The 144,179-nt window shown below is 40.6% G+C and overlaps 1 long non-coding RNA gene and 1 pseudogene across 2 annotated transcripts; both read left to right on the top strand.

Moving 5' to 3' along the window:
* The first annotated feature begins 3,515 nt into the window (after nucleotides 1-3,515).
* On the top strand, nucleotides 3,516-3,932 carry LOC129050583 (peptidyl-prolyl cis-trans isomerase NIMA-interacting 4-like; annotated as a pseudogene).
* Nucleotides 3,933-29,851: 25,919 nt separating this feature from the next.
* Nucleotides 29,852-97,700, top strand: LOC129050582 (uncharacterized). Of its 2 annotated transcripts, XR_008514261.1 has the most exons (4): nucleotides 29,852-29,944; nucleotides 95,654-95,918; nucleotides 96,454-96,667; nucleotides 96,918-97,700. It is a non-coding gene; the product is annotated as an uncharacterized LOC129050582 (long non-coding RNA). The 2 variants fall into 2 exon arrangements; XR_008514260.1 differs by having other exon boundaries at nucleotides 96,454-96,956.
* Nucleotides 97,701-144,179: the final 46,479 nt, after the last annotated feature.

Below are 144,179 nucleotides of genomic sequence, written 5' to 3'. Positions count from 1 at the left end.
CTCTTCTTTCTTTTTAAGTAACCTATTTTTCTTTCTCTAGAGTCTAGAAGTTTTAGGCTTGTTTGCTTCATTTTTGGTGTTCTGAAATGTTGCAACGATGTGTCTGAGTGTGGGTCATTTCGCAGTCATCCTGCCCCAGCACTTTGTAGGGCCTTTTAATTTGAAAATCAGTGTTTCCCTGTAGCTGGGGGAAATTTCCTTTCATTTTTGACTAGGTTTCTCCCTGTTCTAAAAGATCTTTCTGGAATTTATATTTGAATTGTTTGATCTTCTGAGCTTGAGGCATACGTGTACAAGAGTCTCTCACTTTTATCTTGCCACCCTTCAATTGAAAATGTAAAATAAACTCTGACGAACATATTTTTAAGATGCTAAAGCTTGCTCTTGTTTATCGGTTGTTGCTTTTTGTCAGTCCCATCCAGTCTTTGGTGGAGGAGGTAATGGCTGAAAAACGTGAGCTTGTTCATAACCAGGGAAAAGAGAAGAGACCCTGAAGTAGCTAGTTGGCACAGAGTGTGGCTTCTGCTGCATGGCCAGCTGCTGTCTGTCCCCCAGGAGACCATTCTAGAGCACACTTGCATGGGGTGGAGGATATTTTCAGCTGCTGAGTCTTCTTCAAGGAGGAGTTAGAGTCAAGACTCTCTGTCTCAGAACCTTGGAGCCCAAATAGAAAAAAAAAAATTGGAGATGTGGTGACATCAAGTGTCAGCCAAACTGAGAAAACTAGATGCCAAAAATGATATGTGTAAAAAGCAAGCGGGCCAAGCAGACACAACAGTTGCAGAGATAAGAGGCAGTCGCTTTTCTTCAATGGAGGGGCCAATGCCTACAGAGGACTCTCCCAGACCCTTCAATCTGATATAGCAAATAATAAAGAGAGAGATTCAGTACCTATGGGAACAGCCTCTACTCAGTGACATTCAAGACATTTCAATGCACCATCTGCCTCATCTACCCAGGTGGCGCCACCAGTGTGGGGTCCAGGAGACAGTGCATCGGGAAGGGACAGAACAGTGACCTCAGAGACCAGGACAGACTCAGAGGGACAACTCGACCCTGGGGGAAAGAAGAGGAGCCAGGGCCTTGTTTACATGTTGAAGTCCTCAGGAAGTCAAGGACGAGCCATGTTGTGAGTGGCTGAGAGGTGCGGGATTCTGATGGACAACGAGAGGCTGGAGGAAGTCTTTAGGAAATAAGGGACTCCGGTTTGGGTGAAGGAATGGTGGGCTGAGCTTTGTGCAGGGTGAGGCACTAGGGCTGACAGAGGGCACAGGGGATGTGAAAGGATACGAGCAATGAGTAAAATAACTTTTACCAGTTGTTTCCATGTTCTCCCTTCTTCCAAGAAATCCACTTACACAGAGATTTTCATCCATAGAAAGGAGAAAACCCCCAAGAGCAGAGGAGGGTCTGCTGTTTATGAAAAACAAGGCTCAGGGCAACTAGGGCCAGAGGCAATAGTTTTTGTTTTCAGAGAAAATTTTACTTTCATTATGTACTTTTTTTTTTTTTTTAATGGTGTCTCACTCTGTCGCCCAGGCTAGAAAGTGCAGGGGCACAATCTGATCTCAGCTCATTGCAATCTCTGCCTCCCGAGCTCAGGTGATTATCCCACCCCAACCTGCTGAGTAGCTGAGACCGCAAGTGCGCACCACCATGCCCGGTTAACTTTTTGTATTTTTGATAGAGACAGGGTTTTACCATGTTGCTCAGGCTGGTCTTGAACTTCTGAGCTTGAGCCATCTGCCTGCCTTGGCCTCCCAAAGTGTTGGGATTACAAGCGTGAGCCACCGCGCCTGGCCTATAGCTAATACTTTGAGGATACAGAGAGATGAAATTCTAGTGATAGGAATATTCCAGGATGAGAATTGGTAGGAAAATACACTGAGTGCAGTCTGGGGAGAGATTACAGTGATTTGGAGAATTAATGGGAAAAGAAATTGAGCTGATAAAGAAGTTTGCATGAGAAAGAGAGGACAGTGTTTGAAAATTAGCTAAAGAGGGATGTGGGGTGTATTATTTTCCACTTTCTGCCGTAGCAAATTATACAAACTTAGTGGCTTAAAGCAACAAAAACAGTCCGGGCGTGGTGGCTCATGCCTGTAATCCTGGCACTTTGGGAGGCCAAGGCAGGCAGATCACGAGGCCATCCTGGCCAACATGGTGAAGCCCCGTCTCTACTAAAAATGCAAAAATTAGGCGGCCGTGGTGGCACACACCTGTAGTCCCAGCTACTCAGGAGGCTGAGGCAGGAGAATCACTTGAACCCCGGAGGCGGAGGTATCAGTGAGCTGAGATTGAGCCACTGCACTCCAGCTTGGGCAACAGAGCAAGACTCTGTCTCAACAACAACAACAACAACAACAACAACAAAAACATTATTGTCTTACAATTATGGGATATCAGAAGTTCAAAAATGGGTTTTATGGTGTTAAAATTAAGGTGTCGTCAAGGCTGTTTTTGTTTTTTTTTTTAAGGCTCTAAAAGAGAACCTCTTCCTTGCCTCTTCCACCTTATGGAGACCATCTGTATTCCATGGCTCATGGCCCCTTTTCCAGCAACGGCATCATTCTGATCTGTGTTTCTGTTGTCCCATCTCCTTCTCCTTCTCTGACTCGGGCCCTCCTCTTTCCCTTACATAAGGACCCTTGGGATTACATTGGTCCTACCTGGATAATCCAGGATCATCTCCCCATCTCAAGATCTTTACCTTAATCACATCTGCAAAACCTCTTTTGCCATGTAAGGTAACATTCATAGGTTCCAGGGAGTAGGAGGTAGATATGTTTTGGTGGGGGGTGCAATATTCTGTCTACCATACAGGATTAAGGTAGGATTTTTTTTTTTAGATGGGAGATACAGACATGTTTATTCACTGAGAGGAAAGGGCCAGGAGGAGGGAGAGATTTCAGGCCTAAGGCAGAGATGTAAAGACCGATAAAGAGAGCTCTTCAGGAGGTGAGGCAGGGAGGATGCCCAAGGCACAGGTGTGGGAAACAGTTGTGGACAGGAGGAATGAAACTGGGGTGAAGATGAAGATGAATGCAGAAATAACATAATTTGCAGTCGCCTGGAAGGAGGTAATATTCTAAAGGGAACTGGAGATGAGGTTCTCAGAGAGAAGAGGGCAGGGTTAAGGATGGAAGCTGAGGATGAGATGCTAATGAGTGATATGTAGGGGCAGTCAAGCAGTCCACAGAACCCCTTCAGGAGCAACTTCTCTGCAACCAGCAATGTCTTTTTTACTTTCTCTTTCTTCCAATTATGCCTCCGTCTCAGCGGGAGGCTCCCACAATTAATACTGTTCCGGTTGAAGATACTCTTGGTTCTAGTAAGTGAAAGAAGAGAGGAGAGATGTGTTAGGGGGATTCAGAGGTAGATTCTGGAAGACTTTGTTGTGATGACATCTTTACTGAGCCTGGAAAATATGACAATTTTATGTTTCAGATTCAAGTGACATTTTCACAGGATTAGAACACCCTTTCCATGGGGTTAGAAATTTCTCAGCCTGGATGGTTCAACAGCAACTTTCCAAGATGCCGCTCAAAGGAGAAAGTGGTTCTGGAAAAGGGGGAAAAGGGGGAGCAGCCTCTGGGAGTGACAGCGCTGACAAGAAGGCTCAAGGTCCCAAAGGTGGTGGCAATGAAGTAAAGGTCAGACACATTCTATGTGAAAAACTTGGCAAAATCATGAAAGCCATGGAAAAGTTAAAGTCTGGAATGAGATGCAATGGAGTGGCCACACAATATAGTGAAGATAAAGCCAGGCGAGAGGGAGACTTGGGTTAGATGATCAGAGGGTCAATGGAGGGACCATTTCAAGAAGCAGCATTTGCCTTGCCTGTAAGTGGGATAGATAAGCCTGTGTTTACAGACCCACCAGTTAAGACAAACTTTGGATATCATATTATTATGGTTGAATGAAAAAAATAAAATCATAGGAAAAACTGAAAAAAAAAAGAATTTTCTAAGCCCATGAAAAGGGCACACTTAGAAATTTCTAACCCCATGGGAAAGGGTGTTTGAATCCTGTAAAACTGTCATGAAGTTTTTCTGCCTGGCAGAAAATATGAGATGGTGATCACCATTTGTTTCCTACTCTATTCAAGAGCATTCATTGTGACTAAGGTGAAGGAACCCAGAGGACAGGGACCCAAGGCTGAATCCAGTCCTCTGAGGATAAAAAGAGGATAGGGAAAAGATGAGAGTACACCTGTCACCTCCTCATGGAGAGGCTGCATCGATGACATCTCTACTTGCTGGCTCAGTCTTTCCAGACATGGGAACCTCCATGAGCAATGGGGATGGATGGAGTCGTTGCTGAGGAGGAGCTGCAGGGTGTGATGGTAGACATATAATGGTGCACACTTAAACTTTCCTCAGCAGCCCCATTAGGGCTACCTGACTGCCTCCGAGATTTGAATCTGGAAGATGAGATTCCAGCAGTGGTTAAAACGGGAGAGCCACGAAACTGGAAGAGAGAGGAGACTGCCTGGGCCTCAGGGGTGGGACAGGAACGTGTGGCCTTTGGGTATGACTCTGGCTTAGAGGGCGGGAAGAAGAAGATTAAGTCACTGCTGTGGCACGGAGGCAGAGGCTGTAGGAGGCCCTGGGGGTGTTGGGGACAGTGACTTATTTCTGATAGATGAGATGTGAGGTGCCCCGAAAGATGCATGGCTGCACTGACAAAGGGATGGACGGGGTTTCTGGAATTGCACAATTGTCAATCTGATGCTAAATTCATTGCTTTTAGGATGAGAATTAAAGACTCTTGGTGTGTCAGGAGAGAGGAAGAGTTAAAGTCTTGAAGAGGACTCTGTGACAGCTAAAAGTACACAAAAGAGCCCGGAATTCCTGGGGTAGACAAAGGTCGTCTGGGGGACGCTGACAGGGACATTTGGCTAGATCATGTAATAAGTATTACTTTGTGTAAGACCATTTATTAATGTGCTCTACTTTTTATCTTGAAATAAGGAGTAGAAAATAAGGATGTATATTTTCTAGTAGAAGCTATTGAGAAAGGACTTGGTAGTAGCACATTTGGTGTAATCGTTCTTATTCTATGAGATCTAATACACTGCCGTGCCCAAGTGCTGACTGCATCAGTGAGGATTTATTCAGCACCACACAATTATTTTTGGTAATTGAGAGTTTCAGGAAGCAGAAGTTTTCATCTTCAAGGGACTAAAAGTTCGGCAGGCTGTAGCATCTGTCTTTTAAGACGTCTGGATGCTTGAACAAACATTTAGAACTGGACAGTGAGGAATAATCACAGTGTTTCAAAAACACAAAAACCAAACAAACCTTCAACGTGCTATTCTCTGTTTTGTTTTCACTCACACTCCCCTCATTCTCTGCCTTCATATTCTTTTTTTTTTTTTTTGAGACAGAGTCTCACTCTGTAGCCCAGGCTGGAGTGCAGAGGCGTGATCTTGGCTCACTGCAACCACGGCCTTCTGGGTTCAAGTGATTCTCCTGCCTCAGCCTCCTGAGTAATTGGGATTACAGGCACATGCCACTGCACCTGACTAATTTTGTGTTTTTAGTACACACGGGATTTCACCAAGTTGGCCAGGCTGGTGTCCAACTCCCGGCCTCAAGTGATCCACCTGCCTTGGCCTCCCAAAGTGCTGGGATTACAGGCATGAGCCACCGCGCCAGCCTCTGCCTTCATATTCTAATTGGTAGAGTCCACTTTCTTACGCTGTCATTTAAAACAGAACAAGCACTGGCCAATATGCCCAAAGGTATGGGGAGGGAGGGGATTCTTGTCTTCTTCCACTTCCTCCTGGCTGTATGCCCTCAGCAATCAGCTAGCTTTTTTGAACTTCAGCCTTTTAATTTGTAAAATGAGAATACAAGGTTTTTTTTCTACCTCTCTTGTTAGTTATTTTGAGAAATGAGATACTATTTTCAAAATTACTTTCACAGCTCTAACATGCTACATAGCCATTTCACATAGCAGAGATGCTAAGGGCAGGGAGAAAGGACAGCAGAGAATAGCAAGAGATGGCCCTGGGAGTGAGAGTGGGAGGCCAGGCCAGGAGACGTCTTGCAAAAAGGCCATGTGAAGAAGTGTGGCCTTTGGACATTTTAATTTTAATTTTATTTCTTTATTTTTTATTCTTTTGAGCACTCTGTCACCCAGGCTGGAGTACATTGCTGTGGTCATGGCACACTGCAGCCTCGACCTCCAGGGCTGAAACAATCCTCCCACCTCAGCCTCCTGAGTATCTAGGACTACCACCACCACGCCCAGCTTGCTTATTTATTTATTTATTTTAGTGATAGAGTCTTCTTATGTTGCTTAGGCTGGTCTTCAGCTCCTGGGCTCAAGGGATCCTCCCATCTCAGCCTCCCAAAGTGCTGGGATTATAGGCATGAGCCACTGCACCCAGCCTGAACATTTTTAAATAGGAGACTGATTTGGTCAGATTTAAACTTTAGGTGTATCACTTTCAACTCTGTGGAGGCTGGATTTCAGGAGGACCAGTTGAAAGGCGAAGAGATCAGAGAAAGGAAGGTTACAATAAGGATACTGAGGGTGAGAACTAGGACGGTGGTAAGTCGCTGGGATGGACAGCAGAGGAAAAACTAACTTTGGAGGTAAAATAAAGAGCACGTAGTGATCAACTGACTGGTGGGAGAGAGGGAGAATTGAGGGGTCCATGAAAGAGGACTCCTGAGTTTCTGGCGTAGGTAGACAGCCCCTAATTCAGATAAGGGAATATATGACACAAGGAGGAGCAGAATTGGAAGGAATGCAGGTGAGTTCCATCAAGATGCACTGAGTTTGTGGAAACATGGGGCATGGAAGCGGAAATACCCCATAAGTAGTTGGATGTAGACATTTGAAGCTTGGGAAGAATGTCAGGGCTAAAGATGTTGATTTTGGAGGCATCAGCTTGTAGTTATTTTTGAAATCTTAAAAGTGTTCCTAAGTAACTATAAAATTTGAAGGTCAAATAATCTTTAGGAAGACTAACGTTAAGAGGTGGCATATTATTTTCTAATTACAACAGTGGCTTACAATGATACAAATTGATTGTCTTACAGTCCCGTAGGTCAGACGTCTGACACTGGGCTTTTGACCACACTGGGCTAAAATCTAAGTGTCGCCAGGGCTGTGTTCCTTTCTGGAGGCTCTAGGGGGAGAATTCATTTCCTTGCTTTTTCCAGCTTCTAGAAGCCACCTGTATTCCTTGATTTGTGGCTTCCTTCTTCCATGTTTGAATCCAGCTTGGGTGGGTTGAGTCTTTTTCATGCTGTCATTTTGCAGGTTTCTCTTCAGCTTTTTCTTCCACTTTTAAGGACTCATATGATTAGAGTGGGCCTATCTGGATAATCCAGAATAATCTCCTCATCTCAAAATCATCTGATTAGCAACTCTGATTGCATCTGTAATCTAATTCTCTTTTGCCATGTTAGGTAATATGTTCACAGGTTTAGGGCATGGACATCTTTGGAGGTATTATCTGCTTACCACAGATGGGAGAAAGAATAGCCTTTCATTAAGGGGGTCAAGGTATGGACAGGTAGGAGGAGAGTGGTGTCATCCTTGTCCTTGAAATGAGGCCCAAAGATCTAAAGCCATCTTCTTGGAATGACTCTAGCTACTCTAACAACCTTAAATGGGTGAGTAATGATGTGGACAACTAGAAGATTTGGATTAAAGTTCTAGGTTTTTTCCTCATGCTTTGGGACCTTGGGTCATCTACACTCTAAATTTTCTTCATCTGCACACCATGGATCATGATTATACTTCCCTCGTAAAGTAATGCACATGAAAACTTATAGTAAATTATAGAGGGATTTGCACATGTCAATGATATGCTGTTCAGGAATTTCCCTAAGACTTTTTGAAGATAGGTCCAAGCTATGTCAATATTCTCTCAGGTTCAACTACCTCTTTCAGCTACAAGGTAAGGCTTCCTCAATCCTGAATTGCTAGGCTTTAGTAAGAGGATCTGCATTAAATGAGTGACTCTGTCAGCCCACATATATAGGGTACATACATAAGCCACTTATGTATATAAGCCGCCATTAGTGAAATTGCTCCTGCTTTCAATGTTAACATCACCAGCTGGTGAATATTTGTTTGTATAAATGGAAGGTTCTAGAAAAGATGGGAGGGTATAAAGAGAGCCCCTAGTGGAGTAGGTCAGTGAGAACTCACATTGAAGAATTATCACCAGGAAAAGAGAGTTGACACAACCTGCACTAATTTAGAAGTCAGATAAAAAAGAGTTTAAACCTAAATAGGATAGATTTTGATACTTAATGTAGAATTTTCTAAGGTTAGAGATGTCCAACTCTAGCATTAATGGGTGCAGACTGTATTTTTTTAGTGTTAAGGTATAGGCTGTAATGATCTTTATCGTTAGGAATCCTGTGGTGGGTACTTATTTGGACGTTATGACTATTTAGGTTCCAAATGTAAGATTTTATAATATCTTTAACTTCCAGTCGGACAATGCTACTTGGAAATCCCACAGTCAACTTCAAACTCAATACATCTAGAACCTTCTGGTTTAAGCCCGGTTTATTTTTGCTACTAAGCATCCCTGTTTCCATCAGTGGTAGCTAGTTTCTCAAGCCCACAGGTTAAAACTCTTTTTCTCTTCATTCTATGATGATTAATTAAGCACCCACTACATACCAGACAGTGAATGAGACAAAAGGATTACAAAGATGAATAGGAGATGTCCATTCCAAGTAGTTTGGTATCCTGGATACATCCATAAAAGCCTTCTGCTGCAATACATCTCATATGCTATATTTAAAAATTATTTAAGTGCTAAATTAGCAAGAAAGTAGGAGTACTCTTCAGATGCCCAAAGCAAGAAAATGCAGGAATTAAGACTGGTCAGGGCAAAACAAACATTAGCCATTTAACAAAAATAACAACTAATTTAAATGAAGACAAGATAAAGCTAAACTACCAATGGGATTAATCGGAGTTAAAGTACACTAAAGTCCTTGATCTGTTCAAGAGGTGAGTATTTAGTATCATAAGATTTTACTAAATTATATGTGTATGTTACAATTTCTAGAGTAGTCATCAAAAGAATAGAAATTGAGTGCAAAGCTTTCAAACTAAAGGAAAAAATAAAGTAAAAAATAAAATTAATCCACAAGAATGGAAGAAAGGAATGATAATAATAGTTAAAAGAAAATCAAAATGCAAAAAAAAATAGAAATTACAAAATAAAATAAATCTTAACTCACCATTTATCCCAATATATGTGAATGGAATCGATTATCCAGTTAAAAGTAAATACTGTCACATGAAATTTTAAAGACAGATTAGGCCAGGCACGGTGGCTCACACCTGCAATCCCAGCACTTTGAGAGGCCAAGATGGGAGGATCCCTTGAACTCAGGAGTTTAAGACCAATCTGGGCAACATAGCAAGACCTCCTCTCTACAAAAAACGAAAAAATTAGCCAGGTGTGGAGCTGCATGCATGTAGTCCCAGATGCTTGGAAAGCTGAGGTGGGAGGAGGATTGGAGGTCCAGGCTGCAGTAAGCTGTGATTGTGCCACTGCGCTCCAGCCTGGGTGACAGAGTGAGAGCCTATCTCAAAAACACAACTATATATATATATAAAATAAAAGATTAGCCATTTTTTGCTTATAAGAGACACACTTAAAATATAAAGTTGAAAGTAAAAGAATGGAAAAAGATATTCCAGGTAAATATTAACCAGGTATAGTTATATCAGACAAACCATGTACAGGTGTAGCCATATCAGACAAAATAGATTTTCAGGTAAAAAACATTATTAGAGACAAAGAAGATCAATATGTAATAATAAAAAAGTGCAAGTCATATGACTGACAGTTCTATTTTTAAGTTTTTGAGGAACTGCCATACTGTTTTCCATAATGGCTATACAAATTTCAATCTCCACCAATAGCGTGTAAAGTTTCCTTTTTTCTACATCCTTGCCAACATGTTATCTTTCGTCTTTCTGACAACAACCATTCTTTTTTTTTTCTTTGTTTGAGACAGAGTTTCACTCTGTTGCACAGCTGGAGTGCAGTGGCATGCTCTCGGCTCACTGTAACCTCCGCCTCCTGGGTTCAAGCAATTATGCCTCAGCCTCCTGAGTAGCTGGGATTACAGGCACCCACCACCACACCTGGCTATTTTTGTGTGTGTGTGTGTGTTTTTAGTAGAGACAGGGTTTCACCATGTTGGCCAGGCTGGTCTTGAACTCCTGACCTCAGCCTCGACCTTCCAAAGTGCTGGGATTACAGGCGTGAGCCACTGCACCCAGCTCGACAACAGCCATTCAAACAGGAGTGAGGTGATCTCTCCTTGTGGTTAATTTGCATTTTCCTGATGATTAGTGATATTGAGACTTTTTCGTATGCCTGTTGGCCATTTGTATGTCTTCTTTTGAAAAACGTCTATTCATGTCTTTTGCCTATTTTTAAAATCAGCTTATTTGTTTTCTTGCTATTGACTTGTCTGAGTTCCTTAAATATTTTGGATATTAACCCCTTATCAGATGTATAGTTTCCAGATATTTTCTCTCCTTCTGTAGGTTGTCTCTTTACTCTGTTGATTGTTTTCTTTGTGGTGCAGAAGTTTTTAGTTTCATGCTATCCCATTTGTCTATTTTTGGTTTTGTTGCCTCTGTTTTTGAGGCCATATTTAAAAAATCACTGCCCAGAACAATTTCATGGAGTTTTCCCGTGTTTTCTTCTAGTAGTTCTATAGTTTCAGGTCTTATAATTAAGTTTTTTTCAGTTTGAGACAGAGTTTCGCTTTGTCACCCAGGCTGGAGTGCAGTGGCGCAATCTCGACTCACTGAAGCTTCCTCCTCCCAGGTTCAAGCAATTCTCCTGCCTCACCCTCCTGAGTAGCTAGGATTACAGGTGTAAATGACCATGCCTGGCTAATTTGTGCATTTTTAGTAGAGACAGGGTTTTGCCATGTTGGCCAGGCTGGTCTCCAACTGCTGACCTCAGGTGGTCCCCCTGCCTTGGCCTCCCAAAGTGCTGAGATTACAGGCATCAACCACTGCGTTCAGCCTATTTAAGTCTTTAATCCAATTTGGAGTTGGTATTTGTATATGTTAAGAAATAAGGGTCTAATTTTATTCCACATATGTATATCCAGTTTTCCCAATGCTATTTATTAAAGGGATTGTCTTTTCCCCATTGTGTGTTCTTGGCACCTTTGTGAAAATCAGTTGGCTGTAAAAGTTTGGATTTCTTTCTGGGCTCTTTATTCTGTCTCTGTTTTTATGCCAGTACCATACTGTTTTGGTTACTATAGCCTTGCAGCATATTTTGAAGTTAGGAGTGCAATGTCTCCACCTTTGTTCTTCTTATTCAAGATTGCTGTGGGTATTTGGGGTCTTTTGTGGTTCCCTGTGAATTTTAGAATTTTTTTTCTTTTTTTTAAAAGAATGCCATAGGTATTTTGACAAGAATTGCACTGAATCTGTAGACTGCTTTGGGGGTAGTGTGGACATTTTAACAATATTAATTCTTCCAATGAATATTGTTAAATTTATTTGTATCCTTTTCAATTTCTTTCATCAGTGTTTTACAGTTTTCATTGTAGATAACTTTCAATTTCCTTGGTTAAGTTTATTTCTAGGTATCTTTTTTTGGAGCCATTTTAAGTGGAATTGTTTTCTTGATTTCTTTTTCAGAGAGTCCACTATTAGTGTATAGAAACATTACTAATTATTGTGTATTAATTTTGCATTCTGCAACTTTATTGAAGTTGTTTATTAGTTCTAACAGTTTTTTTGGTAGAGTCTTTAGGGTTTTCTAGATATATGATCATGCTGTCTGCAGTGAGGAACAATTTGATTTCCTGTTTTCCAATTTGAATGCCTTTTTAATTCTTTCTCTTGCCTAATTGCTCTGGCTGGGATTTCCAGTACTATGTTGAATAGAAGTGGAGAAAAGTGGGCATTCTTGTGTTGTTCCAGGTCTTAGAAAAAAAGGTTTCAAATTTTCCCCATTCAGTATTATGTTAGCTGTGGGTTTGTCATACATGACGTTTATTGCATTGAGGTACATTCCTATACCTAACTTGTTGAGAATTTTTGTCGTGAAGAAATGGTTGCATTTTGTCACATGCTTTTTCTGCATCTATTGAAATGATCTTATAGTTTTTGTCCTTCGCTCTATTAATGTGATGTATTACATTTATTGAACCATCCTTATATCCCTGGGATAAATCACACTTAATCATGATGAGTGATCTTTTTAATTTCTTGTTGAATTTGATTTTCTAACATGTTGCTGGGGATTTTTGCTTCTATGTTCATCAGGGATATTGACCTGTAGTTTGTGTGTGTGTGTGTGTGTGTGTGTGTGTGTGTGTGTGTGTGTGTGTGTATCCTTGTCTGGTTTTGTTGTTAGGGTGCTGTCCTTATAAAATGACTTTGGGGCCAGGTGCAGTGGCTCAAGCCTGTAATCCCAGCACTTTTGGAGGCCAAGGCGGGTGGATCACCTGAGATCAGGAGTTCGAGACCAGTCTGATCAACATGGAGAAACCCTGTCTCTACTAAAAATACAAAATTAGCTGGGCATAGTGGCGCATGCCAGTAATCCCAGCTACTCAGGAGGCTGAGGCAGGAGAATCGCTTGAACCCGGGAGGCGGAGCTTGCAGTGAGCTGATATCATGCCATTGCACTCCAGCCTGGGCAATAGAGCAAGACTCTGTCTCAAAAAAAAAAAAAATGACTTTGGAAGAAGGGCCTCTTCTTCAGGTTTTGGGAAGAGTTTGAGAATAATTTATATTAGCTTTTCTTTAAATATTTGGTAGAATTCATCAGTGAAACAATCAGGTTCTGGGCTTTTCTTTGATGGGAGACATTTTATTATTGATTCAATCTCCTTACTTGTTATTGTTCTGTTCAGATCTGTATCTTCATAATTCAATTGTAGGAGGTTGTATGTGTCCAAGAATTTATCCATTTTTTCTAAGTTACCCATTTTGTTGGCATATAATTGTTCATAATAGTCTCTTACAATCTGTTGTATTTCTGTAGTATCAATTGTAATGTTTCTTTTTTCATCTCTTATTTATTTGAGTCTTCTTTTATTCTCAGCCTAGCTAAAGGTTTGTTCATTTTGTTAATCTTCAAAAAAACACCCAAGTCTTCACTTATCTTTTGTATTATTTTTTCTATTCTCTATTTCATTTACTTCTGCTCTGATTTTTATTATATTATTCCTTCTACTAATTTTGGGTTAGTTTGTCCATATTTTTCTAGTTCCTTGTGGTGCAATGTTAGGCTGTATGAGATCTTCCTTTTTGATGTTGGCATTTGTTGCTATAAACTTTCCTCATAGAACTGCTTATGCTGTATGCCACAAGTTTTGATACACTGTGTTTCCATTTTCATTAGTCTCAAGATATTAAAAAATTTTCCTTTGAATTTCCTCATTGACCTATTGTTTTTCTAGGAGCATGTTGTTTAATTTCCATGTATTTGTTAATTTTTAAAAGTTCCTTCTATTATTGATTTTTAGTTTTATACCATTGTAGTCAGAAAGAATACCTGATATTTGATTTCAGTCTTCTTAAATTTGTTAAGACTTGTTTTGTGATCCTAACATATGATCTATCTTGGAGAATGTTCCATGTGCTGTTGTGAAGAATGTGTATTCTGCAGCTGTTGGATGGAATGTTCTGTATATGTCTGTTAGGTCTATTTGGTCTAGAGTGCAGTTTAAATCTGATATTTCGTCGTTGATTTTCTGTCAGATGATCTTTTCATTGCTAAAATGGGAGTGTTGAAGACCCCTACTATTATTGTATTACAGTCTGTCTCTCCCTTCAAAGTAATGTTTGCTTTATATATCTAGGTGCTCTGATGTTGGGTGCAGTAGTTACAATGTCATATCCTCTTGCTGAATTGACTCCTTTATCATTATATACTGACCTTCTTTGTCTCTTTTTACAAATAACTTAAAATCTACTTAGCTGATATAAGTATAGCTCCTTCTACTCTTTTGCTCTTTTGGCTTCCATTCGTATCAAATATCTTTTTTCATTCCTTCACTTTCAGTCTGTGTGTGTCCACTTACAGGTGAAGTGAGTCTTTTGTAGGCAGCACCTATATGGGTCTTTTTAAAAAAATTCATTCAGCCACTCTATGTCTTTTGATTTGAGAATTTAATCCATTTATATTCAAGGTACTTATTGATAGGTAAGGACTTACTACTGTCATTGAGTTGTTTTCTAGTTATTTTGTAAATGATTTCTTCTGTTGTTACTGTCTTCCTTTGTGGCTAAATGATTTTCTCTAGTAGTATGTTTGATTCCTTGCTTTTTACTTTTAGTGTATCTATTACAGGTTTTGCTTTGTGATTACAACAAAGCTTACAAAAACATCTTACAGTAGGTTATTTTAAGCTGATAACAACTGACTGCAAAAAACAAATCTTCTACACTTTAACCCCACTCTCCATTTGAATTTTTGATGACACAGTTTACATCTTTTTATATTGCGTATCTCTCAATAATTATAATCATTTTTGTTTTTTAATAATTTTTGTCTTTCAACCTTTATACTAAAAATTTAAGTGATTTACACACCATCATTACAATATTAGGGTATTCTGAATTTGATTGTGTAGTTACTTTTACCAGTGAGTTCTATACTTTCAGATGTTTCCATGTTACTCATCAGCAACCTTTTATTTCAGTTTGAAGACTACCTTTAGGGTTTCTTCTAAGACAGGTGTGGTAGTGATGGACTTCCTCAGCTTTTGTTTGTCTAGAAACATCTTTATCTCTCCTTCATTTCTGAAGGATAGCTTGGCTGGGTACAGTATTTTTGGTTGGCAGGTTTTTTTTCCTTTAACACTTTAAACATAGTATCCTACTGTCTCCTGGCATGTCCAGTTTCTGCTGCTGTTAGGAGGATTGGAACTCCCTTATATGTTATTTGCTTATTTTCTGTTGTTACTTTCAGGATCCTCTCTTTTTCTTTGATCTTTGACCTTTTAGTTATAATATGTCTTAGATAATTGGATTAAATCTGATGGGAGGTGTTTGACCTTTATGTTCCTGGATATTCATATCTTTCTCCAGATTTGAAAAGTCTTCTGGTATTATTTCTTTAAATAAGATTTCTACTCCTTTATCCTTTCTTACTCCCTCTTGAACACAATGACCTGTATATTTGCTCTTTTGATGCTACCCCATAAATCCCATAAACTTTCTTCTGTTTAATTCTTTTTCTCTTCTGACTATATATTTCCAAATAACCTGTTTTCAAGTTTATAGATTCTTCCTTTTGCTTGATCAGTTCTACTGTTGGTGCAATTGCATTTTCCATCTTGTTCACTGAATTTTTTAGTTCCAGGATTTCTGTTTGATTTTTTAAAATTATTTTAATCTCTTTATTAAGTTTCTCATTCTAGTCACTTATTGCTTTATTAATTTCATTGAGTTGTTTCTCTGTATTTTTTGATGTTCAGTAGCATCTTTAAAATAGTGATTTTAAATTCTTTGCCAAGCAATTAATACATCTCCATCTCTTTAGGGTCAGTCACTGGCACCTTATTTTGTCTATTTGGTGAGGTCACCTTTCCCTGGTTGTTCCTTGCAGTTATGTATAGATTTCTGTGCATTTAAGTAGGTATTTATTCCAGTCTTCACAGTCTGGCTTTATCTGGGAATGTCCTTTAGCAGTAAGCTTCTTCAGAGATTCTGGGCAGATTATCTGGTGTAGTCCCTAAGCCCATGACTGCGGTAGCTGTTGCTGTGCTAGGGGGTTGCCCTAAGACCTGGACTGCCATGCCAAGTGCACTGCTGGGCTAGAATCAAGTGGCTGCCAAGGCTGGCACACACTGAGCACACCCAAAGCCTACAGCCACTGAGACTAGTGCAACACTGGGGCATATCTGTAGTCCTTGGCTGCTAAGGCCTGCCTGTTACTGTGGGTTATTCAGAGCCCTGGGCCACTGTAGTCGGCTAGTGTTGATGCAAGCCAGGACTTGAGTTTATCTTGCAGCGGCTATAGGTTCCTATCCTGTGTTGGAGTGGATCTATAGGCTCTGTCACTGGCCTAGAGATAGGGGCTATAGGGACTGCCTGGTGCTGGGTTTTACCATGGCAGGGCTGGTCTTGGTGTCCAAGGCAAAGTTTTGTGTTTACTTTCCTCTCCTTCTCCAAGTGAATGATATGTCTTTCTCTGCTGTGCTGCCTAGATATGGAGGGGGGGTGATGTGGATACTGTAAAATTGTTCTTCCTGTATCTTTAATGCATCTTTTAAAATTATTATGCTATCACCAGGCACTATGATTTCTCATCTGGCTTCCTTAGCTCTTATAAAGGTATTTTTATGTGTGGATAGTTGTTCAAATTGATGTTTCTGGTGGGGACGATCACTGGATAGTCCTATTCTGAGATCTTGCTTTGCTCTCCCATGGCCAACTTTTAACAAATTAGAAATAGAAGAAAATGTCATAATCTGTTAAAGATTGTCTATTAAAAAAATCTACTATAAAGGTGACTAAGAAATCATTCCTGTCCTCAAGAAGCTCACAGTCAGGGGGAGATAGATGCAGAAGCCATGAACCACAAAATCATTCTTTGAAGTCCCTTTAACAAAGGAGAAGATAAAGGTAACATCAATTAAGTCAGCCATCACATCTTAATTTCTTTTTATATAATAATATTGCTCAAATATTCCCTTTTCTATGACCTAACAGTGCAATCTTCCTGCTCTTAATGCACTATTTTATCTGTAATTATATCTTACTGAAGAGTTTTTAAATGCTCTGCTAAAATCAAGCTGTACTGTGAGTATAACACTCACCTGGTCAACATGACATTTTGTCTCAGATTTAAGAAAAAAATTGTGAGGAAATTTTGACAGTACTTTAAAACCTTAATTTTTTTTTTATTACTAAGTATCATGTGTACAGGTACATTTACCACATCATGACATTAACCATCTATGTTCTTCAAGGAAGATAGAGGCTTATGAATGGGGACAGAAATAGAATGAAGGTCAAGAACAGAGTGAGAGGAAATTAAAGAGTAGGGGACCAAGGTAAGGATGTCTATTGTAACCTTTATCCTGCAATGAAAATACTTGGTAGTTTGTCATTCTTTTGTTTGAGTTAATTGTTAAGTACAAATGTCAACATCTCCACTCTGATGCCTGAGTTTTATTCTCGAGCACAGGATTGTCAGAAAATTGGGTGAGGCTTAGGGATAGGTCTCTTGAACACATTACTTGAAAATAAAATGCTTAAGGTTTTTGAATGCCTTTAATTTTTTTCATGTTTACATTAAGCATTTTTTTTTTGTATTTTCAAAAATATCAGTCCTCAATTGATATGGAAAAAAAATAGGTCCCTTACCACGGGGAGTCTGAGAAACACTGAAATAGGCTCCATTAAAATCAAGAAATGCTATTCATAAAAAGATACTGTAAAGAGTGAAAAGACAAGCTACACAATGGGAGAAAATGTTCACAACACATATAACTGACAAAGACCTAGTATCTGAAATGTATAAAGAACCCATTCAAGTCAGTTAGAAAAATGGGTTAAAAAACTTAAAGAGGCACTGCATATAAAAAGAAATTCTAAAGTCCTATAAACATATTAAAGGCCTCCACCTCATTAGTCATCAGGGAAATGAAAAATTAAAACCACAATGAAAATTACACATGCAGTCACCAGACTGGCAAAAATGTAAAAGTTGCACAAGCCTAAATGTTGGTAGGAATCTTGAGTTTCAGAAACTTTCAAATATTTTTTGCCTGTGGGAATGAAAATGAATTAAACGATTTTGGAAAACCCATTGGTAGTATCTATCAAAGTTGAACATATACAACCCAACAATTCTCGAGGACCCAACAGAAATGTGTTACATGTGTGAACCAAAGGACATATACATGGATATTCATGGAAACACTATAACAGCCCCCAATTGAAAACAAAGTAACATCAGTAATAAAATGAATAAGTTGTTGTACTGTCACATAATGAAACACTCTATAGAAGTTGTTCTTAAAGCATGGACCATGTACCAGAAACATCAGCATCACCTGGGAACTTGTCAGAAATGCAAGTTCTTGAATCTCACTTCAGACCCCGTGAATCAGAACTCTAAGAGTGGGGCTCAGAACTCAGAACTTACTTTTTAAGAAGCCTTTCAGATAATTCTGATGGACTTTAAAGAACAGAATTTCTCTCTGTTTCTCGCTGTAGAATTTTATTTCTACAGAGATAAATATGAATGAATTATAGCTTTTGCCAACAACATGAATGAGTCTCAGAAACATATTCTGTTGTCATAGTGTTTTTTGTGATTTCCCTAAGGTATCCGCAGGACATTTCAGAGGACTGACTCTTCTGTAAATTCAGAAATGTCTCCATGCTCTGATGTTTCTCATCCAGAAAGTCAGTCCCACCTTGGGGCCAAAGTATTATGGCAGGGAACAGTAGGGAGAGATATGGGAGTCCCTAAAGGGGTCTGCAGTAAAGGGTGCACTTTGGACTCAAGGAAACATTCAGACTCTAAAATGAAGTCCATGGGTGCCAGAACCCCTGGTGGAGTGCTTGAAATGGGGCATCCCAGGCCTGGCTGTGGTTGAAGAGAATAAATTCTGCTGCTGAAAATTCCCAAGGGTCTGGATGGAGAAGGTCTAGGGAAACTGGATATTCCTAGACTAAGAGATTGGTAGATGCAGAGGCTCTAGAGCATCTGCTTGGCTTGTCCCTGGCTTTGAATTATTGGCATTGTTTCCTTGGTCATTGCTGTTGTTGCTACTGCCAAGACAATTTGGCCTGAGCCACACCTGTTAGAGAATTTCTACAACTTTGGTTGCTTCTTTTTGCAGTAGACAGTGCATTCTGGTGTTGTCTCAATAAAGGCCTCATGAATTCCTGAGGTTCTTGCTCCTCTTGCTTTTATCCCATTTTCTCCAAGTGTTCCTTAAAGTTTAATAATTTTTTAAAAGGATTATGAGGTAGGTGTAAAAGACAAAATGTTCTAAGGCGTAAAAATAATCCCATTAATGCACTATGGCCTGAGTGGCTCATGGCCAAAGAACAGATCATGACTCTAAAACATGTTGCATTGAACTCTTCTAGCTCTATGGATTTCAATACCTTCTATACACTATCAGCTCAAAAATTTACATTCTGAGGCCTTCTCCGAGCTGTTCTCTAAGCTCCAGATGCATGCTATCTAATTGCCCACGTGACACTTTCACTTTATCCTAAATAGATTTTCCTTCCATTGGCTTCTTACCCCATTCACCTTGTAAAAAATGCCCCTTCCCTAGTCTTCTCCATCTCAGGTAATGGCCTAATGGCCCCACCTTTTACCCAAGACCTAAGGCGTGGGAGTCCTCCCTGGTTCTTCTGGTTTCCTCATCCCCCATATCCCCCATATCCCCCATATCCCCCATATCCCCCACTTTCACTTTATCCTAAATAGATTTTCCTTCCATTGGCTTCTTACCCCATTCACCTTGTAAAAAATGCCCCTCCCCTAGTCTTCTCCATCTCAGGTAATGGCCTAATGGCCCCACCTTTTACCCAAGACCTAAGGCGTGGGAGTCCTCCCTGGTTCTTCTGGTTTCCTCATCCCCCATATCCAATCTACTAACACATTTTTGGTCTTGTAAAATTTATTATTTTTTTAATAAATTTCTTTGGAAATTTAGTTTTTAGCCAATCACTTCTCTTTCCACTCTTTCTTCCCAAGAGCAATCCATAATCACCTCTCCTAAATTTCTGCATACACTCCCTAACAGGTCTTTCTCCATTCTTGTCCCTTTTAATCCATTCTGTAGAAAGCATCTAGAGTGACTTTTTGAAGTAAGTAACTTAGATGACTTAAGTTCCCTAATTAAAACCATGCTGTGGCTTCTCATTACACTTAAGATCCAAATTTCCTGACATACCTACAAGGACAGGATCTAGACCCTGCTTACTTTTTTAGCCTTATCTGTTCCTCTTCCTCCGGTTTACCATACTGTAGCCAGGCTGGCCTTCCTGCTCTTTCTGAAACAGGACATACTCATCCTTACCTCAGGGACCTTAACTTTCCTCTTGTTTCCCTCTGGAATGCCTCCCCAGCCAGATGACCACATGCCTCTCTTCTTTTCATTATTTGTATCTCTGCTCACATGTCATCTCCTCAGAGTCATCTTTGACTATTTCATCTAAAATGGTACCTCCCTTCCACCTCTTGCTTCGATCTTCTTATTATACATTATTTCCTTCACAGCATTCTCTATCTGAACATTAATCATTATATTATTGAGTGTCTAGCTGAAAGATGATGAAGGTGTTGGCTGGAATATAAAGCAAGGGAGGAAACACATGCAGCAGAAAAGTTGGCCGGATCATACTTCTTCAACCAAACATCCCTAAGTCAACCATGAGTCAGGCCCTGTTCCAGGAGCCAGAATTAAAAAGACGAATTAGACATGGGCTTGATCTCACAAGTCTCAGAGTCTAGTGTGATAAGCAGTAGGTTGGGAGCTTATCACACTAGACTATCCCAAGAAAGATTGGGAGCACAGGAAGTGGTATGCCTTGTGGGTATGAAGGACAATGAGGAGAGTTTCAAAGTTTTACGGGTAATTATATTTGGAAAAGAAGGAGTTGGAAACTCTGGAATTCACTTCTAGGTCATGAGCTGGGAGAATGGTGGAACCATCACTCTATGATCAGAAGGAGGGAAGACTGATCTGTGACAACCTCTGACACCTTCAGGAACTCCCCAGCCAGAATTCGTGGTAGTCAAAAGCCAACAGTGGGCTGGGTGCGGTTGCTCACGCCTGTAATCCCAGAACTTTGGGAGGCCGAAGCGGGCAGATCACGAGGTCAGGAGTTCGAGACCAGCCTGGCCAACATGGTAAAACCCTGTCTCTACTAAAAAATACAAAAATTAGCCGGTTATGGTGGTGGGGACCTGTAATCCCAGCTACTTGGGAGGCTGAGGCAGGAGAATCACTTGAAACTGGGAGGTGGAGGTTGCAGTGAGCCAAGATTGCGCCACTGCATTCCAGCCTGGATGACAGAGCGAGACTCCCTCTCAAAAAAAAAAAAAAAAAAAAAAAAAAAAAAAAGCCGACAATGGTTGTGCTCAGGACATAGACAATGATAAGGAAAGAGGAGCAGGGCATAGTAGCTAACAGGAGAGCTTCTGGTCATGATGGACTCTGGAAAAGGAGAGAAGCAAACTATCTCCTTGGGAAGGCCTGGATTACTGGGCAATCCTTTTCCGGATCCAAGCCCTCTTGGGTTCTCCATTTTCCAGGTCATTCCCATTCCTTCTCCATCTCTACCTTTCAGCAGTGCCTTCCAGCTCATAGAAATCTATCCTGTTCCACAGAATCCAAGAGCTGGAGCTATGAGTTGACCCATTAGGACACATTATGATCTCTATTCTTGAGCTTTTGCCTGTATTACTTTCCAAGCTACAGTTGCTGGTTTTATTTCATGGAATGCTTAAGCTTTCTAGCATTTAGTCTCTGGAAGCTGAGGGGTTTGTCTACATAGGGTTCTAGTTACAGAAGCTTGGTGGACCCCACTTGGTATTGGGCATGCACTTGTAGCTCAGCTCCACCCACACTCTGGGAAGCCAGATTCTGAGGCCTTTGTCCACAGCAGCCTTGTTGTGGGTGCACTGCGGGAAACCAGCCTAAGATGCCAATTCTAACCCCTATCCCTCAACCTCAAATTTCACATAAAGTTTCTAACAAAAAATAGGCAAATTGGAGTGGTGACTTCAACGCATAATTTATACTCAAATTATGGCTCTTTCTGCAAACAAAGCTTTGCCCTAAACACATTGGCCATCACTGGTGATGGTCTGAGTCAAAAGTCCATTTCCATGATGTGTAACCAGGAAACTTTATGTCTTAATCAAGATGGTATTTATGTCTCAGGAAATATCTGAATATAATGTATTCCTCAGTTAAACAGAAATCCCAAGAGAGAGACAGACTTTACCAAATGCTTTCATTTTATCCACACTAGCCATTTATAGCCTTGTTTCATAAGGAAAAATATGTTTACTGACTGCTAAGGAAGTGTACATCTTAGTTTCTGAAAACTAACTTACTAAATAATGTGTTAAAATGGCTTTGCATTTTCAGGTTCTCATTTTCAGAAGTCTACATTGTGAGCCATAAGGTCTGCAGTTTAGCTTAAACCCAGATTATTACATATTTTTGCTTCCAGTGATATTTAATATTTGGTTTACCTTTTTTACTTACCTGTTCATAATGAATGGCTGATGATCTTGAGGTGGATTCAGCTTTAGTGTAAAACATATAAACATATGCTGTTTTTTTGTTTTTTTTTTTGATGGATTCTCGCTCTGTCACCCAGGCTGGAGTGCAGTGACGCGATCTTGGCTCACTGCAAGCTCCGCGTCCAGGGTTCACGCCATTCTCCTGCCTCAGCCTCCCAAGTAGCTGGGACTACAGGCACCCGCCACCACGCCCGGCTAATTTTTTTTGTATTTTTTTTTTTTTTTTGAGATGGAGTCTCACTCTGTCGCCCAGGCTGGAGTGCAGTGGCGCAATCTCGGCTCACTGCAAGCTCTGCCTTCCGGGTTCATGCCTTTCTCCAGCCTCAGCCTCCCGAGTAGCTGGGACTACAGGCACCTGCCACCATGCGCGGCTAATTTTTTGTATTTTTTTAGTAGAGATGGGGTTTCACCGTGTTAGTCAGGATGGTCTCGATCTCCTGACCTGGTGATCTGCCCGCCTCGGCCTCCCAGAGTGCTGGGATTACAGGCGTGAGCCACCGCGCCCGGCCAACATATGCTGTTCTTGATACATGCTGTATACATCTTTCTAAATACGCATGTGTTTACTAGAGAACAATTTGCAGAATAAAGGTTCTGTTAGGAAAGTGGTTTGAAGGCTAAAGATTCATTAATCTGGGTTTACAAAAGAGATATAAACAGGACAGAAAGCAGTGACCACCTGCTTATTTAGTTTCAAAAATGCCAGCATAGTGCTTTGCTGGTGAGTGAACTTCAGCATTTTGGAGGGATTGATAGAACAGGAGAACGTGTTGGGTAGAAGGGAGGAGGAAGCGGTGATGTGGGGCACAGTGTTCCTAACATTTTTCCTATCAATCCATAGACCTTCAAAAAGTCCTGAGAAAAAGGGTTTTATAGTCAAACAAGTTTGGAAAGTAGTATGTACTGTATCTCCCTTTTGGAAATTCACAGAGTATAATAGCACTATAAAGGCTCTGAGAAAATCTTCAATCAAGAAAATCTGTTCACTTTGTTTAAGCACTAGAGTGCTTTTTTGTTTCTTTTTTTTTTTTTTTTTTTTGAGACACACACTGATAATTCCACCATCTAGGTCTGAGTGTGTTGAATCAGAGTTCATTGCTATGGCTTTTTCCCATGACTCTGGGGCATTGGTGGATGGGCCTGAGGCACTATGGACAGGGGAGGTCAAGGCAAAGCCTCAGACAGATGTTGTCAAAGATAACCAAAGCTGGATGCTGGGTTGAAGTGGCAAGAGCAGATTGTAACCTGTGGTCCACTATTGCAACTGGGAAAAGAGTCCCATGTGAACTGACCTCAGCTTTGGTTTATTCGGAGGTGACTGGGTATTTTAAAGGGAGAATTGAAGGCATATGGATAGGGCAGTGTGGGGCCTCAGTAGGGTCAGGGAAGTGAACAATTACAAAAAGCAGGAAGGGGCTTTGGAGTTAGTCCATGTGAAACCCCTCTGGGTTTGCTAACTGGCACTTATCGAAGTCAGGCTCCTACCCTCGCACAGAGGCTAGGAGACAGGGTCTCTATCTTCAGGTGATGGCTGGAACAAACAGTCCACTGCTTTGGCAGCCATGAGTTTCCTCAAGAAGGCAGTCTAGATCATCCTAATAGCCTCAAGCGGTTAGAAACTGTGTTAGTGTATGTTCAATCCCTTTATAGGCCGAGGTTGAGGCCTCATCAAGAGGAAGGCTCCGAGGAGCCTGGCAGGAGTTTGGTCAAGGAAAGAATCTTTGTCAGTGTTGTGTGCTGTCAGAACTGGGTGTAGAAACCAGAGACCCATGCTCCGAAACAGAAGATGGGGAAACACGTGCCCCTCATAGACTTCCCTCTAGTGTCTAATCACCTCTCTGGCACAACAGTTCATTTGGCACCACCCTCAGTTTACCTTCCTGCTTTTAGCACTTAATTACTTCACATGAGAAAAGCAGAAAAAGAGAGGATGATATAATGGTGAAGGGCACTACATGAAATTTCATGATCCTTTGTTCTTTCCTATCAGATATCCCAAAATTAGAAATGGGAGAGATTGATTTTATATATCAGGTGAAGACATTTTGATTTAGATCAAATTGCGTTTAAATTAGCAATTCTACTTCTGAGAACACATTTCAAGGGACTGTCTCTAAATACTCCCTTCCGCCCACGCACATGCAGCTGGGCTACCCCGTCTTGCCAATCACGCCCTCACGTGTGCCTTACGTCCATCTGTTTGCTCGTTCTCCTTGCCCGGCTCCCATCCGCATTGCCTCTTACCACCATTGTTTCCAAGGGCACCTGATAGAATTTCAATGCAACCTGCTCCCGTGTCACCCTTCATTCAATGGACAGTCCCCAAATACATCTTCCTACAATACATGTCATTCTTCTGCCTAAAATCTTCAGTGACTTCCTTCTGTTATCAGAATCAAGTCCAGTCTCCTCAGAATGGTAGCAGCTTCTGCTAGGATGTGGTCCCAATCTATGTTTTACTCTTATACCCCATCAGTTTCCTAAATATATTTGCCTCCCAACCAAGCTCTCCCCTTACCTCCTTTGATCTTTGCCCAAGCTGTTTTCTTCTTAGCATGACCTTCCCTAATCAACTTCTTAAAGACTTACCCATCCTTCAAGGCTCAATTTCAAAATGCCAACTTTTCTGTGAAGTCCCCCGGTCCTTCCAGCCACAAGGGATCTTTGCTTCTTCCGTGTTCCCATGGCTCTTTTGCTTTTAGTTTTAGTTATTTATATCTTCGTTTAGTTACGTGTGTCTTTATTTTATCTCCTTGGAGGAAAGGATGACATTTAATCCACCTCGGTATTTCCATAGAACCTAGTATAGTGCACACTGGCCTGCACTTAGTAGGGGATCATCTATTAATGATTGTGAAGTGAACTACAAAGATCAGGGAAGTATTTCTTTTTACAAGAAGTATTTATATTCTGGATATTTTCCTTTAGGAATAATATCACTCATTTTGCCAGTAGAAGTATAAATTGCAATGCAACCATCTTTATTTAAGAGTGAGTTTTTTGAGAGCAAAAAGGGGTGAACCCTGGGCAACATAATCCAGTTAGTCCAATTTTTACTTTCCATTCTAATTTAGTTGTTTTTTTGGGAGGGGATAATGTAAGGTTGAGACCAGTTTCCCTGCTTCTGAATGCCTGAAAAATGATCAATTCCAAATTATATTACGGTTCTCTTGAATCTGTCTATGTAGTTAATCCTTTCTGGGAACCCATAAAATTTAGACTTTTAGTAGGGTCCACGGACTGTTGCTTATTATTATAAAAATATTGAAACAATTATGCGAATACATCTCTAATTACTGTATAATTATATATTATAATAGAAAAACAAAATGTTCTTCCTAATTTTTATCTTTGGTATATCTTGAATTAGAATAATTTGAGATGTAATTTTGATGTACATAAAAATAGATTTTAAATCTTAAATTCATTTAACGAAAGCTAAAAATTACTTTTATCCATTATGGTGATGGGAAAACTTTAATTGAAAACAGATTAGCAGGTGAGTCCTGCATGCCCAGCTTATGTTGATCTTGAGTATGTTTTTAGTATGTGATTTGAGGCCGTGGTACCAGACTTTAGAGAACAATGCATAATTCATTGCCATCATCATTTTCACAGAACAGTGTTTCTGAAGCTTTTCCTTGGGCTTGGGGCCGTCTTGGCTGTTTCAAAATTTTGGTGAGCAGATTGAGTGATAATTTTAGGCTTCTAAAATCAGTCTGTGTCCCCTCAGTCACATGATGTCATAAGCAGCTGGTGTTGCCTTGGCAACTTTACAGAATAAAAGTGCTGCTTTTGGTAAAACTTTGGGTCATGTGACCTAGCTCTGTAGCTGGGGAAAACGACACAAAATTATTACTTACTTCACCAAAACAAACCCAGATTCACATAAGAGAAAAACAAATCCAGAACTCAAAGTCCCATGTGAATTAATTACCCGCCTTGTCATCATCTGAAAGGCAAGTTTGTTTGACTTTGTAATTTCAACATGCTTCACTCCCTGCAATACTTTGAGATTCATCTTCTCCTTTCCCCAGCCCTCCCTATGACCCAGGAAAGTGCATCCATTTCTGAGACGTTAGCAAGGCCGGGAGAAGAATGACAAAACTAATCAATCCAGAGGAGTTCTGATTGCCTAACCTTTCATCCTGTGTGTTCCAGTGCCCTGTGCTGTAAAGAGTTCGATTACTGCCCCCCATTTGCTGTGTGATTTGGGGAGAAACATCTCGTGGTTAAGGCCCCCCTCCTCTATTGCAGGCAAGGGGCTTACTGTCAAGAAATCATGGTGCCCTTCAGCGATTGGGTAAATCAGTCTATAAACTATGAATAGCCAGCAATAATTGTTTAGATGTTCCTGCTACATAGCTAAACGAAATGATAAAATTACTTTGTATTTAGTTTTTTTTAGGATTCTAAGTACCCATATTTAAAATAATACTTGAAAACAGAAAAATATAAAGAAATGGAATAAACATAATATAATCCTGTCATCTAGAGAGCATAACTATGAACATTTTAGAAATTTTCCTTCCATTTTTAAACCTGTTTCCATGTAAACAAATTATAATACGTATATTTCAAAATAAACAGGCCGGGCCCGGTGGCTCACACCTGTAATCCTAACACTTTGGGAGGCCGAGATGGGCAGGTCACGAGGTCAGGAGATCGAGACCATCTTGGCTAGCATGGTGAAACCCCGTCTCTACTAAAAAATGGAAAGAATTAGCCGGGCGTGGTGGCAGGTGCCTGTGGTCCCAGCTACTTGGGAGGCTGAGGCAGGAGAATGGCATGAACCTGGGAGGCAGAGCTTGCAGTGAGCTGAGATTGTGCCACTGCACTCCAGCCTGGGCCACAGAGTGAGACTCCATCTCAAAACAAAACAAAACAAAACTAAAAAACAAAATAAACAAATTATATGACACATACGCAAGCAAATATACGTATGTATATATAATATTACTGTTTCTCATTCACATAAAACCGATGTGTCCATGGCATCCATAAATTTGTGTATCTATTTCTCCACCTTATACAACAAATAATTTAAGGTGGTTTAAACTTACTTTTTGAGCAAGACTTTTATTTTTAAATTTAACCCCTTCTATATTGTTTGGCTTTTCTACTATCGTGCTATTATAAGTAATATGAAAAAATCTTTGCATTTTAGAGTGTCAGATGTGTGACTATAATATCAAAATTTATATAACAATTTTTAAGGCTCTGTACACATTGAAAAATTGCTTTCCTAGAAAAATTGTATCGTTTACTCCTTCACCAGTAATGGATAAATATTCTAGTTTTAACACATCCTGTCAGCATCGAATCATATTTTTGAAAAGGTAATTTAATATCCAGTTCCCATATCTTGGTTTCTAATACCATTTTCTGAGCAATGGAACCAGAGCTCCTTAGAGAAATGCTGATTGTTGGTCTGGGGGAGGAAACATATAAGATAAGCCTGGAGCATTGTAGGGCTGAAAAGTAAAGAAATGCTTAAAAAAAAAGACAAAACAAAACAAAACAAAAAAACGGAGTATGTCAAAAAGTCACAGGCGCCAACTGTAAGAGCTCTCAAAGGCCAAAGCTGGAACAGTTTGAGCAGCAAAATAAATAAAGTAGTATTGGATTATAACCCACAGTATAAAATAAATATCCATGAATCCACACTAATATAAATAATGATTTGACTAAATAAATAAATGGAGGAGAACAGACAAATCTCCCATGTGGAATAATCCCAAATAATTTATGTAGATACTTCACTCTCAAGTATGCAGTGAGTAACATTCCCCTTTTTAAGTGTGGTCTGCAAACAGTGACTTCTTTCCCAAGATTATGGTGTGAAAACAGGAAATAAAGGTAACTTTTTAGTGGAGAAAGCTGATGAACACAACCTCAGCCAAGAGGTCAAGTAAGCATCAACAGTGATAATGGTAGGATGGTGGTAGATCATCCCAAATAATTTATGTAGATACTTCACTCTCAAGTATGCAGTGAGTAACATTCCCCTTTTTAAGTGTGGTCTGCAAACAGTGACTTCTTTCCCAAGATTATGGTGTGAAAACAGGAAATAAAGGTAACTTTTTAGTGGAGAAAGCTGATGAACACAACCTCAGCCAAGAGGTCAAGCAAGCATCAACAGTGATAATGGTAGGATGGTGGTAGATCATCCCAAATAATTTATGTAGATACTTCACTCTCAAGTATGCAGTGAGTAACATTCCCCTTTTTAAGTGTGGTCTGCAAACAGTAACTTCTTTCCGAAGATTATGGTGTGAAAACAGGAAATAAAAGTAACTTTTTAGTGGAGAAAGCTGATGAACACAACCTCAGCCAAGAGGTCAAGCAAGCATCAACAGTGATAATGGTAGGATGGTGGTAGATAATGGTAGGATGGTGGTAGATCATACTTTGCCAGGATCTTCCTCCCAAAACACACAATCACAGTCAAATCATGAGAATCACATCAGACAAATGCAAATTAAGGGACAGTATACAAAATACCTGACAAGTACTCCTCTAACTGTCAAGGTCATCAAAAACAAGGGAAGTCTGAGAACCAGTCACAGCTAAAAGGGGCGAGGAGGCATGACAACTACAAGAAATGTGGTATCCAGAATGGGATTCCAGAACAAAAAAGAGGCTGCTAATAAAGACATGCCAGAGACTGGGTAATTTATAAAGGAAAAAAGTTTAATTGACTCACAGTTCCACATGGCTGGGGAGGCCTCACAATCATGGCGGAAGGCAAAGATGGAGCAAAGTCACATCTTGCACGGCAGCAGGCCAGAGGGCATGTGCAGGGGAACTCCCCTTTATAAAACCATCAGACCTCGTGAGACTTATTCACTATCAGGAGAACAGCAGGGGAAAGACCTGCCCCCATGATTCAATTACCTCCTGCCAGGTTCTCCCGCAACACATGGGAATTATGGGATCTACAATTCAAGATGAGATTTGGGTGGGACACAGGCTAACCATATATGAGATATTAGGTCAAGACTAAGCACGTATCAATAAACCGTGGACTTTAGTTAATAATACGATATCAGCCAGGTGTGGTGGCTCACGCCTGTAATCCCAGCACTTTGGGAGGCTGAGGCCAGTGGATCATGAGTTCAGGAGATCGAGACCATCCTGGCTAACACGGTGAAACCCCATCTCTACTAAAAATACAAAAAACTAGCTGGGCTTGGTGGCAGGAGCCTGTAATCCCAGCTACTTGGGAGGCTGAGGCAGGAGAATGGCGTGAACCCAGGAGGTGGAGCTTGCAGTGAGCCGAGATCACGCCACTGCACTCCAACCTGGGTGGCAGAGCAAGACTCCGTCTCAAAAAACAAAACAAAACAAAACAACACTATATCAGTGTTGGTTTATTAATTTTAACAACCGTACCATACTAATTAAGATATTAATAATGGGGGAAACTGGGTGTGGAGTATATAGGAACTCTCTGTAAATCCAAAACGTTTTTCTATAAATCCAAAACGTTCTAACATAAGTTTCTTAACATATGTAATTTGAGGCATTAATGAAATAATTCATTCACTCATTCATTCCCTATTCTGTGTCAAGGTGCCATGATAGTGAAAGGAAATACAAGATTCCTGTTGTCAAGGATCTTACATTCAATAGGAGAAAGACGTACAATAAGCAAATAAAAATGTAAGTAAATATAGTGATTTCAGATAAATAAAATAAAACAGTGATAGGATAGAGAATATCTACAGAGGAGAATGAGTTCAGGAAAGATGTCTCAAAGGAGGCAGTAATACATCCTAGACATAAATGACAGAAAGAAGCCAGCAATTAAGTTGTCAGGTATAGAATGCTCCAGGCAGAAGTAGTAGCAAGTGAAAAGTCCTGATATTAGATCATAGTGGTGGAGGGAGAGGGTATTTGTCATGCAGGGCTCATTTGGCAGGATAAAGACTCAGGCAACAGCCCTGAAGAAGGAGGAAGGGGGACTAAGGGAGAGGGAGTTTGGAGGTAGAGCCCTCAAATAACTTCTTCTGTAGATATATAGGAAATAGAGGAATCAAGGACAAATCCTAGACTTTTGGTTAAAATTATTGGTTTGACAGATTTATCATTTACTGAGAGGTTAAAGAAATAATTTTTTGGACCATATCAAATGTGAGATGCCAAGGATATGCTTGGATCTATGAGTCTGAAGCATATTGAGGCTCACTGAGGTGGTCATTGACATTCAGAGGGTATTGAAGTAAAGGAACTGCTTGCAGTTACCCAGAAGGTAGAACAGACAGAGGAGGAGAGGGATAGAACCAAGTTCTTATGTTTTCTTCTGGGAGTTTTATGGCTTCAGATCATATGTTGTCTTTAATCCATTTTGAGTTAATTTTTCTGTACAGTGTAAGATAAGGGTCCAATTTCATTTTTATACTTGTAGATATTCAGTTTTCCCAATACTGTTTATTGAAGAGATTATCCTTTCCCCATTGTGTATTTTTGGCACCTTTGTTGAAGCTTGATTGACCTTATGTGCATGGGTTTATATCTGGGATTTCTATTTTGTTTCATTGGTCTATGTATCTGTTTTTATGCCAATATCATACTGTTTTGATTACTATAGTTTTGTAATATAGTTTTTAAAAAAGGGTTGGGGTTCTGTGTTCCTCAGGCTGGCCTTAAACTCCTGGGCTCAATTGAGCCTCCCACCTCAGCCTCCTGAGTCACTAGAATAACAAATGCACACCACCATGCCCAGCTTTGAAATATATAGGTTGAAATCGAGAAGTGTGATCCTTCGGGCTTTTTTGTTCCTGTTCAATATCACTTTAGCTATTTGGGGATCTTCTGTTTTTCAATATAAATTTTAAAATTGTTTTTTCATTTCTGTGAAAAACGCCATTGGAATGACAGGGATTATGTTGAATCTGTAGATTGCTTTGGGTAGTAGGGACATTTTGACATTATTAATTCTTCTGATACATGAACATGGGATAGCTTTCCATTTATATATGCCTTCTTCAATTTTTCTCATCAGTGTTTTATAGTTTTTAGTATATAGGTCTTTCACCTTTTTGATTAAATTTAATCCTATGTATTTCATATTTTTGATGCTATTCTAAGTGGGATTGCTTTCTTAATTTCCTTTTTGGATAATTTGTTGTCAGTATGTAGAAATGCAACTGATTTTTGCAACTGATTTGAATTTTTCAACCTCACTGAATTCATTTATGAGTTCTAACAGTTTTTATTTTTTTGCTGAGTCTTTAGGGATTTCTATTATAAGATCACGTCATCCTCAAAGACAGACAATGTAACTTCTTCTTGTCCAATTTGGTTGCCTTTTATTTGACTAGGTCTTCCGGTACTACATTGAATAGAACTGGCAAGAGTGACCACCCTTTTCTTTTTCCTGATCTTAGAGGAAAACTTTTAAGCTTTTAATTGTTGAGTATGATGTTAGCAGTGAGCATTTCATAGATGCCCTTTATTATGTTAAGGTATGTTCTTTCTATTTCTAATTTTATCATGAAAGAATGTTGAATTTTGTCAAATGCTTTGTCTGCATCTATTGACACTGTCGTATGATTTTTATCCTTCATTCTGTTAATATGGTATATCACATATATTGATTTGTTTATGTTGAACCATGCTTGCATTCAGGGATAAATCCCACCCACTTGATCATGGTTTATGGTCCTTTTAATGTTGTGTTGCATTCAGTTTGTTAGTATTTTATTGAATATTTTTGCATCTGTGCTCGCCAGTGATATTGGACTATAATTTTCTTTTCCTGTAACATCTTTATCTGGCTTTGGTATGAGGGTAATGCTGGCCTTTTAAAATGAGTTTGAAAATGATTCTCCTGTTCAGTGTTTTGAAACAATTTGAAAAGGATTGGTATTCATTCTTTTTTAAACATTTGATAGAATTCACTCATGAAGCCATTAGGTCCTGGTTTTTGTTTTATGGGACATTGTTAATTACTGTTTCAATCTCCTTACTCACCTTTTTCCACTTGTAAGAGAGCATAATTTGAGGTAAACAAATGTAAGACTTCACGTTTATTTTAGCACCTAAATAATAGTTCATCGTGTAGATGATAGTGTAATTAATTTATAAAACTCATCTTTTGAATATTCCAGTAGTATTCAACTTTTCAAAATTATAAGTTCGTCTGTGATAAACGTTCAAGTATAAGTATCACTGTACACTTGGATTATTATTTTCTTACAATAGTGTTCTAAAAATTGGATTCTTGGGTCAAAATTTAAGTACATTTTTGGAGATTTTAAGGTCTATTTTAAAGATCAAAGTGCCTGTTAGAAAGGTGGTAACAATTTAACAATTGATACTCCCACTAGCTGTGTATGAGTCTGTTTGTGTTTTCTCACGCCTTCACCAGTAATGAACATTATCACTTTTTTCATTTTTGCCAATCTAACAAGGAAATAATAACTGATTTTTTTTGAATTTGCTTTGATCACTAGTAAAATCTAGCAATATTTTATGTGTGCAAATTATCTGTTTATATCCATTGCTTAATTTTCTTTTGGGTGTTCATTTTAATTCTTTTTCATATACTTTGCGAGTATTTTATGTTGTCTTTTAATGTTGTTTGGGATGGCACATGTATATATATGTAACTAACCTGCACATTGCGCACATGTACCATAAAACCTAAAGTATAATAATAATTAAAAAAAAAATTAGCTACATATTATTATATTCTAAACAACAAAAAAAAAGAATTTCTGTGTTCAAATCTTTCCCTTAGGTGTCAGGCTTTCAAAGGACTTTTCCGCCTTAAGATTCCACAAATATGTGTAGTTGCTTTCAATGATTTATAATGTCACTTAAAAAAATTTAGACAGCTTTTTCAATCTTTTATGTTAAAAGGAAAGAATTTGTTGCATGCATTGAAGTATAATATAATATTTCAATTTACCTGAAGTTGTTTTTTATCTCCGCTTAAACAATTTTTTTCAACATTTATTTTTATTTTGATAATTCTTATTCTCTGTCTGGTCTCTTTTCTTTTGTGATTTTTCCAAATTAAAAATCTTAAAAGGCATTTTAAAGGGCTTAAAATTCAGATAATAAATTTGTTCTCCACAAACAATTATGAAACGTTACTTTTTTTGTTCTCTGTGCTAAGCTTTTTTCTTGTATCTTTATTAAAGGGTTTCATTGTTTTAATGTTTTATATTATTTGAAAGATATATATGTAATCTTTATTTTGATTATTAACGACATTGAAAAATTTTAAAGATTTTAGCCTATATTTCCCCAATTATCAGACTCAAGAGGGAAGTAATATCATTTGATTTCAGAAACAGAAATTTTAAAACTGTATCTCATTCAATTCCCACTTCATAGTCTTTGTTTATCTGAAAGATATCTGAAATTTCTTGATTGCTGTTATTTATTTATTATTATTATTATTTTATTTTATTTTTTTTGAGATGGAGTCTCATTCTGTCACCCAGGCTGGAGTGCACTGGTGCCATTTCAGCTCACTGCAACCTCCACCTTCTGGGTTCAGGTGAGTCTCCTGCTTCAGCCTCCTGAGTAGCTAGGACCACAGGCGGGTGCCACCACACCCAGCTAATTTTTGTATTTTTTAGTATGGGGTTTCACCATATTGGCCAGGTTGGTCTTGAACTCCTGACCTCGTGATCCGCCCACCTCGGCCTCCCAAAGTGTTGGGATTACAGGTGTGAACCACTGTGCCTTGCCAACTGCTATTATTAAGCTGTCACTTTTTATATACTATTTCTTTTTGATATAGTTTGGCTGTTTCCCCACCCAAATCTCATCTTGAATTCTAGTTCCCATAATCCCCATTTGTCATGGGAGGGACCTGGTGGGAGGTAATTGAGTCATGGGGCAGGTTACCGTCATGCTATTCTAGAGATAGTGAGTGAGTTCTCATGAAATCTGATGGTTGGGCTTTTCCCTCTTTTGCTTGGCACTTCTGCTTCCTGCTGCCACGTGAAGAAGAGCATGCTTGGTTCCCTTTCAGCTGTGATTGTTAGTTTTCTGAGGCTTCCCCAGCTGTGAATCAATTAAACCTCTTTCCTTTATGAATTACCCAGTCTCGGGTATATCTTTATTAGCAGCATGAGAACAGAGTAATACACCTTTGCAAAAATAATTTTTCTTATTTGCCTTCCATTTTATGCTCAGATATATGACAAATAAATATTTAGCGTTATTTTAGTTTATCTGGTTTCAGGGCTCACTGACATTTTATTCATAACACAGCTTTCTCATTTCTCAGCTTTTAATGTTAATTTTTCAGTCATTTAGAAAATACCTTTGAGGTTGTATTCAAGGGTGGTATATTTCTAAATCCTTAAACATCTCAAATGGCTTTCTACTGCTTTGAAATCTGACCAACACAATTTTTGGGTCACATGATTTTACCCTTAAAACGCTGTAGCTATCCATTGTAGTTTGGCATTTAAAGTTGCAGAGAAGACTGAGCACAGTTTGATCTTCCCTTCCCTTCTCTTTCCCTTCTCCACCCACCTCCCCAACATACTCCCGCTTTTCACCCCCTTCCCCCTCTTTCTTCCTCTTCTTCCCCCTCCCCACCTTCATTTCCTTTTCCTTTCCCTTCCCTCCCCACCTTCCACTCCCCTTCCCTTCCTTTCTCCTTCTTTCCTTCCTTCCCTCCCTCCCTGTGTTCTTTCCTTCCTTTTTTCTTTTATTCTTTCCTTCTCTCTTTCTTGCAATCTTTTCTCCCTCTGCATGTATATTTGTATTATTTTATTTCTGTCATTAATTTTTTTTTATGATGTGTCTATGATGTGGGTTCTTCAAATTGACTTTTGCCTGGAATGTGGTATGATAGACCCCATTACAATTCACCATATCTAACTAGTGCCCTTTCATGCAAAGTCAAGTTTGGCCTTGTGACTTATCTTATTCAATGACATGTGAACAGGAGACACGTGTCACTTCCAGGTGAAAGTCTGAAACCAAATCATGCTTTTCCTTCCTTCCCCTCTGCCATTATGACTGCAAATTTCCAAAGTGGATACTGTTTCCTTAAGAGCCTATAGTTTGAGCAATAAATAAACCTTTCTTGTTGTAAGACATTGTGATTTTGGAGGCATTTGTTACCACAGCATAACCAAGCCCATTCTGAGTAACAGATACGGTAAACTTTTCCTTTAGGCATACACAGGTCTTTTTCTTTGGCCAAGGCAGTTGTTTTCAAACTTTATGGTCTCAAGTTTAAAGGGTCTACCTCTCCAAGCTTTTGTTTGTGTGTGATATATCTATCAGTATTTGCCATATTAAAAATTAAAACCGAGAATTTTAAAATACTTATTTCTTAATTCACCTAAAAAAACCCATTATATCTTAGCCCATTATGAAAACGGGCTATATGTTCCCAAACAAAATAAAATGAAATGAGTGGCATTGTTTTTTATTATTGCAAATCTCTTTAAGAGGGACTATATAAAAAATGGTGAAATTCTTATGTCTGCTTCTCCATCCACTTTGCTGCATGACATTGTTTTGACTGAAGCATATGAAGAAAACCCAGCATCACCCAGCTATGTAATTAGAGAAGAGAGGGGGATATTTTAAAAGCCTTTTTGGATGATTATGGATATTTTTCTTTGATATTTCGCCAAAACCTGGCAAGTAGTAGTTTCTTAAAGGTGAGTTGCAACGTGAACTGTGAAAATCATATTAATGATCTGTTTGTCCTGTGTTACATTAAAATCCATTGCTCTATCTTGCATTTAGAATGGATGCATTGGTCATTTGGAAAATATTGATTTACCGAACTTTATAGATCTTCTGAAAGTTGACACATCTCATTATACTATGTTAGAAAAGTCACATTGTTTAATATTGCCATTATTTTATCAGAAAAACCTTACATATTGGAAAACTGTCATGGTGGCAGATATACATTTTCCAAAATTTTAATTTTCCTTTAAAAGCCCAAATTTTATCATTTGCAACAAATGCTGTCAGTTGCCCTTGAAGTGACAGATTCACTTTGTTCATTTTTGAGAAAAATGTCTGCAACATGCCCATATATGAACACCCATAGTTTGTCAGTAAAAATGCTATTTCATGAAGGAAGTGGCTGATTCCACTGGCAATTAATTCACCTAAAAAATAACCCCATTATAAACAGGAGACTCATGGGTCACTTCCAGATGAAAGTCTGAAACCAAATCATGCTTTCCCTCCTTCCCCTCTGCTATGATGACTGCAAATTTCCAAAGTGGATGCTGTGTCATCAAAAGCCTGTAGTGTGAGCAAGAAATTAACCTTTCTTGCACACTAATGGAGCAACCATTGTACTATGCTATGTGGTATAGGACTTTAGGGTATAACAAATTACCCCCAAATTTAGCAACTTAACACAAACATAAACATTTATTATCTCGCACAGTTTCATCATAAGCGTTGACTGGGGCTAGAAGATCCATTTCTAAGATGGCTCATTCATGTACCTGGCAAGTTAATGCCGGTTATTGGTGATAGACCTCAATTCCTCTCATGGAAACCTCTGCGTGGGGCTGCTTAAGGGTCTTTATAACCTGGCAGCTGGCTTCTCCAGAGGAAGCAAACTAAGAGAGAAAAGTTAAAAGTTATCTTTTATAACTTAGTCTTGGAAGTCACACACCATTATTTTTGCAATATTCTGTTGGTTACATAGGTCATCCCTGGTCAGTGTGAGAGAAGCCTATACAAGAGTGTGAATCCTAGGAGAAGAGATTCCCTGTATTGGCTTGGAGGCTGAATACCATACTATAATCATCACTCAGAATATAAAATGCTTGTTTGCATAGGCTAAAATGTGATAAAATTAATAGTTTCACTGTTTAAATGAGGACATTCTTAAATGAAACTGGCATTTTTAAAAACATAAGTGCATGGGGTAAAGAATATAATGGCCACAAATGCAGTTTGGTGCTACTGCCTTGATTTGAGCTAAGGTGCTAGAGTTTTATCTACTATGGCTTTTGTGCTATGACTGTAACTACCAAAACAGTGAAAAAAGGCAAATAATGTCATCATATTATTATGAAAATAGTTTTGACTTTATATACTCTCTCAAAGTGTCCCGGGACCCACAAACGTTTGAAGACTATATTTTGAGAATTACTGATCTAAAGGAAATTTTCTTTTATTATGTTTTAGATGATTATTTTCTTATTTGTTATGGTATGCTTTTTAGGAATCTCAATCATGTATATGTCAGAACACTGTTCCATGATCTTTTATAAATCTTTTTATCATTCTAGTCTAATGATCACTTCCTTTTAAATCTGAGAATGATTTTCTAGTTGTTTTTCACATTACTAATTCAATTTTCTGCAACATCAATTTGGCATTTACAGTCCCCAATGAGGGTTTTTTTTTTTTTGATGGAGTCTCACTCTGTCGCCCAGGCTGGAGTGCAGTGGCGAGATCTCGGCTCACTGCAAGCTCCCCCTCCCGGGTTCACGCCATTCTCCTGCCTCAGTCTTCCAAGTAGCTGGGACTACAGGTGCCCGCCACCACGCCGAGCTATTTTTTATTTTTTAATTTTTATTTTTAGTAGAGACAGTGTTTCCTCATGTTAGCCAGGAGGGTCTTGATCTCCTGACCTTGTGATCTGCCCACCTCGGCATCCCAAAGTGCTGGGATTACAGGCGTGAGCCACCGTGCCTGGCCAGATCTTTCTACACTTGTATTAAATTTTCTTTTCTTTAATTTTTCTTTTTCTTTTTTTTTTTTTTTTAATTGAGATGGAGTCTCACTCTGTCACCCAGGCTGGAGTGCAATGGCGCGATTGTGGCTTACTGCAACCTCTGCCACCCAGGTTGAAGTGGTTCTCCTGCCTCAGCCTCCCAAGTAGCTGGGACTACAGTTATGCAACACCACGTCCGGCTACTTTTTTTGTATTTTTAGTAGAGACGGGGTTCATCATGTTGGCCAGGCTGGTCTTGGCTCCTGACCTCAGGTCATCTGCCCGCCTCAGCCTCCCAAAGTGCAGGGATTACAGGTGTGAGCCGCCACACCAGGCCTAGACTTGTATTAAATTTTCTTACCACCTTTACCACCTTGAATCCTCCCATGTTCTCCCTGCTGTGTGGGTGTTCATCTTGCTGTGGATAGCGTTTTATCTGCCTCTCATATGCTGGTGATCATGGTCTTCCTTAGAGTAAGCCATTGAATTCATACTATTTTAATAGATATAACACCTGGACATAGTTCAAACAACAAAAAGCATAAAAGGGTACAGAATAAAATGTTGGTTGCCCTCCCACACCTGCCAGTAAATCTCTGTTTCTCTCCCTATCTATATATAATCTGTATCTCTGCCTATTTATCTAGTTTTTACACATGTGGTACTATATTACACATACTGTATCACCTTGTTTTTTTCCTTTATTATATGTATTTTGATGATCATGTCAAAACACCTCCTTCTTCTCTCGCATTTTAAAAAATAACAGCTTCATTTAGAAGTTATTCACATGCCATAAAATTCACCCTTTCAATGTGATCAATTCAGGGTTTTTAAAGATATATTTACAGAGTGTGCAGACCATCACCACTATCTAATTCCAGAATATTTTCATCACCTCCAAAAGAAGGCTCATAGCCATGAAAAACCACTCCCAGTCATCCCTCCCCCAAGTCTCTGGCAACCATGAAAATACTTTCTGTTTCTATACATTTGCCTGTTCTGGGCATTTCTTATTAATGAGATATGATCTATGGCCTTTTGTTTCTAGTTTCTTTAAAACACTAGCGTAATATTTTGAAGGTTCATTCATGTTGTAGCATGTATCAGTACTTCATTTCTTTCTATGGCTGAATAATATTTCATGGTAGGAATATAACATTTTGTTTATCAGTTCATCATGTGATGAAGATTTTGGTTGTTTCTACTTTTTGGCTATCACGAATAATGTTGCTGTGAATATTTATGTACAAATTTTTGGTAGGACATATGTTTTTATTTATCTTGGATACTGCTATAGTTTGAATGTTTTTGTTCCCCCAAAATTTGTATGTTGAAATCTAACCACAAATGTTGGGATTTGGAGGTAGGGCTTTTGAAAGGTGATTAGGTCTCCAGCACAGAGTCCTCATGAATGGGATTACTACCCTTATAAAAGAGGTCTCACAAAGTTGCCTTGTCCTTTCTGCTGTGCAAGATGATGGCACAAAGACAAACGTCTATGAAGCAGAAAATTGGGCCTCACTAGACACCAAATTTGCCAGAGCCTTGATCTTGAACTCCCCAGTATCCAGCAGTGTGAGAAAATAAATTTCTGTTATTTATAAGCTACCCAGTTTAAGACTTTTTATTATAGCAGCCTGAAAGAATTAAGACAGATATCTTAAGAGTGAAATTGCTGGGTCTAATTATAATTCTATATTTAGTGTTTTTGAGGTTTTACCAAGCTGTTTGGCAAGTGGCTGCGCCATTTTAAAATGCCCACCAGCAATGTAGGAGGGTTCTAATTTCTCTACATCCTCACCAACAGATGTTATTGTCCATCTTCTGATTTTAGCCATTCTAGTAGGTGAGAAGTGGTATCTTATTGTGGTTTTGCCTTGCAGTCTCCCAAAGACTAATGACGTGGAACATTTTTTTTTCATTTGCTTATGGGACATTTGTATATCTCCTTTGAAAGAAGTTGCTATTCAAATCTCAGATCATTTCCTCATTTTAAAAGTTGGGCTAATTGTCCTTTTATTGTTTAGTTGTAAGAGTTCTTTATATATTCTTGATAGAAGTCTTTTAGCAGATATTTACAAATGTTTGCAAATATTTTCTCCCATTCTGTGGGCTACCTTTTCACTTTTATGGTGATGCCTTATGAAGCACAAAATTTTTTAACTTTGTTCAAGTCAAATTTAACTTTTTTTGTCTCTTATGCTTTTAGTATTATATCTAATAAGTAATTACCTAATCCAAGATCAGAAAGATTTACTCCTACCTTTTCTTCTAAAAGCTTTGTAGTTTTGGCCCTTACATTTAGATCTTTGATCCACTTAGAGTTAATTTTTTTTTGTAAAGTAGGGATCCATCTTTAGTTATTTTTATGTGGACAGTCAGTTGTACTGGCACCATTTGTCAAAAAGACTATTCTTTTCTTATTGAAATGTGTTAGCACCCTTGTTAAAAATCTGTTGATCATGAAGTAGGGGATTATATCTGGACTCTCAATTTAGTTTCACTGTTTTATATTTCTGCCTTTAAGCCAGTACCATACTGTCTTGATTACTGTGGCCCTGTGGTAAGTATCAACATCAGGAACTATGAGTCCTCTAAATTTGTTCATTTTTTTTCTAAGACTGTTTTTGGCAATTGTGAGTTTTTTACATGTCCAAATGAATTTTAGGGTTGGGTTTTCAATTTCAGCAAGAAAGGCAGCTGGGATTTTGATAGCTATTTTTCAAAAACTGCTATGTGGTGCTTCATTGCTTGGATCATTTTCTTTTAGTAAATGTATTTCATCAAATCATTTGCTGCTATAAAGATAGACTTCAACTTTGTTCTGTCATTATATTTTATGTTAATTCTGTTTTTAGTGCTTAATTTTTTTTTTTGAGATGGAGTCTGGCTCTGTCGCCCAGTCTGGAGTGCAATGGCGCGATCTCGGCTCACTGCAACCTCCGCCTCCTGGATTCAAGCGATTCTCCTGCCTCAGCCTCCCGAGTAGCTGGGACTACAGATACCTGCCACCACGCCCAGCTAATTTCTGTATTTTTAGTAGAGAAGGGTTTTCACCATTTGGGCCAGGACGGTTTCGATCTCTTGACCTCGTGATCCACCCACCTTGGCCTCCCAAAGTGCTGGATTTACAGGAGTGAGCCACCTTGCCTGGCCAAAATTTTTTTTCCATATAATCTCTATGGGTGAAATTTTTGTTGTCACTGTTCTCTTCTGTGTTTGTATTTTTCCTCAATATTGAAATCAGTGTATTTCCTCTGCTTTCCGTTTAGTTTTTGGATTACTTATGTATATTTTTAACATGTACTTTTATAGCCTTATGTATACTTATAACTTTATTACCACTATTTCTTAATTTTCTAGCTTATAAATAATGAGAAAATTACTATATTATGTAACTACCTTTTTTGTGTCTCCCAATCTTATTTTTTAATCATTTTTTATGTGGTCAGAGTGTATACCATTTATTTTATTTTATCTTATTTTTTTAAGAGAGGAGGTTCTTAGTCTGTTGCCCAGGATGGAATGCAGTAGTGTGATTATACCTAACTTCAGCCTGAAACTCCTGGGGTCAAGTTATCCCCTGACCTTATCATCCCAAGTAACTGGGACTACAGGTACGCACAACCACACCTGGCTAGTTAAAAAAAATTTTTTTTTTCTTTTTGAGATAGGGGTCTTGCTATGTTGCCTAGGCTGGTCTTGAACCTCTGGTCTCAAGTGATCTTCCTGCCTCGGCCTCCAGAGCAACTGGAATTACAGGAGCTAGCCACTGTGCTGGACTCCCACTCCCATTTCCATTTGTTTATATAGTCTTTATCTCTATGTTTACTTTAGTTGTAGCCAAATAAAGTGGATTAAATGTTCAATGTCTGTTATTTCAGTGTAGTTTCTCCATTTATCATTGATTAAGTGAGTTTTCTCTTGTAGTTTCTTCAGAAAAGTCTCATGGGAAATATATTTATCTATAGGTTTTATATGTGAATGACAGTTTGGCTGAGTTTAAAACTCTTGAGTCATATTTTATTCCTCAAAAATCTTTGTAGGCATTTTTCTAGTGGGACACTTCTTAGGTTGAAGCAGACAAATCTGAAATCACTTGATTTTTTTTTTTTTTTTGAGATGGAGTCTTGCTCTGTCACCCAGGCTGGAGTGCAGTGGTGCGATCTCGATTCACTGCAATCTCCACCTCCTGGGTTCAAGCACTGCTCCTGCCTCAGCCTCCCAAGTAGCTGGGATTACAGGCAACTGCCACCACACCCAGCAAATTTTTGTATCTTATTTATTTATTTATTTATTTTCAGATGGCGTCTCACTCTGTTGCCCCTGTTGGAGTGCAGTAGCACGATCTCGGCTCACTGCAAGCTCCACCTCCCGGGTTCACGCCATTCTCCTGGCTCAGCCTCCTGAGTAGCTGGGACTACAGGCACCTGCCACCACGCCTAGCTAATTTTTTGTATTTTTAGTACAGATGGGCTTCACTGTGTTGGCCAGGATGGTCTTGATCTCCTGACCTCATGGTCTGCCCGCCTCGGCCTCCCCAAGTGCTGGGATTACAGGTGTGAGCCACCGCAATATAACCCTTTTTAATAATGATTTATCCGTTTTAATTCTTTCCTGAGTTCTACCAGTTAATATATCATTTCCTTATAATATCATAGCTTTCCTAGCTCTTTGTTTTTGCCTTGTGCTCTTGTTTGTTAGTTGTAATTGTTTCCAGTTTTAAAAATTCATGGCAGTATGTTGATTATAATTTTCATCTGCTTTCATGTTTTCTAATGAAGGTTCTTTGTCATTTATTCTTCCAGATTCTTCACCCATTTTTTTTTCTTATGACACTTTTGTGTAATCTTTTCTTACAAAAAATTCCTACTCAGTTTCAAATGTGAAAAGTTTCTTCTGGACTAGCTGTTTTTAGGAAGTTTCAGTGGGGGAGATTAGGACTGTGTTGTTTTTTTTTTGAGACAGAGTGTTGCTCTGTCCCCCAGGCTGGAGTGCAGTGGCACAATCTCGGCTCACTGCAAGCTCTGCCTCCTGGGTTCACGCCATTCTCCTGCCTCAGCCTCCCGAGTAGCCGGGACTACAGGCGCCCACCACCACGCCTGGCTAATTTTTTGTATTTTTAGTAGACACAGGGTTTCGCTGTGTTAGCCAGTATGGTCTCGATCTCCTGACCTCGTGATCTGCCCACCTCGGCCTCCCAAAGTGCTGGGATTACAGGCGTGACCCACCTCGCCCAGCCCAGGACTGTGTTTTAGGCCAGCAGGAATTGTCCCTGGTTTCTTATTACTCGGGGTTTTGTACACATGGGTGAATTGTTTTAGGATTCAAACTTCTACCTAGTCAACATGTGTCCAGAGTTGGTTCCTTCTGGTGGGTTTGTGGTCTTGCTGACTTCAAGAATGAAGCTGTGGACCTTCGTGGTGAGTGTTGCAGCTCTTAAAGGTGGCACGGACCCAAAGAGTGACCAGCAGCAAGATTTATTGTGAAGAGCAAAAGAACAAAGCTTCCACATTGTGGAAGGGGACCCCAGAAGGTTGCCCTGCTGGCTGGGATGGCCAGCTTTTATTCTCTTGTTAGTCCCCGCCCATGTCCTGTTGATTGGTCCATTTTACAGAGTGCTGATTGGTCCATTTTGCAAACCTCTAGCTAGCCACAGAGCGCTGATTGGTGCGTTTTTACAGAGCACTGATTGGTGCATTTTACAATCCTCTTGTAAGACAGAAAAGTCCTCCAAGTCCCTACCCGACCCAGAAGTCCAGCTGGCTTCACCTCTCAAACAAAGCTTGGCAGAAATAAGGCTGCTTGTAATAGAGGTTGTTATTCCTCAACAATGAATTGTTTCCTGCAAATGTAATGTATGTGTGTGTGTGTGTTTGTGTGTGTCCAGATTCTGGATTGCACATTTATATTTACTCTTTCTTTGTTGTTTTTGGGTGATTTCAAAGACATAAAAGGAGCAGGAGTATCATTACTCTGCCATTAAAAATTGGACATCTAGAATACTTCTTTACGTCACTATCTTTTCTCTCTAACTTACAGGCTAGAAAGTTGAGATCATATTTAATGCACTGCTAATCTTCTGCTTTCCACATAGTACCCTTACTAATAAATGTTTGTTTTATATTTACATAAATACAGAGTACTTACAGAGATAAATAAGTAACTTTTGTAGATGGCTCCTTCAGTGTTACTTAGGAGAATTGTTTTTTTGTTTTGTTTTTTTGTTTAGACAGAATCTCACTCTGTCACCCAGGCTGGAGTGCAGTAGTGCAACCTTGGCTCACTGCAGCCACCACCTCCTGGGTTCAAGTGATTTTCCTGCCTCAGCCTCCCTAGTAGCTAGGACTACAGGTGCGTGCCACCATGCCCAGCTGATTTTTGTATTTTTAGTAGAGACAGGGTTTCACCATATTGGTCAGGCTGGTCTTGAACTCCTGACCTTGTGATCTGCCCACCTCGGCCTCCCAAAGTGCTGGGATTACAGGCCTGAGCCACCACGCCCGGCCACTTGGGAGAATTGTTAATCATCTTTAAATAAGTAAACTCTTGCTATCACTTCATCATGCTACATAGAGCTGTTCACTGAGAAACAGCTTGACTGCAGATCAGTTCTTAGAATTTGGGACTAATACTTGAAATGAGTATTTGTTTTCTATCTCACAGTATCCTAATGTATTTATTTCTTAATTGGCAGGTGTCAGGACATCGCGTTGAACCTTAGTTTTAGCTGCCTCTGAGAAGGGCCACCTATCTCTCAGTATACTCTTAGGCCACTCAAAGTAAATTCCAGGTGCTTCATGTACTATCATACAGTTGGCTCTTCCAAATATTCTCCATAAATCTGTTAAAAGTCTGTCCAGTTTGGTGCTGTAACAAAGACTTAGACATACGTAAATTTTATTTTGGTTATATAGATCAATACTGGGAATACCAATATAGTTAGAAAACACTGAAATAAAGATGATTGTAGGGATCATCTGCTGAATGGAGAGGGCCTCCCTAGTGACCACATTCAACTGAAAGCATTCATTTCTAAGCTTGGTTTTCAGTCGAGGAGCTCTTGACACTTGTTGGAGACATGGTTCCTAGCACTCAATAAGTGTTTGTTGAATTAATGATTGAATGGTGCCTTAGAGTAGATCAAGTTGTCTGGAATGACTTTCACCAACCAAAGTTACAAGATACTCATGTGCAAATCAGAAGGCAAATCTTTATTAATGAAAACTCAGAGGCAGAAATAATTTCAACTCATGCTTCCATGAAATCATTAAAATAATCTTATAGCATCCTACAACATTATAGCTGAAAGTACTTTGGAAGACATCCATTTTAAAATAAAAAGTGTATTGCTTGGAAAACTGAGTCCCCTAGTGGGGAAGGGACTTGCCCAAAGATCAGTTTGTAAGCTGATGCTTACAAACCTGTTTGCCAATCTACAAATTTGTACGAGCCCTAAACAAAATACGGTTACCACCTGTATCCTCTTCCTTCCTGTTAGATAAAATCCCTCATTTGCTTTCTGGATATGCACACTTTTAAACAGGTTTCTAAAATGGTACATTTGGAATTAACCTTTATATAAAAGGGGGTTGAATTTCTATAAATCTCCAACTTGGCCTCCTTGTCAACCCATGTTCACCCACCACCTGATAAAGAAACACCAAGTACGCCATACATGAGCATTGCATCTCTCCTGCATTTTAAATGCCAGATCTAAAATAAACTCCAAAGTCTTATTTGAAAGTGAATTTATGGAACTCACACATTTGAAGCTCAGCATTACTGTGAAACTTACAGGTCCTGCCCCTCACTGGTGGAAATTCACATGTATTCCAACTAACTTATTCCAGGTCTGTGTCTCTTAACTGGGGCATTTTGTCATTAAGTATTCACAACTTCATCTTTATTCATGTCAGCCAAGCTTTTTATTGCCCTGCCATTGCTTTTATTAACAGCAAAGTGGATGTGTTTATTTACACTTGGGAAATGAACTGAAGTTTCCTGGTGGTGTGGGTCTCATTCCAAGTCACCCAATGTACTTATCTTAATTAGACTCAACACAGATCTGAAGTTTGCTTTTCTTCCCTTTCAGAGGTAATTTCTGGAAAGTGTACAAATAGAATTCAGCAAGAAGATGAAGCTCAACTTGTGGTGCTTATAGTTTATTGATTTTTTAAAAAAAGAAAATGTGTTTTGATGATTGAAGATAGATGATATGCTGCAGCCCTGAATAGTAGTATATAAACCAATTCTACTCAGCAACATTTTATGATAAAGACAAATTAATAATTTTGATAATTAAGTAACATGGCTTCTTCCATGTTAGTTTAAAGTCTATAGAGTGGCAAATATATGGCTACAGTGAATAAAAGGGGTGGAACATTTAATTGCTATTTTAAAATGCAGCAAAACACTAGTACCTGGTGTGGAAACAATGCCAAATGAACTTTAAAAGCCATGCTTATTTTTTATATACATTTTCTAGTTTTAAAATTCCCTTTTATAACCTATGTGAAATGCTCTATGTAATGAATTCAAATACTATAATAGAAATAACTGAAACATTAATAAGCAAACAGGAATTCTAAAGGTAAAGACAACATTATATCTCCATCTTTTTAAAAAAAATACCATTTGGAGAAACTAAGTAAGCAAAGAGATTTCTCTAGGGTCACGCAGCTAATGTATGACAAAGTTGTACCTGGAAACACATTTGTAGACATCATGTTAGTGCTCTTCACACTGTCTCCTGTGGTGATCAGAACTCTGTTTTTTTTTCCTCCAGTTTTATTCACTGCTATCATGAGCCTGTTAGCCAGCCTCTTTTTAGGTTTATAGGAATCACTTGTCTTCCAGTGCTTAACACCCACACTGCATACTAAAGACATGGCTAAGTGTGCAAAGAAGAAAAAAGATCACCTTTCAGATGAATGTGGAGGACAAAAATGGGCAGTAGGCTGGGCTTCTCACTGTCCCTCTTCATTTCATATCTATTCATCCATCCATCTATCCATCCAACAGACATCAATGGGTGCCAGTTATTCTCCAGGTCTTGTGCTGGTTAAAGGAGGATGCAGCAGTAAACAAAACAGACGTGGTTGGTGCCTTCAAGGCACTTCCAACCAGTGAGGGAGACAGAGAGCAATCCAATAGTGAAACAATACTTGTAAAATTATTAAATAAGATTAGCACCATGAAGAAAAGAACACACACACCATTTGGGGGCAAAGGAATTTTGCTGAAAAAATGAACTTGGTCTGAGGTCTGAAGAACAAGTAGGTGTTATCTAGGTAGAGAGCTGGTAAAGAACATTCTAGGCAGAGGGAAGAGCAGGGGTAGAAGAAGAAGAAGGATTGCAAGAAGCAAAGAAGATTTCAATCATGGAACTGAAAGAACAGTGTGGCTGCAGCCTAGAGAACAAGAAAGGAAGACAGTGTGTACATGTCATGCTGGAGAGTTGGAGGGGGACGGCAGCAGACCCTCAGAATCTGTGTGGCTTATCATTAGGAATTTGTTTTTATTTAATAAGCAAGGGGGAAGACATTAAGGGCATAAGTGATCAGATTCACATTTTGAAAGAGTCATTGTGCCTCCCATGTGTTAGACATAGACAAGAGGGAATATAGGAAGATGGATAGGCCATTGCAAGCATCTCAGCAAGAAGCATTGGAAGCTGAAATAGGGAGGTAGCCACACAGATTGAGAGAACAGAGAGAATAAACATCTATTTAGAAGCAAAAATAAACAGAACTTGGTGAGGAATTAGGGTGTTAGCAAGGGCAGGTGTCAATGATGCCTCCCTGGTTTCTGGCTTGACAACTGTATTAGTCTGTTTTCACGCTGCTAATAAAGACATACCTGAGACTGGGTAATTTATAAAGAAAAAGAGGTTTAATGGACTCAGAGTTCCACATGGCTGGGGAGGCCTCACAATCATGGCAGAAGAAGAAGGAAGAGCAAAGGGACATCTTACATGGTGGCAGGCCAGAGGGAGCATGTGCACGGAAACTCGCCTTTATAAAATAATCAGATCTCGTGAGACTTATTCATTATCAAGATAACAGCACAGGAAAGACCTGCCCCCATGATTCAATTACCTCCAACTGGATCCCTCCCACAACACATAGGAATTATGGTAGCTACAATTCAAGATGAGATTTGGATGGGGACACAGCCAAACCGTATCAACATCTATTCAGACTGTGAATCCATTGCTTACTAACAGAGCGCCTCGGGAAAATCACCTGACCTCTTGTCATTTCTTTATTTGTAATATAAAGTGAATAAAGTGCGACCCCTCAGAGTTTCTGCACAAAGTAAGAGACTTATAGAAGTCACGTGTAATATGTGTAGGCACTTGGCATATGGTAAACAGAGAGTGTATATTTGCTATCATTATTATTATTTTTGGTATTTACTGAGGGGAGGAATATTGGCAGAGAACCAAGTTTGAAGGGTTGATAACATGTTCAGTTTTAGACACACTGACTATGAATCCTCTTGGAGATGCTCAAGTGGAGATTTAAAGTGTACAATTAGGGCACTTTCGAGTTCTAAGTGCTCTGACATTTTGGATGGTAATGAAGCCATGTGCATTGAGACTGCCCAGGGAAGAGACACAGGGTAATAAAATGAAAGCTTAGGACGGAGTCCTTGAGGGAAAATAAAATGGGTATGTAGAGGAATGGGAGCCTGCAATGCGGTAGGAAAGGCCCAGCCAGAGGATTAGGATTAGAGCAACTACTTAAGGCAGTGCCACACCATGGAAGCCAAGGGGGAGGGATGACTGTTTAAGATGAGGGGGTGTCACTGGCACTGAAGGCTGATGAGAAGCTTTGTCTGATGAGGGCTCAATAATATCTGAGAGGGCGGGGGCAATGGTTCATACCTGTAATCTCAGCAATTTGGGAGGCTGACATGGAAAGATCAATTGAGCCCAGGAGTTTGAGACCAGCCTGGGCAGCATGGTAAAACCCCTTTTCTACAAAAAATAAAACAATTAGCTGGGTGTGGTGGCAGGTGCCTGTAGTCCCAGTTACTCAGGAGGCTGGGGTGGGAGGATCGCTTGAGCCTAGCAGTCTGAGGCTGTAGTGAGCTGTGATTGCGCCACTGCACTCCAGCCTGGGTGACAGAGTGAGAACCTGTCCATAAACATTTAAAAAATCAAAAAAGGTAATATCTGTGGTGTTTATTGACATGAGTCATCAGTGTCAGAATGATAAGCTCACAAACATCTCTAGGATTTGAGAGTAAAGGGAAGAGGAGAAAGTGGAGAAAATGTTGGTTTTGATGGAGAAGAGAGATAGCTCATTCTAGTGATAGAAGAATACATGGTCTCTGGCTCAGCTCCTTCCAGTTATTTTTACACTAATGGTGTGCTCTTATGTCTTATGAGTGACATTGTGTTATGGCTAAAGAATTCTGATGAGTAGTCCTCTTTTCCTGGCCTAGGAGTACAGGAGATTTATAACCAGAGAGAGCTCACTGGTTCTGAATCCACAGGGATTTGTTGGAACCCCATAACTTCCTGATAAATGCAGGTCTCCAGGAGAGTCTTGCAAGTCCCATTCTTCTACCCTGAGCGATCTGCCTTCTGTGCTGTCCCTTATGTAGGTTGCAGGGCCCCACAAGATGAAAAGGCACATTTTCTTATGGGGGCTTGGCACAAACACTACTGCTTAGGTAATATTCACCCGGATATTGTGCTCTTAGAACTATGGAATCCCAGGATTGAGATACTATTGAGTTTGTGTGTTTTGTATATATAACCTAACTATAACTGGGGCCCCACGTGGCCCCAACTTTGTATAGTATCAATAAAAAGAATTAAAAGTCCCTCAGAAAAAGATAATTAAAAACACCTCCAGTTTTTACTTAGTCTCTCGAAAAGTCTCCAAGGGGTGGTTTGGAGGAAGGAGGGGGAGATTCTTAGTGCATGGCAACACTTCTTAGAAATTCTCTTTTCCGTGTCTCCTTCTTTAAGTGTCCTTCATGTGGACTGCAGCTGTTCCCATAACACAATGCTCAACTCAATAGGAGTGAGATTTTCCTTGAGATCCTATCTCTTCTCTTGCTCTCGTCCCATTTACTTCCCTGAACAGTCCCCTGTTCAATGCAGATATACGTGCTATTCATGACCTCCAGCTGCCAAAAGCCCCTTGCGAAATGTAGTTTTTCTCTCCCATTTGAAGTGCTCTTCTCTCAGTAATTTACATTTTTTGCTCCACTCCTCAGGTTCCAATGAATGAAATGTTTATCTTTTGTTACCTTTGCAAAGATATATAAAGTGGGTTCCTTTTAGGGAAACCTTCAGCCTATTATCTTAAAGACCAGGTCTCCTATACTACCCACAACAGCCTTGGGAATATTTATGGCAGCATCTCTTTTGTAGGGAAGAATATCTGGGGTAAAGAAGGAAGGAAAGAACAAAGATTTTATTCATGCATTGCTGCTGTGCATTTGTGGGCCAAAGCAAGCCTGTAGCCAAAGTTGGATTCAGGCTTCTGGGTGTTGATCGATTACAAGGTTGTTGTAGAGATTACAGGGAATGAGGAAGGGAGTCTCATAATGGGCCTAATGGGCACCAGCAGCTGCAATTCTGCATGAAATGTCATGACATCTGTCCTACAGTGCAGGTGGCCCTTGTTGAGGTGCATCTGACAGGGCCTTGCTGCCATTCATGGCCCTGTCGCCAAGTGAAGACTGACACTGCTGCAGGCTCCGCCTTATCTCCCAGATAACCTGGCATGCAGGAAAGCCTTAAGGCTCTTCTCTTTCTGGCTCAGGTTGGTGTCTGTAGAGGTGCCTCTGCACAGAGGTCATTCCTGAAAGCGTATTTTTCCTCTCCCTTGACTAATCAAGGATCGAATTCCCTAGTCTACCTCTTTGGTGCAGTGAAGGACTGGTTCAAGGTCATACCGGATTTACTGTTCTTGGGGCAAACTATTATGTACCAAGCACTGTTCTAAGCTCTTTAACTTATTTAATTCATGTTAACAAGACTATAAGTCTTGTTAAATTTGAGACTCAAATTTTATTGATGGGAAAAACTGAGGCACGGAGAGGTTAAGTAGTTAGCTCAAGATCACTCAGCTGTAATAGTAAAGGCAGAGCCAGCATTTGAACCTAGGTGCTCTCTCTCCAATGTATATGCTGTTTACACTACCCTCCATTGCTTCTCAAAGGAAAGCCTTTCTTTTTTAACAAAATTTTAGGCCGGGTGTGGTGGCTCATGCCTGTAATCCCAGCACTCTGGGAGGCTGAGGCGGGCACATCACCTGAGGCCAAGAGTTCAAGCCCAGCCTGACCAACATGGTGAAACCCCGTCTCTACTAAAAATACAAAAATTAGCCAGGCATGGTGGTGCATGCCTGTAATCCCAGCTACTGAGGACGCTGAGGCAGGAGAATCGATTGAACCCGGGAGGCGGAGGTTGCAGTGAGCTGAGATTGTGCTACTGTGCTCCAGCCAGTGTAATAGAGTGAGACTCTGTCTCAAAAAAAAAAAAAACAAAAAAAAAAACTAGAGCTGAGGTCTCACTATGATGCCCAGGCTGGTCTTGAACACCTGAGCTCAAGCGATCTTCCTGCCTCAGCCTCCCACATTTCTGGGATTACAGGCTTGAGCCACTGAACCCTGCTGGAAAGCCTTTCTTCAACATCAGATAAGGCATAAACAATCAAGATGAAGAACACTTATAAAATGGACATAGTGGGACCTGTCTCATGAGGATGAGACAGGATTAGGTGCTATCATCGATGTAAAGCACTTTATATGGCCCTTGGCATGTTGTCATTGTCCAATGGCAATGATAGATTAAAAACAAAAACTGGGGCCCACCAGAGTTAATGGACTTGTCCAAAGTCACAGAAAGCTGGTACCCTGGATTGGTCTAGTGGACACTTAAGCCATTACTCCTCCACACAGAATGTTTAAATAAAGCCATTCAGCAAAATGCCACAAAATCTCTACGCTTGGTTCTCAAGTTGTAAGAACAAATTGTAGCAGGCCCCACAGTGCCTGTAATTATTGTGGTCACCAAAGACAAACATGCTGTTTGGTTTTGTCGGAGCAAACAGACAGCAGAGGCATACTTGGGTTCTTTTTAATATGTAAGAATTTTCTAGGACTTAATGCCGCCAGGATGTCAGAAGAGTTAATGGCAGATGTGGTTGTGGAAACGTTCTGTATTTTTAGACAACCTTTAATTAAAACACTTTGTATGTCTCAGGGACCAAATCATATGCTGCCACTTGAAGGCTGTCAGAAGGGGAAAAAGTATACAAAGCTTCTAAAAGCAGCTTTGCTTATTTTTATCTGAGATGGAGTGAGAGAGAGAGCCTTTGCAGGGACAAAGCCCTCTCCTGCTACAAAATTATATGAATTTAATACATGGGTCAAATGTGCAAATTGTTCAACACATTCTGTTTAACTGCAACAGTCAATGAAATCTGGGAGGTCAGTTTGAGGACAGGGAACTTAGTCTGGGCCTCCCTACAGCCTCATGACCTGTAAGACCTTCTTAATAAGGTTGATACAATTGCTTATTGGCTTTGAGCACCCAAACATAAAGTGAGTTGCAAGACCGCTTGAATACCGAGTCATAGATTGTTGGAGTTGAAAGTGATCATAAATGGGTCTGAAGGGTCTGACCTGGCTGTTTGGAAGCAACTGTGTTAGAATGTAAAAGTCGTGTTTTTATTGCCCAGTTATGCACACAACAAAATTCCCTGCTACCAAACTATTCCTGCTCCCTCACCCTGTCTGTGGTGGTTTTAAAATACGTACAATTTCTTTGATACTCTTCCTTCAAGGGGTGGAGTTTAATTCCCTTCCTTATGAATGTGGGCTGGACCTGGTGACTCATTTCTAATGGATAGAATAAAGTGTGAATAATGGCATGCAATTTCTTAGACGAGGTCATAAAAGGCATTAAGACTTCTTTTGTGCTTTTTCTTTTGAATCACTTGCTCTGGGAGAAGTCAGCTTTTATGTCATAAGGACACTCAAGAAGCCCTATGAGAAGGCCTGTGTGACAGGGAGCAGAGGCCTCTGTCCAAGAGCCAGTGAGAAACTGAGGCCTCCTGCTAACAAGGCGCCAGAGAGTTTGAGAACCCCGTTAAGCCTTTAGATACCTGAACTCCTGCTGACATCTTGGCTGTAACCTCATAAGGGAGCCAGAGCCACTTTTTTTTTTTTTTTTTTTTTTTGAGACAGAGTGTTGCTCTGTCACCTAGGCTGGAGTCCAGTGGTACAATCTCGGCTCACTGCAACCTCTGCCACCCTGGTTCAAATGATTCTCCTGCCTCAGCCTCCTGAGTAGCTGGGACTACAGGAGTGAGCCACCACGCCCGGCTAATTTTTTTTTGTATTTATAGTAGAGATGGGGTTTCGCCATGTTGGCCAGGCTAGTCTCGAACTTCTGACCTCAAGTGATTCACTTGCCTTGGCCTCCCAAAGCACTAGGATTACAGGAGTGAGCCACTGCGTCCGGCCCAGAGCCACTTCTTAATTCCTGACCCACAGAACCTGTGACAACAACCATGCATGTTTGTTGTTTTAAGTCACTAAGTTTTGGGGGCAATTTTAAACTCAGCAATAGGTAGCCAATGTGCATACCTAGCTTCCAGCCCTTCCCTCACCTTTACCTGCCTTTTTTTTTTTTTTAACTCCTGTCTGCTCATCATTTCTTCAATGAACTTCATCACATCCCTCGGCCTCGGCCACACTTTAGGAAATAATGCTGATGAGGGTGTAGGGCAGTGGTAAGGGTCTTCATTTCTCACAGCCTTTGGTAACAATTTTTTGGTAAGCTGCAAGTTTGAAATATTTTTAGAGATTTTTCACAATATATCGTTGGCGACAACAAAGTCTCCTGCTTCTCTCTTAATGTTACTGGGATAAGTAGGACGAACACTGTGCCCAGAGCATCATAGGAGCTCGAAAGATTTTAGTTCTTCGTTTTTCTCCTAGATGACTTTGCAATTCAGCCTGGCTGCCTTTTTACAGTGCCATGATGTCTATGGGCAGCTTGTCCCTGTTTTGGCGATACCAACCTGACCATTCTGCACCTGAACTACAAAATGGGTCCCCAGAAATGTCCTGCTGATGCGTATCCAGAGTTCTAAAACACTTGTTTTTCTCTTCCCCAGAGTTTAGGATGCTTCGAGGGAAAGATGAACCGGGGAACCGCCACCGTGACTATTTCTCATCTACATATCCACCCCACCGAAAGTAGATGTGTGGCATGTAAATCAAACGCAGACATATGGGGAGGGCTTTTCCATGACATTGGCCATATGTTTCTTTGGAAATATTTTGATCTCAAGACAAAATGTAGTCACCTTGTAGAAAGAAGGGAAACTATTCAGAAAAGGCACACAAAGAAAATCAAGAATTTTTTGGACAATATATGAATAATATTTAAAGCAAGTAGCAAAGGATCTCAGAATGTTTTAACTTTTTGCAAGATAATTTAAATTAGCAAAATTAGTGGCACCTGAACTGAATCAAGTGCTGGGGTTTGAAGTAAACAATGTGTGTAGCCGATTTCCTCTAAGAACAGGATAATGTGCATTTATCTTTGGTGTTGGTTTGGATCCATCATTCTTGGCATTTAATAGAAGTATATATATTTTTAAAAAATGGGCCAGGTGCGGTGGCTCATGCCTGTAATCCCAGCACTTTCGGAGGCCGAGGTGGGCAGATCATGAGGTCAGGAGATCGAGACCATCCTGGCTAACATGGTGAAACCCTGTCTCTACTAAAAATACAAAAAATTAGCTAGGCGTGGTGGTGGGTGCCTGTAGTTTTAGCTACTCGGGAGGCTGAGGCAGGAGAATAGCGTGAACCCAGGAGGCGAGGCTTGCAGTGAGCCAAGATGGTGCCACTGCACTCCAGCCTGGGCGCGAGACTCCGTCTCAAAAAAAAAAAAAAAAAATTAACAGGTTGAACTTCAGTGAAAAAAGGATGTCAGAAGTAGGAATTTGAAATGTAGTAATAAAAAGTAACTAGAGGGGGAAATATAGTGAAAGAATCTAAAAGGTTTTTTTTTAATTACGAATTTGGTTCATTGAATTTGGCTTCAAAAATTGATTTCTTTCTTTCAACGTAGTTCTTAAGGTGGAGTGGACTTCATTTTATTTGCAAATGTGGAAGGCATTATAAAAACCGTGAATGATGCCCCCTCCCATGAGGGATACAGGGAGAGCCACATGAAGAGGATGTTGGGCTTCTTCAAGCTGGGAGGGCACTGAGCTGACTGTTTACCACACTCACCAGGGGCCTTTGTGCATCCTGTGGGGCAGCTCTGGGAAAGGGTAAGCTTTGGAAATGATGGGCATGCGGGGGATTCCCAGACATGTGGTATGTGTTGGAGGAGGGGCCATTCCCAAGGGAGAATGACTGAATTTTACACTCATGTGGGCATTAATATTGTAATTCAGGACACTGTTGTGGGCCCATTCTATCCATGCCAAACTACAAATAAGGGTGCTCCAATGACATAGAGTACAGACACCTGGCCCAATCCCCTGGAGTTATGGTAGGGCCTGGCAGGGGTGGGAATTTCAGCACTTGCAGAGCTCCATGGATCATTCTAATGCAGCATCACGACTAGAAACGACGCTGATGGAGGGCAGTGGAAATTCACAGCAGGAGAGCCAGCTCAGAGATGGCACTGGAGAGGCCTCCAACACCATGTGGCTTTAGCACTGGCACGTGATAGATGTGGAGCCCATGAGCACGTGGAAATGGGAGAAAGGGAAGGACTAGTGATTCCTTTAAGGACTCACTTTCTAGGTTCAGGAGTAGAACTAGGAGTTGCTCTTTTCCCTGTACACCAGTGGGTCCCTTGAGAGAATGCAGATTCACAAGGTGGAGGTGTGGATATAAGAAAAGCTTAATGCTGCCTCCTGTCTCCCCAGGTCTGATGGGGAAGAAAAAGGATTTTGGGGGTGTTCCCACAGCCCCTGTCCCCTAGCAAACCAGCTCTTTCTCATCCAGTCAGAGAAGAGGTGATACCTTCCCTACTGGATCTTGGTGGGTGCCAGAGGAGTAGTGTGCCTCAGGCTGTGGCCTCAGGCTGTCCCACAGGGAGAACCACTGGGCCCCCTGATTTACAGAGTAAGTGGGTACAGTCCTAACTCTTATTGACATATGCCAGGTATGGTGAAGCTTGGTTGCCAGGGCATAAGTGATGCACCTGTTCTTTCTGAATATATAACTGAAAGCCAGCTTACCTACTTATATTTCAAACAAAGCACTGAGGACTAAATTTGAAGTAATGTATCATACTTAGCCAGCTTTATATTTAAGACCTATAGACATGACTACATGACTACTAAAAAGAGCAGAATCTTGGCTCATTTGAGCTCTAACAAGCTGGCATTTGCTTGGAGAGTGTTAGGGCTTCGGGAGGGGATCCTCCTGGGGATGTCTCATCAAGATATTGGGCAATTTTTCATATGTGGGCACTAAAAAAGCTAAAGTTATAGAAATAGAGAGTAGAATAGTAGTTGCCGGAGACTGAGAAGAGTATGGAGGAGGGGAGACAGGGAGAGGTTGGTTAATAGGTATAAAATTACAGTTAGATATGAGGAATAAATTCCCACGCGCTGTGGGGTGGGCTGCAGTTAACAGCAATTTATTGTGTACTTCAAAATAGATAGAAGAGAGGAGTTTTGAATGTTCCCAACACAAAGAAATGATAAATATCAGATGTGATAGATATCTCAATTACCATGGTTTGATCATTACACGTTGTTTATGTATACTGAAATATCACATGTACCCCATTAAAAAATAGACATCAGGAAATCTGGTGGAAAAAAAGAGTATATGCAAAAGCATGGAGCTAGGCCTCGTTGGGGGAGAGTAAGGCAGGCAGAAAGTGGGTCTTTGATAATTTGGCTGGAATTTAGAGTGTATCACAGGATTGTACGAGAAAGATGGTAAAACAGGAACGGTGGTGTGAGGTTGCAGAGGGTTTTGAGAACTAGGCTAAGGAGTCTGGATGTGATCTTAGAGGCCTTTGGAAATGACTAAAGCCTTCTGGACAGGGATGTGATGTTACCTCCCAAAAAGCAATCCAGGGCAGAGAGGCTGGAGGTGAAGGCATTGGGAGTGAGTGTGGTCCCTGTGTGGGATCTAAGAACCAGCGTGGGAGAGTGGCGGTGAGAATTGGGAGGGTGAGACTGTTGGCTATGTTAGCCCATCGGTTGTACAGGAAAAGGGAATCAAAAACGACTCTCAAGTTACTGGCTTGGGTGACAGGGCCAATGGGTGTGTCATCAACAGAAACAAAGGAAACAGGAGTGAAAGAAGGTTTTGGGGTGGGAGGGTTCAGCTTTGGATATGCTGAGCCTGAGACACTGGCAAGGCGTGGGGGTGGAGGTGCTTAGCAGGCCAGGACCAGGAAGAGGAAAGGCCTGACAATGTGGATGCAGGATTCATTTACATGCAAGTGATGGATGGAGCCAAGTGATTGGTGGGCGTTGCAAAGATGGTGGAGTGAGAGAATGAACATCAACAGTGGATTAGGCACCCTGTCAGGCACTGCACATTATCTCAATCTTCAAAACAGCTTTATGAGATAGGCCTCATTATCCTCACTTTACAGATAAGCAAACAGAGGCTCCAGGCTCTGCAGTTACACAGGCAGGAAGCAGCAGTGCTGATATTCAAGTCTGGGTCGGTATGACTCCAACAATCTTCTTTTTCCACCCCCAGCATTCCTTAAACTAAAAATAGCTTTGAAACCAAAAAAACTAGGAAGGAAAAAAACTCCAAATAAAGGACAACCTTTTTGAATTGAGTATATTCAGCTACATTGTTCTTATATTTGCATTTTGGAAAGTCATCATGAACACATAGACCAAGGGACTGTCAAAGGACTAATGTATTAAAAAGACCGTAAACTCTGAAGCTGTTCTGATGCTTATGATTTTAATTCTGACTCTATCACTTACCGGCCATTTTATTATTTATTTATTTTTATTTTTATTTTTGTATTTTTAGTAGAGTTGGGGTTTCACCATGTTGGCCAGCCTGGTGTCGAACTCCTGACCTCCAGTGATCCACCCACCTTGGCCACCCAAAGTGCTGGGATTACAGGCGTGACCCACCTTGCCTGGCCTGGACGTTTTAATTAAACTGTCTGAATCTCGGTTTTCTCCTAAAAATGGTGGTCCTAATGATTGTCTTGCAGGGTTCTGTGTGTAACAAGTAGTTTCTGTAGATGAAGCATGTAACACAGTAGCTGATATATATTAGATGCTCAATACATGTCAGTGTCTTCTTTTTCACCTTCCCAATAGCAGGTGGTTCATAAGCCAATTTATTTCTTCTTTATTTAAATGACACTCACCCTTTGGGCCCTAGGGAAGTTAAGGTTAGTGATAGGAGTGAAAGCTGATTATTATAGAAAAAGAAGTTGGTGTTACTGATGTGGCAAGTAGAATGATGGCCCCATAAAGATGTCTGTGTACTAATCTCCAGAATCTGTTAATGTGTTAGGTTAAATCGCAAGAGGAATTGAGGTTGCAGATGGAATTAAGGTTGCTAATCAGTAGACTTTACGATAGGGAAATTCTCATGGATTATTTGGGTGGCCCCAGTGGAACTGCAAGAGTCCACAGAATTGGAAAAAACCTCTAGAGAGAGAGAAGCAGAGCGATGACAAGTGGGAGAAGGGCTCACCCTGGCATTGCTGGAAGAAGGAAGAAGAGCCAAGTAAATGAGCAGCCTCTCATTTTCCAGCTCATTTCCCTCTTATTTTCCAGCTTCTGCTGAAAAAGGCAAGGAAACCTATTCTCCCCCAGAGCCTCCAGAAGGAACACAGCCCTGCCCACAATTTAATTTGAGCACAGCAAGACCCATTTCAGATTTCTGACCTACAGAACTGAAAGACAACAAATTTGTGTTGCTTTAAGTCACCACATTTGTGAGAATTTGTTATAGAAGCAATAGAAAACTAGTATAATCAAGATGCTAAAAGGAACTAAAATAATAATGTTGCCCAACTAATTTGTTACATAAGTGAGGACTCTGAAGCCCAGAGGGGCGAAAGTGACCAGTGTAGACATCCAGGAAGGAATAAGCATAGTTTGGGGAAGGATGCCCCACTGGCCAGCAATGGCTTTGTCTGTTATTTGGGTTCTACTAGTCCAGAAGAGGTACTGTTCTCACAGTACCCTAGGGCCTCCTTAAGAAAGGACAACTAGAGGAAGAGCATATATGAACCCATTTTATTCTAAGGGAACTCTGTACCATTCCTTAAGAGGTCAACTGAGGATAATTATCTTCAATAAGTTTCTTTCTCTTTTTTTTTTTTGAGACAGAGTCCCACTCTGTCGCTCAGGCTGGAGTGCAGTCGTGCTATCTCGGCTCACTGCAACCTCCGCCTCCCAGGTTCAAGGGATTTTCCTGCTTCAGCTTCCCAAGTAGCTGGGATTACAGGCGCACGCCACCACGCCTGGCTAATTTTTTTGTATTTTTAGTAGAGACGGGGTTTCACCATGTTGGCCAGGCTGGTCTCAAACTCCTGACCTCAGGTGATCCGCCCGCCTTGGCCTCTCAAAGTGTTTGGATTACAGGCATGAGTCACCGCACCTGACCCATCTTCAGTAAGTTTCACTTCCTGCACTGGTGGGTCTGATGTTACCAGCTAAGAACTTCACTAGGGAACTGTGGGCAAGGTTAACTAGGTGTGTGGCTAAGGGAAATGGCTCTCTCTCAGGCCTTCTGGTTTCCCATCATTTTGAATCATTCTGGTTCCGATTCATTCATGCATTCTCTTTAACACATTACCCGCTGCCACATGCCACAGTGGCCTGTTTGAGAATGGGCACTTCCTTGTACCTGCAGCTAAAACCAGTTTTCGGTCTTTTTATCTGAGATAGCTCAAATTTCATTTCATTTACCAAGACTTTACCAGCTATATTTTTATAACTGTTATCTATTTTGTTCCATATATGCTACTTCTAGATCTGTGTACACCTGAACTTTAAAGAATCTTGGGATGCTCTTCTGCTTCTTCAACCACTGCTATGCAAACCACTTGCCCTGGCTGTGCCTTCCCTGGGGGAGGCTTATCTCCTTGATCGTTGTCCCTCCTGCTAGGTGCACAGAGCTCTGCTTCAACTTGCAGCAACAGTGATAAAGGGATTCCGGAGCTTGAGAACTACCTGAAAACTTGTCCGTGGCTTGGACCAAAGTCTTCAGGCAATGCCACTACTTCCTTTTTTTTTCTTTTTTTTTTTTTTGAGACAGAGTCTCGCTCTGTCTCCCAGGCTGGAGGGCAGTGGTACAATCTCGGCTCACTGCAACCTCCACCTCCCCAGGTTCAAGTGATTCTCCTGCCTCGGCCTCCTGAGTAGCAGGGATTACAGGTGCCTGCTACCGTGCCCAGCTAATTTTTGTATTTTTTTAGTAGAAACAGAGTTTTGCCACATTGGCCAGGCTGGTCTCGAACTCCTGACCTCAGGTGATCCACCAGCCTTGGCCTCCCAAAGTGCTGGGATTATAGGCGTGAGCCGACACGCCTGGCCAGTGCCTCTACTTTCTAAGCTGTTCTATGAGCTGTCCACCCTGGCTTCATCTACCTGGGCCTCTGTTGTGCCAGAAACAGCTTAATGGCCACCACATGTGTCCTACAAAAGGACTTGCTTAAGCTTTTACAGAAAATTGATTTCTAAGGCCCCTTCAAGGTCTGAAATGCCTCACTTTATTTGACAGCTACCCCGTTATCTCACTTACCACCTGCTTTCTAACAGGGAGGCTGACATTGTTCTGTAAAGTGAAGGTAAAGAAGGAGATTTCAAACTTCCTGAAGGAGGTTTCCAGCTTCCTGAGGCCATGGATGCAGAGACAGCCTGCTTGGTGGTAGAACTCATCGCCTGAGAATTGTTTTGACTGTGACATTATGAAAACATTGGTGCTTCTTAATGTTTTCAGAATCACTGGATTCCAAGCAGTAAAATTTTCTCCAAGAATGTCACAATACCTCCTGCCAACAAAAGCCCCAATAGTAAAAAAAAAAAAAAAAAAAAAAAAGGAAGTGAAGTTATTTAATCAGATATCAGAGGAATGGAGAATTTTTATTATATATCATTCTAATAACTGAAACAGTACACTATTAGAATGTGAATTTTAAAAGCAGCAAGCCAAAAACCTAGAGAGTTTTCTACTCACTCTCCTTTCTTCCCTGTGTTAATATTACATGGTTTTGATTTAAATTGATTTTTGTTCTAAAGATGCTATATATTTTTTCCATCGTTCGTTTTTGTCCCTGTATTTTCCTTGGGTGCATAGGTACTTTCAGATTAAGCTTCAGTGGCTCAAATGAGAGGAAGAGAGAGTGAATGAGGCATTGAAACTACCCTAATGATGAGAACTTGGGCGATGATTCTGTGTTAGTGTTACTGGTGGAGGGTGTCCAGGTTCTTGGTGTTTTGAACAAAGAAATGGACAAAATGCACAAACAAAACAAGGAAAGAACGAAGCAACAAAAGCAGAGATTTATTGAAAATGGAAGTACACTCCACAGTGTGGGAGCGGCCTGAGCAGCGTTGCAAGGGCCCCAGTTACAGAATCTTTTCAGGTCCAAATACCCCTTAGAGGTTTCCCATTGGCCACTTGGTGTTCAACTACTATAAATGAAGTGGTGGCCTGCACTTTAAGTGAAGTTACAAAGGTGAAGTTGCAAAGGTCACAGTCCTATGCAAACGTCTGATTGGTTGTGGAAAGCAACCAATCAGAGGCTAAACTGAAGTTATTAAGTTGCACTTCTATGCAAATGAAGGCTTGGCCTGCAATCAGAGGCTGAAGTGAAGTTACAAAGTTACACTCCTATGAAAACGTCTTATTGGTTGCAAATTCAACCAATCAGAGGAACTTTCAATTTCCCATCTGCCCTGCAGAAAAGGTGCGCTTTTGCAAAGGGAGTAGTCTCTGGTCCTTTTGTTACTTAGGTGTGGAAAGTTAGGGTTTTCCTGTCAACTTAGTTCTAGAAATTCAGCATGAAATGGCCTTAGGTTCCCTGCCTCCGGACCTATTCTCCTGCCTGATAAGGGCTGATGTTAGTTCACTACCTTTAGAAATAGATTTTACCCCTTTACTTTTCTTCCCTCCCTTCACTGCTGGGCACCAAAGCAACTGAACTGCAGTGCTGGTTTGGGGGCAGGGAGTCCAGTTTACCTGTGGCTCACTCTCACCCCAGGGACACAGCTTTTCTTCATCATGGCATAATGTGGGGTTAAGAGCTCTATCAGACTCCTAACTTTGAGGTGACCTTTGGCTTTTACTTCTATCCCTTGGTTCTTGGCCTGGGAAGCCATCAAAAGAATAGTTGTTTTCCTGCAAGAACAAATGGCTAGCAGGGCTGGATTGTCTCCCTGGGCTCTGGTCTTCTTAGTTTTGCCTTGTTAATTACGCGAGGAAGACTTCCTAAGTCTAAGTGTAGAAGTGGGATGTCATTGTAAATAAAAAGAAGAAAAAGCATTAGATATGATATTAGCTGCTATGGTTTGAATGGTGTCTCCCCTAAAAGACATTAAAGTCCTAACCACCAGTACCTATGAATGCGACCTTTTATGGAAATACGGTCTTTGCAGATGATGATCATGTCAAGATGAGGTCATTAGAGTGGGTCCTGATTCAATATAACTAGTGGCCTTAAAAAATGCAGGGAATTTGGCTGGGTGCGGTGGCTCACGCCTGTAATCCCAGCACTTTGGGAGGCCGAGACAGGTGGATCACGAGGTCAGGAGATCAAGACCATCCTGGCTAAAACACGGTGAAACCCCGTCTCTACTAAAAATACAAAAAAATTACTGGTTGTGGTGGTGGGCGCCTGTAGTCCCAGCTACTTGGGAGGCTGAGGCAGGAGAATGGCATGAACCCGGGAGGCAGAGCTTGCAGTGAGACGAGATCACACCACTACACTCTAGCCTGGGGGACAGAGGGAGACTCCGTCTCAAAAAAAAAAAAAAAAAATGCAGGGATTTTGGACCCAGAGAGAGATGCATATAGAGTGAAGATGCTGTGAATACACAAAGGAAACACCATCTACAAGTCAAGGAACACCTGAGGCTACCAGAAGCTGGGAGAGAGGCATGGAACACTCCCCACAACCCCCCACAGCCCTCAGAAGAAAACATCCTGCTGACACCTGGATTGCAGACTTCTAGCCTCCAGAGCTGAGCAAGAGGCAATAAATTTCTCTTGTTTAAGCCACCCAGCGAGAGATACTTTGTTACAGCAGCCCAGGAAACTAACACAATGGCTAAATTGAGCCTGGAAGAATGAGTAGGATTCCTCTAGGTGAACAAAGGGGAGAGCACTTTATAAAGGGAAACAGCCCAGGCCAAGCTGCAGAGGTGGGAGAGGGGTATCCACATTTGAGCAACTCCGCAGAGTTGGTGAGGCTAGATCGTGAGACTCCAGGGGAGGGGGATGAGGCTGGTGAGGCATGCATGGGGCAGATAAGAAGGGCAGATAAGAAAACTTAACATTTTATTCTGAGGACAACTGGAAACAACTCGAGTTCAAGTGGCCCTGAGTCGAGTTCCACCTCCTATCTCAGAACCTTGGGGAATAACAACATTTAAGAGATGGGTAGAGGAAGGGAGCTAGTAAACGACCTTGAAAAGGGGCTGCCAGAAAAGAGACCAGAGAGAATGATACACAGAAACATTGTAAATATTTACAAGTATTATTTGTCAATTACAAATAAAATTTAAAAAGTCATACATGTAAGTTGCAGATAATTTGAAAAATATAAGAGTGAATAAAGAGGCTGGGAGCGGTGGCTCGGGCCTGTAATCCCAGCACTTTGGGAGGCCGAGGCGGGCGAATCACTTGAGGTCAGGAGTTTGAGACCAGCCTGGCCAGCAAGGCAAAACCCTGTCTCTACTAAAGAAAAAAAAAAAAAGGCCAGGCTTGGTAGTGGGTGCCTGTAATCCCAGCTACTCGGGAGGCTGAGGCAGGAGAATTGCTTGAACCCGGGAGGCAGAGGTTGCAGTGAGCTCAGATTGTGCCACTGCACTCCAGCCTGGGTGACAGAGCAAGACTCTGTCAAAAAACAAACAAACAAACAAAAAACATTAAAAAAAAAGAGAGAGAGAGCCAATAAGAGGAAATGCAAGAAAAACCCAGTAGGATTCAAAGTATGGTCAAAGCAGACACTTAGGAGATTATCGATAGCTGGCATGAGAGCAGATTCAGAATGAAGCAGCAGGGCAGAAAGGAACCCGGGATAGTTTGAGGAGAGAGTGAGAGAGGAGTACATGGGGCTGTCTTGTGTAGACTATGGTTTCAAGAAATATGACTACAAAGGAAAAAAAAAGAAATAAGAGGATAACTGGAGGAAGTCCTAGGAGGAAGCCCATGTATAGAAGGAGAAAAAAATCAGTGCACGGAGAGAAACAGAATCCAGAAGTGTGGACTAAGTGCAGGGATACTTTCCGCTTGGCCTTTCCTAACCGCGTGGATAAAAACAATTCCCTCTCTTCACCTATTATTATTATTATTATTTTTGTAGAGCTGGAGTCTTGCTCTGTTGCCCAGGCTGGAGTGCAGTGGTGCGATCTCGGCTCACTGCAACCTCTGCCTCCCGGGGTTTAAGCAATTCTCATTCCTAAGCCTCCTGAGTAGCTGGGATTACAGGTGCGTGCCACCACGCCCAGCTAATTTCTTTTTTATTTTACTAAAGAAGGGGTTTCACCATGTTGCCTGGCTGGTCTCGAACTCCTGAGCTTGGGCAATCCGTCCGCCTCGGCCTCCCAGCCTCCCAAAGTTCTAGGATTACAGGTGTGAGCCACTGCGCCCGGCCTTATTATTATTATTATTTTGCTTAAGCAAGTTTAGATTTCTGCCACAGGGGTTTGTCAACAGGGCCAGTGAAAGATGCCACTATGTGTGTGGGTTCTCTTCTGATTGAGGACCCCAAAGTTGAGCACATTGTCTCGAGTGGCTGCTCCTGTCTGCGGCAAAAGAAGGGCCCCAATGGCAGGGAAAGGCTGCCATTGACACAGAAAAGAATGAAGCACCGTTATGATCTGCAGGCGTTTTATAGATAATTATAGAGTTACAATGTAGCTGTCAGGAACTTGGCTGGTAGGAGAACTGCATTGTTTTGATAAATCCTTGACTCTGTGGAGTTGTGGCACATTTATATTGCCTGCACAGAACACCATCCTGTTCTCTCCTGGATTACAGGGTTTTGTTTTGTTTTTCTAGAATGAGGGCTGACCTTGCAAAACAGAGGTTTCAAATTTAAGGCTTTACTTTTTCAGTTGTCTTCAAAAGAATTATTTAAATACCGGACAATTAGTTTCAGAATTTGGTAACATTAACCCTTGGAGAAAGCAGGCTATTTTGCCTTACCTGCAACCCACCTCCACATCTTAGAGTTCTAATAGAAGAGGGGACTCAGTCATTTGTTGAATGACTCAAATTTGCTAAATGCCATATTAAGTGCATTCACATAGGTTGTCTCATTTGATTGTCATACCATGTTTGCAATAGAAGTATCTCGATCTCTTTTTTTTTCAGATGAGGAAGTAGTGTCTCAAAGAAAATAATGACATGTATGTGAGGGATCTGGGCTTCAAACTAGCTCAGAATCCATCCATTCTCTCCCTCTCTCCTCACTGTGCCTTGCTCAGCAGTTTGTAATTCAAGATCTATGCGAAGTCTAGGAAAGGATACATCATAAATGCAAAATGTTTCTTGTGCACGAAGAGAAATAACTTACAGAACAATCTGACGTCATTTGAAATAGTCAGAGGAGATTCTGGGCATTATGTTTTAGGAACAGATTGTGTGGTGCCCATTGCAAGTCCTGCAGAAATTCAGAGAAAGGAGGACTCCCTGTGGATTACTATGGCCAAAACGACTTCCTGCAAGAAGCAAAACTTGAACTTAACTTTGGAGGATGAAGAGATTGAAAAAGTAAATAGGCCATTTTACAGCAGAAGAATTCAGTAGGCAAATCAAAAGATGGGGTACAGCAAAGATTTCTGCAAGATGTTTAGGAAATTTGCTAGACCACAGTGAAGATGAAACTGTGACTAGGGTTTGGTTAATTAGGTCAATGAAGATTAGCTTAAATGCAATATGGTAGACAATAGGGAGCTATTGCAAAACTTAAGCAGGGAGCACTTGTCATCCATCTGTCCACTCATCTATCCAACCCACAAGCACTCAGTGGGGATTGTTTATGAGCCTGTCTATTTGGAGAGTGAAGATAAAACTTCAGCAAAGAGGCTGAAATTCTCAGAAGAATGCAAGGAAACCAGAAGAGAAAGATTCTAAAGAAAGAGGAAGCATTTTCTTATCTCTCTGTTATACTTTGCCATCCATCCTGTAGGGTCTACCTCAAATGCCACCTCGTTCCATGGGCCTCCCTGAATGGCTGTGGTTTCTTATTCTCCAATTATAGTTACTCTTAACATGTCCCATCCCCTTAACTGAAAGCAGAAGATAGGTCTTGCTCATCTTGTAAATGTAAACAATTTGCAAATCCATAGATCCAATACATAATTTTTGAGACTCTATTCTGTGTCACGCACTATGCTAGTTGTATACATTTTTGTAGACTTGAACTGACGTAAAGAGAGAAGGCTAGATATCCTGAAGCTCTATCCTTATGGTATCATTCCCACAGATTTATGATCCCTGTTGAGCTAGGGAGAGATAAACCCTCTACAGTTAGAGCAAGCATTGAGGGGCATAGCAGTATGGGGAGCTAGATGACACCTGGAGATGGTGTTTGCTGTTGGGCTGGGTGTGAACAGCAGCAGCAAGACTGAAATGATCAGAGGAGCATTCTGCAGAGGAGCCCTCAGGTCACATTTGGAGGCACCAACAGTTGGGTCTGTTGGAGGCAGGCACAGTTTAGCTGTCCTACTGTGCTTCAGTGTTCTAGTCTGTAAATGTGTACACAATGGCCACTTGCATGCTGTGAGCCAGATTGTTTTAGCATGGTAACTGCAGAGCGGAGATGTGTTATTTGCCTTAGTCCTGTCAAGTTTATGGTGCAGCCCTTGATTCCTTGCAATGCTCTATTGATTTTGAAAGCATCCGTGAGTGGTATTTCCTAAGATGGACTTGTCTGAATTGATTCTTAGCTTATACACTGATAAATCCTTGTTTAGTGGTTGAAAAATACCACGAGTGCCTTTGCAGAGATAAAACAGGTAAAACAGGGCAAAAAGGCATCTCTCTGGGCCATCTTTCTCATTGTGCAATGTTTTACCTTATTTATTATGTCTACTTAAAGTTAGCTATTGAAATAATAAAGGGAAAAAAACCCCAAACTTCCCAGTCACTAACAGTCTGTCAAAATTGTGAACTCTGAAACGGACATCACAGGATAGGAATTTGCTAGGATGTATATGCCAAATGTATTATAGGTATGTGGCAGTTTAGGAAAACTTCAAGAAATTTACATGACTCAGAATGCTACTTCTTGTGTTTGCGTCAGCCAACATGCCTTTTTTTTTTTTTTTTTTGAAAAATAAGCATGTTAGAAAGTGCATCCTTCATTATTTGAATGCCAGACTAGTTTCATGCATTATTCTTTAAAGTTGCTAATCCTGTAGATTTCCCTTTAGCAGATTTACATAAGTGCACCTCTCCTGAATGAATATGTTAGCTCATGTTGCATTATAAAGCCCCTTTATCTGACAATTGCACCTGTCATGGGGTATCCTCAATTTACTTAATTGAAGATATTTTTCTGAGGTCATTTGTTTTTCTTTCTAGGGTTAAAGGTTCTGCACAATTTTTCCTTTTCCATCACATCTGCAAAGGTTCTTAGAATGCCTACAAATGAACACTACATGCTCTGTTTTAAAGTCTTAGGTGATTTCTCCCCTGGGGCATATACATTTACTTCTTAAGGTCTTGTAATTCACTTGAAAATGCACATTTACTCACACCAATAAAATTTTCTTCCAGCTATATATTTTCCTGCATTACGTCATCTCATTAAGCACCAGAATCGCCCAGGCTTGGATTTCCCCCAAAGATTGTGGGAAATTTGTGACTGGCTCCATGAAATGAGCTCTTATTCTGTGATGGTCTAAAAATAGTTGCACCAAACCACAAAAACATATTGCCAGTGGCTTAGATTAATGCCTTTCTTCTGTGATCAGGAGCTGTTAGGTGATGGTGTGGGAAGGAGGCTCAGAGATCACCTGGGCAAGATTTTTAATTTACAGATAAGAAAATTGAGTCTCTGACAAGTGAAGTGAATTGCTTATGGTCCACAGTGAGTTCTTGTCACCTCCAGCACTGGAACTCACATTTCTGGATTCGCTACTTTGAAGAAAAAATATCCAACTTGGATGCTTGGAAGATAGGAGAGCAAGAGGGTTGAAATCCTGCAGATCTGGATTAAAATTCCAACTTGATCACTTAGCTATGTTGACCTTGGGAAACCTCAACATATCTATGTCTATTCATCTCTAAAATGGGCATAATAGTAGTAGACTCCTTAGAGAATTATTATGACAACTAAATGACATAATCCATGCAAAGATATTAATGCAATGTCTGACATGTAGTAACTGCTCAATGATTGGCAGGTAATCATTTTAACTCTTTTTATATATAAAAATAAGAATAGGATAAAGATAAAATGTTTACATTACTCGGATGAAGCTACCTGAGTAAGAAGTGATTGCTTTCCATAAGTAATTTCCTGGGAAACAAATAGTGGGTGGGTGTGGAGAAATCTAACAGAAGTTTTTGTTGTCATCATGCTATTTTAAGTTGACTGTACACGCTTGAAATTGAGTCACGCTCACAATAATTTATCCTGCAATTAGGGAAGGGTGCCACTAGGTGGCAGTAGTTTCTTAGTCATGGTTGTATAATTTTGGTCACCAAAAGGATGATAAAAGGAGACATAATTGGAACATGTTTCAATTCATACACATTTTAAAGTCAACCTCATCACCACCACATACTCACATTTATTAAAATACTGTAATTGACAGGACTTTGAAGTCAGATATACTTGAGTTTGAAATCCTTCCACTTTTTAGTTCAATGTGGGCAAGTACTTGCATAAATACTACCCAGATTAATAAATAAAATATTACCAACACCCCAGATGCCTTTTCCACTATTGATGGACATTTGGATTGTTCCCAATTTTGGCTATTAAAATAATGATACTAGGAATATTCTTATAATGTATTTTGGTGTATACATGTATGCGATTTCTTTGGATATGTGTATAGGAATAGAACTGATGGGTCATAGGGTAGGCATACCTGTAGCTTTAGTACATACTGGCATAGTTTTCTGAAGTGGCTGTATCACTTTCTACTTCTACCAGGTGTCTATGAATGTTCCATTTGCCCAACATCTTTGTCTGTAAGTGGTATCGTTACATGAAATTTTTAAACATGATCTAGCAGATGTATAGAGATATCTCATTGTGTTCTTAACATGTATTTCTCTGATGACTAATAATGTAGAGAAACTTTTCATGGATTTTGGCCATTTGGATATGCTCTTTTGTGAAGTTCCTGTTCAAGACCGTTGCCTAGGGTTGAACATGTTGTCTCTCTTTTTAACGATTGATATGTAGGAGTTCTTTATATGTGCTGCATGAAAATCCTCTTCTCCCACTCAGTCGCTTGCCTTTCACTCTCTTAATGGTGTCTTGATAAATAGACAGTCTTCATTTAATGAAGTTCAATTTGCCGATCTTTTCCTTTATGTGTGTGTGTGTGTGTGTGTGTGTGTGTGTGTGTTTTAAAAGAAACATTAGCCTACGCCAAGGTTATGAAGATCAGTCCCTGAGGCTGGGGATAGCCAGGCACTAATTGGCTTAGGCCAATTACCTGATTAACCCCTGCGGTAGGGAGATGGGATGACCCTGATTGGATTAGACCAATCAGGATCCACCTGGGGCACTAGTGTTAGGTCAATGTTCCTCAAAGCACAAGGGCTCTGTGAGGGAGTTGGAGGATTTGAACAAAAATTGGGTGCAGTTAGGATGGGAGAGAGGTGAGTGGATGCTGAGTGGCTCACCACCAAAGCACCTCGCAATTCTATGCACCAAGTAGATTGGAGTCCAGAGGAAAGGAAAATTAATGACCTTCAAGTGTTTCCCCAAAGAACACTCCAGAAGTTAGTATACAAACTGATTTTAAATGTTATTAAATTTCTTACTTATTCACCCCTTGCCTTCTTTTTTACCACCTCTGCATCATGTAGATAAATGGACATAGACATGTCCACGTCATATACACGGGCACACACATATGCATACACACAAGTCCTCCACTGACTTCTTCACTTTCAAGGGTTGCCTAGGGTTGAAACTTTCTCTTTTGTACATGTTCACAAATTTCAGACTCAATACTACCAATCATTCCAAAATTTCAGGGAAGATTGCAGGTTTGATCAGTGGCCTGATGTATTTGAATTACCACACTAGTTTGTGGTATGATGGCAGGATACTAGAGACTTCCCATTTACCCCTCCCACCTTCCCACTGACATAATTATGAAAATATAGAAAGGTATTCAAATTTCCAATAGAGTTGGAAGCCAGAAGTATTACTTAATAACTTACTGGAAGCCAGGAGAAATTTCTACTCTGCAGAACTTAGAGGAAGCCTCAAGAAACAAAGTAAGGCTACGTAGGGAAAAAGAGGTCATAGGAAATTCTTGCCTCATTATAGAGTCTCTCTCTTTCTCTCTTTCCTTCTCCCTCTTTCCATCTCTCTCTTCACCTACTCCTGGGCTACAATTCCCAATAATGCTAATGAAGAGATGAGAATTTGGCAACTGAATAAACAGGGGTTAGTACAATAGGAGACTAAGTTTCTCATTCAATGTCTTTGACAAGGAAATATACACTGCTTCAGACCAGAGAGATGACCTGGAGATCCTTCTGTAGGTTAAGTAACTTGCAATCATGGGAAAGTTGTCTCAGAATGGGCAGAGACATTTGGTTTATAACAGGAGGCAGAGAGACAGGCATGGGGACCAAAGCAAAACCACACATGCTTTTATGAGCAAATATCAAAACAGATCTCTCCCCGATCAAAGGATTGAACGTGGAAGAGAGAAAACATAAAACCAGAGAGGCAGAGAAATAGTGTCCCGTGGAAAACATTTATTATAGGAAAGAGCAGAAAATTTTAGAAAACATCTAATTTAAGCTCAATAAACTTCAGGAAGGCAAGGATGAGATGAAAACACAATAGACTTTGATGAAAAGGGAGATTATTGTGATAAGGAAAGCTTTTAAGGAAACTAAAATTTAATGACTTTTTAAATGGTTGATAAAGGATCTGGAAGCAAAAACTTAACAACAAATATATAGTATATCACATTCCTTTTTGATTTATGTAGTTACCAGGGCTAATTCTACATCCTGTAATCCTCCCACCTTTGGACAGATGTTTTTAGTAGTTCAAAATTTATTTTTAAAATGTACATTTAGCCTCTTTTCATGAATAGAAAATTGTTAAATAGATTCCTTTTTTACTACTCTGGCTTTTCAAGGAGACATACCATCAATGAATGCCAAACGTGCTATTAAAATTTCTCCAAATGTTAATAAATCTTACTTCTCTGAAAGTATTTGGTTCTGTTGCCAATTATATGTAGAGTCTAAGCTTTTTAAAGTTACAGGTGTATACAGGAATTAGATACACAACTTTAGGAAGTGAGGAATGAGTCTAATACACAAAACAGTATTTTGTATTAACAATGAAATCATAGAAGCAAAATCAACATTAGAAGTAGTAAAAAAGCAAGTTAACCCTGCAGAAAATTTAATCAGAAATGCAGTGGTTTTCAAACTGAGCACCTTAGAGCCACCTGGTAGGGTCTCAGAGGCTGGGGTAGGGGGTGAAGGAGTTTTAGGGAGTGGGCCAAGGGCTCCTTAGCCCCACTTCAACCACAACCACAGCAGCTTATTTTGGATCTTTTTTTTTTATTATTATACTTTAAGTTTTAGGGTACATGTGCACAATGTGCAGGTTAGTTACATATGTATACATGTGCCATGCTGGTGTGCTGCACCTATTAACTTGTCATTTAGCCTTAGGTGTATCTCCTAATGCTATCCCTCCCCGCTCCCCCTACCCCACAACAGTCCCCAGAGTGTGATGCTTTTTTTAAAATAATTCTTTATAATTTGGTCACCAGATTTTGTTGGAAATTGTTTCTATGGCTAAAACTATTAGAAAACTCCTTATGTTAAGTCAAATTAAGAAAGACTCCCAATGTTTGGAAGAAAAGTGCAAACAAACAAACAAACAAACAAAAAACGATGATGGTTGGCCGGGCATGGTGGCTCATGCCTGTAATCCCAGCACTTTCGGAGGCTGAGGCAGGTGGATCACCTGAGGTCAGGAGTTTGAGACCAGCCTGGCCAACATGGTGAAGCCCCATCTCTACTAAAAATACAAAAATTAGCTGGATGTGGTGGCGGCCGCGTGTAATCCCAGCTACTTGGAAGGCTGAGGCAGGAGAATCGCTTGAACCCAGGAGGCAGAGGTTGCAGTGAACCGAGATCACGCCATTGTACTCCAGCCTGGGTGACAGAGTGAGACTCCGTCTCAAAAAAAAAAAAAAAAAAAAGATAAGATAATGGTAAGAGAAGATGACATGGAGCACAGCGTAGTGTTGAAGTGCTACGTAGTGTTGAAGCACAGTGTGGTACTGAAAGTAATAGAAATCCTGGAGAAGAGATCAAAGGAAAGAGAAGCAATAATGATAAAGACCTAGAAGAAAACTTGTCTGAAGCTCAAGAAGTACCAAATACAATCAATAAAATAAAGATAAGGAAACACGAAGGCCATCTGGTGTTGTGGTACCTTCATAAAGATGTGTCTATATTCATATCCATAGATTGCTCTATAGTTATCCAATCCAGGAGGGAAAACACAACAGCAGTTTATTTATTTCTATCCAGGCTGACTCTAGTCTTCTTGAACTTACTATTTTGAAAGAAAAATCTGAGTCCCTAAATTTTGTATTAGCAAAATTATTCATAACTGAAGGCACCAATGAGAACTTTTTTCTTTTTTCTTTGGTGGGTAGGGGTGTTAGGAGACACTAAAAGGCCCAGAATGTAAAATACCCATGAACCCTTTCTCTGGGATATTATCCACAAGACGTTGAAGATGGCCAAGAAATGAACCAAAATAAGTAAAAAATAGGGTTGCTATAGTAGGAAAGTATCAACTAGGAAATAATACTTAACTATGAGACATTTCAAGTCTTTATAACCTCTGCCTCCCAGGTTCAAGCCATTCTCCTGCCTCAGCCTCCCAAGAAGCTGGGATTACAGAGGACTACCACCACGCCTGGCTAATTTTTGTATTTTTAGTAGAGACCGGGTTTCACCATGTTGGCCAGGCTGGTCTCAAACTCCTGACCTCAAGTGATCCACCCGCCTCGGCCTCTCAAAGTGCTGGGACTACAGGCACGAGCCGCTACACCCTGCCAGTTTCAAGTCTTAATTTAAAACTCAAGGATAATCACCAGTATACATTTTTAAAATTGACAATTTTCATATCACTACAGAAGATGCAATAAATAGAACATGAGGTGAAACTATAAGAAAACATGAAAAACAACAATAAAGATTTCTCCCAGAACCAAAAGCATGAAACAAGATGAACATAAATAATATTGAACGTTTTATACATTTTACATTTTACATATTCATGACAGTTAACATAAATAGGTCAAGATATTCGAGTAAAATAAAATTAGCCTTAGTATAGGGAAAAAACCCCCAGCAAACAAAATCTTATTATGTGTTATTTGTAAAGGATACATCTATTAAGAAAGGAAAGATGAATAAAAAACCCAGTAAGATTGAAACCAACATGTTGGGTTAATTAATAGGTGCAGACAACAAACAAAAAAGCAAAAATCATGACTAAAAGACTCGTATATTAATATATCATTAAGAATTAAAAGTATAAAAGCATTAAAAGTGATGGAAGGGTCATTTTACTCCTGTGAAAAGTACAAGGCATGTTACAGACATAACAATCAGGAATATTCATGCAATCCATAACATGTTATTGACATATACAGTAAAAGATTTTTATATAGGGTACACAAGAAGAAAAAAATTTAAAGCCCAGAAGAGAAAGACTTAAGCATAGTTTTCTACATTTCTGAAAGATTAAGCAGCCAAAATTAAGAACATAGTGAATCTGGACCAGGCGCGGTGGCTCACGCCTGTAATCCCAGAACTTTGGGAGGCCGAGGAGGGCAGATCACGAGGTCAGGAGATCGAGACCATCCTGGCTAACACGGTGAAACCCCGTCTCTACTCAAAATACAAAAAAATTAGCCGGGCGTGGTCGCAGGCGCCTGTAGTCCCAGCTACTCGGGAGGTTGAGGCAGGAGAATGGCGTGAACCTGGGAGACGGAGCTTGGAGCTTGCAGTGAGCGGAGATCCCGCCACTGCACTCCAGCCTGGGGCACAGAGCGAGACTCTGTCTCAAAAAAAAAAAGAACATAGTGAATGTGGATAGTAACGTTACTAAGTTTAATTAAATAGATTGAAATTTGTGTCTTTTTTTTTTTTTTTTTGAGAAGGAGTCTCACTCTGTCGCCCAGCCTGGAGTGCAGTGGCGCGATCTCGGCTCACTGCAAACTCCGCCTCCTGGGTTCAAGCGATTCCCCTGCCTCAGCCTCTGGCTAATTTTTAAATTTTTTTTTTTAGTACAAACGGTGTTTTACCATCTTGTCCAGGCTGGTCTCAAACTCCTGACCTCGTGATCCACCCTCCTTGGCCTCCCAAAGTGCTGGGATTACAGGCGTGAGCCACGGTGCCCAGTCTGAAATTTGTATCTTACAAATAGTTGAATACTCCTTGTTAAGAGTTCATTGAACAACTATGAGATGTAATTAGATCACAAAGAAAACCTTAATACATTTCCAATGGGAGAAATTATATGTGCATTTTCTGTTATCCTCAACCTTAATCACATGGGAAAAGAGCGAAATCCCCTTAAAAAAAAAAACCCTCAACTTAAACTTGTGGTTTAAAATATCTTGGAGATATTATAGGTTGGGCTCTGTGGCTCATGCCTGTGATCCCAGCATTTTGGGAAGCCAAGATGAAAGGATTGCTTGAGCCTAGGAGTTCGAGACCAGCCTCGGCAACAAAACGAGGCCCTGTCTCTACAAAACAAAAACCAAAACAAAACCCAAAACAAAAACACACATCTATCTATCTATCTTAGAAAACAGTGAAAATGAGAGTTCTCCATATCAGACTCACAGGTACTATAAAAGCAGTGATGAAAGAAATAGATTTCAAATTAAAAAATGAAAGTAAACAATAGGAATTGGGAAATGAATGAAACTGACCAAAGATTCAATCCCAGTTTGAAGAATAAAGGCAAATAAAATTTTATGACAACAAAAAGAAGGAATAATATTAAGCCAGACATGAACGATTAAAAGCCAATAAACTATGGAAATTTTCATGAAGTCAACTTTTTCTTTAAACTTTTTTTGATGAGGAGATAAATAAAAAAATAGAAACCTTTCTGGGCCGGGCACGGTGGCTCACGGCTGTAATCCCAGCACTTTGGGAGGCCGAGGCGGGTGGATCACTTGAGGTCAAGGAGTTCGAGACAGCCTGGCCAATATGGTGAAATCCTGTCTCTCCTAAAAATACAAAAAATTAGCAGGGTGTGGTGGCGGGCACCTGTAATCCTAGCTACTTGGGAGGCTGAGGCACGAGAATTGCTTGAACCTGGGAGGCGACAGTTGCAGTGAGCCGAGATCATTCCACTGCACTCCAGCCTGGGCAATAGAGCGAGACTCAGTCTAAAAAAAAAAAAAAAGAAATCTTTCTGTATAATTAAAATAAGTTTGAACATCTCAAAATATTAACTAATTTTGAGGAGACGGTAGCTACAGAAATTTACATTAGATATGGAAAATCTAGAAAGGTAGAATAAGTAAGGACCCATTTCTAGAGATGTCAAAAGTTACTTTTAGGAAAGGATATGAGGGCATGAATGGGTGGTTTTATTGGTTAGGTTCTTTCAAATGTTCAAGAAACAGAGCAAGAAGATACATGGAAAATTTCCTTATTCATTTATAATACAAACAACTTCAGTAACAGAATTGACACAGCTACTCTCTCTGTACACAAAAATTATAATCCAACTTGAATTATGAAAATAAACAAAAATTGTAAAAAATTACACTAGCAAATTGAGAACAGCATTCTAGTAAATGAAGATACATTCATGACCAAATTAACAGCATTCAAGGAATGCAATAATGATTTGATGTTAGAAATATTTTACTAGAAGGCCGGGTGTGGTGGCTCATGCCTGTAATCCCAGCACTTTGGGAGGCCAAGGTGGGAGGATCGCTTGAGGCTAGGAGATCAAGACCAGCCTGGCCAACATGGCAAAACCCGTCTCTACTAAAAAATACAAAAATTAGCCGGGCATGGTGACTCGTGCCTGTAATCCCAGCTACTTGGGAGGCTGAGGCAGGAGAATCGCTTGAACTGGGGAGGCGGAGGTTGCAGTGAGCCAAGATCAGGCCACTGTACTCCAGCCTGGGAAACAGAGTGAGACTCTGTCTCAAAAAAAAAAAAAAAAAAAAGACAGAGCTTGCAGTGAGCCAAGATCGCGCCACTGCACTCCAGCCTGGGCGACTAGGTGAGACTCCGTCTCAAAAAAAAAAAAACAAAAAAAAGGAAATATTTTACTATAATACATATCCATAGATCAAGAAAATCTCAATAGTAGCAAAAATGGAATCTGTTTAAATTTAAATTCAATTACTGATGAACAACAATGAACTAGGAATGGGAAATTCTGCCTCAGCAGTATCAAGTTTCTCTTTATTTCTGTCTCAGGACAAGAGTCTTAACAACTAGTCCAATGCAGAGCCACTTAAAATTACAATGGGTTGAGCTGGTTGGGAATATAAAGCACTGTGAGAATACAGACTATGCTTCTGAATTTCAGAGGAAGTTAATATTGGAACAGGTCAGATTTACACATCCCTGGAGCATTTTACCACTGGAGGGTTATCTATCCTTAATGAATTCTGTTACACCTGTGAGTAGTGATCAGAAAGGTGACAGAATCATGCTGTTCTGGCCACATCTACGATGATGAAAGGAAGGAGAAAGATGGAGAGGCTGCTCTTTGAGATCCCACTGGATGGCAACCATTAGGTTGCATTGACTGATTTCCTCAGTAAAACCAGAAGAACCATTTCCTAGAAGAACCTGAAGAAATACAGAAGAGTACTGAAGCCTTTGGCAGGAGGGAAAGGAGGAAAAGAGCTATGATTTGTTGAGCTTCAACTAGGTTGCTTTACATACCTAATCTTGAAAGCTTACAACATCCAAGCACATAGCCATTATACTTGTAGCATGACTGAATATTTACACACCCTACTCCTTAGATATGCAAAGGATATTTTACAATAAAAATTATCAGACAATACATCACACATACAAAAAAGCATATAAAATTTCTATGTATAGCTTAGTGAATAATAAAACAATATATACCTATGTGCCCTCCACCCAGCTTAAGTACATATTTCCAGTGCCTCAATGATGAGCCATGGTGTGAAATTCCTCAGTTACTTCCCCATCCTCCCCCACAGAGTAAACCGCCATCCTGAGTTTATGTTTATCATTCCTTTGCTTATCTTTGTGTTTCAGTATCTACGTGTAAATCAACAAACAAAACAGTGTTTGGTTTTGCCTGTTTTAGAACTTTATATGAGTGGATTGTATACTCTATGTGGCTACAATGGCCATGGGAATGCGCCTCAGAGACTTCCTTCTGCAAGGGATCAACTGACCAAAAGCTTAGCTGCTGAACTCTGAAATCCATGGGTGTTAGTGCCTGTCTCCCACATGCAGTTCACTGACAATGACACATTGTGGTGAGGCTGCTAAAGTAGACTTGGTTGGGTGCAGAGGCTCATGCCTGTAATCCCAGCGCTTTAGAAGGCAGGGGTCGAGGATCATATGTGGCCGGGAGTTTGACACCAGCCTGGACAACATAGTGAGACTCTGTCTCTACAAAAATAATGGTGGTACACACCTGTAGTCCCAGCTACTCAGGAGGCTGAAGTGGAAGGATAGCTTGACCCAGGAGTTTGAGGTTACCATGAGCTATGATCATGCCACTGCACTCTAGCCTGGGTGACAGAGGGAGAGTTTATTTCTAAAAATAAAAAAATAAAAAACATAAAATAAAAAGCCTGCTGTGGACCAAATTGGCTCAAGGACTCCCTGAATAAACTTTCTTAGGCTGCATGGCAGTCTAAGACGTTTTCAAACTTTTCTTCCTCCTTTTCACCTGGGGTCAGACTTGCAGTCTGATGGCTCTTCTAGACTTTCTGCAGCTCTTGCTCCGCCTTCTTTACCATAGGTATTTCCCCTGAATAAAACTCTTACACATTTAATTCTGTCTTGGTGTCTGCTTCTTAGAGGACTTAGACTAACACACTAGTCTTTTTTTTTGGCTTATTTCTTTTTGTGTTCCATTCATGCTAATGTGTGAATTTCATTCTTCTTCTCCACTGTATATCTATTGTTTGTATGTCATAATTTATTGAGCTCTTTGTCTGTTGATGGACACTGAGTTGTTTCTTTTTAGTTTTTCTTTTGCATTATAAACCAGAGGCTGGAAAAAAAAGTTCTATGGGTCAAATCCTCCTGATCCTGTATAGCCCACAACATAATAATAGTTTTATATTTTTAAGTGGTTGGAAAAATCAAAAGAAGAATATTTCATGGTATGTGAATATATGAAATTCAAAGTTCAACGTTCATAGAAAAGTTTTATTGGAACATAGTCTTGTTTATCTCTTTATGTATTGTCTAAGGTTGCTTTTTGCTACAATGGCAGAGTCAGCTGGCTGCTCGGTGATCCACAAAGAATAAAATATTTACCATTTAGCTGTTTACAGAAAAAGTATACTGACCCCTGTTAAAAACATGTGGTTATGAATAATCTTGTGTGCATCTTTTGCTGCATATGTGTAGGAGTTACTCAGGATATAGCCTTAGGGGAATATCTGAGCTTTAGGATATGTACATGTTTAATTATGTTAGTTAATGCCAAATTGTTTTTCAAACTGATTGCAAAGTATTTTCTGCAGTGGGCATCGAGTCACAGTTGTACTACATCCTAGCCAATGGTTGGTATTGTCCAACTGTTCAATTTTTACCAACTGAGTGGATTTGAAAAGTTTCCTCATTGTGGTTTTAATAGGCATTTCTTTGATTGCTAATGCAATTGAACGTATGCTTATGGTCCATTTGTATTTTGTCTTTATGACATTGCTTTATGTCTTTAATCTATTTTCTTTTGGATTGTTTGTCTTTTTCTTGATTGATTCATTGAAATTCTTTATATATTTTGTATATCGATTCATTATAATTTAATTCATTGCATTAAATTAAGTCATTTAATTTATGGCCCCTACTTTGTACTATCTTTACTGTGCTTTTGGATTGCCAGAGTTTTTACATTTAAGATTCTTTTATGGAAAATTTCAATCATAAACAAAAACAGAAGTTCTTAATTTGAATGTAGTTGTATTTTAAATACTCTACTTTTTGTTTCATAATTTTTATGTTTTAAGAAGCCCTTCTTTATTCCCAAATGACAAAGATATTAATATGTGTTGTCTTTTGAAGTTTTATAGTTTTCCTTTCCATTCAAGTCTTGTGACATCTTGGAATTGATTTTTGGTATGATATGATATAAACATACAATTTCATTTCTAAAATATGGATTATCATAGTCTCTGAGCCATTCATTTAAAAATGCACCTCTTTTTTCTCCTGATTGGCAGTTGTTCCTATAGAAAATTTCATATAGGTATGGATTTGTTTCTAGACGCTCTAGTCCTTCTATTTATCTATTTATCTTTTCTGGTTGATTCCTCATTGCTGTAGCTACTTAGTTTAATCATATGTCTTTATATATGCCTTCTGTCTTGGTCTTTTGTCAGTAGTGTTTTGCCTCCTTTTTGGCCCTTAACTTTTCCATATAAATTTTAGAATCAACTGTCCAGTTATGAAATGTCTTCTTGGATTTTAACTTTGAATTACACTGAATCTATAGATAGTTTGGGAGAGAACCGATATGTATAATATTGAGTCTTCCTATCCAGGAATGTTATACATTTCTCCAGTCATGTACCTTTTTAAAGTGCCTCTCAATAAGTATTACAATTTGTCCCTCAAGCCTTACCTACCTTATGTTAGATTTCTTCCTATATTCGATTCTACTCATGTTCTGTATTCTTTTTATTTTTAGCTGCTTTGTAAGTGGTATCTTTTTAGTTTCAATCTTTCTATTTTCCTAGTTTTAGCTGTTTTCTATGAAAAGTGGATAGTTGAATGTTTTTGTCAATAATCTTGGTCTTTATCTTTGGTTATCTTTGACTGTGTGTTCACCATTTCCCTTGAAGTACCACTTGTGAAGTTCCCTAAGGCTTAGCATGGATGTGCTCTCCTCCAGAGAGGTTTTCATTAACCTACAAATCACAGAGGCCACCAGAATGCTTATATCTTACTGATGAATGGAACCTTTAATCACTTATGACTTCATTTATCTTTAGTGATGCTTTCTGTTTTAAAGTCTATTTTGACAATTTTCTTTTTTTTTACATTACACAAAATTTATTTTAAAATATGGCTCAATTTATTTGCTTTATATTTTTACGATGTTCATTATTTACATTTTTATAAAACATTTCTAATTGCTTTTCTTTTAGTCTTGCTAGGAAAACAAATATATATATTTGCCACATAATTAAAATCTTTTTGCTTATTCTATCAATTTATTTTATTTTTTTAATTTTTATTTTTTTCCTTTACTTTTTAAAAAATTTTATTATTATTATACTTTAAGTTTTAGGGTACATGTGCACAACGTGCAGGTTTGTTACATATGTATACATGTGCCATCTTGGTGTGCTGCACACATTAACTTATCATTTAGCATTAGGTATATCTCCTAATGCTATCCCTCCCCCCTTCCTCCCACCCCACAACAGGCCCTGGTGTGTGACGTTCCCCTTCCTGTGTCCATGTGTTCTCATTGTTCAATTCCCACCTATGAGTGAGAACATGCGGTGTTTGGTTTTTTGTACTTGCGATAGTTTGCTAAGAATGATGGTTTCCAGTTTCATCCATATCCCTACAAAGGACATGAACTCATCATTTTTTATGGCTGCATAGTATTCCATGGTGTATATGTGCCACATTTTCTTAATCCTTCTTTTATTTTCAAATTTTTCTCTGTTTGTATGTTTAAAATGTGTTTTATAAACAACATGCAGCTGATGTTTTTACCCTTATTGACAGTATTTGTCTTCTAACTAGAGAGTTTAGTCCATTTGTATTGTTTGTGATTACTGATGTATGTGTATGTGTAATCATATCACCTTATTATGAATTTACTATGTGTCTGTCTTTCTTTGGCTTCTTTTCATTTCTTTCCTTCTATTACTGTTTCTTTCTTTCTTTTTTTCTGAGACAGAGTCTTGCTCTGTCTCCCAGGTAGGAGTGTGCAGTGGCACCATCTCCGCTCACTGCAAGCTCCACCTCCCGGGTTCATGCCATTCTCCTGCCTCAGCCTCCAGAGTAGCTGGGACCACAGGCACCCGCCACCATGCCCAGCTAATTTTTTGTATTTTTAGTAGAGACGGGGTTTCACCTTGTTAGCCAGGATGGTCTTGATCTCCTGACCTCATGATCCGCTTGCCTCAGCCTCCCAAAGTGCTGGGATTACAGGCATGAACCCCCACGCCCGGCCTCTATTACTATTTCTTAGCCAAGAGGTGATCCTTTTGTGATATAAGTCAGATCATGCCATTCTTCTGTTCAAAATCCATCATTTGTTTCTCATTTTTCTCAGAACAAAAGCTAAAGTTCTTATGGAAGCCCATACGACCTACATGATCTGGCCCCTTGCTTTTCTTTGACCACTCTTCCCCTTGGTCTGTCTGTTCTAGATATATTGGCCTCCTTGATTTTCTCTGAACACCCAGAACATACTCTTAGTAGAAGACCATTGCACCTGCTGTTTCCTCTACCCAGAACTTTCTTCTCCCAGCCATCCTTGTGCCTCCCTGCTCACGTTCTCGTATCTCTGCCCATATGCCACCTTATCATTGAGGTTTTCCTGTCCATTCTACATAAAATAGCAACCTTCTGCACTTCTCAACCCCCTCCTTAGTACTCATCACCGTCTGATATATGACATACTTTCTTTTTTTTTTTTTTTTTTTTTTATGATGTGTGTGCCTCTTATCTACTAGAATGCAAGATCTATGCGCGTAGGTTCTTTGTCTTTGTGGTTCCTAGTGTCTCGCTCCGTCACCCAGGCTGGAGTGCAGTGGCATGATCTTGGCTCACTGCAACCTCTGCCTCTTGGGTTCAAGCGATTCTCCTGCCTCAGCCTCCCAAGTAGCTAGGTCTACAGGCCTACAGGCATGTGCCACTACGCTCTGTTAATTTTTCGTATTTTTAGTAGAGACATGGTTTCACCATGTTGGTTAGGCTGGTCTCGAACTCCTGACCTCAAATGATCCACCCTCCTCGGCCTCCCAAAGTGCTGGGATTACAGGCCTGAGCCACCATGCCCATCCAGATAAATCTCTTTTGATTAAATGTTCAGTCATTCAGATTTTCTTTCTCTTTCCTTGCTCGTCCCCAGATGATTTGGGCCTACAGTGAGAGATTTTAAGACCTGATGGCCCTGGAGAAAGGAGGTCCATCTCAGTCTGTGCAAGTATAGGATCTTATGGTGTCTTCTGTGTCCTTACTGGTTTCCCTGCTGGGTGACTGGTCTTACCCTGTTCCTGGATCCTTGCAGAGTGTCAGCTTAGGTGTGAGTAAGTCATGTGGTACTTTGGGATCTTGCATGAGCACCTAATGCTGAAAACTGTGGTCTGGGTCATTTTCCTTTGATCCTGAGGCCCATGTTCTGCAGCCTCTTTGGCCCACCTCTAAAGCTATGTATCTATACACCCTTCCAATCCCTCTGGGGTCTCCTCTGGGACACATGGAACATCCAGATCCCCTTCACGGTTGGAAAAATCAAAGATCTGATACCTCTTTCACTCAGAGCTGCCTTCTTATTTCTATGACAGTTTAGATGTGTTTTCAGGCTGAATGTGGGGTTTCTCTAGATCTGCAGCTTTCCTCAAGCTGTGTCCAGAGAAGCAAACCTGGACACAGTATTCTTGAATTCTTCCATACCCAAATAAAGGTTTTGCTCCTCTACCTCTAGGTTTCACCCTAAGTGAAGTGATGAGTGCTCTGGCATCTTTGATTCACCTCTTGTTGCATCTCTGTTTTCCCCACATTCCAGAGGGCCAGAAAGGAAGGGCTTTCCCCTTTCCTTGTGGCAGAAACTTCCCTGACTTCATAGCTGGGTTCCCCCTATGCACAGTTTACAGTACAACTATCTCCTCCAAGTTGGCCAGCATTGCCTCTGATATGTGAACAAGAAGTATTTGGAGGTAAGGTCACCCTTCCTCTGGTTTTATTTTTTTAAAGTTTGGCTTTCAAAACCATTGCTCCTCTGTAGAATCCAAGATTATATAAAATTACATTAAGTCTTTTCTTTCTGTTTGCATTCTTTCTATAACAAGGTTAATAAATACAAATCAACACATATACACATGAAGAGAAAATGGATGTAATAACCAAGGACTGCCTGATGTAAATTCAATTATGTAAAATGTCAGTGTCTGATTTCTATCTGCTCAAACTGATGTTTTAATATATTAAGATTTAATTCCAGCACTTTGGGAGGCTAAGGGGGCGGACCTGAGGTCAGGAGTTAGCAAAACCCCATCTCTACTAAAAAGTACAAACATTAGCTGGGTGTAGTAGCAGGTGCCTGTAATCCCAGCTACTCAGGAAGTTGAGGTAGGGAGAATTGCTTGAACCTAGGAGGCAGAGGTTGCAGTGAGCCAAGATTGCGCCACTGCACTCTGGCCTGGGTGACAGAGTGAGACTCTGTCTCAAAAAAAAAAAAAAAAGATTTAAATGACATAATAATTTTAACATAATTAGCATGTTCCTGATATATAATAAATGTGCTTGATAGATACTGGTTGCTGTTTTAATGTTTATAAAATCTCCCCAAATTATGCCATCATTTTGAAGGTGATGGCATATTTGCACCCTCATGAGAGATTTAACTGCATCCCTTCTGAACTATTGACTGGGATTATTCTCTAATCTTAATTCCATATTAGGTTCTTTGAGAGCAGACACCATGACTTAGGTCTGCTTGTCTTTGTTGGTGCACAGTAGGTCCATTCATTCCATGTTATTTATGTAGTATATGCCAGGCCTATGCTGGGTACTGGGCACATGAAGTGGAATAAGCATCAGCTCCTGCCAGAGAGAGACAAGTAATGCACTCAAGTATTACAGCTCCTGTGATCAACTGCCAAGGCAGCCAGAAAACATTTCATGGAAAAGTGACCATAAAACTGTGCTTTAAAAGATGAGTGGTGTTTGCCAGGTAGACCAAGCATGGAAGGACTTTCCTGGGGCGTGAGGGGAGCCGTGTGGACAAAGCACTGAGGTGTGAGAAGCAAAAAAGCAATCTCAGCGAACCGCAGGCAGTTCAGAGTAAATGCAGTGTGGGTGAAGCCTTGGAGAACAGCAAGAGGTAGGGTTCAAGAACCTGGCAGGGGCCAGATCATGGCAGTAGCATTTGAACGATCTTAGACAGAGAAGGTGCGTGATCAGATTTGCCATTATGAAAGTTTTCCTTAGCCTAAAGGTGAATACCAGATTGGAAGGAGTCAAGACTGGAGGAAGGGAGACCGCTAAAAAGACCATGACAACAGTGGAAAACAAAAGAAGAATGTAGAATTATGGGTTTTGGGGCCTGACTGGTTTCTTCTAAAATGCTTGTTTTTCTGCAATGATGGTAATAATAATGATTGAGGATCTCTTATGGGTTGGGAATTCTGATTTGGTCTGTATATACAGTTTAACATTTTATCTTACAAGTACTCTATTAGGTAGGGACTATTATTATCTTCATTTATAAATAGGAAAACCGAGGCACTGAGCGTTTGAATAAATTACCCAAGGTCACCCAGCTAGTGAGTTGCAGAGCTGGGATCAAACCTAGGTAGCACAGCCCCACAGCTCTTGAACAACACATTTCACAGAGAACAGACCTTGGTAGACTCCGAGAAATGTCCTCTAGCTGCAATGCTTACAGCCAATGAAATTTTTAAAAATTGTGGTAAACACATACAACATAAAAAATGAGCATCTTAACCATTTTAAAGTATGCGATTCAGTGTAATTAAGTAGATTCACATTGTTGTGCAACCATCACCACTATCCATGTCTTAAACTCTGCATTTTGCAAAACTTACACTATATACTCATTCAAAAACAGTACCCCATTGCCTGCTCCTCTCTGCCCCTGGCAACTACCATTCTACTTTCTGTCTCTATGAATTTGACTCTTCTGGGTACCTCATGTAAGTGGAATCCTACAGTATTTGTCTTTTTGTTAGTGGTTTATTTTACTTAGCATGATGTTCTCAAAGTTCATTCATATTGTAGCATGTCAGAATTTTTTTCCTAAGACCGAAAAATATTCCACTGCATGTAAATACCATATTTTGCTTATCCGTTCATTTGTTGGGTTTCTTCCATGTTTTCTCTATTGTAAATAATGCTGCTATCAAAGAAATAACTCTTAAAGACTCTGCTTTCAATTCTTTTGGATACACACCCAGAAGTGGAATTGCCAAATCGTATGGAAATTTTATATATATATATATTTTTAATTTAATTTTTTTTTTTTTTGTGACAGTGTCTCTCTGTGTTGCCCAGGCTGGTCTTGAACTCCTGGGCTTAAGTGATCCTCCTGCCTTGGCCTCCCAAAGTGCTAGGATTATAAGCCTGAGCCACCACATCTGGCCTATATATATTTTTTTGCTTCTAGTTTCTCTTGTGATTTCTGTTTTGATCAATTGATTGCTTAAGAATATGTTGATTAATTTCCACAGATTTATGAATTTTCCAGTTTTCCTTTTGTTATTGATTTCTAACTTTATCTTGTGATCTAATAAAATATTTTATATAATACGTATATTTTTAGCTTTATTGAGACTCAGTTTGTGGCCTAACATATGGTCTATCTTGGAGAATGTCCATGTGCACTTGAGAAGAATGTATATACTGTTGTTATTGGGTGGAATTTTCTGTATATGTCTGTTAAATCCAGTTGGTTCATTGTGTTATCCAAGTCTTCTATTTCCTTATTTATCTTCTGTCAGGTTGTTCCACCCATTTTTGAGAGTGGGGTGTTGAAGTGTCCAATTATTATTGTAAAATTGCCTATTTCTCCTTTTAATCCTGTCATTTTTATTTATTTATTTTTTTAGACAGAGTCTTGCTCTGTAGCCCACGCTGGAGTGCAGTGGCATGATCTCGACTCACTGCCACCTCCACCTTCTGGTTCAAGTGATTCTTGTGTCTCAGACTCCTGAGTAGCTGGGACCACAGGAGTACACCACCATGCCTGGCTAATTTTTGTATTTTTAGTAGAGACAGGGTCTCAGCCTCCTGAGTATCTGGGACCACAGGTGTGCACCACAATGCCTGGCTAATTTTTGTATTTTTAGTAGAGACAGGGTTTCACCATGTTGCCCAGGCTGGTCTCAAACTCCTGACCTCAAGTGATCCACCTGCCTTGGCTCCCCAAAGTGCTGACACGAGCCACCGCACCCAACTGATGCTGTCAATTTTTGCTTCATATGTCTTGATGGTCTGTTAGGTGTGTAACTATTTATAGTTACTATATTGTCCTGGTGTGTTGAACCTTTTGTTAATGTATAATGTCCTTCTTTGTCTATTGTAATTTTTTAAAATTTAAAGTCTATTTTGTCGGACATTAGTATATCCACCCCTGGTCTCTTTTGGCCATTATTTTCATGGAATATCATTTTCTATCCTTTCATTTTCAAGCTATTGTGTTTTTTTATTTAAAGGGGATCTTTTGTAAATAGTATATAATTAGATTATGTTTTAAAAATTTATTTTGGCAATCTCTGTCTTTTGATTGGAGAATTTAATACATTTACATTTAAAGTAATTACTGATATGGAGGGACTTCTGTCATTTTGCTATTTGTTTTCTACATGCATGATACCTTTTTCTGTCCCTTATTTCTTGCTTTAATGTCTCCTTTTGTGCTTAGTTGACTTTTTTTAGTAAAATGATTTAATTTCCTTATAATTTCCTTTTGTGTATATTCTATAATTATGTTCTTTGTAGTTATCATGGATTACATTTAATATCCTAAAATTAAAACATTCTAATTTGAATTTATACCAACTTCAATAACAGACAAAAAATCTGCTCCTTTGTAGTTCCAACCCCATCTTTTCCATTTATTAATGTCACACAATTACATCTTTATGTTATGTGTCCAAAAACATAAATTAATAATTGCTTTTATGCATTAATCTCTTAAATTATGTAGAAAACAAATGTGGAGTTACAAACCAAAGTTACAATAATACTAGCTTTTAGACTAATAATTATTTTTAAAAAAATGTTTTAGTCCCTTAAATCATGTTAAAAACAAACGTAGAGCTATAAACTGTTGTTATACAATACTAGCTTTTCTAACCGCCCATGTTATTTACCTTTGCAGAGATGTTTATTTCTTCATAAGGCTTCAAGTTACTGACTAGTATCCTTTTGTTTCAACCTATAGGACTTCCTTGAACATTTCTTGCAGGGCAGGTCTAGTGGTAATGAACTCCCCAGCATTTTGTGTGTGTGTGCTTTGAATATATCAGCCCACTACCTTCTAGTTTCTGATGAAAGATCTGATGTTAATCTTACTGAGGACCCCTCATATGTGATCATTTCTTCTCTCTGCTTTCAAGAGAGAGAAATCAGAGAGAAGAAATCATCCCTTTGACTTTTGACAGTTTAATTATGATGTGTCTTTGTGTCAGACTTTTTGAGTCCACCTTATTTGGAGTTCGTTGAGATTCTTGGATATTTATATGCATGTCTTTCATTAAATCTGGGAGGTTTTCAGCCATTATTCCAATAGAGAGAACAATCTCTCTGCCCCATTTCCTCTTTCTTTTTCCCTGCGACTCCTACGATGCATTTGTTGGTCTGCTTTATTGCATCCTACAGGTCCTTTAGGCTCTGTTCACATTTCTTCATTCTTTTTTCTTTCTTTTTCTCAGACTCAATAATTTCAGTTGTCCTATCTTCAATTTCACTGATTTTTACTTCTTCCTGCTCAGATCTGTCTTTGACTCCCTCTAGTGAATTTTTTATTTCAGTTATGGTACTTTATAGTTCTATAATTTGTTTTTGGATTTCCTATCTCTTTATTAATAGTTCTGTTTTGTTTGTACAGCATTTTTGGACTTTCTATTTTTTTTTTAGTTCTTTGAGCATCTTGAAGACAGTTGTTTAAATGTCTTTGTCTAGTAGGTCTGTTATCTGTTTCTTCGTTGACATAGTTTCTGTTGGTTTGTTTTTCTCCTTTTAGCAGGCCATACTTTCCTGTTTCTCTGTATGCCTTGTGATTTTTGTTGTTGTTGAAAAATTTGAATGTAATAATGTGGTAACTCTGGAAGTCAGATTCTCTGCCTCCCCAAGGGTTTGCTGTTTTTTAATTTTGTTTTGCTTAAAAATGTTTTAGGCTGTCCCTGTGCCAAGAATCAGCCTCAGGTGTAAACATAACACCCTCTCAGGTCTTTTCTGAGCTGATGCCTTTTCCTGGGCACGTGCAGTAATTCTCTAACTTCTGTTTATGCAATTGATTTTGAATGCCCTAGTCTGTAATGTTTAGCTCCTCAACGTAGAAAAAGATGAAAATAAAGGGGAAAAAAAAGCACCAACCTTTTCAATCCCCCTGGAAGTCACTTCAGCAAGAGGGGGAGGGACTTGCAACAATGAGGAGGGACTAGAAACAATGGGGAGGGAGTGCAAAAATGGGGAGGGACCTGCGACAATGTGGAGGCACTTGAAACAATGGGGAGGGACTTGCAACCATGTGGAGGGACTTGCAAAAATGGGGAGGGACTTGCAACAATGGGGAGGGACTTGAAACAATGGGGAGGGAGTGCAAAAATGGGGAGGGAGTGCAACAATGGGGAGGGGCCTGTAACAATGGGGAGGGACTTGCCACAATAGGGAGGGACTTGCAACAATAGGGAGGGACTTGAAACAAGGGGGAGGCACCTGCAACAGTGGGGAGGGACTTGCAACATTGGGGAGGGAGTGCAACAATGGGGAGAGACTTGAAACAATGGGGAGGGACTTGAAACAATGGGGAAGGAGTGCAAAAATGGGGAGGGGCTTGCCACAATAGGGAGGGACTTGCAACAATGGGGAGGGAGTGCAACAATGGCTGCCCACCTTTGTATCTGCACCTTCATGATCAGAAGCAGCAATCAGCAATCAGAACATATATCCCCAATTTTTGGAGGACAGGCTTCTCATTGCCAATCCTGGCACCTGAAAGCTGCATGCCAGCTGCTTCAGGAAAGTGTGAACCACGGAACTGATGGTAGGGGGGATGGGTAGCCACTGGGGAGCTAAGAGCTGAAATTGACTGAAACTAACCAGAATTTACCATCCAAGCCTTCCCCTGAAAGTTGCAAGCCTTCAATAGACTCCAGTGCTACAAAATAGTTACATCAGACAATTCTGTCAGTGCAATTGTTGTCTAGATGGCAGATCTCTGGTGCATACTATATCATCATCTTCTCAGAATCCAACAGATTTCTTTTGATGCATTTTTGTCCATCAACTCTTGACTAGCATGTGGAGGGAAGTGGTGTGGGTGCTAGCAGAAAGCTAGATGGTAATAAAGAAAGCCTCACCCATTCCAGATAGAATGTCTGAAGGGTCAATTTAAAAAAAAAATCATCTTGTTGACACAATTGATGTTTCATTCTGGCTTATTGGAATTTTTGCACAGAGAATTGTTTTGTGACATTGGAGAAATTTTGATTTGTGGCCATAAAAGCAGACTGAGATGGAAGACATTATGATTAATTTTAATGGATATTAAAAAGTCCTTTTTTCTGGTCGGTCACTGTGGTTCACGCCTGTAATCCCAGCACTTTGGGAGGCCAAGGCGGGTGGATCACGAGGTCAGGATTCCAAGACCATCTTGGCCAACACGGTGAAACCCCGTCTCTACTGAAAGTACAAAAATTAGCTGGGCATGGTGGCACGCACCTGTAGTCCCAGCTACTTGGAAGGCTGAGGCAGGAGAATCACTTGAACCCGGGAGGTGGAGGTTGCAGTGAGCCGAGATCGCACCACTGCACTCCAGCCTGGTGACAGAGTGAGACTCCGTCAAAAAAAAAAGCTGATACATTTTTCCAACAGAATATTACATATTTCTGAAAACATGTTTTTTTCCTTTTTCTTTTTAGTCGCTATGTTTAAAACCTAATTGTGAATTATTTAAAAAGCCAGTGTGCCAATTACCTTAAATCACATATATACATATTTTTAAAGGAATTACTTATTAGTTAATTGTGAAAATTAGCCAAACGTTCACAGATGATTCTGCTCTACACCAGCAGACGTGCAATGGGATTCTTTGGTGCCTGGGTAGCCTCTGCCAGTGCACTTGTACTTTGAGCTCAGCCAAGTTGGCTCATTAGCAACAGAGAGAAGGTTTTGAGACTCAAGGTAGCTTTAAAAGCTTCATACCTTGTAAAATCCAATTACTATTTAGAGTGAATGGTGGTGTTAAATATAGTTGTTCCTCTATAAAAGGTATAAAAGCATCCCTTAATTGGAATTGAATGCAGACTCCAAAAAAATGCATCTTGATTAGAGGAAAAAAAAGCAAATGAGCCTAGCTTCCTTAGTTTCTTTAGTTTGCTGATCTATGTTTATATCTATATCTGTAGCCACAAACACATATTCACAAACATACCTATATGTATATGTATGGTCAGAGAAGGGATGTTTCTAATGGTCTTACAATTAGCTGCTCCCTGGCAATTTCTAATTAAAGCAGAGATGCTAACACAGCTCCAGGTTTGTGTTTTGTGCTGTTGTGAATATTAAGGTCTCCCACTCCAACTTTGAACATGAGTTGGGCTCTCTGTGGTGCTGGGGAGAAACTTCAGTTTAATAGAGGGTCCAATTTCCCTTTTGGTGAAGGATGGTACACTGAATTACTTATGTGGTTACTTCCCCAAGGCAATCCTCCCTGCTTGCCTCCTTTTGTGTAAATTAGATGCTGATTCCAAGAATGGTAGCTTGAGAGTTGGGCCATGTTTTGTTGCTGGGTGGATGGCTTTTCTTGGGATGAACGTCTTCCTAGTTATGTCATTTAATTTTAGGCTGAAGGAGATGGAAATGAGACAAGAGACCCACAGACAGGAAGCAGCTGTCAGATAATATGCTTGTTTACACTCTAAAATGCAGCTCAGAGTGGCACCGAGAGGGATTTGTCAGTGACAGGGAAGGTCCAGAAAGGTACAAACCCTCTTCCAGATAGGATTTGGAGCTTAGCAGAACTGGGCCTGGGGCAGCCTTCACCAGGCAGACTAATCCTGGCTGCACCTAAGGAAGTGTCAAGATGTTCCTGCCCAAATCCTATAGGGCCAGGGAATCAGGGAGTCAACCAAAAAGAAATATTTTTTGAGCATCCATATTGCTAGGTAAAGGTAAGATAAAAAGAAGAAAGAGGCCAGGTGCGGTGGCTCATGCCTGTAATCCTAGTAGTTTGGGAGGCCATGACAGGTGGATCACTTTAGGTCAGGACTTCAAAACCAGACTGGCCAACATGGTGAAACCCTGTCTCTACTAAAAATACAAAAAATTAGCGGGGCATGGTGGTGCATACCTGTAATCCCAGCTACTTGGGAGGCTGAGGCAGGAGAATCGCTTGAACCAGGGAGGTGAAGATTGCAGTGAGCTGAGATCATGCCACTGCACTCCAGCCTGGGTGGCAGAGCGAGAAAAAGAAGAAAGAGAAAAACAAAAAAAGAAAAAGAAAATAAGAGAGAACTGGCAGTGGAAAGGAAGAAGTTTGTTTAATTTCAATTTCTTTGATAAGTTTTAATATTAAAGACTCCAAATTGGAAGCTGCATTCAGTAATCCTGATAAACAGAAAAAGGGCATCTTTGAAATTTTCTGAATACATTTTTTAAAGAAATTACCCTTGGCTGGGTGCTGTGGCTCAAACCTGTAATCCCAGCACTTTGGGAGGCTGAGGTGGGTAGATCACTGGAGATCAGGAGTTAGAGACCAGCCTGGCCAACATGGTGAAACCCCATCTCTACTAAAAATACAAAAAATTAGCCTGGTGTGGTGATGCAGGCCTGTAATCCCAGATACTCAGGAGGCTGACGTACGAGGATCACTTGAACCCAGGAGGCAGAGGCTGCAGTGAGTCGTCAAGTTAGCACCACTGCACTCCAGCCTGGGTGGCAGAGCAAGACTCGGTCTCAAAAAAAAAAAAAAAAAAAAAACTGTCACTTATTCTGAGCTAAGAAGTCACCTGTAGCTTGTCGCTGGTTTAGATGTTAGTGTGGTTTCTCTTCCATGTTCCTTCTGGGGCTCTTCCTCCCATGTCCCTCCCCTCCTCCATGGAGTCTTAACATGCCTTGGGACATGGATGGCTAGGCAGGGCCTCCTCCACTCTTGTGTTTCCTCCCAAATGGGATTAGTCTTTAAAATATTATGTGTTATTATAAGCTAAAGGAAAATAAAAGAAAAATAATAATCTGTGATCTTCGGTGTTTCAATTTTCCTTTCTTTGTAAGACAAATTTAAAAAATATTCATCTTTACTGATTTTTTAGTCTTGCAATAAAGCAATACAAGTTCATTAGAGAAAATTTAGAAGTGATGAACAAGTGGAAGAAAATTATGTTTCTTTGTAATCTCACTATCATGATTACTGTGATCACACCAACTTGGGACATTAGTGGCTGGTTCTGATCCTCAGACTCAACCAGTCCTAAGACTTTTCACAGATTCAGTTGGAGTCAAATGAACTGTCCCCACATGAGGGGACAACAGGGCCTGCATGGCCTCACAGATGGCTGTTTATCACTCATGGTATGGGCATCTCCTTTCCTCTTGGGAGGAAAAGCTCCTTGGAGCCAAGAAAGAGTATCTGTTCATTTTTCTCCTAGACCCCAACACTTTGACATCTTTATATTGTTATCTTGTTTGCCTGTTATCCTGTTAACCACAACCCATGGAACTCAGATACATTGCCAATAAGGTCTTAAACCCATCCTAATCCAACATGTCTAAAACTGAACCTTTTACTTTTTTTTTCCCCAAGCATGTGTTTCTTCCATTGTTTCCTGTCCCACTTTGTGGATCTACCACCTATCCAGTTACACAAGTCAAAAAACTTGAAGTAATTCCTGACACTTTCCTTTGCCTCACTCCTGGCCCCATGCCATTTTGTGACCATCAGCTGTAAACTTTACTCCCTCATTTATCTCTCCAATGTAGATTGGATGTACCCACTTCTCTTCACTTCCATCATAAACCTGGTCATCATCTCTTATCCTAAAAATACAAAAGTTAGCTGGGTGTGGTGGCATGCACCTGTAGTGCCAGCTACTTGGGAGGCTGAGGCAGGAGAATCGCTTGAACCTGGGAGGCGGAGGTTGCAGTGAGCCGAGATTGAGCCACTGCACTCCAACCTGGCGACAGAGTGAGACTTGTCTCATACAAAAAAAAAAAGTTGAAATTCCAAAGCATGCCCTTTGCAGTCCTCCATAGTTTACCCCACTTCTTATTTCATACCATCCCCCCATTCCTTTTGTTGCATATTTTCCCCCCTCTCTGTGTGTAAAATATCTTTGAACTTTATTAGTGGTGTCTTTTTTATAACAAGTTTTAACTTTTAATAAGCTAAGTTAGTCTTATACTTTATGGATTCTGGATTTTATTTTTCTTCTCAAGAAGGCCTTCCTCATTCCAAGATTGTACAAATATTCCCTTATATTTTCTCTTATAGCTTTGGTTTTTATATTTGACTTTTTACTGTATCTTTAGTATGATGTATGGCGTCAGGTAAGGTTAGAATCCTTATGTTTTTCTGAATGGCATTTACTGACTATTTTGTCCCCAATCTCTAACCCCCTGTATTAGTCAGGGTTCTCTAGTAGGACAGAACTAATAGGATAGATATATATAAAAGGGAGTTTATTAAGGAGTATTGACTCACATAATCACAGGGTGAGGTCCCACAATAGGCTGTCTGCAAGCTGAGGTGCAAGGAAGCCAATCTGAGTCCCAAATCTGAAGAACTTGGAGTCCAGTGTTCCAGGACAGGAAGCATCCAACACGGGAGAAAGATGGAGGCTGGAAGACTCAGCCAGTCTAGTCCTTCCATATTCTTCTGCCTGCTTTTATTCTGGCCATGCTGGCAGCTGATTAGATTGTGCCCACCCAGATTGAGGGTGGATTTGCCTTTCCCAGTCCACTGACTCAAATGTTAATCTCCTTTGGCAACATCCTCACAGACACACCAAGGAACAATACTTTGCATCCTTTAATGCAATCGATTTGACACTCAATATTAACCATCACACCCCCTCTTTCTCTATGAAATATCATAAACTAAGTTCCTATATAGCTGCATTTCTGGATTAATAATTTTGCTCCACTGATCTCTTTTTTTTTCTTCTGACAAGAAAAGACACACATTACTATAATTTTGCAATATGTTTTGAATTCTAATAGTGTTAGTTCTGCCAAATTGTTCTTAATTTTTAAAATATTCTTCATTATTAGTGTATTTTTTCTTCACTATGAATTTTAGATTTCTATAGACTCAGAATTGTCAAACAGCCGTCAAATTCTGTGATAAATTCTGTGGTGGTTTTAATTGGGATTGAATTCAATTTATGGATTAATTTTGGAGATAAATTGTCATCTTTATAATAAGTTCTTTCTAGACAAGGACATGTCGTAATCATTTGTTTCTTCAGTAAAGATTTGTAATTTTCATGTGTCTTGCATTCTTCTAGTTTAATGTTATTTCTAGGTATATTTACATTTCTATTGCTTTTGAGGAGGCAATATTTTTTGTTATAGTTTCTATTTAATTATTCCTTGTATATTGGACAGATAAAAATTGTTTTGACTGTCATATGTCTGATGTATTACTGAACTTGCTTAGTAGTTTAATAGCTGTCTTTATCTGTTTCATGACACTCCAACAGAATACTGTAGACTGGGAAATATATACACAGAAAAGTGTTGGCTCACAATTCTGGAGACTCGGAAGTCCACCATTAAGGTGCTAGCAACATGTGAGAGGATTTTTGCTGCATCATCCTGTGTCAAAAGGCAGAAGGGCAAAAAGAGAGAGGCCACTCTGGAAAGCTCTTTCATTAAGACATTAAACCCACGCACAAGAGTGGAGCTTTCATGGCCTGATCACCTCTTAAAGGCCCTACCTCCCCAAACTGTTACATTGGCAATTAAATTTCAACATGAGTTTTGGAGGCAACAAACACTCAAACCACAGCAATAGCTTCTCTGTTGCCTTGTCTTGGACTTAGGCTAAACAGTCATATCATATGACGTTGTCTCCTCCTTTCCAATATTAATATCTTATTTCTTTTTTGTTTTATTAGAGGTTGGGGAGACTGGTAACTGGACACCTATTAAGAAGCAACAGCACTAAATTGATGGGCAGTAATGAATGGCTGAACTTGGTAGCCACTGATGTAGAAACAGAAGCAGCTGAATGACTGCCAGTGCTTGGAAGCTGATCCAGTGGACACAGGGGTTCTGAGAGGGAGAACTTTATTTGTAAGAAGAAAGAATGAATCCAGTTTCAGGCAGGTAGAGTTGATGGCCCCATGGGGCATTCAAGTGAAGGATCCAGCAGGTTGTCAGGTAATTACAGATTAGGATGAATCCTTATTTTAGACAAATAGCTGCTCCCTCTGAAGTCACTTGGATTTGCACCTCATTATACCAAGTGTAGGTTAGTATTGGGCAGGGCATCAGATCAAGTGGTGTAGGTGGGATGTGTGGGCAACCTCTTTGCTATTGAGAAGAAGGGTCTCTCAGCAAATAAGCGTATGGCAGATGTGCATGTCAGCCAAATCCCAAACTTGTCAGTTCCTGGGACAATGTCAGGATTCAGATTCTGGATCTGAGCTGGTCAGTGAGGATGATGATAAAGTTTTCAGACTGTGAATCTGTATTTCTTAATTACAAATATCCACGAATGTTCTAAAGCCAAATTTTTAAAAAAGACTATTTTTTCAAGTGTAGGATAGGATAATGGGTGGCAGTGGTGGAACAGGGGAAAAGGAGTAATTAACTAAGTCCCCAGTGCATTATAGGTCAAAACTTGAATATTGTGGAAAACTTGTCCGGTCCTCTCTGACACCAGTTAATGATTTGTCTCCACGTCTGTGTTTAGACCTTGGGCTGTCATCACCTCTGAAGTGGCTCCTGTAGATCAAAGAGAGAAACTGCACAGTCATGTCACTGCCTGTATCACCTGCACGAGGACCTCAGCACTGACTTCCAGGGTACCCGGCTGGGCTTCTGCACATCATTACCCAGATTAATGAGGACAGATGGGTTTTTGTATAATCAGCCTCACTTTGCTGCCAGTCTGATTTTGTCGCCAGGTGGAATATTTCAGTAATGAATAATTACAAATATAGCAACCAATTCTGAATTAGGGGGAGAAAACAATGACGGGGTGTTAAAGTGTGGAAATGAGAAGATCCTGCATTATTGTGCACTGGTTTTCCCTGAGGGTGGGCGAGCAGTTCAAGATATTAGGCTATGGTCCCAGTTACCTTAATAACAGTCACAAAGGGAAAAAATGAGGAACATCACCCTTACTTTCCCATAAAATCTCCCCCTCCTGGCCAGGCACGGTGGCTCATGCCTGTAATCCCAGCACTTTGGAAGGCTGAGGCGGGCGGATCAAGACGTCAGGAGATCAAGACCATCCTGGCTAACACGGTGAAACCCTGTCTCTACTAAAAATTTAGCTGGGCGTGGTGGCAGGCGCCTGTAGTCCCAGCTACTCGGGAGGCTGAGGCAGGAGAATGGCGTAAACCCGGGAGGTGGAGCTTGCAGTGAGCCAAGATCATGCCACTGCACTCCAGCCTGGGCAACAGAGCGAGACTCCGACTCAAAAAAAAAACCAACCAAGCAAACAAACAACAACAAAAAACCAACTCTCCCTCCTTTCACGGTTCTCAGCAACAGAAACTGCTCCTGTGGTTAAAAGACAACCACTCCAGGGTACCTACTGGGACTCATTCCTTATGAAAATAGGAGATATTCAAGATTTGGGCACATGAGGGGCTTACATTCCATCTGTTGAGACTAGGAAGAGGGATGCAGGGCTGGGCTGGGAAGAGAGAGATGTGAGGTGGAGGTGGGGAGGACTGCTTGCTCTGACGGTGGTGTGTGGGCATGTCTGGCTATGGCATGGGAGCTGAGCAGATTCCCCAGTGCTGACAGGGCTTGTTGTAAGAAATGAGGCAAAGAGTATCAAGAGATGCTACTGTATTTGCCAAAGTAAGTGATAATAGCACTTAACCTTATTTATACGTTTTCTGGTTGCTTGCAAGTCATCTCTTCTTAGGTTTCCTTTTTGCTGTACATTTGCCTAGTTGAAAATAAAAGGTGGCTTCTCCCCACACAAACAAATTCCTTCTGCTCATTGCATCTATAAAATTCACAATGCATTTATTTTTCTACCCTGCAATTTGTATGTGCTAATGTGTAAACATCTCTGAAATGGATGTTTCAGTGAAAAATGAACTGTGAAGGAAAACAGGATGAATCCCTTTCTGTAACTTTTTTAAAAAAGCTGTGTTTGAATGTTCATAGCAACATTATTCATAATAGTCCAAAGTGGAAACAACTCAAATGTTCATCAACTGATGAATGGATAAATAAAATGTGGTATATCTGCACTCTGGAATATTATTTGGAAATAAAAAGGAATGAAATACAGATACATACATACATGCATGAACCCCAAAACCATGTTAAGTGAAATAAGCCAGACACAAAAGGCTACATGTTATAGGATACCAACCATAGGCAAATCCATAGAGACAGAAAGCAGATTTGTGATTTCCAGGGGCTGAGGAGGGGAGGGGGGGAAATGAAGAGTGACTTCTTATGGAGTTTCTTTTTAGGGTGATGAAAATGTTCTAAAATTGATTGTGACATAGGTTGCACAACTCTGTGAATATCTTTTTAATTGTACGTCTTAAATCAGTGAATTGTATATGTGAATTATATCTCAATAAAACTGTTATATACACTGTGTGTGTGTGTGTGTTTTAAATCTTGGTACACGCATAATGTTTTTCCTAAGATATATAAAACATTGTAAACAGTTGTGACCTTTGGCAAAAAGGGGTAGCAGAGAAAGATTCATATTTTCCATTTTATACCCTTCTGTAGTGTTAAAGTTTTTAAACTACTTACTCATATTTCTTTTAATTGTAAATTGAAAATTAAAAATATCTACACCACTTCTCTTAGTGCTTGCTGCACATTATGATTTTTAGGAATCTTCTTTTTTCTAATTGTAAGTTTGTTCTCCCTCATCAGCTTGTAACATCCTTACAGACAAGGACTGTGCATGCACTTCATATAATGTCCTCATGGGCAGAAATAGTAGAGAGTGGTCACTTAGTGAATACACAGTCACTCTCAAATGGTGCTTCCTTGACTCAGAGATTTCACTGATAATCAAAGAAGGTGCTACCTACAGGAAAAGATTGGGGTTTTTATAATTGTCCAGAGCTAACATTTACTGAGTATATATTATGCCCCAGGCATTGTGCTAAAATGCACTTCACATATATCATCTGTTACAACAGCCCATCTGGTTATAAAATAACTATAGTAAGTGTCCACCAATGTGGCATCTTATTAACAAGACTCTGGAAGTTGATGGTCCCAGGAGTGGCTCAGTGGCTCAAAGGCACCTTGAAGGACCTTAATCCTTTTGGTCTTTCCATTCTGCTATCTTTGGTCCGTGGTTAGTGGCCTCATGGTTGCAAGGTGGTTGCAGAAGCTCCAGTATTATATTTCCACAGGACAGTAATCTGAGCAGGAGAGAAGTTGGGGAAGGACCAAGAGAAAAGCACTTTCCTTTTGAGAAGTTCTCACCATTGATTAGGGATGAACATCTTTCCTGGAAGGCCCTGGCATACTTCCCTTTATAGAATCATGTCACATGCCCTTCCCACTTGTGTGGGAAAAACTCTCTTAAACCATGTTTTTCTCCTGCTCTCACACAACCACAACAATCGTCAACACAGAAGAGGACTTCTGTGTCCAAAGGTGCAGGGTTTTTCCTCTCACACATCAAATAGCGGGCACCAGCTGGGTATCCTCCAATTCAATTCCAACACTATCTACCTGGACATAATATCAGATCCCAGAGCTTGAGGGCTCAGTCCCCAAGACTGTCCCCTGCTCACCTGACACCAGTCACAAGTGCAGGTCTCCAGAACTTCTGACCCATCAACTTCAACCTGGGGTTCCCAAGACCCTCTCTTTGTGTATTAGTCCATTCTCATGCTGCTATAAAGAACTGCCCAAGACTGGGTAATTTATAAAAGAAATAAGTTTAATTAACTCACAGTTCAGCATGGCTAGGGAGGCCTCAGAAAATTTACAATCATGGCAGAAGGCAAAGGAGAAGCAAGTACCTTCTTCAGAGGGTGGCAGGACAGAGTAAGTGCCAAATGAAGCGGGAAGTGTCTTATAAAACCATCAGATCTCATGAGAACACATTCGCTATCATGAGAACAGCATGGGTGCAACAGTCTCCATAATTCAATTATCTCCACCTGTTCCACCCTTGACACATGGGGATTATGGGGATTACAATTCAAGATGAGATTTGGGTGAGGACACAGAGCCTAATCATATTCTGCCCCTGGACCCTCCTAAATCTCATGTCCTCATATTTCAAAAGCAATCATGCCTCCCCATAAGTCCCCAAAGTCTTAATTCATTCCAGCATTAACCCAAAAGTCCAAGTCCAAAGTCTCATCTGAGACAAGGCAAGTCCCTTCTGAGAGCCTGTAAAATTGAAAGCAAGTTAGTTACTTCCTAGATACAATAGGGCTATAGGCATTGGGTAAATACACCCATTCCAATGGGAGAAATTGGCCAAAACAAAGGGGTAAAGGGCCCATGCAAGTCTGAAACACAATAGGGCAGTCATTAAACCTTAAAGTTCCAAAATGACTTCCTTTGATTCCATGTCTTAAATCCAGGTCATGCTGATGCAAGAGGTGGGCTCCCATGGCCTTGGGCAGCTCTGCCTCTGTGGCTTTGCAAGGTACAGCCCCCATCCCGGCTGCCTTCATGGGCTGGCATTGAGTGTCTGCAGCCTTTTCAGGTGCCTAGGGCAAGCTGTCTGTGGATCTACCATTATGAGGTGTGGAGGATGGTGGCCCTCTTCTCACAGCAGTGCCCTACTGCGGACGCTGTGTAGGGGCTCTGACCCCACATTTCCTTTCTGCACTGCCCTAGCCGAAGTTCTCCATGAGGGCTCCACCCCTGCAGAAAACTTCTGCCTGGACATCCAGGCACTTCCATACATCCTCTGAAATCTAGGCAGAGGTTCCCAAACCTCAATTCTTGATTTTTTTGCACCTGCAGGCCCAACACCACATGTAAACTGCCAAGGCTTGGGGCTTGTACCCTCTGAAGCAACAGCTTGAGCTATAGGTTGGCTTCTTTTAGCCATGGCTGGGACTAAAGCAACTGGGATGCAGGGCCTATAAACCATTTTTCCCTTCTAGGCCTCTGGGCCTCTGATGGGAGGGGCTGCTGTGAAGGTCTCTGACATGTCCTGGAGACATTTTCCCTATTGTCTCGGTGAGTAACATTTGGCATCTTGTTACTTATGCAAATTTCTGCAGCAGGCTTGAATTTCTCCCCCAGAAAATGCGTATTTCTTTTCTATTACATCATTAGGCTGCAAACTTTCCAAACTTTTTTTTTTTTTTGAGATGGAGTCTCACTCTGTCACCCAGGCTGGAGTGCAATGGCATGATCTCAGCTCACTGCAACCTCTGCCTCTTGGGTTTAAGCAATTCTCCCACCTCAGCCTTCCAAGTAGCTGGGGTTGTAGGCATGCACCATCATGCCCGACTAATTTTTGTGTTTTTGTAGAGATGGGGTTTCACCATGTTGGCCAGGCTGGTCTTGAACTCCTGACCTCAGGTGATCCACCCGCCTTGGCCTCCCAAACTCCTGGGATTACAGGCATAAGCCACCGTGCCCAGCCAAACTTCCCAAACGTTTATGTTCTGCTTCCTCTGAACGCTTTGCTGCTTAGAAATTTCTTCTGCCAGAAATCCTAAATCATCTCTCTCAAGTTTAAAGTTCCACAGATCTTTATGGCAGGGGCAAAATGTCACCAGTCTCTTTGCTAAAGCATAGCAAGAGTTACATTTGCTCCATTTCCCAAGAAGTTCCTTATCTCCATATCAGACTACCTCAGCCTGGACTTCATTGTTCATATCACTATCAGCATTTTGGTCAAAACTGTTCAACAAGTCTCTAGGAAGTTCCAAACTTTCCCATATCATTCTGCCTTCTTCTGAGCCCTCCAAACTGTTCCAACCTCTGCCTGTTACACAGATCCAAAGTCACTTCCACATTTTTGGGTGTCTTTATGGCAGTGCTCCACTACCTTGGTATTAGTCTGTTCTCACATTGCTGTAAGGACATACCCAAGACTGGGTAATTTACAAAGAAAAGAGGTTTAATTAACTCATAGTTCTACATGCCTGGGGAGGCCTCAGGAAACTTACAATCATGGTGGAAGGCACTTCTACACAAGGCAGCAGGAGAGAGAATGAGTACCAACAGGGGAAATGCCAGATGCTTATAAAACCATCAGATCTCCTGAGAACTCACTATCACAAGAACAGCATGGGGGAAACTGCTCCCATGATTCAATTACCTCCCACCAGGTCCCTCCCAAGACACACAGAGATTATTTGGATTACAATTCAAGATGAGATTTGGGTGGGGACACAGCCAAACCATGTCATTTGTGTACCACTAATTTGCTGGAGTGGCTCACAGAACTCAAGTAAACATGTCTAGTGGATTATTATAAGGAATGTTGCAAAGGATACAGGTGAAGAGATGCATAGGGTGAGCTATGGGGAAGTGTCATGGAGCTCCCATGCCCTCCCTGTGTGCACCATTCTCCTGGAAACTCCATGGGATTCGGAAGCTCTAGGAACCCAAACCTCTTGGGTTTTATGGAAGCTTCATGATGTCAGCATTCCTTACTCCAGGGTTTGGAGTGGGGACCTCCCTGGGGAAGGTCTTAAGACCCACAATCAGAAAGATGGGGGAAGATGAGAGTTTTGCCTTGGGGAAGGTGAAAGGAGGGCAGGAGATTCTATTTTCTGAGACTGAACACATTCAACATTATAACAAGAAACTATATCTAGGGTGATGGGAGTTAAAAGCCAGGAACTGTGGATGAAAACCAATTTATATCATAACACTTACTCGCACTCTGGCAACAGGTTCTGACAAAAGAGGAATGTAACTGGCTTTGGCTAGTGATGATCCACATCTTGTGGCTGGGCACAAAACGGATGTTCTGTTGTGAGGGATTAAGGACGTGAACCCCAGTTTCCACGTCAAATTACATAAGGTATGGTATTGTGATTACCTCATTTTATAAATGAGAAAACTGGTGAGAGGATAAGTCATTTTTTTCAAGGTCACAGTGTTGGTTAACCTTACCTGACAAGTTGACTGGTCTATGGGATGCCCAGATAGTTTATTGCACATTATTCCTGGGTGTGTCTCGAGGGTGTTTCCAGAAGAGATTAGCATTTGGATTGGTGGACTGAGTAAAAAGCAGATGGGACTCCTCTATGTGAATAGATATCATTCAATTGGTTGTGGGCCTGAATAGGACGAAAAGGCAGAGAAAAGTTGAATTTATTCCCTGCCTGACTACTGAGCCAGGACATTAACCTTCTTCAGCTCTCAGAGCTCCTGGTTCTCAGGTCTGAAGACCCAGACTGGAATCTACACCAGGGACTTTCTTTCTAGGCCTTGGAAACATACCACCACCCATCCTAAGTCTCCAGCTTGCAAAATGCTAAACTTCATCTGTCTGGACTACTGTAATAAAATACCATAAACTGGGCAGCTTAGATACAACAAAAATTTATTTCTCACAGTTCTGAAAGCTGGGAAGTCCAAGATCAAAGTGCTGGGAGATTTGGTGTCTGGTGAGGACTCACTTTCTGGCTCATAGATGGCACTTCTTGCTGTGTTCTCACATGGCAGATGGTATGAATGAGTTCCCTTAGGCCTCCTTTATGAGGGTTCCACCCTCATGACCTAATCATTTGCCAATGGCTCTATCTCCAGAAATTGATGTTTTGAAGCTGACACGTGCTAATGTTTGAGAACTACTGACTTAATCGAGCCCCTTTATTTTAGAGACTCAATGAAGGTCATTCAACTTGTAAGTAGAAAAGGTGGGATTGGAGACGGGCTTGGTGAGGAGGCCATCTGAACTCTGTGATAAATGTTTATATTATAGATTCTTCCTAGGAATGCACTTAGGAAGAGATTTTTCAGTTTTAATAGCATCAGATGCACACTGCTGGGGTCTGTTAGTATCCCCCAAAATTCATGTGCTGAAAGCTACTCCCCACTATGCTGGTGTTAAGAGGTGGGGCTTTTGGGAAGGCTCCACCTTCATGAATGAGATTAGGGCTCTTATAAAAGAGGCCCAGGGGAGCTTGTTTGCCCGTTCATCCATGTGACGATGCAGCAAAAAGATGCCTTCTATGAAGCAGAGAGTGAGCTCTCACCGGACACCAAATCTTCTAGTATCTTAATCTTGAATTTCCCAGAAATAAGCCACCCAGTCTATGGGAGTTTGTTATAGTAGCCCAAATGGGCTAAAATGCACACATCTCATCAAACAATTGTAATAATAAAAAACCAGTACTATATGCAGGCATTAGGTTTTGCTCCTCAAGCAACCCAACTAAATAGATGTTATTACCTCCGTTTTATAGATGCGGGAACTGAAGCTCAGAAAGGCAAAACAACTTTTCATGGTCTTCTACCTAATAAGTCGGAGAACCAAGATTCAAATTCTAAATGCGGGTCTGATTGAGGCCAAGCAGGTGAGCAGGCTCAATGGGATCCTCAGTGTTGGCCTGGCTTCCCCACAAGGAAGAGGCCACTGGCAGGGGTTCCTGTCCTCAGCCAGGCTTCTAGCCTGAAACTGGCTGAACAATGCAGAGTGAAGCTGGTCATAGGGCAGGGTTTCCTGAAGCTGTGCCTGCTGCATGAGGCTTCCTGCTGGCCCAGACTCACCTCTCCCTCCAAAGGGCACAGTGGCTATTTCTGGCCGTCCCAGCCTCTGGCTGGGTCTGTCTTCTTTAACCTTCCTGAGGCTCCAAAGGCCATTAGGAAGCTGGCTGAAGCTTCATGGCCCAATGACAGAACTAGGATCTTACTGGATGGAGGAGGCGAGAGAGTGAGTCTTTAGGTCCGTGAAATTGCTGCCAGCGTCTGGCCAGCTGTTGTCCATCAGCCAGAGAACTAACCAGAGCCTCCCTTGGGGCTGGTCCCTGGAGTGCCGTGGAGCAGAGGCTGAGCCAGTTCCTGGCTGGGGGCCAGAAGAAAATCAATACGAGTCGGCCTGCTCCAGCAGGGCCCCCCACACCTGGTGCTGGGAATGACTGATTGAAGGGACTTGTCATAGAATGATGGGAGGCCACAGCTGGAAGGGACTTGAGTGACCATATGGCCCAGTGGTTCGCAAACCCTTTAACACAGTGGAGATCTTTCTTCGAATGAAATTGCAGGCAGTAAAAACCAATACAAAAAACTGTTAGTAGCAGAACTCACTTAGATCCTGGGAACTCCTTGGGCCACTGGCGGTCTGTGAAGCAGCTTGGGCCATGCTCATCTCCTGGAACTCCCTGGTGGTAGAGATGGAAAACAGGACAGAGGACGAGATTCTGACCTGTGAGGTAGAGCCAGGGCCCAGAGCCCAGGCTCTGACTTCCAGTGGAGCCCAGAAGACTGAAGCCATTCAGGGACTGTATTAATCCAGTCTGGCCAGGAGAGCTGCTTGTCTGTCCTGAGATACCTAGGGGAAGCCCTGTCTGATTACTTTCAGATGCTGGGCAAAGGGAGGCCCTCCCTCCAGAAGGCTGCATCGTTAGAGGTTTGAGTCAAGACCCTGGAGGAAACTGCAAGCTCATGGAGCTGGGAGACCTGGGGTCAGCTTCGTCCTCCTATATAAAGGCTGAAAGTCAGGGACACTGAGGCAAGGGCTCCTTCCAGTTACGCCCCAGAAGAAGATAAAAGAAAAACTTCTTTGGGACTGGTTGGAATCTTGGGAGAAAGTGGAAGGATGGGTGGCCTCAAGCATATGGACTGGGTGCTCTTGTCCCATTCTGGGAAAGTGTCAAAGGAACTGAGTGTTTGTTCATGCCTCTAGGAGAGAAGAGAATTTAGCCTAAGGCAGTGCCACCCACAGGAAAGGAAAGCGGGACAGTGGAAACTCCTGGTTGGTAGGGACCGTGGTCCTTTAGGAATACTCTTCAGCAGTGCCTCACAGAGAAGAGCAGATTCCTAGTGGAGCCTATACTTCAGCCAGCACCTGAGCCCTGGACACCATTAGTGTTTAGGTTTTATTTATTCTCACCAGTCTCTGGGCTTCAGACACATTCTGGGCTTCATGTGGACCCCAGACTTACTGTACACCTGGGCTACTTCTCACTTCAGGTGCTTTCCCCAGAACTGTTTACTGGATTATTCTGATTATTCTCAAAGTTTTATCCATATCTTGGGTTTTATTCAAACCACCGACCTTTATTCAATGCCATAGACTTTATGTAGCTGAGAATTTGTTTACTTTCAGACTCAAGACTTTATCCTGTTCCTGCTTCATCAAGCTAAACTCAGAGTTAAGCCTGCCAACCCTCTTCCACCTTCACCAGGTGTCAGTTCTAGCCTGTTACTTGTCCAGTTCTCAGAGGCTGTAGTGTGGTAAACCTTATGTGTAAGTTTGGCTTACCGATATCCATCCTCATTTTAACTACTTAATCACAGGCTTTATCACAGGCACACCTAGTTCCACTCTTACCCAGTTGCCTCTAATGAACTAGTAGAGGGTAGTTAGTGTTCCAAGCATGAACACTGGAATCAGACAGCTTTGAGTTCTGCTTAATTTCTTCTGTGTGGCTTCGCATAAGTAACTTAACCTCTCTGAGCTTTGCTTCCAACATATGTAAATGAGATAATAAAGATAATGCATATAAAATGCATAGCACGTCGCCTAGCACATAGTAACCATGTAGTCAGTTCTGGCTGTTGATTTTAGTGTGAGCCTCACAATGAATAGCATGTAGAAATACAAGATTCAGGGCTAGAGCTGGACAGGTGATGAAGGGAAAAGTAAAAAGTTGGCTAACTTTAGAAAAAGGAAATAAGAATTTGCTCTTTTTTTTTTTCTCAGAAAAAGTTAAACATACAGTTAGAAACTTTCATGAACACTCATAGCTCAGCAGTTAGGAGACAAGTCTGATGTGATGGCAGAGACTCAGTGAAAGTTGGGACAGAGGCTGGGCGCGGTGGCTCCCGCCTGTAATCCTACCACTTTGGGAGGCCGAGGCGGGTGGAGTTTGAGACCAGCCTGGCCAACATGGCGAAACCCTGTCTCTACCAAAAATACAAAAATTAGCTGGGCGTGGTGGTGGGTGCCTATAATCCCAGCTACTTGGGAGACTGAGGCAGGAGACTCACTTGAACCCAAGGGGCAAAGGTTTCTGTGAGCCGAGATCACGCCACTTCACTCCGGCCTGGGCAAAAGAGCAAAACTCTGTCTAAAAAACAAACAAACAAACAAAAAACAAAAAAGGAAAGTGGGGATAGAAGGAGATCAGGAAGGAGGGAGGCCAGCAGCACCTTATTTTTCAGGGCTTCCTTTTGGGGATGGGCTGCCCCTGGGTTGGGTCAGCCCTGGGCTGGGTCAGCAGGGGTCCTGGGAATTGTTTCTAGCATCCCTTATCCTACCCAGTCCTGTGCCTCTCCCCTCGGTGGAGCCAGGTCTTTGTTTTCTTTCTTTACTCTTTGGCGTCATAGACTCTCTTACTTGGAGAGCTCAGAGGTGGCTAGAAGACTTTAGGGAATGAGGGAAGTGTGTGGGATTCAGAGGGTGTCAAGCTGTCAGTGCAGAAAGCATTGGATCTTGCTATAGTTTGATAGGTTTAGAGGACAGAGAGAGCTGGCACTTGCTGGTGATATCCAGAAATATGTTATTAATACGTGAGGCTTCATCTCCTGACCTCACTGCAGCAAGCAATGAGGAACTTGTGTGAAGTAGTTTAAGAGTGTGTGTGTGTGTGAGAGAGAGAGAGAGAGCAAGAGCACAATTAATAAACATTAATGCCTCCTCCCCAGTCCTATTCTCCAGTCCCCCAAATCTTAAATACACCTTTGTAAGTGAGGGCCCTCAGCACCAAAAGTTAAGTCTCTGCCATACCACTTCTCCATAGTACCCCCGCTAGAGCTGGCTATGTCTGTAAATACCGATGATAATAATATTATGAATGATGATAATGATGGCAACCTCTTAGTGAATTCCTATTCTAAACCGGGTAGTGCATATGCGTGCTCTCATTTAATCTTCACAACCCTGAGAGGCAGGTAATGGAATTATCCCCATTTTACAGCTGAAGAAACAGAGGCTCAGTGAGCAGAGGTGAACCAAGGTCACCCAGCAACCTCGTGATAATGTTGAAAGCCTGCCTGTCCAAGGGCCCTGCCAAGCCAATGCCCTTCACCTCTTTGGCAGTGTTCTGCCTCCCAAACACAAGCATGGAAGCTGTCCACCCACCCAGTGCCAACTGTCTTCAGAAGATTGTTCATACTCTCTTCTTTGGTGGTACTGTGCAAATATGGTGCCTGAGTTCCCTATTTCACCCTGACATTCAGCATGGCAGGGAACCCGACAGCCCCTTTGCCTCTCTTTCTTTGTCTTTCTCCTGTTGCATTTCTCCTTTTTACTTTGATCTCCCATAGTCAACTCCTGTCCTCAAATGGGGGCCTTCTGAGGCCTCTGGCTCACTTTGTGTGTTAGACACTTGGACTGAGCTCAAGTTATTTTAAAAAAGCCCCAACTGTGATGATATGCAGCCCTGCCTCTTCCCTTTTGGTGCTCCGGTCACAGGTTTATTTTTATAATGAGCCTCTGCCTCTTGTCTCCACTGTGGACGTAATTGCCTGTTACACTAGAAAGAATGCCAACTGCACTTTGCAGAAACCGAGTAAAATCATACCATAATGATCTGTTAATTTCTTCCAAACTGTTATTTATTTATTTGTCTACTTTTTTCTTCACAGTTGTGAAGGGATTTAGAGGGGAAGAGGAGGGAGAGAGTTTGTTAATTCAAATGTATTTATCATTTTTAGGATCATTTTCTCCCAGAGATCCACAGAAATTCCTGCAGAACATTGTGTTTAACTTTCTGTCTTTTGGGCATTTTAAAACTAGATCCCTCTTTTAAGACATTTGCCTCAAGCTTGGGGTCAGGATAGGGACAAGTCCATCCCAGAATGAGCTGAAGGTGGATAAGGAGCCAAGACAGGGGGTACTCAGGGCCGACTTCCCCACCAAGCACAGCAGGCCCAATGCCCAGGGCTCTCTGTACTTTTAGGAGCCCCTGGAAGTGCCTTAATTTCTTCTAAAATTAGCAGAAAGAAAATGAATATAATCAGAGCTGGAGTATATTTTTCTTTATATCAGTGCACTTATAAAATAGAATATTTAATATTGCTTTATGGAGGAAGAAGCCCATGAAGTCAAAAGCACCCAGGGCCCGTGGAAGTCATAATACCACCAGCCCATATTCTGTCAATACCAAAGATCACAGGCGCTCTCCCTTCTCCCTCCCTTCTGCTCTCTTCTCGGTCCTTCTCAATCTCCCTTTCTCTTTGTTTATTTCTCTCTTCCTTCTTATGAATCCATGTTTAACACCCAAAATTATCTGTCTAAGGAGACAGATAATTAGTGGAGCGGCTGAGGCTGACCTGGGACAGGAACCTGTGCTGTGCTGCTGTCTTGCCTTAGGTGTTCTTCCAGCATTGGTACTGAATCACTCCTTGCTTCTATATCAATTTAAAAAACCACCAAATGACAGTTGAGAAAGGGAATGCAAAAGTCATCAAGTGCCATAGTTTGCAAACCATGTTTCAACTGTAGACACAAACACACACACACACACACACACTCACACACACGAGGTCCCGTGGGGGTCTCTGGAGGTTTTGGAACATGGGTTCCTACAGCTGGCCCTGACAATCCCTGGTCCAGCCTGGCCTTGGCTTCTCATTTCAGGGAAGAACAGTGGTGCCAGGAGGCTGAGTCTTACCCGAAGCCCCAGGGCTCGTCAGCAGCAAGCCCATGTTGGCCCCAGGGCTCCTTCGCAGCATTCATTTTCTTAGACCATACTTCAGAAACCTTTAATTTAGTTTGGCCATAAGGATTCATTGATGCTACTTTGGTAACCACAGGTTCATGCACAGTAAGATGAATTTTAGGGCAGGGTAAATACTAGACTCCAAAATTACACTCTTGTAAAATACTTACCACCACATCATGAATCGGGCATTATTTACATTCAACAGGCAAGGATCCAAGCCTGTGCCTTTTCCATATATTAAGTTGATGCAACAGCAATTGCTTTTGCATCAACCTAATATTTTGCTTCCTCTTTAAAAAAGACAGGAAGTGCCTGCTCCCTCCTTCTTCCTCCTGCTGCCCACCTCCCCCTCCTCTCTGCTTCTCAGTCTTTTCCCTTCCTTTCCTTCCCTGGTCCTCTAGATCTGACAGGAACCTTGCTCCCTCCCTGCCTTCCCTTGGGTCCCTGTGAAGCCCAGACTCAGGCCCATCCTCAGCACGGTATGAACAACCAACAGTGCTTTTAAAGCCCTTGAAGAATGTTTTCAATTATAATTCACATGACTTGGGCTCTGCTTTTCCAAAGTCTGAGTTAGCAGCTGCCAGAGCCCTAAGCTAAGCAGGACAGAGGCAGGGAGCGGGTGGCAGTGGGAGGAAGTGGGTTCTGGGTTCTGTATACAAACCTGATCATGAAAATAAAATATGTCATTATAAAATTTCATTACATAGATGAAAGTGAAAAGAAAAAAATATGTAATTCCACCGTGTGGTGTAGTGCTGTGCAGTGTGTCTTTTCATATCTTATACATGTATGCATAGGCTTATAGATGTGTATATAGGCACACTACAGTTTTCCTTCTATTCTATAAACTTTGGGTTTATAAAAGTGGCAACATATTTAAATACTTCTTGTCATCTGTTTCTCACCTTTCCCACCTTTTTTCTGTTGTTTTCCTGTTATTACATAGTCTACATTATGTTTAGTTCCTGACCTCACTGGGAATAGCTGCTGAGGGCTGACCTTGGGCAGTAGGTTCTTACTGTTAGCAAACATCCCTGTCCACAAGCAAGGCAAAGAAGGCAAGGTTCATTGCTTCCAAGACCATGCTGGCTTGGAGAAGGAAGCCATGAGTGCCCATCAGATTGGCCTCAATATAAGCTTCTTGGATTCCTTGGACCAGAGACCCCAAGGAGAGAGAGGAGGCTCCAATCAGGGGCAAAGGGTGGGTGTTGCCCCTCCACATCAGTTGGCAAGTGCTTTTCTGTGTGTGTGTGTGTGTGTGTGTGTGTGTAGAGTTGTATGCTCTACAGCTGCATAGTATGCCTTACATTGGATAATCTGTAATGAATTTAAAACCCTCACATTGCAAATAATTTAGTTTATTGCTGATAGCTTCGCTCTTATAAAAGTGCAGAACAATTTACAAAGACGATTTTGTATTTTATTTTTGTCTCTGTGGAAGGATATGAAAGGAAAAGAGGTCTTTGAGTTCCATTCTCCCCCATTTTGACTTTCCTTCCTTTTAACACTTTCTTTGCTGCAGGGACATGAAGACATTCTTCCTGGCTTTTGTTTGAGTAAGTCTCAGTTTATTGAGGGGATTATGCAAGAGCAAGTGCAAAGGGGCTTTGTCTGAAAGAGGAGTTTTGGAGTCATCAAAGGAAGCAGAGAGAGTGGAAGGATGTGACTCTGGGCCCGACAGGACCCCCGGGGGTGGCAGGACCTCACCAGGAACAGCTGCGGAGGGCTGACCTTGGGCAGTAGGCTCTTGGTGTTGGCAAATATTCCTGTCTCCAAGCAAGGCAGAGAAGGCAAGGTGCCATTGCCTCCAAGAGACCATGCCAGCTTGGACAAGGAAACCATCAGTGCCCACCAGAGACCCCAGGAAGAGAGAGGAGGTTTCAAAAAGGACCAAGACTGATTTGTCACCTTCCTGATAGGATTGTGTACGGAGGCTGTTATATTTAGTTTGATTTAAACTTATAAAGTATGTTGATATTTCTTGCATACCCAAATCTACACATAAGAAACTTGCTCCATGACTAACATTTCAGTGAATTTCTTTGCAAATACACGAACTTATTTTATTGAGATGAAATCCTAAAAGTGGAATTGCAGGATTAAAAGAGATGCGTATTTTGAAAGACCTTTTAAATTATCCTAAAAAATGTTGACTTAATTTTCAAACCCATCAGTATAATTCAAAAGTGTTGACTTTCCACATAGCCATTCCTGGTGCATGTCAAGGTTGAAATCCTGAAGTTTCCTGTCTTGGAAGTGGAGGAATTTTCTAATTAGAAACAGGTTGGGTTTTCTAGAAGAAACTCTCTGGAATCCTTTATTAATGGGGGTTCCATGAGAAAATAAAGCAGAAATGATCCCAGTGACTATTTCCAATTCTCCCAAGGTTGGTATACAGCTAGAACCATCCTAGACAGATAGGGAGAAAAGTTAATTTGGTTGCTTACAAGATATGCTTTGGGCTTAATTCTCCCCTGGAAAGGAACCTGGTTGGAAAAGGCTACTCTAGCCTTGCACTCTGTGGTCCTTGGTCCTCTCTCTGTTAGACTTACTTTTCTCTTATCCTCCTTGACCATATGAGAAGTGGGTATAGAGGCAATGGTCCTCTTTGGGAGCTACACAGCTTTTTCTGCTCTCTCTTTTTTTTTGAAAAGGAGTTTCATTCTTGTCACCCAGGCTGGAGTGCAGTGGCACTATCTTGGCTCGCAACCTCCGCCTCCCGGGTTCCAGTGATTCTCCTACCTCAGCCTCCCGAGTAGCTGGGATTACAGAAACCTACCACCATGCACAGCTAATTTTTGTATTTTTAGTAGAGATGAGGTTTCACTATGTTGGCCAGGCTGGTCTTGAACTCCTGATCTCAGGTGATCCACCCACCTCAGCCTCTCAAAGTGCTGGGATTACAGGTGTGAACCACTGCACCCGGCCTCTGCTCTCTTCTTACTCCTGCAACTTGAAGCCAAAGTTCTGTATCTTGAACAGTTTGTTTGCTTAATATTAGCTTCTTTAGCAATTCATAATTCCCTTTAAAACTTGGAAGACTTCTGATTTCTTTGGTTTCATTCAGTACTATGTGCTAAGCAACCACACCCTCCCCTCATTTCTTTATCAGTTTCTTTGCTTCCCCACTTTAAACCACACTATTAATACAGGCATCTACCTGAATGTATCTAGAACAACCTTTGAGAAGTGTACAAATCATTTTCATGCTGCTGATAAAGACATACCTGAGACTGGGCAACTTACAAAAGAAAGAGGTTTAATTGGACTTACAGTTCCACTTGGCTGGGGAAGCCTCTTAATCATGGTGGAAAGCAAGGAGGAACAAGTGACATCTTACACGAATGGCAGCAGGCAAAGAGAGAAGGAGAGCCAAGCCAAATGAGTTTCCCCCTTATGAAACCATCAGATCTCGTGCAACTCATTCACAATCACGAGAACAGTGCAAGAAAGACCTGCCCTCATAATTCAATTACCTCTCACTGGGTCCCTCCCACATCACGTGGGAATTCAAGATGAGATTTGGGTGGGGACACAGCCAAACCATGTCAAGAAGGATACATCCTTACTATAATCATAGCCTGGAGTCACTTGATTCCTCTGTGAAGTTTTACTGGGTTTTATGACTCAAAGCCGTTAAAAATTCTGACTTGTCCTATTTGGGGTCTAGAAGCAGTTGGCTTTTTCACTCCTCATTGCTGCAAATATCTGAAATCTTTCTGTTCTCTTTTATTTTTGCATATAAGCCAGACACTTCTTTCCTCAGTGCAGCTCTTTCTCATAATACCTTGCCAAATTCCGCAAATAACAACCAGCATCCACAGCTAGTGTTTTGTTTTCTAACATTTTCTCTCTCCTCTAGGGTCCGTAGACACATGGTCTACCTATTAAGTCACTTCAGATGTCAGGTTTTCCAAATGTTTTGCTTCTGAATAACATGATATCCAGCCTCCAGCCTGTTATGTTTCCTCACTGCTACCACTACTCCCTCCTAAGCCAATCCCATTTTCAGTAATGATTTTTGTACTAGTCAGGAAAAGCAAAGTGCTGTAATAAATGGCCTCAAATCTCAAAGGCTTAATGTGATAAAGACATCTTCTTTGCTCATGCAAAGTTCCATAGCTATTTTCATGGTTAGGAGGCTCTCCCAGCTGGTCCTTTTCCATGTGGTGCTTCTCTGGGTTAAGGCTTCTTCCACCATGTGATAACACCACCAGTATGTGGCCACCAAAGTTGCCGCAAACAGGGAAGAGAGAGGAAGATTGTGTTGTTGTTGTTTTTAAGTGGAGCCAGTCCTGGAAGTAGCTTGCATCTCTTCCTTCCATATTTTATTGCCCAAACTCAGTCACATGGCTCTATCCAGATATAAAGCAGCTAAAAATATAGTCTACTAGAGTAAGTATACTAGAGTACAAACGTGGTGAGGCCAGGGTCTTGTACAATGCCTGATACACAGTAGATGTTTAATAGATGTCTGATAAGGTCTATATTGAATTTTAAATCTACTTCCACTTATCATTTCCTTTATTATTTCTACTTATGGTATCCTGCTTTAAAATCATTTTTACTTGAAGTTTATATAAAAATATTTTAATTTTTAAATTAAGATATTGTATTTGTCTAAAATTTATTTTAAAGGTGTGGGGAGAAAGGATTTACACTTCTTATTTTTGATTATTCAATTGCCCCAAAACTATATTGAATATATTCTTTTTTGTTGCTTACTGCTGAATTCTTTTTTTTGGCCTTAAAAAATGTTGGAGATTATACTAAATTCTTAATTATAATTGGGTTTGTTTTAGTGTTTACTGTTCTATTTCTGGTCTTACTTTTTTGTTTAACCCAATGCCAGATCACAAGGTTTTAATTATTACAGTTATATTAGATTTTAATATCTAGCAGGGTACCTCTTTTATTTAATTAATAAAACACATTTGGTCTTATTTATTATTCAAGATAAATGTTGAAATATTTTTAGACACATTTTAAAAAATCCCTTAGAAATTTGTATTGAGATCATTTTAAATCCATTAGATAATTTGAGCTGAGCTGATGTTTTTATGTTTTGATTCTCCCAAAAGAGGAATCCGCTATATCTTCTAATTTTTTCAACTCTTGTCTGTGTTTTTTTTCAGTAAATGTCTATAGTTTTTCTTTTTATGTATATGGTTTTTTTTTGTTTTGTCTATTCTTAGATATTAACATATATTTTTGTTGCTTTAATGATTTAAAATTTTTTATGCTACTACTGATTGTTTCTGGCTTACAGGAGTGCTATATATTATTATATATTGTTCTGTGACTGGCTGTATTACTGAACTGTCTCATTATTGTAATTAGTTGTGTTAGTTTTTCTACCTGACTTCCCTGGTTTTCCAGATAGACAATTACATCATCTCCAAATAGCAATAATTTGTTTCTTAATGTTCAGTACTTATTTCTATTATTCTTTCTTGTTTCATTTAGAAATGTATAAATAATAGTAGGATTAGCTAGGCCTGGTGGCTCACGCCTATAATCCCAGCACTTTGGGCAGCCCAAGGCAGATGGCTCTCTTGAGGCCAGGAGTACAAGACCAACCTGGCCAACATGGCGAAACCCTATCTGTACTAAAAATACAAAAATTAGCTGGGCATGGTGGCACATGCCTATAATCCCAGCTACTTGGGAGGCTGAGGCACAAGAATCCCTTGAACCCGGGAGGTGGATATTGCAGTGAGCTGTGATTGTACCACTGCACTCTAGCCTGGGAGACAGAGTGAGACTCCGTCTCAAAAAAAAAAAAAAAAAAAAATAGTAGGATAATGTGCTTGGTTGCTTTCTTTTTGACCCTATGACATGTTACACATTAGTTTACAAAATGTGCTCAATAGTAGTCCATTCCTGGGGACATTAATGATAAAAGCTTCCATGGTCAAAGTGTTTATGGTTAAAGATTTAAATTTTATTCATTGTAGTCATTTTCAAAACTTTTTATACTGCATTTCATCATTCTGAATGGGTTATTTTACTAAAAAAATAAGGATGTAGTATGCATTTTTTTCTAAATTCCCTCTCCTCTCCTCTCCTCTCCTTTCCTTTCCTTTTCTTAGATAGAGTTTTGCTCTTGTCGACCAGGCTGGAGTGCAATGGCGCCATCTTGGCTCACTGCAATCTCTGCCTCCTGGGTTCAAGTGATTTTCCTGCCTCAGCCTCCCGAATAGTTGGGATTACTGGCGTGTGTCACCATGCCAGGCTAGTTTTTTTGTTTTTTGTATTTTTAGTAGAGACAGAGTTTCAGCATGTTGGCCACGCTGGTCTTGAACTCCTGACCTCAGGTGATCCACCTGCTTCGGCCTCCCAAAGTGCTTGGATTACAGGTGTGAGCCACCACGCCTGGCATTCTAAATTCTTTTTGTCATGGATTCCAAATGTCTTCCCCAAATCTGGGGAGGAAAGGTAAGATGGGGAGAGGGAAGGTGGTGGACAACACATTCACAGAGCTCTTGCTTAGCTGAAAATATCTTGGGAAGCTTTGTTTAGTGTTTTATGTTTTGGGTGTAGTTGGTATAATATTTTCTGTGTCATGTTATGGATGTATCATTCTATCTCTAGTTTACAAAGAGCTTCATCAATTATTCATCTTGATTTTTATCAAATGAACATCTATCAAGTTAATCATGTGATTTTTCTCCTTTGACCTACTAATATAACTGATACATTTCCCAAACCATCTTTTCATTTCTAGAATAGATCTTACCTTGGCTATACAGTATACTTTGATATCTGAATTCAATTTGTTTAAATTTTTGTATTTATACTTTTTAGATATTAGCCTGTAGTTTATTGAACAGAATTACCTATCCAGTCACAGTAACAGATGTATGCGTGGAAGAAAGAGGAGGATTCCTGTTCCTCTTAAGAAACTTCATCCCAATAGGAAAGGGGAAGAAGTATATCGGAGAACTCACTCCATCTCTCCTGGTCTGGATCGAGTGAAAGGATAGACAGCCTAGGAGTATTAGAGTAACAGAGCTTTCTCCTCATGAGAGATGACACCAAGAATAAGAAGAAACAACCAGGTCCCCTCCTCTCCACTGTGGCTGGTTTCAGGTTTGATAGTAAAACACCAGAACTAGCATAAAGTCAATGCTTTCTTCACAGCAAGGAAGGCATTTTGAGGCAGAAGACAACTTGAAGCTTCATCTATTGGGTCCAAGGTAAGAGTACAAATGGAAGCCCACTTACGAGATGTCCTAACATTTAAACATTAGCAGTCAAGCTAACGCATTATTAAATCAATATGTCCTATATTTTTACCATGAGCAATATGCCCTCATTCATGATGACCTGAAAAACTAAGTTAGAATTTAGATTTGAACTAAAATCTGGACTTTCTGGATTTTGGCATCAGAACATGGCTGTCAAGAAGATTTGTTTCCCAGACTCTGACCAGCGGCCAACCCTGCTCTCCCCACACCTCTGGGTTTGTCCTATTTCATGTCTGTGTTTGGACCTCCCAGCCTATGCTTCCTAGCTGAGCCCAGGCTGATCACATCCCCACTTTGGTCTCCTCTTGGGCATGGTGATTCACACACTGGTGGTGTGTGAGCTCAAGGACAGTTGGGCAGAGAATTTTGTGGTCCTGGTAACCTGGAGAATTGTCTAGAAGGGGGTAGCCTCCCTCCCTCCCTCCCTTCCTTCCTTCCTGCCTTCTTGCTTTCCTGCCTTCCTTCCTTCCTTCTTCCCTCCTTCTTCCTTCCTTCTTTTTACTTCATCAGTGTTCCTCTCTTCAGATTGACAGAAACTAATTTATAAGCCAAGTGAATTCAAACAGGCTGGATGCTGTAGCCCTGGCTGTTTAGCTGTGGAATTTTTGGAAGCCATCTCTTCTCCCTGAGCCTCAGTTTTCTCATTTGCCAAGTGAAAAGTTGCCACAAGGCATTTTATAATATCACTTACAAACATTCCAATAGAGAATGATGCTGTGATCCTAGAAACATGATTTCTTATATTTTTCTTTTCCTTTCTCCTCTTTCTTATAAAGACTCCTAGCATTCTGAGAAAGAGATCAATAATGGATGTTGTAAATGCTGTATTTCCCTGTGGCTACAGTCTCCTATTTTTTGTGGTACAAATGGGAAGTGGTGTTGGACATTCACCATTCTGAATTCTTCAAACAGCTGTCAATCCTTGCCATGGATTTTAAGCCATGCATAAATATGAATGTCAGACGAATTTCCTGACTAGACAAGTAGTTGTTTATCAGTTTATTCTAAAAATGTTTCTTTCATTCTGTTTCTTTGCCACACCTTTAATAGCAAGGCTTCACTTATATAGAAATGAGATACATTACAGGCCCAGAAATCTGCTGCATTCATTAAAGAGCAATTGCACATCTGTCTTATCTCTACTACTTGAGTGTAAATGCCTCCAGGGCAGAGGCTGGTACGAGGTATAGCTTGCGTCCTCCCCAGGATGTGTGATGGCATCCTGGGGAAGCTGGCCCATGTGGGCCCCAGCTTTCCTTAGCATCTCATCATTCAGCTGGAATACTCTTAACCCTCTCCATATGCTTATCTAGGGGAATGAAAACTTCCTTCTGTCTTCTTAGGTTCTGTGTCTGGGCTTAAGAATTAAATGGACATAAGACCGATTAACAGGGAAAAGGCATACACATTTTATGCAATATTTGTATGTGTACACAGGAGTCTTCAAAAGGGAAATAAAGACCCAAAGAAGCCACGAAGCCCAAAAGCTCATATGCCTTTTTACACAAAGAACGATAAATTGCAGGATCTGACAAGACAAAGGGGCTGGGACTCAGGGCAGTAAACTGTGGGACAGTGACTAGGAAATATACGGGGGAAACTAACGGGAGATAAGGGTTATTTTAGTAGGTTTGTTTGTACAGGTCCATTGACTCCCAGTCTCTGGTGATAAGAATGTCCTTCTCTTCCTTGTACAGGGAGGACACCTTTCTCATGGGAAATTTTATGAACTACTTTTAGGTAGAAAGGGGGAGGTCAGGGAGCCTTTCCTGCATCTGCTGTTTCTCAAGTGCCTTCATCTCAAAATAATCAATATGCCAAAGTGTCAGATTTTGACATGGCATGTTCTGGCCCCCTTTCACTTACCAAGAGGCTTTCTCTTCTAAATCTATGCCCACGGAAAATATCTAATATGGTGATAACCCAGGGAGCTGAATATCTTCAGACCAATATGGCTGACCAGTCATGGAAATGTGTAGGGTACTCCTAAGGGGCCATGATACTGCAATCTCCATGTGACATCTGGAAATGCCAGCACCTGTGAGACCTGGGAGGAAGTCACAGTGCTTTTCTATAGGAATTGAGAAGATCCTGGAAACGTGCAGGCTGGGAAAATGCCAGAGTTGGACCATCCATAGACAAATAATAGCTCTTGCCTCCTTTATCACTTGGAAGTCCAATAATGAATCCTCAAGTCTTATTCTGAAAAAGAGACTCTACCTTGAAAAGGATATGCATTCATAAACAAGACAAACTTCTACTTGTACTAGCCAGTCGGATCTGAGTTTGAGTCTTGACTGTTTTTACTAACTAGCTGGGTGAATGTAGACAAGTTAGTTCATCTTTCTGAATCTCAGTTTCCTCATCTATAAAATAGGATAGGAGGACTGTTGTGAGAATCAAAATGTATTTTAAGCCCTTAGCTCAATATCTGGAATGACAGAAGACCCATGCATTGAAGTCCCTCTTAAGTACAAGATAAAACAGGAATGTTCCGGATTCTTAGAATTCCCCAAAGAGGTACAGTGTTTTACAACTTGCAAAATTTTATCTCACTTTTGTGGTCTCTACTGAACTTCACAACAGCCCTGTGACTAGGGTTGGCATGAATTCAGAGTTTTGAGTGGTTTACTTAGAATTATACAACAAGTAAAGATGCAGAACCAGATGCAGAACCAGGTTTTCTGACTACTTCTCTGCCCTCATCAGTCCATGGAAGTCATGATGTCCAGGCTGCATTGTAATTTAATTTCAGCTTGTGTTATTCTGCTTTATATTTGAAAAAAAAATTCTATATCAAGATGATGACGGAAGCCTGTTAAAAACCAGCTGGCCAAATTATAAAATTACGTTTATGTTTCACTAGGAATAGCAATCAATTTTTTAGTTATTTATTCTATAGGGGTTGTGCATACAATTTATTCCATCCAGTTGATCTCCAGATGCTTCTACAGTGGGAATTTCCAGAATTGGTCTGATTTTTCCCCCTGAATTCCTTAGATCAGAAGTGGAGAAGCTCTATCCTTAGTTCAATTTCCTCTGGTTATAAACAAATTTAAACAACAAATGTTTTATGGCTCATGTTCCATCTCAATTATCCTCTGCAAACACAATTATAACTGCATCTGAAAGAAGCTCCCCTGGTCCACACAGGCACAAGCACTCAAATTGTCAGTACTGGAAGGAATTTGGGAGGTCATCTATCTCAGTGAGTTCATTTTCCGATTAGAGGCTTGGGGTCCCAGAATAGGGATATAACTGTCTTACAGCTGTAGAAATCTAGAATTCCTGACCCCCATTTCTTTGTTAATTCCATCACAACATGCTACAGACTTTTCTTGAGATCTTCAGCAAGAGATCAGTATAAGAAAGTAGGGGAGAGGAACCAATCAAAAGAAAGCTTTGAGAGATGCTTAGGTGTTAGGGCTAGGTAAGGAAGAGAGTAGAGAAGGAAGGACGGAAAGCCTGTTAGCAGTTGGAATGTTGACCTCAGGGTCAGGAATGAAATAAGGGTTATTTATAATAATATGTGTGCAAAGGCATGGGGCGGAGAAGTTATAACATTTTCTTCTTCCTACTAGTGGTCAGTGAATTTTTTTTTTTTTTTTTGAGACTGAGTCTCGCTCTGTTTCCCATGCTGGAGTACAGTGGCATGATCTTGGCTCAGTGCAACCTCCAGTTCCTGGGTTTCAGTGATTCTCCTTCCTCAGCCTCCCAAGTAGCTGGAATCACAGGTGTGCACCACCATGAATGGCTAATTTTTGTATTTTTTTTTTTTTTTTTTAGTGGAGATGGGATTTCACCATGGTGGCCAGGCTGGTTTTGAACTCCTGACCTCAAGTAATCCCCCTACCTCAGCCTCCCAAAGTGCTGGGATTACAGGCGTGAGCCACCGTGCCTGGCCATGAATCTTTTAAGAAAAATAAAACAAAAAGCTAATGTCATTTTCTCCAGGGCAAGGATTTTGTTGCATTGCTAGTCTAGAGCAACACATGGCACATTGCAAGTACTCAAGAATACCTGTGGACTTGGGAAGTCAAGGTGAGCAGTTCACGATGTCAGGAGGTCGAGACCAGCCTGGCCAACATAGTGAAACGCCATCTCTACTAAAAATACAAAAATTAGCTGGGTGTAGTGGCATGCACCTGTAGTCCCAGCTACTCGGGAGGCTGAGGCAGGAGAATCGCTTGAACCTGGGAGGCGGAGGTTACAGTGAGCTGAGACTGCACCTTTGCACTCTGGCCTGGGCGACAAAGCAAGGCTCCATCTCCAAAAAAAAAAAAAAAAAAAAAAAAATGAAGAATACCTGTGGATTGAATATAGTATCTTTACAATTATAACTCACAATGGGTTCTGGTGTTCCTCTAAAGAGAATGACAGCTTATACTACTGTGATTAAATAAGCCAAAAAGCTTTATAACCATATGCATTTATTTGACTAATTAGTAGTCTATGGCTTCTATGTTGATTGTTTGAATGTGCTGTAATAAATGGAGCCAAGATGGTTCAAAACAGTTGTGATGTACAATTTGAAAGCAACCCAGTTTTGAAATAAAATCATGTTGATTTTTATTTGAATATTAAAACAACCTTGCCATGAACAGTTATGCCCTCTGAGCCTCTGTGCATGTGAGCTGTTCCCTTTATCCATAGTTACTTCCTCCCCATCTATCCTTTCTGTTCCCCTCACCTGAGAATTCCACCCTACTAATTCCTGATGTATTTACTTTCTCTATGTTCCTACTGTACAAAATACACTTTCCTTAGAGCACTTACGTCACATATTATATTTATTATTTGCTTTAGTTTTGTCCCTTCTATTGATTAAAAGCTCTTTGAGGGCAAGTAACTTAGCCGCAAATTAACTCAGCAACATTCCTAGTACCTAGCACACTTCCTGGATTAGAGGAAGAATGTAATCATGTCTCAGACTTAATGAATTAATTTGGATTAAAGTTGGCTAAAGTAGTAAAATGAGCACTAACATAAGAGTCATAAACCTGGTTTGATCTTTTACAGTTGATACCTACGATTTAATTAAAGTGGTTTTACCTCCCATAATGACCAGTCTTCTTAGTAGCAGGCAAACAGAATCCTCTCTACCTGGTCTAAGAAAATGAGATATATTAATAGACATACATAGCTCATAATACCATAGGGAGTGTAGAAGAAACAAACTTTAGCTTGTGCTTCTCAGAGCACCCCCAAAAGCCATGCCACTGGACTGAGTCATCTAAGGAACTTCTGCCTGTATATGGTCATGCCAGCTCCAGAATCACACTCCTCTGCTAAACTCCCCTCTAGTAAAGTAAATGCCTTGAGCCTTGCCTGAATTTATCTGAATGGTGGAACAGAAATCATTTAGGACTCTATTCTAATGGATTCTGGGAAGTGTTTCTAGCTTTGCAGACTGTGACTTCAGGGAGGCATACTGGAAGTAGGCTGGGATGGGAATTGCATGAGGCAATCTACAGTACTTACTATTCAGAACCTTAGATTCCTTATAAGCACACTAGGCATAATAATAATGGTGGTCACGATGATAGTGATGATAGCTGGCTTCCATATAAACACCGAGCAAACACCGTGTGCTGTTTGACATTTTTTATGTGTATGTGTCTTTACTCAATTTATCCTCCCAACAAGGTGTTTGCATTATTACAATGTTCACTTTAGAGATGTGAAAATTGAGGTGCAAAGCAGTTACGTAAGTTGCTCAAAGTCACAATGCTATTGACAGTGGAGGCAGGGCGTAACCCATGTTCTTAGCTACCTCTCCTCTCTACCAAACAGGAGTATTGAATCCTTCAAATACGAACATGCATGTGCCCTGGCTTTGTTACCTGTGAGGCATCATGCAAATGTTCTTTAACAGTTTTCCTAAACATGTAGTATCACAACTTCATTTTAGTTCCCCTCACAAACTCACATTCTTTTTTAAAAAGTCACAAAAGATTGTAGATCTTCTGCTAGAACAGAGATCCAAAGAGCTGAGAGGCGAGACTCGCTATTTCTATTTCACAGAGGAAGAGACTGTGACCCAGGGAGTTTAGCCAAGGAGACCTGAATTTCCAGCCCTCAATTATGATTCTTCTACTGCATCACACATTTAGATATGATCAGAGAAACTCCAGAAATCAAATGCAGGAGTCACAGACCCATTGTTCCCCATCCTTTTCCCTCCAAAGGCTTTATGTGAGCTCCTTGGTGTCACAGGCAGATGCAGGAACCCTTTGGTTGCAGTGGACTCAGAAATAGTAATTTTGAAAGCTGAATTGTTTAGTAAAGGCAGGGGAGACATGGGCATGCATTTCAGTTTTTGGAGATCAATGGTGTAATGAAACCCACATAAAAGAATCACAGTTTGTAGAAATATTAACAAAAGCTTTTGGGCACAAATTATACCCTATACAATAATATAGAAAAGACTTAAAAATTGAATACTGTCATTGTTACAAGAGCACAGTTCCTGCACACAAAATCAGATATAGTGGGATATTTCCAATTAATATGAGTACTAAAGAATATAGTTTGAGTGCATTGAGTTGAAAAAAACTGCCAAATAGATAACATTTCATACCAATAATTGATATAAAAAATAAAACATTAAATATATAGTTTAAAGCATCAAGATGACATGTAATAATTTTCTGCCTTTTATGAAAATGGTTTTAATTTTGACGCTGTCTTTAAAAACTTCAACTTTAAACTATATAATACGTTACTATGCTTAGGATTGAAAACGAAAATATGCTCAGTGAGTCATATACTGTAGCAACAGGCAAATTGTAAGGAATTAACATGGACATTTAACCAAATACAGATTCCATCCCCCTGCCACAGTAGCATAAAATACTTGCTAAAGTCATTTTCTGTTACTGTAGTTCCTGTCAAAGAATGCTTCTGCCCATACATTTCAGCAATACATTATAGAATCCCTATATGATGCCTGCCATCCATTTAGGGGCTGGAATCTAGAAATGTCAAAAACCTATCAGAGGTTTCATAAATATTTTTTGTTTGTTGTATATTTAGCAACAGAGCCAATTCTGTTTTCCAAGACAAAAATCTTACACAGAACTCCAGTGGCGTAGGGCTGGGCCTGTGAGAGATAGCCAAGGAAGGGAGCGGGATGGGGTTACATGGGTCTGTGCATTTGCTTTGTTACTTGTTAACTCCGTGACTCTTAACAAGAGGGTCAGCTCTCCTGGACCCCCAACTTCTTCCCTCATCATTTTACTTGTTGTGTGAATTTTTTTTTTTTAAAGATAGGGTCTTGCTCTGTTGTTTAGGCTGGAGTGCGGTGATGTGGTCATGGTTTACTGCAGCCTTGACCTCCTGGGCTGAAGCCATCCTTCTGCCTCAGCCTCCTGAGTAGTGGGACCACAGATGCATGCCACCATGCCTGGCTAATTTTTTTTTTTTTTTTTTTTTTTGAGACAGAGCCTCACTTTGTCGTCCAGGCTGGAGTGCAGTGGTGCAATCTTGGCTCACTGCAGGCTCCAACTCTCAGGTTCCAGAGATTCTCCTGCCTCAGCCTCCCGGGTGGCTGGGAATACAGGCACCTGCCACCACCATGCCAGGCTAATTTTTTAATTTTTTTTTATAGAGATGGGGTCTCACCATGTTGCCCAGGCTGGTCTTGAACTCCTGAGCTTTAGCAATCCTCTTGCCTCAGCTTCCCAAAGTGCTGGCATCACAGGTGCAAGCCATCACACCCGGCCCTCATTATGTGATTTTTAAGAAAATCCCTTAAGTGCTTCGAAGCTTACTTTCTTCATCTGTAAAATAGGGATAAATATTAGTACTTCCTTATGGGGTTGTTGTAAGGATGGAAGAGGTAATGCCCATAAAATTCATGGCACAGTGCCTGGCACATGTGCTAAGAATAAGACCATAGGCAACCTACTTTTTTCTCTTTCCTGATGGTGTTCATTGCCTGCTTCTTCTAATTTCCATGTTTAACCCCATTGACGGAAAATAACTTGACCAATTCGTCTTAAACTCCAGACTCTCTGATTTGACCTTCTCATAATTAGCCTACTCCTCTGAGACTTCTACTAGTGTACTGGACATCTTGGTTTTTTTGGCCTATTGGGCATTAATGACTCCATCTTTGGACGGAGCAGTGATGATGGTCACTGCTACAATTTTTCTAGTCTTAATCAAGTTCTTGGCCAGCTGGTGGGCATCTGGCCCACAGGACACTGGTCAGATGCTCTCTCCCGGGCATTTAAACCTTGAAGGAAGATGTGTGGTGCTGATTTATTGAGATGAGGCCCTTCCAACTCAATTCTTATTAGTGCTTGGGTAGCTGGAGGCTGTTTCTGTAACTTGCACTCAAGGAGATATAACCTGAAGCAGACCTCCAGCTCTCCCTAGCCCTGAGGGAGACCATCCAAGGGGAGGACACATTTTCTCACAGCCCTGGCCCTTCTCACCCATCTGGCAAAGAAAACACCCTCAGAGGCCAGTGGGCGGTGATTCTGAGCATAATCACCCGTATCCAGTGGCTGTTACTTCCCTTTCTAGAAAAGTCTCTCTCCACTGGCCTGTTCTTCTAGTTTTATTTTTTTTTCCACGCAGAACCCCTTGCCTGATTTCCCATCATTACTAACCTCTCCCTCAACAGCACCTCTCTCTGTTGCAACTTGTATTCGAAGCACCTTATATTATAAATACATTTTTTCTCAAATTAAACTTTTGGAAGGTGCATTAACACACAACCTCATAAGATGTGTAATCAGCAAAATATTTTCACTACATTCTTTATTCTTATTAATTTGTAAAAAAAAAAAAAATTAGCAGCCTTCTTGTTCTGAGCCCCACACCATGAAACAAGGGCTTCAGTTTGGAATCATGGGGGCTTCTTCTGTTCTTAGAAATATCCAGGTATTTTTCCACTCTCCGTTCATCCCCTATCCCTTTGGCAAATATTAGTGATGCAGACCCACTTTTTATTTTTTTAATGAGGTGCCTGTGCTCATCTGTTATACAATGGTAAAGTGCCTCTCCATCCAAATTGACTTGTGATGTCATTCTGGCAATAGGAGACAGTCGGGGGAACATCAATTTGTTTGAGTGGATGTGTTTCATAGCCACTTTAGAAAAAAGGTTTGTTATGGCCTCTGCTGTCATAGCAAACACACAGACTTTGGTATGACAGTTTCAAAAAACATCTGTATATTTCCTCTGAAATATTAACCTTTTAATAGCTTGTTTAAAATCAGTCATTAAAATATGAATGTGAAAGTGAAAGGATTCCAGTCTTTACAGTATTTTCTCACAGAGACCATTTATCAATAATCATTAATCATCACCCAACTGCGAGGTAATGATTCATTTCCTTATTATTTTCCACAAAGGACTGGGGCCAAATACACAAGTTTGCACAACAAACACCAGAAGGACTGGAGAAGAAGATACACAGAAAAGCTAACTTTAGTTTGTTGATTTAAAATAAAACAGCAGGTTGTAAAAATATTTTGCAAGTAGGTTTGTGGAAGACAGCACGGATTTATTATCCCCAAACCTTGTTTTGCCTCATTTTCCTCTACTCAAGAAGCTAGGAAGCTAAGGCATTTTCTCAGACTCCCTTGTAGTCAGGGATGGTTACTAACTCCAAGGGAGAACTAACCCCTTGGAGTTAGTAATCATCTTAGCAGAACACATCTCATTGACCAGAACTAACCCAATTCTGGCCAATGAGATGTGTTCTGCCGAGACTTTCTATTTCTTAGCTGAGGCTTTCTATTTTTCATGTTTCAAGCATGTTTATAACTTGTTTATAAGTGCTCATTGAGGCATTTTTATTGTGCTTTAAAATCTTTGTCAGATATTGCTCACATCTCTTTCATCTCGGTGTTGGCATCGGTTGATTTTTCTCATTCATTTTGAGATATTCCTGGTTCTTGGCATGATAAGTGATTTTGATTGAATTCTGGACCTTTTAATATTATGTTATAAGACCCTGGATCTTATGTAAGCCTATTTTATCAGTCTTTTCACATATGTATAGGTATATATATAATATATTATATATATATATTATATTATTTCTACCAGGCGAAGTAGAAGTCAAGTTTCCCCACTCAGCCCTGTTGATACCTGAAGAGGGGGAGAGGTTTCCTGTCTCTTAATGGGCAGGATGGGAGTTCCAGCTCCCACAGGTCAGTGTGGGGTAGGGGCTTATTAGCAGCTGGTAGTCATGAAAGTTGTGGCTTCTACTGAGTCTTCTCTGATACTTCCACTTAATAAATAATAAATGTATTTTCTCTTCCTTATGATTTTCTTAATAACATTTTCTTTTCTCTAGCCTACTTTACTGTAAGAGTACAGTATATAATACAAACAACATAAGAAATATGTGTTAATTGACTGTTCATGTTACTGGTTAAGGCTTCCAGTTAATGGTAGGCTATTAATAGTTAAGTTTCTGGGGAGTCAAAAGTTGTAAGTGGATTTTTGACTCAATGGGGAGCAGGGAGTTGGTGCCTCCAATCCCCACTTTGTTCAAGGGTCAACTATATATACTTTTTTTATAACCTATAAAATCTTAAACAGATGAAAGGTATTTTTACTCATAATATTGAATCTGAAATAAAAATTCATTTTAAAGTGATATGAAGCTTGTTTATATTTATTTCCAGATCACCTACAATGACTCACTGTCTTTTGAATTGAAACAATATATGGAAGGTAAATGTATCAAAGGATGCATATTTTTGGAAAACTCAAAGGTGTCTGTATAGTATTGAGCTCATGGACAAACTAAATAATTTTTGTTGTAAGATAAGACGAGTGGAGAGAAAAGAAAGAAAATGAGATCCTTTGGGACAATTACTGCTTATAGATTCATCAACTCACATAAGAAATAACCTTGTATCTGATACAGTTAAACAAGGCAGTAAACAATGGCAAGCATATAGGGGTTTGTCTGCCTCCCATTGATAAAGTAGAGTCCAATAGTATATTATCATAATACATAGATATGTCAGTTAATGATTTACTGCTTTTCCTCATCAGGGCTTATTTCTCAGTTCCCATCAGGATATCTCCATTAGGTGGATAGCAGATCTGAGAACCAGGCCATCTCTAAGGATGCGTGATCATCATCAGAAAGTGGTGGTGATCATCATCTAGGGTGGTGTAGATGCTGCCATGTAGAGGAAGACAGTCTGGGCAAGCACTGCTTGCGGGATGGTCCTTATTCTGTCACTTACTAGGCAAATCCCTTGCATTCTCTTGGTTTCAGTTTACTTACTTACAAAAATGTAGAGATGGATCATTTGTAAACTCTATTCCAATGTGATAATAACCTTACACCAATGGTCATATTGGAAACCACATTTCCTACACAACCTTCAAATTCGTTATCTGGGCACCCATGTTCTTCTACCTGCTGAGTACTAAAGACCCCATCAGATTGCTGAATGCCTTAGCTTGGAACTCTTTTTACTTTAGGATGAAAACATTTGGACCTTGAAATGTAGAAACGATAATTCTGTGTTATTGAGATTATGTCTGGAAATGTAATGTAGGGAATTAAGAAAATATTCAGACAGCTTGGTTTTACTTTTCTTTCAATCATATGGATAAGTTTTATTAGCTGCATAGTTACCACTATTTTCTGTTCTTCTTGCTATGTAGAAGGGAATGTGAACCTAATGTCCAAACACAAATCTTTCATAAAAGAAAGAAGTCAAATTTGGGATATTTCTTCCCTTTTCTGATGGCTGATAGGAGATGCTAGCATTGTTGTAAAATGTAAGGAGAATCTTCTTGGAAAATATTTTTGTGATATGTGTTGAATCTTAAAGATATTCATATCTTTTGATCCTATAAGTCCTCATCTGTTAATCTATTTTAAGAGTATAATAATTAAAGCTGATTAATTTTGCACACAAACATGCATTTTATAGCATTGTTTACATGGATATTAGTGAAATCTTAGATATTTAGCAATGACAAAATGGCTAAAAGTAGAACATGATGATGCAATGAAAACAATGTTAACAAGAGGGTGTAAAATCACAGGTATAGTTTTAATGGAACAAGTGACGACAAGCAAAGAATAAAAATTGAATGCATCTGTTTATAAAGATGTAATAAGTGTAATATGCTACCAAGTGGTGTGAATTCAGGTGATATGCTATGTGCTGTGTAAGTATCTTATTAAATATTCACAGTAACCCTGAGGCAAGTTACATGATTCCCATTTTATAGATGAGGAAACAGAAGCTTAGAGCTTAGGCCATTTGTTCACGATCAGAGAACTGGGAAGTGACAGAGCTGGGATTTGAACCCCACCCTCTCTGATTCTAAAGCCTTGGTTAAGTTGAGGGGGCAGGGAGGGTTGGAGGCATCCTAAGGATTCTGTGTCTCCACTCAGTGAAGTTGCTCCACTGCCCTTGGGTACCACTTTAGTGATTGAAGGCTGGAGTTATGTAATCTCTCCAGGGTCCCACAGCTAAAAGGGCATGGAACAGGACAGAGCCCTGGCAGCCCGGCTGGGAGAAGTGTGCTGAGCCCCGGATGGCTTCCCCTACGATGGCTATACAGGTAAGAGGGGAAATATCTGAGTACAGCGGGGATGCAGGGTATTCCTAGTGCAGCCACATAGCCTTGGAAGACCCAGGCTGAAGAAGACAGGGAAGCAGGGCCTTGGGAATGGACAGGAACCTACCTGTGGGACTAGCACATGGGAAAGGTGATGCAGGTAGAAGGGCAAATGCAAATTAAATATTGGGCTTTATTCCCCCTGTGGAAAGTAAGAGTCCCCTCCATACCACCCTCTTTCTCTTTCAGAATTTTATTCTCCCTCCTTTTCAAATATATGCAAGTTTTTTTAATGGGTAAATAAACCTATGACCAATCTCAATTCAGGAATGTTTCCTGGGAGCTGTCTCTTTGAAATGTAATTGTCAAGGGACATATGGCCCACCCTTTCAGTTTCCTGGGAGGACAAGGGTCTAACTTGTCACCTGACTCCAAATTGCAAAACCTAACTAATGTGATGGACTGAAGCCACTCAGCTGTACAAGGCAGTAAGAGTCTGTCTTTGTAGTGGACTTCCTGTGCTGCACATCGCATTCTGGTTTAACGCTTATTCAGTCATAAAATTGTTTTCTTTGTCTTCCAAAAAAATAAACCTTTGGTTACACAGTTTCCTATGAATTATTTTAAAACATTATGAAAATTAATAACTGCGAAATCTAAGTGGGTGTGAGTGAACTCCTCTGTCTTTACTGAAATGCCATCGAATTTGCAAGGCTGGCAGAAAGACTCAGGGATCGTTAGGCACTCCTGGCACAATCCTGGAATCCCAAATCCTCCCAATGGGGAGAACGTTTCCTCTGGCGTTTCTCCAAAGAGCAACAGCATTCTTTTCCCAAGATGAGATCTGGTGACTGACTCCATGACCGCAAGCAGGAACGAACTGCCATTCTTTGGAAGGCTCTTGGCCTTCAAGGATCACTTGGGAAAGGAGCAGTTCCAGCTTTAACACTTTAACCAGTCCTCCTTCGTTCCTTTCTTCTTTTTTTAACATCTGCATGTGGATGCAATAAAAGTGTGCTAGGTCGCTGGGCACTTGGAGGAGAGGAAGAGCATGAGTGATATAATTGGGCTGTTATTGCCTGCCTCTGTGGCACACATTAGCTGAATAAAACATCTAGTCAATAAAACACAACAAAACAATAAAACTAAGCCCTTTGGTGCTCTCTTATTGGGTGTTATGCAACCCAGAAACCTGTGGCCATAAAAAGGAGAATGAGGGAAACTTTACACTTGCAAGAACAAAGACGCTTAGGCACTAGGTTGAAAATAGCTGTAGCTGAGCTCAAGTTGTATTCACTGGGCATCTGGAAGCAGTTAGTTTTGAAAGCTGTGCAGGCTTCAGCTGCTTCAACGTTCATGGGCCCTCCATGAGATCTTGTAAGGAACATGTATAGAAATGTGCTTTTCATTAGAGAAGTCATTGATCCTATCCAAGAAGATATATTTCTTTCAAATGATAAATTTATTAACCATGGGCAGAAAGATTATTTGTGGCCCTTCTTTTGGGGGGAAAACCCCCAGAGTTTGAAACTGCCATAGAGTGCTTATGTCTGTAGGCTGTGATTCAAGAAAGTGCTCTCTTTTGACCACTGGAAAATTGCAAACCAAAGCTCAGCGCTTTCCTAGTCTGGTTAAGACCAAAAGAAAATGGGAAGTTTTTATTGTTGATGACTCGTTAGGACTTGGTTGTAAAGCAGGCCAGTGCAATTTGTCTATTTTAGGTTTTAGAAACATTTGTTCTTCCCACAAGAGGTATTTTAAGTACCGTCAGGATTCAGATCGCAACCCTAAACAATTCATTAAAATTTTTTTTTGGCCTAATTTTAAAACAAAGGTTGTTGTTAATGATAGCAGGGATCTCACACGGAGCCTCAGCTGGGTCCATCCCTGGGGTTCAGACCTGCCTCTGTGTGCCTGGGGAACTGTGGGGTGGACCTGCCAGGAGATGATGTGTTTGAGGGAGTAAGGAGTCCCCCACCCCTAGGATATAATTCACCCTAATGGAAGAGAATCAGATTTAAAGAAAGAGAACAACCTTGGCCAAGTAACAAAAACTGAGTCATCAGTGAAGAAGAGCCATTCTGAGTCAAGCCTGCTGTATTTTTACTTGGATTTGTCTCCCAGCCCAGTCTCAACTGGATTCATGTCTGAGTGCTATGGTGGAAAGTAGAGAGCCATCTATATTGAAAGTGATGGCTCAGTAAACAGTCTGCAAGACACTGGGGCCTTGAGCAGATATGAGCGTGCAGAGGATATTGGGGGAGAGAGGGCTCTTCTTCATAGGTGCTGGATGTGTTCCAGGGATAGTCAGCAGAGAGGGCTGTCATAGGAGAGGAAGAATAAAATTGCAGATGACACATGGTAACATATTGGATTTTTTGGTAAGTACTTGTGAGAACTCTCCTGGTTTCCTCCAAAATTAATTGAGCATATCTGGGTGTGCAAATGTATTTATAATGTTTGTGGGGGTAGGGAGTACACTTTTCTACGGGTTACCATCCTACATTAGTGAGGGAGGATGGGTGGGAGGAGGAAAGAACCATGGACTACATTTCTTTCCAGCAATCTCATTATGGGTATATACCCAGAGGAATATAAATCATTCTGCCATAAAGACACATGCACATGAATGTTCACTGCAGCACTATTCACAATAGCAAAGACATGGAATCAACCTAAATGCCCATCAATGACAGACTGGGTAAAGAAAATGTGGTACATAGACACCATGGAATAGTATGCAGCCATAAAAAAGAAAGAGATTATATCTTTTAGAGGAACATGGATGGAACTGGAGGCCATTATCCTTAGCCAACTAATGCAGGAGCGGAAAACCAAATACTGCATGTTCTCACTTATAAGTGGGAGCAAAATGATAAGAACCTTATGAAGACAAAGAAGGAAACAATAGAAACTGGGCTCTACTTGAGGGAGGGAGTGGGAGGAGGGTGAAGAGCAGAAAAGATAACCGAAAAGATAACCATTGGCTACTGGGCTTAATACTTCGGTGATGAAATAGTTTGTGCAGCAAACTCCTGTGACCTGTGTCTACCTATGTAACCTTCATATGTACCAGAATATTTCACAAAGGTGTCAAAATAATTTGAGCTTGGGGAAATAGGCTATGGTAGTTATTGAACTTGCTCTGATGGATTTATCCCATTGCTGAACTTTACACTTTAAAGTACTGTCCACACACAGGCATCTGATGTACTCTCAATCCCCAAATGATTTTAGAGGTATAACTTCTCCCCATTCCTGTGCTGCAGCACATGTGAAAAATGTCTCTGCTACATAAGAAGGAGCTAAGTATTCGTGCTATTTCATCATGTAGAGAGACGGCTGGTGCCACATACCAAATTCCACTTCACGTGCACACAAGTCATGAATCACGCTTCCTATCCATTACCTGATCCCCCGGTTTTCACTTTGTAAGACTATCTGAAGAAAATTCTTCTGATTTTTCCCTGGTCCACTCTAAATAAAAGGAAACACAGATGTCCTTCTTGTACACGTCAATGAAGGGTTCCTAGAGACAATTTTACCTTCATGCTAGGAGAAATGATTACCAAATCAATAAACTGCTCACTATAAATGGTTCTGCAGCACAGGCAAGCAATGGTAGTGTAACTTGTTGGCCAAACCTTTTATTCTTAGATTTTAAACTCCTGAATCCTCAATTTACATTACATGTCTTGCAAACCTCCCCTTCATACAGTCTCAACTGGATCATGTGTCATGTGGAAATTTTTTTGTTTTATCTGTAAACATTTTCCTCCCATTCTTCTATTAAATCCATCCATCCATCCATCCATCCATCCATCCATCCGTCCTTCCATCCATCCACTCTATCCATCCATCCACTCTATCCATCCATCCATCCATCCATCCATCCATCCATCCATCCATCCATCCATTCACTCTATCCATCCATCCACTCTATCCATCCATCCATCCATCCATCCATCCATCCATCCTTCCATCCATCCACTCTATCCATCCATCCATCCATCCATCCATCCATCCGTCCTTCCATCCATCCACTCTATCCATCCATCCACTCTATCCATCCATCCACTCTATCCATCCATCCATCCATCCATCCATCCATCCATCCATCCACTCTATCCATCCATCCACCCTATCCATCCACCCATCCATCCATCCATCCATGTGTTTTCTACCTTCCTTCTATAACTGATGGCCCACCTTGAAATAGTAATTTAAGATTACATTCCCATTCTCTACTATGTTTTTCGTCTACCCAACTGAGAATTCAATTTGTGAAATCTACTGATGATGTTGCCAAGTGAGCTTTATGAAGCAAAATGATCTACTCGCTCACATCTTCCCTCTGGACTTACAGAGTGGGTTATCCACCATGCACAGGTCCCTCTTCCCTTTCTCCGCTTCACACAGGAGGCATCATGGAACAAGCTCTGAGCAGTGAACAGATCACACTTTGCCATCCCCATTGTATTTTACAGAAATAAATATTGAAAAATATAACTCCAAAATAAGTTTGAGACCCCTTTGTGTCTAATAGGGGAGTAGTGACTATGAAGGCTCAGAATACATTATTGGAGACCTCTGGGGCAGAAAGTTATTCATTTATTTGACATCTACCAGGTGCTAAGCATTGCACTGAATGTCTTACAGTGCTGAGCAAGATGGGTATGATCCCCTCTAAGCACTTGACTCATATTGCACGTAGTCCTCATAAGCCAATGTGCCACTGCTCTTCTATTTTGCCAGAGAGGAACTCAGTGCTTAGAGAGGATAAGCAATTTGTCCAAAAGTATATAGGAAATAGTTGAGTGGGGTTTCAAACCAGGTCTGATTCCAAAACCTGTGCTTACTGATGACAGAAGAAAGTAGCCAAATTCTCTTAGAACTATGATGCTTTAAATGGAAATAGGCCCTTTACCACTTATGGAAAACCCCCATTGGTATGAGAATACGTTTGTAGGAAAGGTGTTCCCAGGGGTAGACTGCTAACCTAGTTAGGTCTGTCTTAGCTAGTCATGGCTGACCCCTGAACACATGATCTGTGGAATGGGTCATTCCTATCGGTACTGACGTTTGGTGTCACCAGGCTTGAGGCAATGAGAGCCCATCTTGGCAGGATAATGGAAGCTTCATCCAGTGAGGGTGACCTGTGCTAGAGAATTCTCCTTAAGAGAATTCAGCCTCTTTATGCATGAGTTGAGCACTTGGTAGCAACCTCTATTTAGCACCATCTCATTTTGACCTTCCAGGCTAGGTCAGCTTTCCTGTTATGTACTCCTTAGCAACCTGTACATCTTCCTACCACTTAGCACATGTAGATTTATTTGATTGCATATTATTATTTGTTTAATAACTTCCTTTCCTGTTAAACTTCTCAAAGCAAAGATCAGATTTTTCATATTAATTGCTGATAACTGTGCTAGGCACGGATACCAGTGAGTAAAAGCTGACATAATCCTCAAATCTAATGATGTATAGTGTCATGGAAAACACAGATATTAACCCAACAATCACAATAAGAATGTACAATTTTAACAGTGAGAAGGGCTGTGAAATGGGCCTCTGCTTCTAGCAGTGTGGTGAACTTGATATCCTGAAAGCCCCTGTTGTTAAAATACAACTAAAGATAGCACATGTACATAACTTTAAAGATTGCTAAGCCAGGAATATAACAAAGGAAATTGCCAAGGGCAAAACAAATTTGGAAAGCTGACTTGTTTGAAAAAATTTTCCATTTAATTAATTGATCAGATTTTGTTGCTGTTAATTCCTTTGATTTTTCTCTACTTGCTTGAAAGATATAGTTTAAAAAATCACTGTGGTAGTTATGATTAGTTTTTGCTTCATATGTTTTCAGTATTTGTTATTGGAGCATTTAAATTTACAATTGTAAAATCTTTCTGGTGGACTGAATCTTCTATCATTATTTTCCCTTCTCTAACTCTAGTCATATTTCCTACCTTAAAGTCTACTTTGTCTGATATTAGTATAATTATGCTAGGCTCTTGGGATTAGTATTTTCATGGTAAATCTTTTTCCATCTTTTCCTTTCAATCTTTCTGTATCTTTGTTTTTAAGATGCATTTCTTGTAAGCAGCACATAATTGGATTTTAAAACTCTAATCTGAAAAGCTGTGTCTTTTTATTGGAATATTTAGTCCATTTACTAGACTTTTTGTCGTCACTCTTGAGAATACAGCATGAAATCCTGACTTATTAAAGTATAATAGAAATTAGTGCTTTCACCACTTTTATGACAATAGAAGGTCCTTAGAATGCTATCAGTCTTATTAGTGCTTCGTTCAAGGTAACATGTTTGGATTCAAGGCAGGATGTTTTCAAGACTGGCTCTTTGTCTCTGGTTTTCAGCAGTGTCACTCTCATGTGCCTAGGCTGCTTTTCTGTTTTGCTTTGTTTTAAAATTTATTACTATAATTTCAGTGGCTACTCTTACATTTTTAATCTGTGTACGTAAATATAAATTATTCGAACAATATTCTGTTTCTGAACCTAACAGATATCTTAACATACTTTGCTCATTAAGTACCCACCTCCGCTGTCTTGTTATTGTTGCCTGGGGTTCTAGGTTAACCTCTTTATTTTGATACAAAAAGTATTATTGTCATTTTTTACATTGAATAGTTTGTTCAATTTACCAATTAAAATATTAATTTCTATGTATTATACAGTATTAGATTCAGAATTTTCTTTAATAATTGTTTAAGTAAATCCTGTAAGTGATACAACATTTTAATTTTTATATCTAAAATATTTTCCTATTTTGTCCTCATTTTTGGGTAGTAGTTTAGCAGAGTTTAAATTTCTTAATAGGTAGTTTCCCACCTACCATCAGCAATGACATTTCCTCTTTATCACTGATGTCCTTTTAGTTTCACCATAAACAATCATAATGTGCATTCACCTGCTTGGTGGTCAGAATGCACTTTTGTTCTGAGGGATTATGGCTTTCTTCAATTTTGGAAAATTCTCAGCTCTTACCTCTTTAATTATTGATTCTCTGCTATTCTTTTCATTTTCTTCTTCTGAGATTCTTCATCCTCTATGCCTCCTAAATGCTGTTGAATTTTTAAAAATCTCTTTTTCTGTGCCTGTTCTGGAGGGATTCTTTAATATCTTTTTAAACCATGAACTTAATCTTTGATCATATCCTATTTAAAAAATAATTTAAATTATTCACTTGTTTAATGTCCAGAGTTATTTAGTTATTTTTTCCTGTTAACCAGGTATTAGCAAAGATTGTTGTATAACAAATCCTCCAACTCACTTATCTTAAACGTGATTATTTAAATATTTTTATCAGACTCTTCTAAAATGTGCTTCATCTGAAGTGAATTTGTATCTTGATGTATTTTATTGGCTTTCTCTAAATATTAAATTTCTTCAAGTGTTGTGTAATTGTGTTTCTTTTTCATGAGTAAACTCTAATTCTCATTTACTTAGTTTTTTATTAATTTAAAAATTTTTGAAATAATAGTAGGTTTAAAGTAGAGAAGCAAGCTCAGTACAAAGATTTTTTTCCTGAACCTTTTGGGAGTAAGTTACAGACATGATCATCCTTGAATATTGCAGTGTGTATTTCCTACAAACAAGGACGTTTTCCTACATAACCACAAAGAACTACAAAAATCAAGAAGTTAACACTGATTCATTATGATAATCTTATCATCAAACCGCATATGGTTTCATCAATTGTCTCAGTTATGCTCCTTATAACAAAATATTCCATTCTATAGTGATGCCTTGCATTTAGCTTCTTGTTAACTTTGAATTTATTGGAAATGTCCCCCTTAGACTCATGTCGTGCCTTTTTGGCAGGAATATGACAAAAGTGACACTGTGTTTATTTCATCGTATCTTATCAGGTGGCACCCAATTCAGATTTGTTCTATTACTGATTATATTTACTATAATTAGTAAATTAAGGTGGTTTCTGCTGGAAAAGTTATCCTTTCAACATTTGTAATTAATAAGTATTTTGAAGGGTGGTACTTTCAAAGGATGTAAATATCACATTCTTCATCAAATGTTCAATTTATTCAATGATCTATTTTTATCAGTATGTATGGACTTGTGGGTTTTAATTTTATTCAATAGATTGTAATTAGTCATGCCATTATTTATTTTGATGCTCAAATTGTGCCAGATTTGGGCATACATACAAATTATATGTATATACATATATGAGTTTATATACATACACAAGTTTACATCAATACTTTCGATTCCAATTCAACATTACAGTGTTAATTCCATATTTCTCTGTTTTTGCATTTATAATTTCCTTCCTTGACAGTGAGAAACCTGGTTCTCATTATCCTCAATATATTTGCTTACTTGATTAATCTCTTTTTATGTAACTAATCTCCTATCACCATCACCGCTCCATTCTCTACACAGGTGTTATTTTTGCTGCTGTTCCTTGTGTGCAAGTCTCTTCATCCTATCCATGTTGCAACACATCGTGTTTGGCTGACCCCTCTGCTTGCGGGTGCCTGCCCTTCCTTCCTCAGGATCCAAAAGTTTGCACCAGATTTTGTTTCTCTGTAGACAACCTCTTAGCTCTTTAATTTTGTTTTGAAAGCACATTTTGAGTGGGTGGTTTAACTTTAGTTTGGTTTCATTTTTTTTTTCATGCTTTCCTATTTGTCTAATGATCCTGCTGTGTTTCTACAGGCCCTATATAATTCCCACCTCCACCCCTAGGCCCATGGTGCAGAATCAGATTTTGTAATGGCTTCAAGGCCAGTTATGTTACTGAGGATATCACAGATCCAACTGCAGAGCCATTGGAGTATTTATCTCTATTCATAGCAGCAAACCTAGTTTCCATGAAATAGCAGCCTTAGGAGGATGTCACCTGCAATATTTTTTCATCCTTCTTTAAAGCATGGTGGGGTGCCCCAGTCCAGTCCCTGACTTCACGTAGTGTGCCTGGCTTTTATCCCAGTTCTTACGGAAACATTCATCCTCGTTACTCTCACATAAGCTGAACTCCTGGACGCTGCTACCTTCTTTTGGATTCAAAGCTGTCCTCCACTTCATTTCTCTTCATTAATTAGACTTCTGTTCCACTTCTGGCCCATGGAGATTTTTGTTTCATATTTAGTAGGGCAGTCCTTGGCTTTCCTATTTCAATACTTTATCACCATTAAGTATTTAGTGCTGAGCAAGTGTCTTGAAGTATTTCTCTACCACCAATCACTACGTTATCTTGATCCCAAGTCCTTATGTTGGCTTCTAATCATACTCGACCTTTAATTGATTTTAAATAATAACGTATCCCTACTCCACACTTAAAAAATAATCATTTCTGGGAAATGGGCCAACTATTCAGAGGGCGACAGCTGAACGGTATGCATCATAGGATAACCATGGACGTTCAGGATGTGAGAATGAGGTTAGCTTTTAAAAGCTACCTGACTGCAGCAGGATTGTTAGGCAAGGCTAAATATGCAAATGGAGGTCATGGGGTCTCAGCTGTGGGAAGAAAAATTACAAGTACCAATATCTGGACTATGTCTCCTGCTGCCTTTGAGGAGGGGTTGGTGAATGTGCGGCTTATCTGACAAAAAGGACCATTGAATTAGACTTAGCCTTGTTCTTGCCTTCTGCATCCTTCCTTTTGTTCCTCACAGTGTTTAGGTTTATTATGCTTTAAAACCAGAGGGCTAGTGGATTGTTATTCAGAAATACTTATTCCTTCCACCCTCCTGTCACCTCCGTGGGTGGAGTACACTTTTACTCTTTGACGTTGGGCTTCGCTGTCATTTTCTTTGACCAGTGGGATGTTAGTGGCCTGCTCTATCAAAAGTTTAAAATGCAGGTTGGCAACTGACCTTGCTTTTTGGCACTTCTGCCTTCACTATAAGAAGAACATGAGTGGGCTAACCTACTAGTTCCACGAGGAGCATAGAAGGCATGTGGAGCAGTGTGACACCAGCCCCACAGCCCAGCCATGCTGAGCCGACGTCCACCAAAGCCCAGATGAACCTCAGTTGCATGAGGGAGCTTACCAAGACTGACAGAGCCCCCAGCTGAGACCAGCCTACATAAGGGGGCCCTCCACCAATCCACAGATGAGTGAGCTAAATACATAGTGACCTTCCCATGCCACTGAGATTGTTTTGTTATTTTTAGCACAAAAATAACCAAAATACCTGAGGCAAACTATCCCCCTTCCGTCACTTGCAACTCATCTTACTAGGACCTGGCGTTCCATTTTGAAACCTCAGTCTCTTCTCCCCTGTGTCTCTGGAATATCTTAGTTCTCATTACTATGATTCTATCTCAACATCTTCTGTTTCCTGTTAAGGACACCTACTTTGTATCCTCATGTCTGATTAGAACCAGGTTCTTGCTTTGCCTTTTTTATTTTTCTTTCCATGGGGTATGGCTATGTCCAACCCCAAGTCCATTGGCAGAGGCCTAATGCCTGTTAATACTTGGATTTTGCACTTGCCTGAATATCTATTGGTATGCCTTTCTGTTAGGTTCTACCTATGTCTCCTCATAAAATTTTTCTTCCTCTACCTCCAAACATCAATCCCTTTTTAAACCGCTTCTTGGACTTTTGTTTTAGTATCTTGTTGCTTGTAAGACTTCTAGTTCTTGTTATTTTTCCCCCTAAGTATCACCGTAACATTTGGAATATACAGAAAACCATCAGAAACCACTCCTCTGTGTACTCCTATTAATATTGTGGTGCATTTTGCCCCAGCACCAGGGTGAGTCTAGACCTTGGCCTTGCCTCTGCCTTTCTCCTCTATTCTGTTGCAAGTACTTGGCCATCATCCATCCCTTTGTGAGTTGTACCTTTAGAATGACATAATGTGGATTTATGATAGGTAGATTGGGATTGGGTGGGTGGATGGGGGTTAAAAAGAGAAGCATTCAAGGAGATGGAAGCCATCAACTTGTCACAGAGATGAGAGAGAGAAGAAAGAAAGAAAGAGGCGGAGCTACCTGGTTGCTCCAACAGGAATTTATGGGGTCTTTTACTTTGGAGGGGTTTCTGTGACTGGGTTTTCACACACTGGTCTACCAACCCAGAAGCTAGGACTTGGGCTCTGGGACTAACCCACACCTTGTTGCTCTTTGGGTGTCCTTTGTCGTGTTTGTGCTGTCTGTTCCTTTCTTTGTTCATATGGTGTTTCTCTGTTGGGGCACGTTGCCAGCCTTTTTTGACATCTCCCACTCTCCAGACCTACCACCTTGGCACTATGTCACTGACTGGACTTGGGTTTTCCTGAATCTTGTAACTACACCTTACACCCTGCCTCTTGGGGTGAATTGCTTCTGTTTAAGGCTAGCAGTAAGCATTAAGAGTTAATTCTGGCTGGGTGTGGTGGCTCACGCCTGTAATCCCAGCACTCTGGGAGGCTGAGGCAGGCAGATCATGAGGTCAGGAGATCGAGACCATCCTGGCTAACACAGTGAAACCCCGTCTCTACTAAAAATACAAAAAAATTAGCCAGGCATGGTGGCGGGCACCTGTAGTCCCAGCTACTCGGGAGGCTGAGGCAGGATACTGGCGTGAACCCGGGAGGCGGAGCTTGCAGTGAGCTGAGATCATGCCACTGCACTCCAGCCTGGGCGACGGAGCGAGACTCTGTCTCAAAAAAAAAAAAAAAAAAGTCAATTCTTAGAACTCTTAATGTCAGGGGTCACCTTCTTTCCAAGGTCTGTGGGCCTCTCCTGTAGCTCTCTGCATGCTGTCTATAAAATCCAGGGATCTGATTTATGCATTCACTTTCTCTCAGGGTTGTCTACCATTCACTGGGTGGGCATTTGACTTGGCAAACCCTGAGAGTGAGGATGTGGCTATTTGCAGAGAGTGATACATGCTGTTCTCTCAATGGAAAATATAATTTGGTGATGGATTGCCCAGTGTTTCTTGCTTACTTTAAACTGAAACTTTCTATTGAGCCTACCCTAAATGCAGCATTCTTATAAATAAACAATCCTTCTTGGATTTTATGACTGTGGGCTCACTGCCAAGTGCAAGCATTCCTAGTCTGTGGCATGAAAACCCAGTGAAATAGAATAGAAAAGGCGAGAGAGAGAGAGAGAGAGGAGAGGGGAGAGAGAGAGAGAGATGATAGAGCTATTTCCTTGAGAGCAATCAGGACTGTGGGGTTAATTTTGCAAAGTACTGTGCCTCCAAAGACTCAGGGGAGTCCTCTGTTAAGCGGGAGCTGGCTTGCCAATAGATACAGGAGCTCCTGAAGGTTGTGAGAGAGCAAGATCTATGCCCCCGCACAGCTGGTGTTAGGTGCTGTCATTCCCCAATCTCCCTGCCACGTTTGATGAAGAATGCCTTTCTATTTTGGATATCAATGTGTGAAGTCAACTGTTCCCTAATCTATACCCACTGCTGGGACAGTTCCAAGGTTTTGGATTAAATACTCCAGCACAAATCTCTTTAAACCTTTCCTAAATAAGAAATTATGCGAGTCTTTCCAGTGAAAGATTTTCGCTCCCAGGGAATTAAAACATTCGGCTCTGTTTGCTCTGCGGAGAACAAAGTGGCTCAGAAGTCTGCTCTCTAATTGGCTGCTGTCGTTTGGACCTGCTGCGATGCTGCATCGCATGGCCTCACACCCTCTCTGGAGGGCCCACTGACTGGCTGGCATCTAAGTCCGGCTCAGGGGTTAGTTTTTTTCTGCTTCAACTATTCATCTGGCAGTGGTGTGGGGGGAGGGGGATTGCACAAAAATTATCACAAAATAAAACCTTCCCATAAAGAAAAACTAAATAGAATTATTGGACTCTTTGCTGCATTGCTTTATGGCAATTGTCACTTGTTGGCTCGAGAGAATTAGGTGTTCCCCCCCCCGCCCCGCCCCCGCGGAGTCTCTCTTTGTCGTCCAGGCTGAAGGGCAGTGGTGTGATCTCAGCTCACTGCAGCCTCCGCCTACCAAGTTCAAGAGATTTTCCTGCCTCAGCCTCCTGAGTAGCTGGGACTACAGGCACCCACCACCACACCCGGCTAATTTTGTATTTTTAGTAGAGATGGAGTTTCACCACGTTGCCCAGGCTGGTCTCAAACTCCTGACCTCAAGTGATCCGCCCGCCTCAGCCTCCCAAAGTGCTGGGATTACAGGCATGAGCCACTGCACCCGGCCAGGTGTGTTTTTATTTGTTGGATAGGATGCAAATATTTTCCCCAGATTTGAGATTTGTTATTTATTTTCTCTCACGGACCTGGAAAGATGAAATAATCTATATTGTTGCTGTTGTAGTTCTTATTTGGGTGAGGTATTAGAAATCAAATTTGCGTAGGCCTTATGCTAAAGCATGAAAGAACTCCTCAATGCTATCAAGACATTTAATGAAACATAATCACATGTGTATTGCTTTGATATAGGTAAAATGGTATGTAGGTAAAGGTAAATGCATAATTATGTAGAAATTGTTTCACAGTGGTCCTTAGTTTATAGATTTCAAAGAGACTTGCCTTCGTACAAGCTCTTGTGTAAGTTGTAACTTCTCTCTTCATTCTACAGACCATGGAGATGAGATGATAGGTAATAAGCAATTGAAACGGTCAGACTGTCATTTCAGAACTGTAACTTTCTGGAGTGAGAAGGGAGAACTGAAATCTGACGCAGTGAGCGAAATGAGAACAGGGGTTCAGAAGAGAGAGTGGATTTGGGGAATGCGTCCCTGAAGGAAAATGGGCAGGACTTACGGGGTGTAAAGGGGAGGGTGAAGAAGTCTAGGGTCATCTTGGTTTCCATTTTAGGAACATGACTTTGGAGCAACTCCGTTAAATGAAATAGAGAATAATGCCGCAATAAACCTACGTGTGCATGTGTCTTTATAGTAGCGTGATTTATAATCCTTCGGGTATATACCCAGTAATGGGATCGCTGGGTCAAATGGTATTTCTACTTCTAAATCCTTGAGGAATTGCCACACTGTGTGTGGGGAACACTACACACCGTCTTGGGCCTGTCGTAGGGTGGGGGTAGGGAGGAGGGACAGCATTAGGAGATATACCTAATGTAAATGACGAGTTAACGGGTGCAGCACATCAACATGGCACATGTATACATATGTAACAAGCCTGAACGTTGTGCACATGTACCCTAGAACTTAAAGTAGAATAATAATAAAAAAAGAGATAGAGAATGGGGAGGGCGTGTGTCAGTCATCATTCTGGTCAGAAAAGATGACATACTCCAATTAAGTAACAGGAAGAGTGTTTAATAAAAAGGCTGCTTGAAATGTGTGGGCAGGTGTAGAGGGATGCCCCAGAGAAACAGTGCTTGGCTCTGTGGCTTTGGCAGTGGGGCTGTGACTCCTGAAGGAGAAAAGAGAAGGGAGCAGTTGCTGGAATCCAGGGAGCTCTGTGCGATGAGGGCTGCATGACAGCGGCTGTGCCTTTCACTAGAGGGACACAGCCAAGTGGACCCAGCCAGCCCACACAGCCACAGCAGATGGTGACTGAGGAATCAATACATTTACCTCACTCTCCTGTCTTCCTCCAGCTTTCTGCTGGGACTCTCCACTGGGTTCTCCAAACACAAGCTAGAGGCATGGGAGTCCAGGGAGGCCATTCACAAAGGTCAGCCTCTCAAAGCGCAGAGCAGGTTGGGGAAGGGTCGCAAGTGGAACTAGAAGGGCAAGCAGGAGACATCCAGCAGTGGGATTTTGCTAATGAGCTCTGTTTTCATCTGTATGGATTTGTGGTGCCTATCACTATACTAGTCTAGAGCTTGGAAAAAAGATCGGGTTTGATTTGTAGCTTGGGAAGCATCAACCAAAATGCACGTGAAGTGCTTAGCACAGTGACTGACAGAATGTGC

Source organism: Pongo abelii, chromosome 16, assembly GCF_028885655.2.
Source record: "Pongo abelii isolate AG06213 chromosome 16, NHGRI_mPonAbe1-v2.0_pri, whole genome shotgun sequence".
NCBI lineage: Eukaryota > Metazoa > Chordata > Mammalia > Primates > Hominidae > Pongo > Pongo abelii.
This window is presented reverse-complemented; position numbering and strand designations above follow the sequence as displayed.